The 144,179-nt window shown below is 45.6% G+C and overlaps 1 pseudogene; it reads right to left on the reverse strand.

Annotated features, from left to right (window-relative positions):
• Nucleotides 1-142,947: 142,947 nt before the first annotated feature.
• LOC147728061 (tRNA-queuosine alpha-mannosyltransferase-like) overlaps nucleotides 142,948-144,179 on the reverse strand; it is a 1,260-nt pseudogene continuing 28 nt past the window's right edge.

Below are 144,179 nucleotides of genomic sequence, written 5' to 3' on the forward strand. Positions count from 1 at the left end.
ACATAGTGAGAAGGGAGGAGCAATACTGATCCAGAGTAAGGAAGATTACAGACAGGCATGTCTATCCCTACTACAGGACAACAGACATTACACAATCATCTGCACCGATCCCACCAGCAGAATACAAAAAAAGATCACCAGACTAGTGGAGGAGGCGAGTAAAAAGGGCTGGATCAACAAAAAAGACTAGAAATTCTTGATCACAAAGCAACCCAGAGCCCATGGTTCTACACCATTCCAAAAATTCATAAAGTAAGGACACCACCACCAGGAAGGCCAATAGTGTCCGGCATTGGCTCCATTCTGGAACTACTGTCCCAATTCACGGACTGTTTCCTAAGACCACTCGTCACAGAAGCTGAATCATATGTCAAGGATACAACACACCTTCTGACCATTTTACAAGATCTGGATTATGACCCGGCATGTGAGATATTACTCTGCCTCGACATCGAGGCACTCTACACCAGTATCCCCCAGGAAAAAAGCCTAAGAGTTTACCGTGATCTCCTACTTAACAAAAACTGGAAGTGGAGAGACCCCATTGACTGGGTCATGGATCTCGCCAGACTAACTCTGACGGAAAATGTATTCTGTTTTGAATATCAGATCTACCTCCAACGTCACAGAACTTTCATGGGCAGTGCTTTCACCCCCAGCATTGCCTGTTTGTATATGAGCTGGTTTGAAGACAACATCTGGTCAAACAATCCCTACAGAGACCAAATACGCCTCTCGATAAGATACATTGATGACGTCTTGGTACTCTGGCGGAATAGTCACATCACTACTGAGTCCTTTAACAACTGGCAAAATGAGAGAAACCCTTTCCTATGGTTCACCATGACCCACAACAAAACATGGGTGTCCTTCCTTCACAGAAAATGGGAGACTGAGTACTTCTCTGTACACCAAAGCTACAGACTGGTACAGTCTGCTGCACTTCATTAGCACTCGCCCAAGAGCACTGAGGGAGAACCTACACATGGGCCAATTTCTGCGGATCAGGCACAACTGTTTTAAAAACAGAGGACTTCAAAAGAGAAACAACAAACCTGAGCAGGAAACTGCAGGACTGTGACTACCCGGTCCATGTCATTAACAAAAACGGGTATGCAACAGTCCCAAGAAAGACCTACTTGAGGAAACGAAGACACCTGAATCAAAACCCTTGATATGCACAATGACCTACAACTCAGATTCTAACATGGTGAAATGCACCATAAACAAACACTGACGCATTCTAACATCAAACCTGCTCTCCTTTGAGAAACCATTATTCTCATTCAGAAAGAAAAAACCATCAGAGACAGGGAGGGACACAGCAATAGTGCAACAAATGCAACTAGCGAACAGAGTACACTATGGGAGCTTTCCCATGTCACAGGACATTTCCCATGCAGGAATTGCGCAGTCTGCCCATTCACAACTCATACCAAAACCATTGACCTGGGACTGAATTCCCCATGGGCACAAAGAGCATACACTAATTGTAACAGCACAAAACTAACTGTCACTTCCTGGATGTGCAACACACGGATACCGACCTCAGTTGGACAATCATTGAAAAACTACCAAAACAAATAGGGATAAACAAGAGACTCCTCCTTAAAGAACAATGGGGAATATTATCAAGGAGGGCGATAGGCAATTTTCTCCGCTTTAGCTGCCATTTTTGGCCGCTAAGCAGCGATAATACTATAGCCCTATTAGCAAGCTGTCGCTAACAGCAGTTAGCGACAGCTTGTAGGCGATAGCGAGTGGTTTGGGGCCCGCTTTGCATGTCAGCGATATTTATCGATAATGACATGCAAAGTGGGCGTACCCAACCTGTTAGCGACTGAAAGCAGTCGCTAACATCGCTATCGCCTATTAGCAACACAAGCGTAGCGATGGAAATATTCACGCTAAGCGAGAATATCTCCGAAAACTAACACCTGCTCAGACCAGTTCTTAGCCATTATATCCAATGGGAGGTGGATATAATGGCTAAGACCCTGTTAGCGATAATGTGTGAATATCGCTGAATTCTCAGTGATATTCACAGATTTTGCTGCCATCGCCGGCAAATTTATCGCTTTTGAGATAAACTTTGCTAATAGCACGTGATCTCAGCAATAAAATCCTGTGATGCGCGGCGATAAAAAAATTGCCGCTAACCCTACTTAGTGATAAATATCGCTATTGTTGATAACATGCCCCAATGCTGGGTGCACCCTTGGAACCAGCTTAACAATCTATCATAGAGAGTTTACAGACACTTGTCCCAGATAAATATTCGAACATGACACTCCATCTGACAGGCTGAGTCCCCTCTAGAGATACATAACAAAAATCCAGCGACTACATGCAATTTGAAATTTTCACACTGTGTCCTTCTCTGGTCGCTCCCTTGGTGCACCTACATAATTAACACAATTAATTTTCCCATAGCAAGCTTATTACCCTTCATGGTCATTAACATCAAGCAAAATAAAAAATGTGTTTCCCATTGTTGTTTTTTTACACTACGTATGCCTACCACAGCGGCCCATATAGGTATATGGAGCAAGCAATTTGACTACATTACCCAAAATGCAATGTATACATAATTACCCTGTGCGTAGTTTGCGTAGCGGGTCAACAAACTCCGTGGGACTCTGCGTACCTCTGCTACCTCACCCGCCTCCACCCCCCTAATAATATATAACTTAAAACTCATTTAAAGTAGTTAAAAACACTTACCTTTTAACTGCAGCGTCCCCTGGCTGCCTTCCTCTCTTCTTCGTCATTAGGAATACTGCTTAGGAAAACCTTGCATGCCCACGCACACGTATTTCTTACGAGAGGGGATACTATTTTGTTTCTGAGACTGTAAATCTCAATGCCATCTATTTAGGCAAGTCTGAAGTTTTCAAGCCCAGTTTGGACCTGGTTGACATATCTCTGAAAAGTGATTGGAGAATTTTTCAACCACTTTCCACTGAAAGCTGCCTACTTCATCAACTTGGTGTGATCCATAATCACCAGAATCAATCTATTCTCTGCAAATGTGTTAGCATCTAGGGTTCAAACACTGTCAACTATCACCCTTTCATAATTTTGATCACTGGCATTGGAACAAGGCAGGCCTTGTACTGTCCTCCTGAAATTGCCACTGACAGGCCCTCAGAAGAGTGACAGAACATCATCAATAGGCCCCTATATAGGCTAGTAGGAAAGTATCACTAGTGGGTAATATGATTTGGTGCTACCAAAATACCCAGCAATTGGGACATTGAGTGCCCGCTTCAGTCTGAATACTTCATAACAAAAGGCCACAGCTAACCTCTCAGCAGTCCCGGGTTCACATTCTAAACACTCCACTGACTTCTCCATTTCTCTGGTGCCTCAGTCTTACACCAAAGGCCTTCCAGATTGGGGCACTACTCTGTCCCTTGTAGAGGTTAGCTTGGATTGGACTTCCTGCAGGCCTCAAGATCCGGCAGGCACTCAAGGGTAGACAAAACCTTTATCTTTGGAACCTGGTCCTCCCCCTGTGGATCAGATTCCTTATGAACTGTGAGAATTCCAAGATCTGGCTTTCTTTGGCCCTAGTATCCTCTCTTTCATGCAGTAAAAAATTATTTTTTTTAGGCACCATGCCCCACTGAATTCTCTTTATGGCCTATCTGCCCAACATGGCAGCATGTGTTTATTGTTCAATCTTTGCCCCTCAACCCCCTTCAAGGGTGACCTTTGCAATGGGATGAAACTTTACCTCATTGTCTGTGTTTACTATGGGATGGGGCAAATTGGAGATAATCTGCTCTGGAGATACCATGTTGAATCTCATTGTATTCATACTGTTTCTAATCTCTCTCATTGCCTCAACTCACTTCCATTTCATGGATGGCTACTGTCTGTATGTTTTTGTGTTAGATGGCATACAGCCTGCCAATTCAACTTTAAACACACTCATGAAAACTAGGGCAATTTCTGTTTACTCGCTAATCCTCAAAGGCCAACTCCATTCATGCCCTTGAATTCCCAAGGGAACCTTGGGGGCTACATCCAAAAAGTTCCCATTCTTGCGCCCTCTCTACAGACAATGAAAGGAGCACCTTCAGGGAGGTATAATAAGGTTTTCGTCACCATTCTGCCCAGAAGTAGGTTAGGCCATCTCCTCCTTCTCAGGACTTAGGGCCATATTGAGAACACTTATCCTTCTATTTCCAATGTCACATTTACTTTCTTTATTTATTAACCAACTCACTTTTCTTGTGTCCCCACCATCTTCCATGACACACTAGTGTGGACCCACCGGTCAGCTTCTTCCTTAAGTTCTCTAAAGTTAATAAGCGTCATATTCGCTAACTGCTGCTGCAACAGCTATTCAAGATGTTTTAATTGGAAATTTTCATTATAAAGCCCACAGTAATTTCCTGTTTTTTATGGAACCTCCCAGTGGCATCAATGAGGCATCTTCAAAATTGCCCCATAACTGCTAAGGCTTTGTGTTGTCCCTGAATTTTCATAGAAGTATCTCAGGAGACAGCCCAAACCTCCTCTGCACAATTCCCTTCATTTGAGTGTAGTGTTTGTGTTGTGCTTCATATGTCTTATCTGAAGTGAGAATCGCATTCTTCCACTGAATGAACAACCTTTTCAAGAGAATGGACCCCAATAGTCAATTAAGCATGTCTTATGCCATCCCACCACAAAGTTAGGCATTACTTCCTTTCGTAAGTGGGGTGTTAACTTATCTATTTCTGGAGCTTTATTCACCAAACTGGGTGTGTGGACCTGGTAGATTTCAAGGACCATATTCCTCTGGCTCATCAGCTAGCCTGGCTGTTGTATCCTCTAAAACCAAGTTTCCTATCTTTGAATGCAACGTTAGCTGCTGCCATCAGCAGCTATTATCTTATCTGCAGTAAGGTTGTCTCTTACTCCTCCATTGCCAGAGCAGTAGGCTTCAACTTCAGATCCCTTTCAGCATTCTTGTCCTCATATTCCAAATGGTAAACTTGTAGCTCAAAATGGGAGAAAACATGGGCTGGCACATCTGTACCCAACATTGGATGGAGAGAAGATGAGACTTTATCTGTCTGGTTTTATTCCTTGGGCATTAGAGGTAAACAAAAAGTCCCTTTTAGGCAAACAAGCTCAAGATACACTCGTTCAAAACTCACTCAAACTCATAAATCCCTCAAACAAAGGCTACACATAAATCAGGACCCGTTACTTAAAGCTAAAATACCACCAAATTCGAAATGTAACCTCAGAGGCTTTATTAGCATAAAGAAAAATTGCATACTAAAAACATCATTGATTTACATTTAAAAACATTCAGTATTATGTGATTCATATACAGTGCAATACATACAAAATGTGCTAAAAAGCAAACACACTATGCAGGTTATGGCAACCTCTTAATCAATAAAAACAGTGTATAAGTTTCTTTTTTTTAAAACCTCACCTCAGAAAGAACCTCACAGTATGATATAAGGAAGGGAAACCATTTGGAGCTAACGGGAGGATCCTATTGCACGGTCTTAAGAGACATTGAGTTCATATCCTGGTTCAAATACACTTTACTTCATTACAGTAATTTAGGGGACATACATCCTATACAACACCCAAAAAGCAAGTATTAATATGGTGGCAATTAAATGGAACTTTGCCTCATCCTAAAGGCCCTCCCTAGTGCCCAGTATTTTTATGACCATGCCTCGAATTCCCTGAGAGGTGGCTGATCGAAGTACCACACACCATCTAAAAAAAGGTGTGTAACTGCCCACTGTGAAAAATCTTTCCTTGGCCATTAATATAAATCCATAATTTCCCATAGCCATTGGAAAAAATGTCAACAATGACCAGTGTGGTGTGGAGAGATAAAAATCTCCCCCCACTGACGTCAAAATCCCTGCCATCTATTCCTAAATCTAAATAATTCACTGCCTACCTGGATCCTGCCAGGATAGTGCATTGTCCAATTGGTCAATGGCATCCAGAGGTATCATAGAAGAAGGAGATATAGGACGAACCAGTAACCTATGCTGGTAGGGTACAAAAACCCTACCCAGTGATGGTCCGTTCTCAATCCTATCTACTATTGAGCCCTTGTCTGATGGTATTGAACTTAATAATGAATCACTGTTCTTTAATTTTTCTCCTAATGTCCCTATTACCACCCCTCCTCTGGTCTCTGATCTTTTCCAGAACTACCGATCTGATATCTGTAAGGGTATGGTTTTTCTCCACCCAGTGGTTCACCAGGGGGGCATTCTCTTTCCTGGTTTTTAAGGCGAACCTGTGTTCTTACAATCGCTGTTTGAATTCCCGATCCATTTCTCCTACATACCCCAGTACGCATGGACAGAGTAGCAAATATGTAACTTGTTTGCTCTTACAGTTATTCAAGTTGGTGATCTAATGTGTAGCTCCATTAAGGGTCACCCTCTTGGGTTGCCATGCATAGTTAACAGGCTCTACAATTGTCACACTTGCGTTTCCCTGTCGCTCAGCCACCATCTAGTCTGCTTTGTGTCTCATTGTGATCTTCTCTATAAGTGAACACTAATGTGTTCCTTAAATTCCAGTTCTTTCTGAAGGCGTAGAGAGGTTTCGGGAGCTCCCCACTCTCCCCTTCGTTGAGAATTTTCCAGTTGCGCTTCACAATATTTTTCAATAAGCTACTTATACCTGAGTATTGACTTACCCTAATTAGTCTATCCTTAGTTTGTCCCCATTTGCTGCCATCCAGGAGACTTCCTTGTCGTTAAACCTAGCTCTCTTAAATGAGTGGTTGATTATTTTGTTGGGGTATCCTCGCTCCTTCAACTTAGCCTTTAGTTTCTCTGAATGGGTATAGAAATCCTGAAAAGAGGTACAGTTTCTGCGCTATCACAGAAATTGCCCAAAAGGAATATTATCCCTTTGACTTTTTGGGTAGTAGCTACTATTATGTAGGAGGGTGTTCTTATCAGTGGATTTTGTGAACAACTCTACCTCTAAGCTACCTTCCCTGTGCTTGATGGCAATGTCAAGGAAATACACACTGATGTTACTTATATGGGCTGTAAATTTGAGATTACTGTTCACCATGTTGAGCTAGATCAGGAACTCATCAGGTTGTTACTTGGGCCCCTGCCAAATAAATGAAATGTTGTCGATAAAATGACACCAGGTGCGGACATTCTCGTAAAATGGTGACATTTCATTATATATGTGTTTTTCCTCGAAAGCTCCTATATAGATGCAGGCCAGACTCGGGGCACATGTGGCCCCTATGCTGGTCCCTTGCAGTTGTAGATATAAGTCCTCTTTAAATAAAAGATGTTATTTAGAAGCACCATAGAAACACACTCTAGAATAAAGTCCTTATTTGCGCCTTCTATTTGTGACATGGCTAAAGTTTTTCTAACCTCCTCAATGGTATCTATTTGGGGGATGGGGGCCTCTCAGGGAATTCAAAGCATGGTCATAAAAATACTGGGCCCAAGTGAGGACCTTTAGTAAGAGGCAAAGTTCCATTTAATGACCACTGTCTTAATACTTGCTTTTTGGGTGTTGTATAGGATGTACCTCCCCTAAATAAAAATGAGGTAAAGTATTTCCAGCCTCTATGACCCACTGTAAGAAGGCCGCCGCAGACAGGGTCCCCAGTAGTGCCATAATCACAGTTAGGAGGTCAGGTTAGTTCTACTTCTGGGTTGATCTGGACGTTTAAACACTCATCCAACAGCACCCAGTGACAATTTCAGAAGTAGGAGAGGTTATTCCAGCAAGAGGTAAGTGCACATGGAGCACGCAATACACAAGGAGGAAGAATCTACCTAGACGCGTGAAGACTCTCTAACAGGTTCGACCTAGCCAAACTCTGCTCGATTAGATTCACACTCATACTTAGAGCAAGGGAGAACAGAGCTTGCACTAAGATTAAACATGCATGGGAGATTTGTTGCCCTTCCGGTTTAACCCATGATGTCTGAGATAAGCCAGGCACCCAGCTCGTAGTAATTATCTTCTGCCTTGTCATTATGCTGTGCAAGGCATTTGTACACATTTATTCAACACGCCCTGGACCTTTCATTTGGGCCGTATGTCTTATGTTTACACTGTGAGGTTAACGATGTGGAGCATTTGCCCATAATTGCTGTCTCTATGGGGATTATTACATTTAATATCTCACTAACCTGGCTGGACGGTTCTTTTTGGGCAATACGGGCATGGCTAGGATAACCAGCATCAAAACAGCATTGTCTTGGGCCTGTGTTTCTTTCATTTGATAGTTTGGAGTAGATAATTTAAAGAACTGCATGATTCTAAAATTTGTTTAAAACATTGGCACCACTTCAATGGCCTCAAGGTGACCTTTAGCACTGGGAAGACACTAAAGACCTTGAGCATACTTATGAAAAACACATAGGTTAGTTAAATGCTACTTCCCTTATTTTACATGTGACACGAGGGAAAGCTTTTCATTAATATTTAGGGTTGAGTATAGAGGGGTTTAAATAGGCTGTAGATACCTCTGTATGAGAAGGGTCTAAATAGCTGGCATTTGTGGACATATGCCTAAACTACAGAATATAATGAGGCCTGTTTGCTTTTTTTAGGGCCTTTAATAAATGGCAGAGTAACTAAATCGTGGTGTGGAAATTGGAATAAAGGCGAGGTTGGAGCGCAGCTGGTGTAGGAAGAGCAAAAAGAAAAAATTGAGAGTTACTTCTTTCCCGGCTAACGGTATAATTGTGCGCTATTGCTGCCAGCAGAAGTGATACATACCTTGGCCCACACAGAATCCTGAGCTACTCCGTATATATATTATGAAATAGAAACATGTCACTCAGGTAAGAACACCCGGTTGCAGAATCCTTGTAGTGACAGTTTCATCTAGACAGCCAAAACTATGTTTACACCTTTTAAAATATCTAATCAGCCTTTGTTTCTACTTTTAGAACAGAGGATAGGAACTAAGCAGATTGGCAGTAAATACTGACGTATCAGACAATGCTATATTTTTTCCACATCATTTGAACGCACATCACTAATAGTGGTGAGTGTGGTTTCTTGTATTTTGGGAGTATAAAACTGAGAGAATGGATGTGTTTTGAATGACTGTGTATGGGAAAGTTTATGAGTAGGGAGAGGACCTTCTAGTTAACTGTAATCCACCCAATGCGATTAATGAACTGATAGACGCAACAGGAGGAGGGTTGAGTTCACCATGATGTGTCTGTTAGAGGACCGCAGAATGCTTTTGAAGATATGGTTTCTGAAGGGGTGTTGTTTGAACCAAAAGGGAATTTTATGAAAAAAAAATGTTGTATGTTCCCCTTTCTCTTAGATTACACATACCTTTAGTTCTCCAAGGATGGAAGTTACAGTCCCTTATACATTTTTGCCCTGAAGAAGGTGGGATTTATCAATTCACTAACACCGAAACGCGTTGACGCTTAATGCTAATGAATCCAAACACGAGAAATTACTGGAATGAATTAAAGTGTATATTAAGCAGGATATGAACTCGATGTGAACAGTTGGATCAGGTCTTGTATCAGCACTCGTAAGTCTGTGTGAATAGTGTCTTCCCGTTAGCTCCAAATGGTTTCCCTTCCTTATAGCCTACTGTGAGGTTTTTTCTGATGTGAGTTTTTTTTTTAAAGAAACTTGTACACTGTTTTTATTGATTAAGAGGTTGCCATAATCTGCATAGCTTGTTTGGTTTTTAACACATTTTGAATGTATTGCACTGTATATGAATTGCATAATACTGAATGCTTTTAGATGTAAATCATGATGTTTTAGTATGCGATTTTTCTTTATGCTAATAAAGCCTTTGACACTACATTTTTAATTTGTTGGTATTTTAGCTTTAAGTAATGGGTCCTGATTTATGTGTACCCTTTGTTTGAGGGATTTATGAGTTTGAGTGAGTTTTGAATGAGTGTGTCTTGAGCTTGTTTGCCCAAAGAGACATTTTTTACCTCTACTGCTTAATAGTGCTCAGGTCCCTTCGGTTGGCGGGGCCACCTCTCTTCTGTTACCACCTTTATTCCTTGGGTTCCTCTTGTTCCTGCTATTGCTTTGTTTCCTCTTTCTGCTCTTTGGAAATATGTGCATGCTTTTCCTCCTCTTGGATGTTTTTTGCCAGGTCAACTTTCTTGCTCTGCTATCTACACTTTTGGCATATTGCTTTCACTTTAGAAAGTGACATGCCTTACAAATCAAACACATCTTTTCCAATGATAAATATATTGGATCCCAAATTGGAAAAGATCCAATCAAAAGGAAAATCTTTTTACCAATTAAAAATCAAACAAATAGCTTTTGCTTCTAAATCTAATAAGGGACATGTAATTCCTGACAGTAAAGATTGTAAGATAGTGCTGGATACAGGTCCTGTGCCAACGTGCTTTCCTTGATTATTAGCTGGGGGGAAGTTCCCATTGAACCAGTAAAATGAGAAAGCCTCGTCAATCAGTACCCTTACAATTCAACACCTCGTTCTTTAAAAGTTACCTCGTTATGTCAATATTTCAAATGCATTCATTGCATATACTATGAGAAGTTGTAAAAGAATTTGTGCATGAGCATAATTCAATTTCGAATTTTATGATCTCTAGCCTCAGCAGTGAAAGTGAATGGAGGTTTGTTAAATCAGCCTTCATTATATAGCTCATATCAATGACTATCTTTATCATTAAGGGAAATAAAATCTGATCTTCAAGTGTGTGCAGTGAGCAATGCCAAGCGTGTCTTTAGGCGGTGTGAAAGATAGTGGCATCTCTAGAAGTAATTTGTAGCAGGACACACAAGGGGCGACATATAAAAGCACTGGGGCCAACTACAAAGGGCAATCACAAAGATTAAGAACATGCATGTAATATATAAATAAACAGAACGAGAGAAAGAGAGAAACACACATAAACACAGTCATTTGAATATTTTAAGCAGATTGTAAATTAAGCTTTACTAATGCCAGGTCTGTGGAAGGGGTAGTGGTTGTCAGAGTTCCTCAATCACTCAGGTTCTACCCTTCACACCATTTTTCTTCAGTCTTTTAATTAGACATTTATGAACTTTTTCTTCTGATATTTTTCTGAAAGCCTCAGTTTGCATGTCACAAAGCTCATCTCTTGCTTCTTCAGGACCCACCTTTCACTCTCCAATGCTCATACTTCCTTCCATGTCCTTCCCCTCACCTCCCTCATACACAACTTAGCCTCTCACACATAAGCACTGCTTTTTCTTTATTTTTCACCATGGCAGTATTTCGACTCTTGTGTACCACTGATGGAGCAAGGATTCAAAGAAAAGAAACTTGTTCAAATCAAACTCTTGTTAACATGTACTAACAAGTAGGAAAAGAGGTATAAAAGAAAATTAACAGACATACAATATTCATACACAGGGAAAAAGACTCTCTGCTTGCTTACCTAACCAAGAATAATTTGCTACGTAACTGTAATCCCCCTTGAAACTGAGAATTGCTTTGTACATGTGCGAACCCATCCTGCGTACGTAACCATGTGATTAACCATGTGAGAGGAAAAACAATCACGCATGCGCAAAGAGTTGCTAACCGTAGGCCTTTAAGTACTGCATACCTGGCATATGTTTGCCTGAATCTTAAAAGAAGTTTTTTGCTGCTAGTGCTTTGCTTAACAAAGAAGAAAATAACATGGGATGGAGTAGAAGGGGGAGGTAAACAGTGATAATAACATATTCGAGGAATTAACATCTGTTTATGATTCTCTCGTTATTGCGAACGTTTTGGGCCTGATATGCTAAGCAGAAAGAAAAGATGGCGGGTGAAACGTAACACAATGTTGAGTCAGCGCATTAGGATCCTGGAATGACCAGCTGACCGGGACATTGATTGTCTCCCAAAACCCAAGGACGAGTGCTTGGGAAAAGATCCTCAACTGAAGAAATTATATAAAAATTGTATCTGTCTATTGTGGGAGATGTATGTGAAAAGGAAGTGCCATGAGAATTTAATGAATTAAGTGGGAAGGGTTTACTAATCAAAGAATTAGTTTAGGTTTTTGGGATGACCCCATGAGGTGATGATAACTTCCCTGCCCAGGCCCAATCACAGTTCAGGATTCACAGACATTCGTGACCTTTGAGGGTGGGACATGCAAAATTAAAGGAAATAATTTGAGTGACTTAGGATCGCGCAAGAAATCACTGTCCACACTTCTTTAAGGAGCAAGAAAGGCCACTTTCTTTTAAGACAGGTGCATCATAAATTTCTTGACCACATTCATTATTTATTTATTTTATGAATTCAACTCTACAGTAAGCCTAAACATCCTAACTACCAGAAACCCGAAACTAACTCTTGACTACTACCCCTAGGATTACCCAACGAGCTACCCTTCAGGATGGCCAACCCGCTCCAGGCTGCCCACCCCACTAGCAAAAACCGCCTCCTAAAAGAACAAAGACACCTGTCCTAACAGTGGCAAAGCCCTAAGACCCGAGCAGCGCCTAGAGCACCGCAAAATAAAAAACCCAAACTAAAGGAATAAAGGGAGGGTGGGTGGGGCAAAACAAAACCTCCCTTCCCTTGCCTCCCGCTACGCAGTTCCCAACCGCCAGCCTGACTTCCCCTTATCTAGTCCCCTAATCAACCCCACCTGCTTCCCTGATTCTCACGCACCCAGGGAAAGACCAGCTCGCGCCTGGCTCTCCCTGGGTCCCCCCTCGCGCAAGAAATCACTGTCCACACTTCTTTAAGGAGCAAGAAAGGCCACTTTATTTTAAGACAGGTGCATCATAAATTTCTTGACCACATTCATTATTTATTTATTTTATGAATTCAACTCTACAGTAAGCCTAAACATCCTAACTACCAGAAACCCGAAACTAACTCTTGACTACTACCCCTAGGATTACCCAACGAGCTACCCTTCAGGATGGCCAACCCGCTCCAGGCTGCCCACCCCACTAGCAAAAACCGCCACCCAGGAAAACCTTTAGCGTTTTCCTGCCCCACCTAAAAGCGGAAGGGAAGGAGCACACCACAACTGCACCTGAAGAACTTTGGCAATCAAATCCCTGAGCTCTAGAAGGTAAAAGGAAATGCCCAATGAAGACAGATGGACACCGTCCTCACAGAATAAATGCGGTTCTGAAACTTTTAAATGATAATGAGCCAAACTGTATATACATAAATGGTGACAAAAAAGTCGCATTGTTCTATTCACTTTGCGTCGTGCCTTTTCCAGGGCGGAATGGCTCCTCGCCCCACGCCATTGCAAACGAGGCACGAACTCAGTCCATATCAGCATGGTGCTCACCCATGTGGTCTTGATGACTTCAAGGTCTTGTTTCATTAATTTTAACAAAGTCAAACCAGAGAGAGAAACTAAGTCTTTTTCCCCAAGATGCAGCACCAGTAGATCCGGAGGGCCCCCCAAACACTTCGAAACAAAAGAAGCCAAGGCGGGAAAAAGACCACCCCAGCGCATGCCCCCCGTGCCATGCCAGGAGACTTCATGCGTCAGGCTGTTTAAACCAAGTGATCTCCCACAAAGCTGACTTGCAGCGACTCCAGCAGCCCGTTTAACAAAAGAGTGCCCCAGGATCCACACCCTCCTTTTGGATCCAGCGACTGAGGGCCAAGGACCTAGGAGAAAAAGAAATGTTAGACAAAGCAAAGGCGGACTATTTTCTCACATACTTTTCACAACATTTAGAGCGTCAACGCCCAATACGTCGAATTTGGGACCAATCCCACCCCAACCTAGCGGCCTCCGTTGCCGCCCCAATCCTGAATGAATGGGTACCAAATTGAGAAGGATCCCTCCCCAGGCCCAACAAAACCTTGCGTAATACAGCCAACAATTGAGGTGCAACTATAGGGCTACCATCAGCATGGCAAAAAATTGTCCCCGGGGTAAAATGGGGAGAGGACACAAAAACCTCCCATTCCCCCACCGGGCAGCATGCAGAGACACCACTCCTACCCAGAAACACCCACTTACCCCTCCCCATCTGATCAGTTTTGGACATCCGCAGCCACAGCCGCACCCTGTCATGTTCCACCACCACCTCACTGCTGGTCATGCCCACTCTACCCCGCAAACCCAGCAGTTCAGAGGCCCGAAATGCCCCAAAGAATAACCAGACAAAGCACAAACGAAATTTGTGACACTCAAAAGCATCATGGCAGCACACCTCCAATTGTGGTAAAAGCAAATGAAGCATATCAAAAGTCACAGGCTGCCGAAGCTGCTGACCACCAGCCCGAAGCCGACCCAAACCTTTCAGTACTTTACGAACCAACACCCCCCCAACAGGATCCCTCCCCCACCAAAGCTGCCCATAAAAAGAAACCCCAGCCAACTTGCCAGAAATGGTTGTGTGAGAGAGGCCTTTGTCGGCTAAATGTAAAACAAACTGTAATAAGAATTGTTCATCAGATAACCCGGCCCTGACCGGCCCCGCCATCTCCTCACCAAACTGCAGAAACTCATGCCAGGCCTTCACATAACCCCGCCGTGTGGAGTCAGCCACTGAATTTTCGACCAAATGATGGACCCTCAATCCCCCAAGTCCCATACGTACTGTGGGATCGCCGTTGGTTCCAGGCCCGCCCCAGGAGCCAATTTGCGGAATTCGGACCACTGAAAGCGAGACAAAGAATCAGCGATACAATTAGAGGTTCCAGGAACATGCCGAGCTTTAAAGACAATATTCAGTTGTAAACACTGCAACATGAATGCGCGCAGGAGCCTCAAAACACGCAAGTCACGAGCCTTTTGGTTGTTAACAAGGTGAACTACTGCCATATTGTCCACATGGAACAAGACTGAGCGATTCTGAAATTCCTCCCCCCAGATACACAAAGCAACCAGCAGCGGGAAGAGTTCCAAAAACGCAATGCTGCGACCCTGTTCCTTCCAGTGCACAGGCCAGCCAGCCGCGCACCAACGACCTTCCCAAAATATACCGAATCCGTGAGCTCCCGCCGCATCCGTGAACAACTGCACTTGCCACACCATGTCCTCGTCCGCAAAAAACAAGGACACGCCATTGAAATCTTGCAGGAAACGGAGCCAGACAGTCAAATCGGCACGTACAGCAGTTGTAATGCGCACCCGATGATGAGGAAGGCTGGCGCCGGACATCGAAAGGCCCAGACGTCTACAAAACGTCCTACCCACCCAAACAACCCGGCAAGCAAAATTGAGGTACCCCAAAAGCTTCTGGACGGTCCGCAAAACTACTTTACGCTCCCCCAACACCAGTCGGATGAAATCAGACATTTCTCGCACTTTAGCCGCAGGCAATCTCGCCATCATAGTCAAGGTATCAATTTCGATCCCTAAGAAAGTCAGTGATGTACAAGGACCTTCGGTCTTATCCGGCGCCAAAGGAACGCCCAATTCCTTGGTCAGAGCCTGAAAGATTGCCAAAGCCGACTGACACTGCCCAGAGTGACCCTCACCAATGAAAAGAAAGTCATCAAGGTAATGGCAGACCAGGACGTGGCCGCTGACAAAAGTGAAGCGCCACTGCAGAAATGTACTGAAGGTCTCAAAGAGGGAACATGACACTGAGCAGCCCATGGGCAATACCTTATCAACGTAGAAACAACCATCAAAATGCATGCCCAAGAGACCAAAATCCCAAGGATGGATGGGCAGGAGCCGGAAAGCCGACTGAATGTCACTCTTTGCCAGCAAAGCCCCAACACCTGCTGTGCGAACTAGCCGCAAGGCATCATCCACAGAAGCATAAGTGACAGTTGAGTCAGCTGGGTCAATAAAATCGTTAATGGATGCACCCTCGGGCCAAGACAGGTGATGGATAAGGCGAAACTCCCCCACCGCCTTTTTTGGTACCACACCCAGCGGAGAGATGATCAAATCAGGGAGAGGGCAACTCAGAAAAGGACCAGCAATCCGACCCGCCGCAAGTTCAGCATCCAGCTTCTTCCGCACAACCTGAGGGCTCTCCTTCGCAGACTTCAGATTGTCAGACCACCGACCCACCCTGGGACCCTGATACCCAATCCGGAACCCAACTCTGAAACCCCAGGACAAAATCTTAGCAGCCTCAAAATCAGGATAATCCACCAACCATAAATCCAGAACATCCTGCTTAATAGGAGTAGGAGCCCTTATGTACAAAGTGCTGAGGTTGTCCCCTGCCCCCTGAACCCCTCCCTTGATCTCCAAAGCGCTGTCCGGGAAAACACTGGGTGAGCGCATGTCGCCCCCCACACTGCGTACACTCATGCTTATATCTGCAAGCTGGTCGGTTACACGAACCCCTGTTAAAATGCCAGCATGTGCCAGAGGAGGATGACTGTCCTCTGCCCCACACCCCCGCCCCAGCAAGAGCGGGGCGAAATGGAAAGGGCCGATAGTGCACCGGTTGCCCGCTAGCCGTGTGGGTCGTAGCGGGCGGGTGAGCCGATGCCATCCACTGTAGCCACAATTCCGCATCAACCTCACCCCATGAACGCTCAGGAAAAACACTCATACTGGCCCGGAACTCCTCGTCGTACGACAACCAGGCAAAGCCTCCAAAATAACTGTGAGCTTTACGTATGACATCAGCATATTTAAACATGTCTACCGCCTTACCCGGATGACGTTGGCAATAAACACTGGCATAAATTAGAAAGGCCCAAGTCCAGTTCTCAATCGACTTCGGGACTCGAGGCCTCCGAGCCAGTTCTAATTCCTCCTCCTTCGACCCTTCCTTAGCTTGGACATCTCTATGGAGAAGCCGAAAAACATCCACAAATTCACCAGACCAGATGTGATTTTTTGTTTTCTCAGACAAATGGGACCCCAAAGGCATCCCCACCCCAGAATAAGGCAATTTTTTAGGCAGGATACTATCCTCCGTAACAGGTGTGGTAGCAGCCACCCCATCGCCCACTGTAGAAACTTCCCTTGAAGATTGCACACTAGAAACATTCGAAATCACCGGCCGCTCAAGCCTCGGTGCCAGAGCGACTCGCTCACCAACAACCCCATCACCCGTACCAATTGATCTTGTACTCTTAACAGGGAGACTCTCCCTTGGTTTCCACACGGCCCACCACCCATCCTTACCTCTTGGCAACTGCGCCGACTGCTGTTGAAAATCAACACGATCCCCATGAGAAGGTCTAGTCCTCACTGCCTCTCGTACCGCTGCATGGTCCGCACGTGACTCCTGCAAAATACGAGAAAAAGGGGGTTGCCCCAGCCCACCCCTCTGGGCCCGTGCTGCCAAAAGCCCAACATCTTTATCTCTCAATTCCCCTTCTTCCAACTCATCATCATGTAAATTCGCATAGAAAGCTTCTTCAGAAAATGACACTTGTGTACTGCCACTTGGCAGAGCCCCATCACCAATGCCCCCATCATAAAACTGCCAGTCAATTTCCTGAAAGCTGCGCTCGCGCAAAACTGCAGAAGAGAGATCCGCTCCAGATAACTCCCCCGTGAGCCCACCACTGGAAACAGCCGTATGGACAGTTCCGGGGCCCGTAGACCAGCCAACAGCCGCCCAGCCGGAAGCACAGCCTGAAAACTGCGGCCGCTCAAGCCAGACAATGAAGAATCAGCAAAACCATCCTCCCCCACAGCGGCAATGGAAGCACCCCTCGAGGACCGAACGACCGATGCCAAACCAGAGCCACCACCCGACCCGGTCGCAGACCCACCCTGACGGACACCGGGCTGCCCCCGCTGAACCGGGAACAGTGTCTGGCAAGGAACAGAAGGCGCCCCCCATTGGTCCAGACCCAACCCACCAGGAGCCGGGGGTTGCAGGGGAGCAGAGTGGGGGCCAACCGTACTGGGGGCCATGGACCTGGTGGCCAGGGGGGGCGGAGTGTGGGTCACAGCACCTGCGGTGTCCAAGCCAGTGGCCGGGGTGGGAGCCCCAGTGGGGGAAAACACAGGCAGCGCAGTGGTGGGGGGCCCAAAGTCGGCACCTCCCTGCACCAAATCACCTTGAATAAGGGGGGGGGCTGAGCCAGGCACCTGTGTGGCAGGGGAGAGGAGGTAGCACTGCCCATTAACCCATAAATAAGGGGGAACCCCATCCGTCAAAGCAGGCACTGAAGGGGAGGTGTCCACAGAAACAGCGGCAGGGAAAGTAGCCCGGGCGTGTCCCTTAATATCCAGGCTCCGCCCCCGCTTCGCTTCAGGACCCGTAGGGGGCTTCCTAGACTTTCCTGCAGCAAGACCGCTCACACGCTGAGCCTGCCGGCCTACAGAGCGCCCCCGCCTCCCCCCGGGCGCCCCACGCAAACCAGCACTCTGTAACGGTAAAAAGCATACCTGCTGGAGGGTGCCCGGGACACTCGGCGGGGGCTCCACTGCTGCGGGAATCGGGACCGGCAGGGGCACAGCCACCGGCATGGCCGCATCGCCGTCTTCCTCCTCCGCCGAGCCTGGGGACATGCACGGAGACACCGCCCTGGACACACCCTCTGCAGCCTTGCGAGGGGGGCGGGCCAGCCCGACCCACGCTTCCGCCGGCACTCCGGGCCGAAGCAGGTCCTCTCGCCCGGCCTCGCAGGGAGTCTGCACGGCCTCCGCACCTCCGCCGCCTCCTCCATGGTCCAACGTTCAAAAGGTAAACAGCGCGACGCAAAACAAAACCTCCCTTCCCTTGCCTCCCGCTACGCAGTTCCCAACCGCCAGCCTGACTTCCCCTTATCTAGTCCCCTAATCAACCCCACCTGCTTCCCTGATTCTCGCGCGAACGCACCCAGGGAAAGACCAGCTCACGCCTGGCTCTCCCTGGGTCCCCCCTTAAGATAGAGAGCTGAGCTGCTGCTGAGATCTAAGATGAATCATTGATGCTGAGTGAGGAGTAGGCGAGAACTGCTACTGAGATGAACAGACTTGGAAGATTCAATACTGAAAGAAAGCCTGATTAGATTGAAGATTTGCGGAAGAATATCTAGGAGGGAGAGAGTGTGAGAGAGAGATGTGCTCCGGTGCATTGGTTCAAGCGAAGTGTCTTAAGAATAAATCTGTCCTGCACCTGTCCTACAGTCTTTGTCTCCTGACTATATCAGGTGACTGTCACCAACCCATCTGGCCAGGGGTTGAGTCTCACATTCCACTTCTAGGTAACTAGAATTCTGTCGTGAATTTAAGTTTCATTACAAATTATGAGATACTATGTCCTTTTGTCTCTTCATCTATCACTCTTAATGCGTTGAGATTGTTAAATGCATTTGTGTATGTCATTTGATAAATGAATATTTCTCTCCCATGAAAGTTGATGGAGCTTGCACTGTGAATCTGTACCAAAGAGCGTTCATTTTGATTGAATTATTGAATAAATCTATTGAATCTTACCTGGAGTCTGTGATTCTTTTTACTGTGAAGTTATAAGATAAATTAGTGAATTTGTTAATATCACCATCAACTACTCGACTAATGGTCCATTGACCAAAGGAAGAGTGTTGATCTATGAAGATTAGTTAGGCATAAACTAAATCAGATCAAAGAAAATAAAACTTGACCCCCAGAAAAAACAGTCAGGAAATCTAAATGCGTACTTGGGCACATTGTAAGTGATACGTTGATGTGTGAAAAGTTTATCCTGGACTTTCGCTGGATCACCACATTCACACACTCGTGCATAGAATCACATTTACAATTTACAAATCTGACCATTGCTATATGAGCTCTGCAGAAAGGGAGAGATTGGATGAGCATGTGTTTGGAACCCCTTTATGGCCCACAGACTGGCACTGTCAGGAATTTGCTCTGCCTTTGGCTTGGTTCTTAATCGCAGACCCACAGCCCAGTGGCATAGCTAGCCCTTTGGCCGCCATTGGCCATACCTGCGTTTGTCGCCTACGGCCGCATTGAAGAGCGGGAGGAGTGTGCTGGCTTGATTCCGCACATTGCTGCCCTGCAACATCCACATTGTAGAGCAAGGGGGGTGCTGGTGTTTGCCGCCCCAAGTCGACAGTTAAGAGCGGGAGGAAGAAGCCACCCCCAAAACTTGTGCTGCCTGGGGCCGACCACCCCTGCCCCACCCTTGCTACGCCTGTGCCACACCCTGAACTAACAGAGATTTATGAAGCCAGCTCTTTTGATAGCAACACCATACATGAGTAACATTTGCGTGAAAAAACTAAAGAAACACAACATCCTGACAAAAGAAAATACTCTTAGAGCTTTCAAGAACAAGTAAAATGTGAAATGTAAACAGTAGCAACATTGCTGAGCCAATGTCTATTTTTTGCTTGCTTCAGCTGCCACACTGTGGTGGGAACAAGAGCAGTGGAGGACGACTACAGATGGGACACTTGTCCCACCAGGCCCTCTCTCTATCTACCCTGTGAGGTCACGAGTCAAGATGAGCTCACTTACACTTGCAGTGAAGAAGTGTAAAGCCTTATGTTCACCCTGTCACGATGTACCTTGTGGCCCCTGCACACTGAGCACGTGCCCTTGGATCGTCCGTAAGATAACCCACTATGATTACATAACATTGTATGGAATAAACCTGCAGCAGCTTTTCCCAAACTAACACTGGTGTCTAGTGTGTTATTTGCGGGATGCATGCTTGTGTTGTGGGGTGGGGAGCCTGTTGCCATGATGTTACTATACTGGATGACTAGGGCGGTCCAGTATCTGCTTACATTGCAAATGGGGGTGAGAGGTAGGCTGCAGCACAGAAGGTGTCCTGATAAAAAATTAAAACGTATTTTAGAAGCATGTTCAGATGTCAATAAATACAAATGTTAACACATACAGTAGGAAGGGCTTGACCCAGCCTGGGACTGGTTCTAAACCAGCCAGATCCACTTTGAGATTTCCAAATTGTGTTGCACACCAATTTGCTCGCAAGTCCTCAGACGCACACACGTACTGTGCATTGTGCATGCTCAATCCCACACATAGAAGCGTGTGCGCCTACGCGTGACAAAACATTTTGGGATTCCTCTAAGTAAGACTGTTCTCTTCCGTAGAATTAGGATGTGACTGATTGTCCACAACGTACGAATTCGTCCCATTTTATTCAGACAAAAGAGGGAGAAATGTGCAATTAATGTCGCCTGTCTTCTAGATTCCAGCAGCCCATCGTTCAAAATGACGTGCAGATAACAGTGAACAGCAGAGATACTGGGGCAATTTTCGGCTCTAGACCTGTGAGGTAATCTATGTGACAGACAGCTGTTTCCCTGTTTCCGTGCCTGGAGAGAAAGGCGCGAGGGCAGGTGAGGCCATTTGAAGGGGGTGGAGGAACGAGATAAGCAGTGAATAAAGCCTGTACACCGTGGTCCACAGGAAGTGCGCACAAAGACATTCCTGCAGCTGGATGGCGCCTGACATTGAGCGCCATTTTGTGTCTTAAGGGGCTAGCGAGCAAGCCTGCCGGGGTGGTCTGGGGAGATATCCATGACAAAGACATTCATTTTTTTTCGCTCGGATATCTCCTTCTCTGATAACATTTGAAGGTTATTTGTACCCTGCAGCTCGGCGTGTAATAAATCACTCCGCAGCTATGATAGCCATTTAGTACAACACTGGATTCTTATTGCTCCTTTCGTCCATGCTGTCATCTCTCGGCTCAGGGGGTGTCAGGGGAGCTGCCCTTTGGGAAAAGGAACTGCTGCAGCGTTGAATTGCAAAAAATAGCTCCTTCTACGCCAAATAACGTTGACAATATGCGCCGATTGTGCATTTTCAGCACAGTACCTCCTTAGGCACACTAGGCAACATTAGGTTACTAACATGCATTTGCAATCAAAATATAAATCATGTCATATCTAGGTGCACACGCTTTTAGCAATTATGTTTCTATAGGAGAAAAACAAGCTCCATGCCACCTATCGACACTCAATTAACCTATGAATTATACCACATCAATAAAAAACAGCCGCCTTATCGGGTATGCTCTTACAGCTGTGCACTTTTTATGAAGTGTGTGTTGTTGATTGGGAGAGTGATGTTAAAATGTAATCACACAGTTGACTGCGTAATAAAATAAAGCTTTCTGACTCTTTGCCGATTTTACTTGTTTTAGACACAGGGTATATAATTGCACATTTCATTTCTTTTTCTTCACATGCAAATACAACTATTTCTTTTAAGGTAGCGATTGAGCAGTACTTTTCTGATGTATTAAGCAGAGTATAAATTATAAAATAAGTATAAGGAGTTAGGAGTAACTAGTACAAAAAATCTGTGTGAAGAAATAGATTCTCCGAGACCCCAGAATACACGGTTGCCTTTGAGTTACTTTCTACGTTTTACACAATTTATGCTACATTGAAGTAAGCATAATATTAGAAAGACACTGAGCGTGGGAAAAGGCTTTATAATGTTTGTTTGTAGACGCAAAGTTACACCGTGGTGGATTTTTACTACATTAACAGTGCCACCTCTCATCGAGCTTGTAGGGAAACACCCACTTGGCCCTCACTGCCTGACATAACCATGGATATTCTGCAGACGTCATATTTAATGCAGTCATTATTGCCGCAAGAGATTTTTTTTACAGAGTCAGGGCCTGCTGTGGTTTCATGTAAATCGGTTCAGTTGTGCTTTTTAGAAATTACCATTTATTGACGGGTTGAGCATAAAGGGATAAACCCTAAGAAACGTTTGAGTTTTCTGGTCCATTGGGTATTGTGACACCGTAGTAATCAGGTGGAACCAAAGCTTTAAACAAATAAAAAAATGTCTCTTTTGATTTGCTGTTGCAGCTTTTATTCCCATTGGGCATTTCAATGCTGCAAATCTAAAGAAGGACCCGTGGAAAAGAAACAATGTGATTGGGTGTCCCATTAATTGGAGGAAATGTTGAGGCCTCCATTACAGAACTCGAACATGAGGTCTGGGGGCCAGGCCCTGCAGCCAACCCTCCGCTGCTCATGGCCAAAGACCATGCTGTTTTGGGGGATGGCCATCAGTGAGGGGTTGGGTGCAGGTTGCCAGTAGGGATTGGCCACAGAGCCTGTTTAGATGACAGAAATGCTATGTGTCATGCATGTTTCCAAAGTTAAGTCCATTACCAATTGATTGGTGATAGATAATTGGGCACAGGTGTAGCTTGTTGGATTATTTCCAGTCTGCAATGCATGTAATCCACTGTCACAATAAATGGACAATGTAATCATTGATGTCACCAATGATGTCATTTGAGATGTTATCAGCGATGTCATCAATGATGTCATTTAACAAGTTATGAGTGATGTAATATGTGATGCAGTAAGCAGTGCATGACAGAGGTGCAAGTCATAGTTAATTCACTAAGGCATAACTGGTGAATGTTAGTGATTTTTCTTCAATTTATAAACATTAGTTCTTATCTAATTTCAACACCTCACTATAAAGTCACTTTAAACTTTTCTTTTCTCAGGAATTTCAGCTTTTTAGCAATTTTTTTAAAGTATACAAAGCATGTTAAGCTTTTGCACCAACTCTAGCTATAATGTAAATTGAACCTATGTTTTTCTCTGTGAATATATATATATATATATATATATGTGTGTGTATGAAGTGTGAGTGTGTGCTTTGCAACCCTAATGATCAGTTACTAACACCTCAAAGATGTGATTGTGCGAAACTCGCATACTTTGCTCTAGTTTAGTTACAACAAAATTAGGCAAAATGACTCTTAGTAAAGCAAAATGCATTATACATCCACAAATTACCTAAACGTCTGTTCGGGTAAAAATTCAAATAAAAAAATAAATTTTGATTTGGTTTCTGGTAACTCGCATTCAAATCACCACATCTCATTTTCAGATCTCTAGTTTTGCACTAAAAAATTACCCAGCAAAAAAATCAACCTGAAATGTTTGCTGACAACGTACATGAAAGGAAGTGCAGCTTGTGTTCACAACACTGCTGCCCCCATTTAGATTTGTAGTTTCGAGCAAAAAATGTACCCAGTTAGCTATGGTTAAAATATCTATTGAAATGTTCCTCGGGTTCACAAATTACCCAAATGCACAGCTAGCATTAAAGTAGAGCCCTGAAACGACACAATGCGGCATAAAGGTGTATTTTTCTGGAACTTTGCATACATTTTGTCATGCAAAATTACGAAAATTATGCCAATTACATCAGCATATTTAAAATTTCGCCTAGGCGTAGTAAAAACTGATTTGCAAAGGTGCAGCTGTTCCCAAGGAACAGCTTCCCTTTTGAGAATCCTCTCAGGAGACCTCAAGGAGCAGACAGTGGTCCAATGGTCCAATGTATGCTCTTCTCAATGTCTTCCAAAATTGGATGTATTGGTTCAAGCTGCACTTGTTCTTAAAAGGCAGGCAAGCTGCTTAAAACATGGTTTCCTGTGTGGCAATGCAGGGATGGAGGCCACCATCGCTGCGTTCCCAGCCAATCACACGGGTGCACAAATTGTGATTTACCTAATTAATGTTCATTAGATAGGTCACATAATTGACTCTGCCCAACCTTGCTTACCCCGGTTATTATATTTATGATCTCTGTAAATTACTTTAAATGCTGTTTGTAACCCGGAACCTGGTAATCCTGTGCTATCTTAAATAACCATAGGGAAAAAAAGAATCCACTAAATATTAAGGGGCAGATTTATGTTAACTGGCGCATCCCGAGGGATGCGCAAGTTAACATGCGCCACAGTGCGCCACAGCTACGCCACCCATGGTGCGCCGCATTTATGATGCGGCGCACCATGGGGCAAAAACGGCACAGATGCGTCACGCATCTGTGCCGTAAAAGTGACGCATTGCTGGAGTTGCGTCGCAAGCGCGACGCAGCTCCAGCAATGCTCTGGGGTGGCCTATTCTTTCAATGCTGCCTCAAGCCTTACGCCTGCTTCAAGCAGGCGCAGGGTTTTGACGCAGCATTGCCCTGAAAGTGACTGAGTGAAATCTCATAGATTTCACTCAGCCACTTTCAGGAGGCGTTCCTGCGCAGGAACGCCCCCCCCCTGCGAAGGAACGCCTCCTCATGGCGCAGTGCTGTACAACGTGACGCATCTCCTAGATGCGTCACGTTGTAAATAGGGCGCAGGGATGCGCCACGTTTCCGCGCCGTTGCGTCACGCAACGGCGGCGTAAACGTGGCGCAAGCCCTTCATAAATCTGCCCCAATGTGTTGATCTCGTAACTTGGTATTTAAACAAACACTTTTCTCTATTTATTTGATCACTGGCAGAGTAGTATTATCTATTTTTCTAAGTGCAGCAGTGAGTTAGAGTTTCAATGGTCAAAATTATCTCATAAAATTTAATAAAAGTTCGTTGATTGGCCTTTCACCTTTTTTTAAAGTTTTGTGCGTGCCCTCTTCTAACATTATCGAGAGTGATGTAAATAATTTAGGAATAATGTTCATTTTACTTCTTATAATCAAGCCTGGTTACTGTTTTACATCTGCCAAAGAAATGTTGTGGGTGCTTTCTTTTCACCGCTGCCACTGCAGGTGGCTCAGGTTGCTGATGGGGTTTTGGATTATTGCACTGATGTCAAGTTCAGCATACAGAATGAGATTCTTAAAGATGTTACCACCACAGGGGACACTTTTACTTCAAGGATATAAATGGAAAAGAGGCTCAGGGTGTTCATTATACATTACCTGCTCAATTTACGGTTGCTCATGATGACATGATTATTCCAGCTGGTCCAGTTGAATGTCATTGACCTCACACCCTATGAAGGAAAAGGAATGCTGGTGCATACTGGCCCTCCATACCAGAACAGTGTAGGCCCACACATATTTCATTCACTCCGTAATATTATATGTTTATTAAAAAAACGTTATTTAGTTAGATTACTGTTACATCTGTTAGGAAAGTACTACATTGCATGATTAGTCAGTGAGTGCAGACACGTATGTCCACCGACTATGAGGAGGCAGAAGGGGTTTACTATTTATTACAGCAGTAAATACTGTCACTAATTCTTGCAGTCAATGCCTCAGACAAGTTTTCCTCTGAAAACAAGTAGCTTTCATGCAGGGGTTGGTGCTTCCCGTGCCAATTCCCCATGCATTGAAATTTAAGGCATCTTTTCAAGTAGAAAACTCCACCATTGTTGTCCTGCTGAAATTCATTGGGGGGATATTGTGGGTGAATGCGGTGATTACCCTACAGCTCAAGATTCGGATTCCTGCACAAAAGGGGATTTAGACCGGCATCGGATTGTACTTATCTACTTGGAATGGGGTTGTAAAGTGTAATATGGCTCACTGAGTTAAACCTGTGGCGATTACATTTACTTGTTCACAAGTTAAAAGCCAGACATTGCCTATTCAGATATCTGCCCTCTGGATGTCAGTACTATCAGTACATTTAACTAGGTAACAATAATTCCTGTTATTTACAACACTTAGATACCACATTGTGAAGAGCTACTTACGTAATGTGGTATTAATTAAGTACATTACTGTATGATTTGATAAAATCATCACGCAAAAACAAACGCATACAACTAATAAACAAGATTAAGTTGTGAGTCCATTTCCTTAAATACAAATAATTAAAATAGATTATTCACAAAGTCGCTTCAACATCTTGTTAAAACCAATACAATCATGTTCGGACTGGCCAGCCGGGCAAGCGGGCAATCCCCCGGGAGGCTGGAGCTCCTGAAGGCCAGTTTTGACACCTGGAGGCCGGTTACACACCCAGGAGTTGTGATGCACGTTACACGATCCCGGCGGCCTCTATAAGATTCTCAAGCCCGTTTAAAAGACTAATGTATGGATGAATTAGGAGAAAGCGTCTCCTAACGCTACCAACATGTTCTTTTTCTCGTCAGGCACAGGTGCATGCATGATTAGAAACTGTAGAAATAGCGCTACTGTACTAAACTCTTATGCCCACATGCATCAAACTGAATTGCATTCGCAAATGGTGCAAATCGCAAAATTCGGCCGTTTGCAAATGCAATTCATTGATTTGAGATGCATTAAGCTTTTTTGCTATTTTCGCAATTTTAGAAATCGCAATTATGTTGCGATTTCTAAAATTGCGATTGCATGTAAGAAATCGCAATTTGAGATTTCTTAAATGCAATGCATGATCATTTCAGAATTGCGAGTTCGCAATTTGGAAGAGGTAAATTAGCATGAAGTTGGATTCATGCTAATTTACCGAAAATGTACAAACATGCACAAAATTGCATTTTTGAAAGTTGCATTTTACACACACACATGTCCTTGGGACATGTGTGTGTGTAAATTGCACTTAAGTTTAATTTCAGGGGTGCAGGGAGGGGTTCTTTGGACCCCCCCTGCACCCTTGAAATTGCATTTTCAATTTGCGATTCGCAAATTGAAAATCGCAAATTGTGAATGCCTTCCCATTGATTCCTATGGGCCTATTGACCCATAGGAATCAATGGGAATGGGATTCCTTAATTGCGATTCGCAAATTGAGAATCGCAATTAAGGAAAAATAAGAAATCGCAAAAATATTTGCAAAATTTTGATGCATTGCCATTTGCGAATTCTTAATTGCGATTCCTTAAATTTCGCAATTAAGGATTCGCAAACGGCAACATTGATGCATGTGGCCGTTAGGTAGTTGAATATTTTATTAAATCCCTTTCTGAACAACCAGGAAAAATAACGTATATATTTGAAACCTTTCAGCAGGCACCTTTCAGTTTGATTTTTCCAAAATTATCCTGGGAAAATCATACTGAGCAAAGTGTCGGGGTCACTCACTCGGTGCAAATGGGGGCTTAATTAATAATTGTTTTGCCAGAGCTGTTTTAAGTTCCCAGTCCGGCCCTGAATACAATCATCATAAATACACAACCAGTTTAAAATGATGGTCACTTCCCTGTAGCATCCACCAGTCAGATCTATCACACCACTACATATTGAAAATGCAAAGCACGCGCTGCATTTCAAAATATACACTTTGCAGCCTCCTTGAAGGCGGTCGCATCATGATACAGGGTGTGGGACCTTTGACAGCTTGTTGGGCGGTCCAATTTCCCACTAGGATGATGTTAGGACCTAAGTGCAACTGCCATCCTAATCAGGCCCAATATGTTCTATACTTACATCCTTCAATTTGTGGGAGTATGTGGAATACTCATTTAATCCTGAGTACCTACCAGAAGATTTAAGGCCATGCTTCTGTGTTATATAGCTTATTGTTTTATATATTTAGTAATAAACCTAGAATTTGAAAAGCTCCATCCTTCCTAGGAAAATTACATTTCAATTTATGTTTATTTTTTGTTTGTGAACAAAATAGCCTGTTTCTTAATTTGTGCATTTGTTTGATGTATACTTGTTTCTGCATTTGTGTGCATTGCTTTGAGGTTCGAATCGTCGACATTGCTTAATCTGCGATCCACACCTTCCAGTAGTTATTCAATGGGGCTCCACAGAAGTTAGAAGGTTACCCACGGCAGTTAAAAAGGTTACCAACCACTCATAAAGTCTGTAATTTATGGTTTCTTTTATTAGGCACTCGACCTTCTACATTGTGAAGTGTGTAATTAACACACCCCACATATTTTTGTGAGCCTTTAGTCCTTGGCACTGCCAATCTAATGCCTGATCTATATGAGAAATCTGATAGGTTTGTTGTTGGCATTTACACAAAGCATTTCCTTTCTTGTCATAAAGTTAGATTACACATGCTTGGAAAATATATTTTCTCATATTGTGAACTTTGTGAAAATAAAAATAATAAAACAGCCAATTTGAGGTGAAAAATGTCGAACCACTTGTTTTGATATTTTCTGAGAAAAATAGCACTCTGAGTTGGATGTAGTAAACATGCAATCATAACGGTTTTCATGGTCTCAGTCTCATGTCTGTATCTGAACAGTCGTCCCAGTACGTCCAAAATAATGGCATCAACAACAAATTGAATTTAGGCACACAAGTGAAGAAAATCCACTTTAATTTTAGGGACTCCGTTTTTAGTATTTTTAAAATATAGGAAGCAATGTCACTTTATCAAATTGAACGTCTCTTTCTCTTTTTTTAATGTTTTTATTTTATTGTTCCACAGTATCTCGACAAAACAATTAATATAAACATTTATATAGCTCCAGACATGCATATGCTCAGAAAACAATCCCCAAATACATAAACCAATTTTCTGTTTCTTCACCCCTTTAACAGAATATAGACTAAACTCTAAATTAAATAGATTATACATCTTTGCCCTCCAGCAGATCAGATATCGATGTTTAAATAAGGAAGTACCCTTACCTAGGGTCTCATTACAATTGCGGTGAATCCGCATACTCCGGGCCGGCGGAAGTCACCGCCGGCCCAGAGTATGCGGATTCACCGCGGCGGACACACAGATGACCCCCAGCCCGATTAGGATGGTTGAGGGGTCATTTTTACGTCCTCCACTTTTCCGCTGTGGTCGCCTTCCGACCACGGCGGAAAAGCTCTAACATGGCTGGCGGTGTCTTTCAGACACCGCCAGCCCTATTAGGATGGTGTGAGAGACATTATTTTCCGCGGCTGCTTTTCCGCCGTGGAAAAGCATATGGACTTTCACTTCGGGGGCCCGTTGCGGGCACCCTGGGTGACGGGGGGTGTGGGGGGTGCACATGCATGGGGGGTACCTATGGTACCCCCGTGCATTTGCGTGCACAAAGCAGCAGGCACTGCGCGGTGCCTGTCGCTTTGTGCATGCAAATGCGATGCATGCATTTTCAGCCTTGCAGCGGGTGCAGCTTAAAGCTGCACCCACAGCATTGTCAAAGATAGAGGATGTGACCGCCACCCTGGCGGTCACATCCTAATCTGCACGGAGGGACCGCCGCTGCCCCTGCGGACGGTCCCTCCTACTCTGGGTGGCGGACGGACGCAGGTCCGTCCGCCATCCTAATGCGGGCCCTAGTTGGGGCCCCAAAATCAAAAGCATAATTACAGAAGTTATAACAATCGGAATGTCAATAATTCTACTTTAAAAATGCTCTATACTAGCAATGAAACTCATGAAATGGCCACAACTAAAAAAGATATGTAACATGTAAGCATTTTCCTCCCCACAGCAAAAACATTTACCATCTTGTCCTCTTCCCCATTTGGACATACGATCAGGTGTATAATACAAATTGAAAAACATTTTATAACATTGCACTCACAAATTGGCAGAAAGCAAGGTTTCCCTAGAACTTAAAGTAGCTTCTTTTAAGGATATGTTATCTACCCCCAAAATTGTAGACCATTTACCATTATATTCTCTAAATCATCCTTTCTGTGCAACAGAAATAACTGATAAACCTCCCCATTTTTAACTTGTCGCTGAATGGCCACAACTACAATATTTGGAACCAATGTAAATCTATTCCGAGTAATAAAGTAGCGAATTTGCAAGTACTTAACATTTTTTGACTTAGACAAATTGTACAATCTGGACATATCCTCAAAAGAAAATAGGGAGCGATCCTTATCAACAAAATCCCCCAATTGGACAATCCCTTTTACCCGCCAGCCCACAGCAACACCATCCCAGAAAATAGGGGGAAGAAGTCTGACAGCATTAATAGGGGTGTACCAAGATAATTTCTCAATTTGGCATAATTTACGTATTCTTTTCCAAACATTGAAAGCAGATATCAACACCTTAAACCTTGTCCGTTTAAAATAGCTACCATCTATCTCTTTAAATAAATATTGTCGTGCCTCCGGTCCCAAAAGAATCTGAAAAATTGAAGGGGCCTCGGCAGCATTGCTTATTTCTTCACCAGTCAATAAGACCCGCATCTTTAACAAAAAACATGTATAAAAATAAAGAGTAAAATCAGGAATTGCTAATCCCCCACGTTCAATCGGTAGAGTCAGAAATCGCATAGCCCTTCTCGGTTTACCTGGTGCCCACAAAAATTTAGAACAAATAGACTGCAAATGTTGTAATTGTGATACAGTAAATTCTAATGGTACCACTCTAAATAAATATAATACCTTGGCTAAAACATTCATCTTAATAATATTACTTCTACCAATCTAAGTGAGGTGAAGTTGTGACCACTAATCTAGTGATTCCTGTATATTGCGTAGTAGCGTAATCCAATTGACATCCGCTAATTCCTGCAAAGATGATCTAATTTTGATGTCCAAGTATGTCACTTCTCTTTCAACTCGGGCGTCATCCAGAGTCACTGTTTCAGAAATTAATACTTGTGTTTTGGCTACATTCAATTTGTAGCCCGATACCTGGCCAAATGCTGTAGCAAGCCGCTCTATCTCTTGAAGTGCCAAATGGGGATCCAAGGTAGTTATTGCAAAGTCGTCTGCATATGCAAATACAGAATACGGGATATTATGTACCATAAAGGGTTTAATCAAAGCATTGTTGCCTGGCTGTTCAATAAAAGGATTAATGTATAATGCAAACAGCAATAGTGAACAAGGGCACCCCTGGCGTGTACCCCTTGTAATGTTCACGGTCTCTGATAATAGTCCCATTGAGGCAATTTTCACGACCTGTGAAGTGTAAAAAACCTGGAGGGCAGTGACCAAGTGTTGACCAAAGTCCAGAGGAAACATCAGTTTCCACAGGTATGCCCATTCAACACAGTTGAATGCCTTTTCAGCGTCTAATAGGATTAAACTCAAATCCTGTTTTTCTGTCTGAGCAACATTAAACAGCGTCACTACCTTGTTAATGTGCGTAACTGTACTACGACCAGGAATAAAACCATGTTGAGTCCGTGATACCAGAGAGCAGATCATTTTAGACAACTGGGTAGCCAATATCTTTGAATACATTTTGCTGTCACAATTCAATTGTGAAATTGGCCTATACAACCCAACCAATTCAGGGTCTTTGCCCTTTTTACTGAAAACAGTTATATTGGCCTCTGCCCAAGAATTAGGGGCAAATCCTCTCGTGCTGCCCTAAATGTGCTCAACATATCACTTTTAATTAGGCTAAAGAAAAATGTATAAGTCTCTGTAGGCAACCTATCGGGTCCGGCAGCCTTCCCTAAAGCTAGACTAATGACTGCAGCTTCTAACTCTTCCATTGTAATAGGCTCGTCCAACATTGCTATCTCACTAGAGTCTAAAGGTGATATAGCCCCATCCGAAAAATTAATAATATGCCTGTCATGCGTATCTTGTCGGGTATATAGCTCCGAATAGAACTGATGTAAGATAGATAAAATCCCTTTAGGTTCCTGACACACTGACCCAGCGTTATCTTTCAAAGCCTTAATCTGACCCATAGATTCCTTCCAACGTAACCGCCATGCCAGGCAGCGACCCACAGCTTCCCATACTCATGGATTTGTTTTTTGATTGCCAAATATTTTTTAGCATTATCCATATTCCAAATCCCCTGTATTTTAGCCCTTGCTTGCTCAGTGGCCTCTTCTAGCTCTAAGATATTATTCGCCCGTGACGTAGCTCCCTGGATTTATTTACCCTCTGCATTTCTAAGCAGCGAATACAGCTCCTGTATCTCTGCTTTTTTCTTCTGATTTTGCTGAAAAACAAAACTTAATACTTCGCCTCTAAAGCATGCCTTCAACGAATCCCATACTATAGCACAATGAGCGGAATGTCTATTGATAGAGAAAAAATCCCTAATCCACCAGTTCATATATTCTTTAAAATACTCAGTTGAAAAAAGTTTTCGATCAAATGAAAATGTCTTCAGAGGCGAGTAGCAAGCAGAGACAGTAAGTGTCAGTATAATTGGAGTGATCAGACGTAATCCTCGGCCACGTTTACATTGCGGCCCCTCCCATTGATAAAGCAGATTAAAAAAATTATCTAGGCATGCAAACTTTTTGTGAGGATACGAATAATAGGTAAACCCCGGGTCTGTCGGGTTTAAATTACTCCAAACATCAAAGACTGTGGTCACTTAAAAGGTTGTGTAGGGCTTCAAACACCCGTGGCTTTCTACCACAATACCCACGGGGTCCTTTCTGCAGATCTAGAGTTGATAGATTGATATTTATTTCCCCCCATAGTATCGTAGGAGACTCCCATGTAGCTAACTCAATATATAATTCTTCAAAAATAGAGGGATCGTCCAAATTAGATCCATATATGACACAAACTGTATATTTAATAGCCCCTATCCTGCATTCTGCTATAGCTCATCTGCCTACTTTATCAGCTAAGCAGTTATCCATCGTAACCATACTATCCTTGACTAATATTTCCACTCCTTTGATCATAGACGATTGTTGTGAAGCCACTACCAATGAGCACCCCAGAGTTTCTAGAACCAACCGTTGTGTCCAGGGTATATGCGTCTCTTGGAGACAGACCAGATCAGGCTAAATACTACGTAACTCTGCTATGGCTCGATTTCTCTTACTCCAAATGTCAAGACCAGAAACATTCCATGAAGAAATCTTCACCCCCTTAGCTGCCATAATGGTAGACAATTACCAATTCTATAGACAACATCATGTTGGACAAGATAACACCACACATTTCCCAATGATCCTGAGCCAGCAAAACACTCTCTTTATTAATTCTACAAGTAACTGTGGAATTTTTACCTTTTTTACCCCAACTCAGTGCCCCACCCAGTAACACCCCCTCACACCAAGCGTCCCCCCCACCCACCCTGAAAAAAGGCTTTAGGACTCATGGTCCTGTAGATGCAGGCAAGCGTACACCCCCTTGCCTGCCCTCACGACTCTGCTCAAACACGTGTATGTTTAATCAAGCCCCCAAAAGAGAGAGAAAAGAAACTAATATACAGATACACCTATGTCACAAAACAAGGTACTCTGTTGCAGCAATGAGCATTACATAAACCCACCAAATATTAAATACAATTCAAAAACTCTTTAGCAGAGCCTTTGCTAGAAAAAAAAATGCGAACGATCTTTAAAGATCACTTTTAGTTTTGCTGGGTTCAGCAAATAAGCTTGGGCTCCTTTGGCCTGAAATAGGGCAATCAATTCACGCAACTGCCACCGGAGCTCAACTGTAGCTCGACAGAAATCTGGTTGCACGAAGAACTCAAAATCACCCCCAGATCTTTTTTTATAAGGACGTGCTAAATGAAAAACCTCTTATCTTGCCAGAAAACTATTAAATGAAATTAGAAAAGCTCTAGGTTTTTCATTTATCTGCTCAGTACCAGAACAAACACGTCTATTAAAAGAAAACAATGGTCTCTTTCACGATCCCAGTCCTATTTGGATAATTCAGGAAAGGCCATTTTGAATAGTTTCACAATATAGCACTGAGAATCCTGTCCTTCCTTCCCCTCAGGAATCTGGAGGACCCGTAGATTATTCCTCCGTGCTCGATTTTCGATATCCGCCAACTTCCAAGCTGTATCGTCCCTGACCGATTGAAAAGAAGCAGTTACTGTTTTATGTTGAGCCAAATCATCTTCCAAATTAGAGATTCGTGCCTCAGCCTCATTAAACCATCCACCTGAGATTTCGACATCCTTCGGACTGAGTTTTGCAGCTTTTGACAAATATTTTGGACTCTCTGGCTCTCTCCCCACGTTTCAGCGCGGAGGGACATAATGGACTGGTAAGTTAATGAGAGAGAAATATCTTCTTCTGCAAGATGGTGAGTTTGTGCTTGGCCAGGAACTTCTGCAATAATCCCCCCATTGACCAGTGTCAATTCTAGCTTCAGTTTTGGACCTCTCTTCACTACAATATCCCGACTCCTCCAACAGCAGGCTACTATGATCAATTCCTTCATTAACGCTCATTTGTAAAGCATACTGACGCACAAGGTCCTCAGGGATGACATTGATTGATCGGAGAGTGAATAATAATCTCCCGATTCAGCATCTAGCTTCTGGCCCCCAGTTAATAAAGAGAACCTGCCATCACAATTTTCACTAACCTCCACGCCCTCCGCGTTACCCAGAGAGGTTGTATCCCTATTATGTTCTTCCACAACCATATCACCGGAAGGCAATGAAGCAATTGCGCTAGTAAAGTGAGGGTCCACACCAGTCGCCCCAAACTCAACCATAGACCCAACAGCAGAAGTAGGAACTTCATTCTGGGTCAAAACCTCCTTGCCCATATTAGAAGTGATGGGAGCATGATTATCATTCTGACCCATGCTATCAGAGACTCCATTTATGGGGGGGGGGGCAAGTTGTTTCCCCCGTCATTTTTCCTTATTAACTGAAAATATTGCCGGAATCTTCTTTGTCCCAAGAGGCTCCTTGCTCCTAGCAGAGGCACAGTCTAGGGCCAACTCATTATCGCTAGCTGTCAGCTTATCTGTAACAGTTAAAACACCACCAGCTCTCACCTCTGCACCGGTATACACAGCTCCTGAATTTGCTCCTGAGCTTGCCGCGTTTGTGGAGATTTCAGTCTCCTGGGCGGTGTCCTGTATGCAAGGTCTGCCTTACCCGCCTTTTGGGGGCATGGTTTCCAAGTTACAGCAGCTTAGCAATGACTTTTGCCCATTCCCGAGAACGAAAGCAGAGCTCTCTGCGCGCACGAACACACCACATTCTGCCTGACGTTGAAGATCAGGACCCGCCACCACACACAGCCGTGTTGGAGAAACGCGAATCTGAGGCTCCCAGCGTACGCTGATTCTGCAGCAAATTCTCTGCGCCAAGCAGTCACAATAAAAATAGGTAGGATTCCAGATTTTTCCCCTAGAAAAGCGCAGCTCTTTCCAGCGGGTTCTTCCGATGAATGTATCCCTCCGGGTCACAGCACAGCAACATTGTCACCAAAGGTCGCAAAGTTGTGAGCCGGCAAGAACGCTCAACCTACATGTCCGCAACAGCGGGCACCATCTTGCCTCTCCAGCTGTGTCTGAACATCTCTTTCTCATTCTAAATGTAATCCATTCTAAAAGTAATCCAGTGCTCCATTCTTTCTATCTTCTGTCTATCATACTAGGCTAGTTAATCATACCAACAAGAAAGGCCAAATCACATAAACAACAAGTTGATGGATGTAATACTTGAATTAATCTCAGCCACTGGCCGTGTCCTATTCAATCGTTTTGACCCACAATGCCACCTCAGTTTGGACCCAACCATATGCAAATCACCCTTGTCCCTGATCCAATGGAAACTGTACAGCCCAAACTGCTAAGTCAGGTCCTTCCCAAATCGGAATACAAGCAAACTAGGACTAGATTCACCCTGTTAAGAGCTCATCAGCCAGGTATAGCTTGTTTCCAGTGGCATAGTGAGCACGGGACCCACATCTGAGCATACCTGTTGTACTTAGGACATCAACTGAATCAACATCAAGTTGATGGATGAAACTGTTAAATTAATCTCTGCCAATGTAATTGCTTGGTGCCACATCCCAATTCATCATTTTTCGCCCACCACTCCACCTCAGTTTGGACCCAGCCATATGCAAATCATCTTTGACCCTGCTCCAATGGTAACAGTCCAGCCCAAACTGCCAAGTCAGGTCCTCCCTGAACTGGAACACAAGGACTGGTTTCACCCCTATAAGGGCTCATAGGCCAGGTAGAGTGTCATTCCAGTGGCACAGTGAGCACGGGACCCATGTCTGTCTGGGCATACCCATCACACTTAGGGCATTAGTGGCTGAGACTAATTCATCCATTCAATCCAGCACTATTTTATTACTTTTGTATATCATTTAAAGTAAGCACTGGGGTGGCCACAGTTTTAGGCTGACTCGTGTCTTAGGTGGTAGAAGACCTGGAACAGCTCTATTTTCCCTCCTAAAAGTGGTAAATCATTTTTTGTCACAACAACTTTCAAGGCATGTGCTGATATTTGATAGCTTTATTCACGTAGCTAAAGTAAACAACTAAACATAAAACAACAGCGTACACAAAACAATATAACACCACAATTAAAACATAGCATTCCACATTAGAACAAAACCATCAATTCAGAATGCAAGACAAAAACTGTAATATGACAAGACAAATTCACAGTGCAATATTGCAGCACAAAATGACAGTAGCACAAAAACAACAGAACACAAGACCACCGCAAAAAAATGCCACACAACAAATATACACAAAGGTTCCTGTCATACATTGCTACCTCTAAAATCCTATTTTGATATCACAGTGGTAAAAGATGTGTAGAGCAAGCATTACCTTAATTGTGCCTGTGAAACGTTTTCCAATCTGGCCTGGAGGTCAAAACCATTGGAGTCAATGCTGACTAAAAAATGATTTCTGGCAACCTCATCAGAAGTGTTAAGTATTGCCTACTACTGCCTCAATCATGCCTTTTCCTTTATACTGAGGAAATTCTTTGGCTTGTCAATGAAAACTCACTCTACTTTGGGCTTCTTAAAAATCAAATCATCTGCATCCATGTGTTAAACAAAGCCACAGCCAGGCAGAGGGCTGAAATGAACTCTATTTGCAAGATCACATATGGGGCAGAAAATTCCCGACCAGGCTCTGAAGAATGTGTGTCCCTGCCTCGAGTTCCATGCTAGCAAGTCTGTGCTTGTTTTTGACTATTTTGCCCCCGCACGCACAACAATCACACATATCTGTGGTGGGTATTTTGTCCCTGTTGAATGTTGTTAGATTAGAGGGACAATCAAAGTGCATTCCAGCTTTTGAGAATAACTGCTATCTTCCAACTCGTCTGAGAGGGACTGGCAGTGGTGGCAGTGGCTCATTACAGTGGAAGGAGCAGGCCCTTTTTCCTGTCACCCATAGAAAACCCATTATAGAAATAGTATTCCATTTATAAATAACCAATATCCTTATCTTTTTTATTTTGTTTCTCGATATTTTTGTAGTAACAATGTTTTTGACACGGTATTTATGTCACACACTATTTTTGATTCAATATTTTTGCCATTCACCTATAAAAAGTTCTGCTTCTTATTGAGGCTCGTTCCTAAGACTTGGAAGAGTAACTCTGAAGCATGGATAGTGACTCTTTCACAACCTTCCAGAAATTATTGGTTAGTTGTGTCCTCCACTGTAACATTTAATTACTCTTCAACCCTTATTGTTGCTCACTTCTGAGTTGCATGGATCACCCATCTAGCTTGTTGGTCTTGTTAGTTTTTACCTGAAGCACAGGCTTTAACAAAAGATGCTTTAATTCCATGGTTTTATATATATATATATATATATATATATATATATATATATATATATATATATATATATATATATATATATATATATATATATATATATATATATATATATATATATATATAAATATACAACCAACTCCCACAGAAACTCCATTGAAAGCAGGCACTGGCACAAAGTAGTTCTGGATTCGGCATTTCTTTATTTGTGCAGATCACCCTCAATCCCAAGCATGAGGAGAGACGCGTTTCGGCCTTCAGAAGGCCTTTGTCAATCGCTTGTTTGTGCTCACAGGTATTCTCGCGGGGTGCCGTGCTGACAGAATAGAACGGTTCAAGTTCTTCAGCCTTCCCATATTTGCTCTTCCGCTGGGAATGGTGCACATTATCAGGACCATACAGCATTTTGTCAGCACGGCACCCCGCGAGAATACAAGGGAGCACAAACAGTTTCCCAACCTACTAGGTGTTAAATATAGCGAACCAGGAATGGACATTGAACTTACTACAAGTTATATTTTTTTGTTCACCTGTCTGAAGACTTTCAGTCCCACAATGGAGCAAAAAATAAAGGTATGCCGCAATTGGCAAACTGCGTAATAAAAAGGTGTGGCAATATCAATCAGGTGCTGTTTCAATGCTGTTCCAAAAAGCCCAGGAAGAAGAGGCGCCAAGCCTTGAAAAGCGTTGGCTAGTTCCATGAAATCAGGAAATGCTTGTGCAAACTACTCGAGGTGACAGCCTGGATGGAAGGGGTGGGGTTGAGTGACCTTATCGAACCAAGAAGGCATTTTGTGTGTGTATATATATATATATATATAAAAATATATATATATATTATCCCCATTCCGGGTCGATCAATCATTTCTGCCATCAAGAGCATCGGCGAACATTTATCACAATACGCCGATTACTATTTACAAGATCTGGTAAAAGACCTGCCAACGTATGTAAAAGATACGGGGGATTTCCTGAACAAATTCAAGGAAATCGAGTGGGATGCCAACATGACACTTATAACTCTTGACATCGAATCAATTGACCATGAAGTGGGGCTCACGACCATCAAACACTTTCTAAAATGTAGACCAGTAGAATGTTATGAGCACAACAAGGTCATACTGAAATGTATTGAATGGTGTCCTAATAACAGATTTTTCATGTTTGGCTCACAGATGTATAAACAACTATGTGGGGTGGCAATGGGACCGTGCTTCTCCCCCAGTTATGCATGTTTAACACTCATAAGAGGTCGCTTTCCCACGCTCCCAAGGCTTAGTGATTTGGTGATTCCAGAGCGCTTTGAAGCAGATTTGCGGTATCGTAGCGCCTTCCAACTGACTCAAATCACCGCGTCTGCGCTCCGCTCGCTCTGCTGCCCCTCATTAGCGCTATTATACCCCCGCATTGCTGCCGCTGCCTGCATTGTGAAATTGACATCTGTAGTGCTGCATATTTCAATCAGCGCATTGTTCTGTTCGCATTGTTTAATTTTAAAAAAGTACTTTATGCTCGATTGTGCCTCTGATTGTGCCCCAGTCTCGCCCAGTTTCGCTTTCTACCTGTTGCAGCCATTTTGTAGTTGTTGTGCTTCTTATTGTTATTGTTATAAAGGCTTTTGTAGCGCGCTCTATTACTAAGAATAGTATCCTGGAGCGAGAAGATGGGAGCAGAGCGTAGGGTTCGTGGAAGGACAGAAGAGATGTGGTTTACAGAGTGATGTTAAAAAGATGCATCTTAGCCCGTAGCTCCACCCCGCTCCCGCTCCCGCCTCCCAGCTGACCCTCCCTCCCACAGATAGTTGTACATCGGCACCTCCATCCCCGCGCTGTGACTCTCCTGACTCGCTCAGAAGAGGTCGCTTCCCCACGCTCACAAGGCTTGGTGATTTGGTGACTCCAGAGTGCTTTGAAGCAGATTTGCGGTATCGTAGCGCCTTCCAGCTGACTCAAACCACTGCGTCTGCGCTCCGCTCGCTCTGCTGCCTCTCATTAGTGCTATTATACCCCCGCATTGCTGCCGTTGCCTGCATTGTGAAATTAACATCTGTAGTGCTGCATATTTCAATCAGCGCATTGTTCTGTTCGGATTGTTTAATTCTAAAGTACTTTATGCTCGATTGTGCCTCTGATTGTGCCCCAGTCTCGCCAAGTTTCGCTTTCTACCTGTTGTAGCCATTTTGTTGTTGTTGTGCTTCTTAGCCCGTAGCTCCACCCCGCTCCCGCCTCCCAGCTGACCCTCCCTCCCACAGATAGTTGTACATCGGCACCTCCATCCCCGCGCTGTGACTCTCCTGACTCGCTCAGAAGAGGTTGCTTCCCCACGCTCCCAAGGCTTGGTGATTTGGTGATTCCAGAGCGCTTTGAAGCAGATTTTCGGTATCGTAGCGCCTTCCAGCGGACTCAAACCACCGCTTCTGCGCTCCGCTCGCTCTGCTGCCTCTCATTAGCGCTATTATACCCCCGCATTGCTGCCGCTGCCTGCATTGTGAAATTGACCTCTGTAGTGCTGCATATTTCAATCAGCGCATTGTTCTGTTCGCATTGTTTAATTCTAAAGTACTTTATGCTCGATTGTGCCTCTGATTGCGCCCCAGTCTTGCCCAGTTTCGCTTTCTACCTGTTGCAGGCATTTTGTTGTTGTTGTGCTTCTTAGCCCGTAGCTCCACCCCGCTCCCGCCTCCCAGCTGACCCTCCCTCGCCCCTCCCCTTCCACTATCCATTTATGACAGATGCATTAGCGCGCAGCGTTCACGCGCAGCGTTCACGCGCAGCGGACGCGCCCCTTGTGCGCCGAAGGTGCACCAAAAGTAAGCCCGTCTACGCCTGGACCGCGCCCAGCGCCAGACCCCCTGGTCCTCGCAAAACCCTCTCCATCTGCATAACGTACGACGCCAATACCCTCCTTGCCCTCAACCCTGGACGCACACCACAATGCTGTGAAGCTACCCCAGGACACACCCATGGACCATTCGCCTGTCACTCCTGCAAGTTCACCTGCATCAGGACACTCACCAAATCCACTTCCTCCAAACACACCTCTGACTCTAACCACCTGAAGTGCATCCTGCTGAACACCCGCTCGGTCCACAGACACGCCACTGAACTCTGGGATCTACTCGACACTACATCAGCAGACGTCGCCTTCCTTACTGAAACATGGATGAACACCTCATCAGCACCCGACATCGCCATAGCCATCCCAGACAATTACAAGATCATACGAAAAGACTGCCCCATCCAAACAGGAGGAGGTATCGCCATCGTCCATAAGAACACCATCCGAATCAGGACCAGCTCCGACGACAACCTTGCGACCGTCGAACACCTTCACTTCCAGATCCACACCGACCCCAGGACCACACTTAGAGGCACCCTCATCTACAGACCACCAGGAACCCGCACACAATTCAACGAAGACATCACTGACTTCATCAGCCCACATGCCCTCACATCCGAGAACTACATCCTACTGGGAGACCTCAACTTCCACCTGGAAAAGAAAAACGACAGCAACACCACCACCCTTCTGGACAACCTGGCCAATCTCGGACACAAACAACTTGTTGACACCCCCACCCACCTAGCCGGACACACGCTCGACCCTATCTTCACCTCCAGCAAACACATCTCCTTCGATCACACCACAGCTCTCCATTGGACGGACCACAGCTGCGTCCACTTCAGCTACAAAAAGACCTCGACCCACAACCCCCCACAACCTATTCCTCGAAGAAACTGGAACAAAATCACCACCAAACAACTCTTCACATCGCTTAACCAAAACCCTCCTGCCATATCATCGGACCCAAACCAAGCTGCCACCAAACTCACACAATGGATCACCCACAGCGCTGACGAATTAGCACCCTTGAAAAACCACCAGATCAAACATGGTAGCAAAAATGCCCCCTGGTTCAACGATGACTTTAAGAAATCCAAAAAGTTATGTCGTACCCTCGAGAAAACCTGGAGAAAAAACCCAACCACTGACAACCTGACCACCTTCAAGGATGCCACCCGCAAACACCACCAATTGATCCGATCCTCCAAGAAATCCGCATTCAAGGATCTAATCGACAACAACGCCCACAACAGCAAGGAACTATTCAACATCGTCAAAGAATTTACCAACCCCATCGCCGGCACCAACGACATCACTCCCTCCCAAGACCTCTGCGACTCTTTATCCTCTTTCTTCCACAACAAAATCGCCGATAGACATAACAGCTTTGAAAACCAGACCGAACAACAGACCACTCCACCCACCTCCGAACCAAAACAGCACTCTCACAACCTTTACGCCTGGAAGCAGTACTGAGTCGGCCCTTATCAAGATGTCAGATGCAGTAAGATGGAGGTTGGACGAGGGATCAAGAGCGGTGTTGGTGCTGCTGGATTTGTCAGCAGCATTCGACACCGTCTCCCACCCCCTCCTCCTTGAACGCCTCCTTTCGAAGGGCATTCAGGGCACGGCCTTGGGATGGATTTCATCCTTCTTGTCCAACCGGACCCAGGCAATGTTTACCCCCCATTCACTTCAGAAAGCCGTCCGCTTCGGTGGGGAGTCCCTCAGGGCTCCTCACTGAGCCCTCTTTTATTTAATGTTTACTTTTCCCCTCTTTTCGATATCATCGCCCAAACTGGTATAAATGTCACCTCCTACGCTGATGATATCCAGCTTTTGTTTTCATTTAATAACATTTCCCCCTCAACATTTGACCCTTTAAAAAACTGCCTCCGTACAATTGCCCAATGGATGGACAATAATTTCCTAAGGCTGAATGCAGGGAAAACGGAGGTTCTCTTTTTTCACCAGCCATCTCCTCTGGATCCCAACATCTGGTGGCCTATCGATTTAAGTGCCCCCCCTCTCCCAAAAGACTCTGTGAAGAATCTTGGAGATAGATGGGATTCCAACCTCACTTTTCATCATCAAGTGCATACAGTCTCCGCTGCATGTCTAGCCAAGATCAGAATGATAAAAAAAATTCATTCATTTTCTGCCTAGTAATACCAGGAAGATCGTAGTGCAGGCGTTAATTACTTCGCACCTGGACTACGCCAATGGCCTTTACTCTGGTCTGTCTGTAGGGCTCAGTCATTGCCTCCAGACGGTACAGAATGCGGCGGTGCGACTGGTTGCTGGTCTCCCCCTATGTGAGCACATTGCTCCCCGCCGTCGTGAATTTCACTGGTTACCACTGCACAAAAGGGCAGAATTCAAAGCTTTGGTATTAGCCCATCGGGCCATGCAAGGCAAAGGCTCCGCCTACCTGTCCTCTTGCTTGATCCCTTATAATAACATCAGGACTCTACGCTCCTCGTCAAAAAACCTCCTTACTGTTCCCAGATTCAGGAAAACCCGCTCAGGTGGGAAAACTTTCTCAGTGTTGACTGCGGCCCTCTGGAATAAACTTCCTAACGTCATCCGGTTGATCAAAGAAGAATAACCTTTCCGGAGAGCACTTAAAACTCATCTGTTCTGCTGATCGACTCCCGCCTCAAATAACCATCTTAGGCTGCATGTAGTCACACAGGAGCGCCGGGACACCCCGTTGGGGTAGCTGTGTGCGATACCAAAATACACTAAATAAAAAATAAAAATAAATAAACCCAATCACTACTGAAGACACCATCCGCCTGATGAACTCCATCCACTCAGGTTCACCAACCGACCCATGTCCCCACCACATTTTCAACAAAGCAGACTCCATCATTTCACCCCATCTCCGCGATGTCATCAACTGCTCCCTCAAGTCCGCAACCTTCCCGGAAAGCTGGAAACATGCCAAATTCAGCGCCCTCCTGAAGAAACCCACAGCAGACCCCTCGGAACTTAAGAACTCCCGCCCCATCTCACTCCTCCCTTTCCCGGCCAAAGTCATTGAGAAAGCCGTCAATAGTCAGCTCGCCGCCTTCCTCGAATCCAACAAATGGCTCGACCCTTCACAATCCGGCTTCCGAGCCAAACACAGCACCGAAACCGCCCTCATTGCAGCTACAGACAACATCCGAACACTACTGGACAACGGAGAAACAGTTGCCCTCATCTCACTTGACCTCTCCGCAGCCTTCGACACAGTCTGTCATAGCACCCTCATACAACGCCTCAGCAAAGTCAGAATAAAGGAAAAGCTCTGGACTGGATCATCTAGTTCCTCACCGGAAGAACCCAGAGAGTCCGCCTCCCCCCATTCAAATCAGAGGCCACCGAAGTCATCTGCGGCGTACCACAAGGATCATCGCTCAGTCCCACCCTCTTCAACGTTTACATGAGTCCACTCGCATCCATCGCGCAACAACACAACCTCAACATCATCTCCTACGCAGGCGACACCCAGCTGATCTTCTCCCTTACCAAAGACCCAAACACCGCCGAAACCAATCTACACGAAGGAATGAAAGAAGTAGCCGATTGGATGAAGAACAACCGCTTAAAACTAAACTCGGACAAAACGGAAGTCCTCATCTTAGGATCATCCCCCTCTGCCTGGGACGACTCATGATGGCCACCGGCCCTGGGTACAGCACCCATACCTACAGATCACGCACGTAACTTGGGCTTCATCCTAGACTCCTCCCTCTCGATGACCAGACAAGTCAACGCTGTCTCATCTTCATGCTTCAACATCCTACGCATGCTCAAAAAAATATTCTGTTGGATCCCCACTGAAACAAGAAAGACAGTCACCCACGCACTGGTCACTAGTCGACTGGATTATGGAAATACCCTTTACGCCGGAACCACAGCCAAACTACAGAAAAAACTCCAACGCATCCAAAACGCCTCAGCCAGACTCATACTGGACATCCCCCGTCATACTCATATTTCCGGTCACCTGAAAGACCTCCACTGGCTCCCCGTAAACAAGAGAATCACATTCCGTCTCCTCACCCACGCACACAAAGCCCTCTACGACCTAGGACCAGAATGCCTCAACACACGACTATCCTTCTACACACCCACCCGCCAACTAGGATCATCCAATCAAGCCCTCACCGCAATTCCGCGCATCCATAGATCCACCATGGGAGGAAGATCCTTCTCCTACTTAGCGGCCAAGACTTGGAATTTTCTCCCCACTCACCTCCGACTTACACAGAACCACCTCTCCTTCAGAAAACAGCTAAAAACCTGGCTTTTCGATAAGTAATACACCAATCATTCCCTCAAGCGCCTTGAGACCCTCTGGGTGAGTAGTGCGCAATACAAATTCCTGAAGTTGAACTTGAACTAAGCTCATGGGAGGAGCAGATCCTCAAACAGGTGCATCAGAAACAATACACAGCACAAGTCAGGCATTGGCTCAGGTTCATTGATGATGTTTTTATTCTATTGTACGGTGATGAAGAAAGTGCTAAAGTTTTTATTAACAATATCAATGACAATATGGCCAACCTAAAATTTACTTCACACATTAGTGACAAGGAGGTGGACTTTTTAGATGTGAAAATCTATATAGAAGCGGGGAAAATCAACACCATGCTACACAGAAAGACCACAGCAGGCAACTCAAAGCTTCATGCGTCAAGTGCCCACCCCCAACATCTAATCAAAATCATACCATACGGTGAACTACTAAGAATAAAACGAATATGTAGCACCACAAACCAACAGGAGGCATGCACACAAGAGGCACTTGAGAGATTCAGACAAAGGGGTTACAGTACATCTACCCTTAACCAAGCCCTTACGAAAGTCACTATGAGGCCAAGAGAAACACTTCTAGTATCTACCAACACAATTGTACAAGACATCGATGAAACCAACACATCTAGGTTCATCCTTACGTTCAACAAACAACATCGCCAAATCCGATCTATCATCAATCAGAATTGGCCGATTATGCTGACGGATGCAGTTCTAGCCCCCGATTTACCCAGCACGCCACCCATTACATTCCATAGAGGGATGTCAATGAGATCCCAAATTGTGCGCAGCAATCCAAAAACCGTCAAAAATAAAAAAAATACCTGGTTACAAGCCATACAAGGTTTCTATAAATGCTCATCTTGTAGGGCGTGCAGATTTGGTGTTTCCACCACCAAATATAAAACTCCCTTCAGTCCTAATCAGATCAAAATCCAGGGTAATATAAACTACAAAAACGAGTACTCTGTATACGTTCTGACATGCACCTGTGGCCTCAGATATGTGGGCAGTACAAAGCTACAGGTGCATGTCAGAATCCTGCAACATCTCAGGGCAATATTGAACAACGATACAGTGTACCCAGTCGTCAGACACTTCTAAGCAGTGCATGGCAATGATCTCAAATGTCTCCAGTACTTTGTAATTGCAGGTATTTCTGAAAATCCTAGAGAAGGCAACAGGGAAAGGGCCTTAAGACAACTTGAGTCGAAAATCATTTTAGAACTAGACAGTAAGTATCCAAAAGGGCTGAACAATAGAGAGGACCTCCACAACTTTTTATAAAGCCATTCACCAGAAAAATCCAAGAATTTAAACTGTAGAGATTTGATCCTATGATTACTGTAACAGATATCTTCTTCCTTTCCCCCCTTTTTCCTGTTTTATATGTATTTTAATTTTTTTATATATATTTTTTTAAATAAACCCTACATATGGAAAAAAAATCACTTTTATAGAACATTTGCACATTTTGCACAAATCACAATTTTTGCACTGTCTAGGCACTTATTTTGCTCGGGTAATACTTGATATGCATTGGATTAACAAATTACTTGCACAAAGCGATGTTTTGCACATACTGAATTTATTCATGTATCAAGCAATCCTAGTACTGTAGTGAATTTTTTATAATATTTGCAATATTTGTTAAATCGCATTTGTAACATATATGGTATTGATGTATGTATTTATTGATATACAACATTTGTTGTACTAATTCAAATATTTTTATGATAAAAAGGAATATTTTATCATACACTCCCCTTTTTTTTCAAATCTATGAAATTGTATGATTTCAAAATTCACAACTACAATGCACTGTATGGATTTCAGCATTCTTGCAGGCAATTAACATAATCAAGTTTCTCCCGTACAATAGATCTATTTGGGATGACAAAAAGACATTATTTTATCATCAAGCATTCCATGTCTTAACAGTAAAAGTGCTGCTAGTATATTTTCTTTGTCTATGATATCACATGATAGAGGTGTAAGCATCACAAAAAAGGCATAAAAATAGTAAGCGGACTGGTTTCCGCCAGTGATCAAGGATACTCTGTTATCGGAAACGCGTCTGACGAGGCTTCTAATAAATCAAGACCTGCCAAACACGCAAACTGGTGTCCATTTCCACTTCTCCAAAGCATCGCCGGCTGGTGTGCAAGGGACGACCTGTGGAAAAAACCTTTTTTGTATATATATATATATGTATATATATATTACCTACTGGCGTTCGCCAGTAGGTATATATAGTTAGGATAAATTCCCTATGGGACTTTTGAAAATTCTATGTCTAATAACTTTGGCGTTTGTGGATGGAATCGGCTGAAATTTTCAGGAAAATGGCACATTTTGTTTCTGAGCAGCTCCTGAAAATTTGGTGGGGTTTCGTCAAGGGGGGGCTGAGAAAAAAGGGGGGTCCCAAAACGCGTTTTTTGCATTGAGTTTTCCATAGGGCGGTTGGACTCACTTTTAGCTCGAACGGCTGAATGGATTTGCACGAAACTTGGCAAAATTGTAGGGACTGTTAGCCCGATGTGCCTTTGCTAGGTCTCAATATATGTGCTCCAGTAGTTTTTGAGAAATTAACGTTCAAACCAAGATATATATCTGTAACAGCGCTCTGGGCAGCGATCCGGTCCGCTTACTTTTCGCTTATCGGAACTTTGCGCGCAGAAAGCTGATTGGCTCTCCGGTGTCTGTCAACATTCTAAACAGTCCGGAGCGGACGCCATCTTGTCTCTCGGTAGGATCGAGAGAGAAGAAGAGGTGGAAAACGAAGGGGGAATTTAATGAAAGGGGGCAAGGTATCCCCCTCTTGACCTCCTAGGAATGTTGTTGGGGTTATTAAAGGGTCCCGTGGGGAAAATAAAAAAAAAATGATTTTTCACGGTAGAAGCGCGGCCGCGAACTGGTAGCGAAACGGGAATTCGCCATTTTGTGCTTCGTAAATTAAATTACTAGTTATAAGTGGGTACGGGAGACGTATCCTAATCCCCTATGTTTCCTGAGGGTGGGTGAGGAGGCTGATATATGTTGATACATCTCTTCCAGCGGCTGTGCGTGAGCTTTTTTTTTTTTTTTGCTGCGTGACAGTCCGGAGCGGCCGCCATCTTGTCTCTCGGTAGGATCGAGAGAGAAGAAAAGGTGAAAAACTAAGGGGGAATTTAATGAAAGGGGGCAAGGTATCCCCCTCTTGACCCCCTAGGAATGTTGTTGGGGTTATTAAAGGGTCCCGTGGGGAAAATAAAAAAAAAATGATTTTTCACGGTAGAAGCGCTTCACGGGCCGCGAACTGGGCCGCAAACTGGTAGCGAAACGGGAATTCGCCATTTTGTGCTTCGTTAATTAAAGTACTAGGTATAAGGGGGTGCGGGAGACATATCCTAATCCCCTATGTTTCCTGAGGGTGGCTGAGGAGGCTGATATATGTTGATATATCTCTTCCAGCGGCTGCGCCATCTTGCCTTTTTTCGAATGCCACAATTTTGTCGTGCACGGCAGCCATTTTAGATGCTAGGCTGGTCCCAGGCTATCACCTACCCCTGCGGATGTAGTTTATGGCCCCAGCTGTAGAGAATTCAGACATGCCAATTCTCCTGATTCAGGCGTGTGAGTACTGATTTCAGTGCTAGTCTCCCGCCTCCCGATTTCTGCAAGCAAAAACCCGGGGGCATATTACTAACAACTAGCGATAATTTTTGTCTATAACTTGTTTAGAGACAAAAATTATCGCCGCACATCGGCGATTTTTATCGCAGATAAACCTTGCTATTATCGCAGAAAAGTCAGCGATATTCATGTATTATCGACCTAATGCTCTTAGCCATGTTATCCACCTCCCATTGGATAACATGGCTAAGACCTGCTCAGGGCAGGTGTTAGCTTTTGGAGATATTCGCGCTTAGTGCGAATATCTCCAAAAGTTGGTAATAGAAGGTAGCGATGTTAGGGACTGTTTCCAGTCGCTAACATCTTGGCACGCCACTTTGCATGTCATTAGTGATAAGTATCACTGACATGCAAAGCCGGGCCCAAGATGGTCGCTATCTCCTTTTAGGTGTCACTAACTGGTGTTAGCGACAGCTTGATAATAGGGAAATAATTTTATCTCCGCTTTCATGGTTTTTAAAGCCAAAAAAGCGGAGATAAACCCCCTTGCTAATATGCCCCACGATTCCTTGGGGGTTTCAGCTGATAGGGCTTGGTATTGTGTTACATGGTAATTTTTCCATGAAACGTCAGAGGGTCGATGTAGGGGTTCTAGAAGAGGTGATAAACCATTTAAGCCTCATGAACAAGCGCATGGTCTTTTAAAGATTTCTGAAGTACTCGGGGCGGCGGTGTGTGTGTGCCCTCTTTCAGGAGCGGGCGGGGGGGCACTGCCAGCAACTTGCCAGGTCAGGTAGTGTTCAACACGTGCATCACCCTTTCTCTGCTTGCTATTGCGCTCCATGCTTCGGAAAGGTAAGAAAAAGAACGTGCATTTGAGTTTGAAATGTCCGATCCTGCAGCAGCACACTTCCAAAGCCCACACATGACAATAACCCGATTCAAGGCCCCATTCACCCGTTTTTCAAAAAATAGATAACACTCCAACAAAGTAAGGTTATAAAACTTTATTAACTTTTAACGATAATGAACAGAACAAAAACTAAAAACATTTAAACATTTATTAACACAAAAAGCAACAATGGTTAGAAGCTGTCTTTTGTGCGAATAGTCCCAAGGCAGCACAACGTGCAGAGTTCTGGACGGCACCCAGGTGATGTCGCCTGGGTGCCGCACTGGTTTAGGGATCCTACAATGCTGCTCCGAAAATTGGCGTGGGGTGTCCCGGGTGGGGCGGGGGGAGGCCTCGTCAGTAGCGGTCTGTTGTGCGAATAGTCCCAAGGCAGCACAACGTGCAGAGTTCTGGACGGCACCCAGGTGATGTCGCCTGGGTGCCGCACTGGTTTAGGGATCCTACAATGCAGCACAGAAAAACAGCGTGGGGCGTCCCGGGTGGTGCGGGGGGAGGCCTCGTCAGTAGCGGTCTGTGTCCAGTGTCACATGGCTGACACAACATGTACGACAGGCACCCAGGTGATGTCCAGTAAACTGCCGCACTGGTTTTGGTATCCTACAATGCTGCTCCAAAAATTGGCGTGCGGCGGCCCGGGGGGGGGGGGGAGGCGGCGTGAACGGGCCTCCCCAGGTGGCGGCCATCTAGCTGAGTTGCGCTCGCTCTTGCGGCCACAGCGTCTCGCTCACCATGTTGTGGAGTTGCTCCCACTCTTGCAGTGCAGCGATAGGCGGCTGCCACATGGCTGTCAAAATGGCGGACGGCTCTTCGGTTTTGGGCCTGGTCCACTGAAATGGCCCTGGGACACCTTGGAAGTCGGACGCTTGCCTGCTAGGGCTTGGGCTCCATTCTCGAAAAGCGTCCCCTCAGCCGTGAAGATTGTATAAAAGTCTTGGGGGCCCCCGACTCCCGCAGGCTTCCGGTGGGGAGCGGCTGCCATGATTGCTCGCGGAATGACCACGACGGAGCCACGAGATGGTGGTGCTCTCATGCTGACGCCAGCTTCAGTCTGAATGATCCAGAAACAAGGTGGGGCTTTCATCGTTTGGGAAAAAAAATGTTCTAAACCAATGAAAAGTGTTATTTTTAGGTCATATGACCAAGCCTTCCATCTTTAGGAAACCAAAAGTAAAATGAACCAATGAAAAGTTTTATAAACAAGTCACATGACCTGTTCTGCGGCATAGGGCTACAAAAAGCGTAGAAAATCCGTTGGCACGTGAGGCGGCGTCAGTAGCGGACCGATGTGCGAATAGGCCGAAGGCAGCACAACGCGTCGAGATCCGGATGGCACCGAGGTGGTGTCCAGCAAATTGCCGCACTGGTGTGGCCATCCTACAATGCTGCGCCGAAAGACGGCGTGTCCAGCTGAGTTGCGGTCACTGTCAGTAGCGGACCGATGTGCGAATAGGCCGAAGGCAGCACAACGCGTCGAGATGCGGATGGCACCGATGTGGTGTCCAGCAAATTGCCGCACTGGTGTGGCCATCCTACAATGCTGCGCCGAAAGACGGCGTGTCCAGCTGAGTTGCGGTCACTGTCAGTAGCGGACCGATGTGCGAATAGGCCGAAGGCAGCACAACGCGTCGAGATCCGGATGGCACCGAGGTGGTGTCCAGCAAATTGCCGCACTGGTGTGGCCATCCTACAATGCTGCGCCGAAAGACGGCGTGTCCAGCTGAGTTGCGGTCACTGTTGCGGTACAGTGACTCGAACGCACCGAGATCCGGATGGCACCGAGGTGGTGTCCAGCAAATTGCCGCACTGGTGTGGCCATCCTACAATGCTGCGCCGAAAGACGGCGTGTCCAGCTGAATTGCGGTCACTGTTGCGGTACAGTGACTCGAACGCGCCGAGATCCGGATGGCACCGAGGTGGTGTCTAGCAAATTGCCGCACTGGTGTGGCCATCCTACAATGCTGCGCCGAAAGACGGCGTGTCCAGCTGAGTTGCGGTCACTGTTGCGGTACAGTGAGTCGAACGCGCCGAGATCTGGATGGCCAAGTTTCAAGTTTCATCTGGCAGTTTTTCTCCATCCCTCCTGGATCAAAGAAGGTGAATGCTAAATATGCCACCTGCCTCATCTGAACATATGAAGTTAACTTGTATACACTGTGGTGCTATGCTGTCCTATGGCAACATGAGCATCAACATGATGAATACGGCATTCGAAAATCATAAATGCCCTAATGCACCCAAGAAGTAATTTTTTTTTTGCTCCAGTTGAGCCGTTTTCAATGCCTGTTTTTTGTTGTTTCCCCTCCATCAAGAACAAAACAAAAATACAAGGCGCTAAGATCCGAATGGCAAGTCCTGGATGTTGAGTGCCTCAGTTGAGAGTTCTGAGCAGTGCTTGTAAGACTGTCTGAAGCTTATTTGCACCTGCTGCAGCTTCACTAGGTCCGGCGGAACTTTTTTCCTTTTCCTTTCTGCTTCTTTTCCTACAATGCGTTTCATCTAAAGACACGACCAGGTCCCTGAATGTGTGCAGGGGGACGCTATTGATTGAATGAAAATGGTGGCTTGACACAAAGCTGACTCAAGCGTTACTGTTGGTGCTATACAGACAAAAATTGGTTTTCAGTTTGTACATTCTTCAGGTTTTTTTTTCCATCCAAGTCTGATTGAGAGTTTGTAGAAAAATGGCTTCAGATTTTCCACATACTACTCTTCAACATTCTTCCTAAATGTAACAATGTGAAACTCACTAGGAGAACGGCTGTTTCTGTTTCCTTTCAAAATGCTGCCACCAATATTTTCTGAATGGAAGACACCATCTTGTAGCATAAAGGGCCGAAAGGGGTTCTGGTCTGGCCGATGGTTGGTGGAGACATTTTGACTATATCTTGGACCTGCCCGGCCTCGCCCAAAATGGCGCCGGTATAAATGGGACTCGTAACTCTTTGCCCGCAAATGTATATCTAGAAAATGTTATTGTAAGTGGCCCTGTCGTATTTTAATTACAAAATGTACGTCCACCGATTCCGCAACTGTTAGACACCTTTGTTCTTGTCACCTAATGGCCCGCTCGTTACGTTCTTCTACAGTGTAAATGTCTCCTCATCATATACGATTTGAGTTTGCTCCGTGGCCGGCCCACGTGGTTATAGGCCCGTATTTGTATACTGACATTTTCACAATAAAGGTTTTTAAAACAAAACACGGTAGTAGTATTTTCATTTGTAAAGTTTTTACTTTTAGTGACTGTTTTCGAATCAGTAAAAGGCAAGTGAAATAAAGCAGTCCAATTACATGACGGATAAAAGGTATAATATGTAGGAACGCAGTAAAGATAAATGGTCAAGGGCAGTTGTGTTTTTCATGTCTGCAACATAAAGTGATCGATAAGAATCTGATAATCAGGCGCATCGGCGACTAAGACAGCAGGCCGAATCTCTTTTACTCAACGGCTCCGTCATGGAAGGAAGAAACGCCCTTTTTCTCGAAAAAGGAATATATTTTACTTGCCAGACAGTTGTAAATTTTCCGGGAAAGTACATTAGCCTGGAATATTATAACATATGTTTGAAAAAAAAATATTGTTCGAAAATAATAAAAAGCGTAATTTTTAGGTCATATGACCAAGCTTTTCATCATTAAATTAACAAAAGTAAAATGAACCAATGAAAAGTTTTATTAACAAGTCACATGACCTGTTATGCTTACGTTACGCGCTGCGCGCCGCGCCTCGGATCACTTCCGGGTGCGCTAACGCGGCGTGTCATAAAACGCATTACGCGACAACGTAGGTCAAGAATATAGTGTAAATGTCTCCACCAACCAGCGTTCAGAACACAACCCCTTTCAGTAGTCCAAAAAGTTCTGTTAAATGACAACAGAGGGGACAGGCAACAAGAACCATCAGTCAAAGAGGGGTGGGCAAGTTCTTCTCTTCCGGGTCATGTTGGGGCGCTACCGGAACTGATCGAATTGGTAGTCTACAGTGTTTCTGGATGTTTCAGACTAAAGCTGGCGTCAGCATGAGACCACTACCATCTCGTAGCTCCGTCGTGGCCATTCCACGAGCAATCATGGCAGCCGCTCCCCACCAGAAGCCTGCGGGAGTCGGAGGCCCCCATGACTTTTGTAGAATCTTCACGGCTGAGGGGACGCTTTTCGAGAATGGGATCCAAGCCCTAGCAGACAAGCGTCCGAGTTCCAAGGTGTCCCAGGGCCATTTTAGTGGACCAGGCCCAAAACCGAAGAGCCGGCCGCCATTTTGAGAGTCCTGTGGCAGCCGCCTATCGCTGCACCGCTAGAGCGGGCGCATCTCAACTACATGGTGAGCGAGACGCTGTAGTCGCAAGAGCGGGCGGAAAACAGCTGAATGGCGGAAGAGGCACAGTGTAGCAAAAGCGGGCGGAATGGCAACTAAAACGATAAAGGGGCGCCTCACTACAGCTTGTCTTCAGGTCAAACGGATTGTGGGACAAGGTCCAGAATTGAAGAGTCATCAAAAGGCAAAAAGTACCGCCGGACCCCGGGAGCCGGCCGCCTATGTCGGGGGCGATCTCAGGCTACACCAGTGCTATAAGACTTGGGGAGGGTGTCGGAGCCAAGCGTCTTCTCCGAGTCCATGGCCATCACAGCGCCCCTCAGGGGCCTCCGTCAAGCTGTTTAGGAAGGTAACATATCATATTGTTTTCTAATGCAGTCAGGTCCACAAACGACACTCACTTACTTTGAGAATAGTGAAGCTGCAGTAGGAGGAAATAAGCTTCAGACAGTGTTACAAGCGCTGCTCAGAACTCTTAACTATGGCACCCAACATCCAGAACTTATGCTATTTGAGAATGGTAGTGACATCGAAGCATCTCGGGGACCAAAACCATTAACGTACTTTCACGTATGAAAATCTTACTTGGGGAGGGGGCAGGAGCGAAGCGCCCCCTCCCAGTCAGCGCCACCACACCGTATGTTGAAAATCTGAAGCCATCGTTCTACAAAGTCAACCAAACTTGGATTGAAAAATCTAGAAAAATGTACAAACTGAAAACCAGTTTTGGTCTGCATAGCATCAGTAACAACGCTTGAGTCAGCTTTGTGTCAAACCGCCATTTTGATTCAACAAAGCACAGGCATTGAAAAAGGCTGAAATTCAGAACTCTAAACTATGGCACCCAACATCCAGGAGCTTGCTATCCGGATCTTGGAGCCTTGTGCTGTTTTCGATCTATTCACACATCGGTCCACTACTGACATCATCTTATAAACCAACGTTATGTAAATAGTTTTTTAATAAAATGTTTTACCCTATTTCTTTGCTGGTGTGTTGTCTATATTTTTAATATTTGCATAGGGTTTGTCATTATTTTGTGCGGGATGGGTGATGGAGCCGAGCTGTCTTGCAGCCCTCATGGTGTGGAGCTCAGTTCATCTCACTATTTTCGTATTTCTCAAGAAGGGTTGTTCCTAATATTTCTATTTTAGCGAGGTCAAAAAGAGATCCAATTAGTGGCCTACTGATTTTGCTCGATTACTTTTATTTTTTTACACGATTTTTCACTATCTGCAAAGACTAAACAGAGTATTGCGACTTTGTGCTTGTTTGTAAATAGAGAATGATCCAAAGAGAACCAATTCTAAAACAGTAAATGCTTGGACAACAATCAATCAAATGGAGAGACAAGGAGGTACGACGGATTACAACGGGGGTAAAGGCCTGCGTTAACTGCCCTTCTGTATCTGCAAAGAGAGAGTACTAACAAAGGCAAAAGAGGGGAGGGGGGGGGGGGCAGCGTTCAAAGCACATCAGCGTGCATAAATACGAAAATGTTTTTATCTATCACGTACTTGACATTTTAAAGCTTTTCATATTTGCTATTAAAAAACCAATGAAATTCACAGAAAAAACCATAGGTTATAGTGGATATATAGTTAGGAATTTGCATTTACAAAACCTTGAAAATTCAATGAAAAAACCATAGGTTATAGGCCATATATAGTTAGGAATTAGCATTTACAAAACCTTATTTTACTCGCATAAAACCATTGAAATTCCATATATAGTTAGCTAACTATAAGCGCTAACTATATATCGCGCACCCGCAATCCACTGCTGATGATGTCACATATTACATCATTCATGACATGGTCAGTGACATCACTGATGACATCACTGATGACATCTCAAATGACATCACTGATGACAACTCAAATGATATCAATGATGACATCTCAAATGACATCACTGATGACAACTCAAATGACATCACTGATGACATCTCATTTGTCATCACTGATCACATCACTCATGTGATAATACAATGAACCTCTTCAGACTCTAATATAACCTTACATACACTCAGTATAAACAGACACTCACAGACTGTCACTCATCCATGGACTTACTCACACACCTAGTCAGTCATGCAAAGAATCAATCACACCTCCATTTCCTCAACTATACAGTTATACACATCTTACTTATTCAAACATATAATAACACATATTTACTCTCTTATATAATCCCTGATACAAGCTCACAGTGATCGATACAGCCACTCACACATTCACTGGCTCTTATGTTCAGTTATTTATATATCTCAACTCTCACATGTATTGTGTTTTACATACGTACTTACTTGCACATGTAGCAATGAGAAATCCATTCACTCACCAACACACCCATGCACAGTCAACCGCTCATATAGCTGTTTCCACATGCACTCTTGAACTCATACTCCTAGTGAATCAACTGCTTACACATCTATGCACAGAGTCACGCACCTCCCAGCCACCCACACACACACTCAGCCTCCCATTCAAATATTTGGGCAACCAATCAATAACCCATATGGCTACTCTTATAGCTACTGATCAACACAAGCAGCAGTTTACACAACAACAAACATACTGATGCACGAATTAAGACAGTTTAGTCACTAACCCATGCACTCAGTGAGACACATTTAATCACTCACTCATACAGTCAGTCATGCACCTACTAAATTCTTCATCCAGACACTTATACATCCACTCATTCTTCAATATGTGAAACATATTTTAACTTTACAGAAACATACAGTCACTGGATGTTGTAATCAGTGATGTCATCAGTGATGTCACTGACCATGTCATGAATGATGTAATATGTGACATCATCAGCAGTGGATTGCGGGTGCGCGATATATAGTTAGCGCTTATAGTTAGCTAACTATATATGGAATTTCAATGGTTTTATGCGAGTAAAATAAGGTTTTGTAAATGCTAATTCCTAACTATATATGGCCTATAACCTATGGTTTTTTCATTGAATTTTCAAGGTTTTGTAAATGCAAATTCCTAACTATATATCCACTATAACCTATGGTTTTTTCTGTGAATATATATATATATATATTACCTACTGGCGGTCGCCAGTAGGTAGTTATAGTTAGGACCTAGTTTCCATAGGAAATCCACAACATTCTATTTGGAATTACTTTGGCGTCGGTGCACGAATGTTCGTGAATTTCTCCAAGAAAATGGCCTGCTCGGTTCTGCCCCTTCCCTGAAAGTTTGGGGGGTGATTCGTCAAGTGGGGGCCAAGAAAAAAGATGGGTCCCAAAACATGTTTTCCCAATGCAATTTTCCATAGGGACCTTTAGCCAGGGCTACAGCCCGAACGGCTGAACGGAATTACAACAAATTTGGCAGAGAGGTAGAGTTCGGTTTGCAGATTGTGCTTTTTGTTAAATGATGTAAATCTGTTCAGTAGTTCCTTGGAAAATGACAAGTAAAATCATAGCAATACAGCACGCGTAAGAAAATCCGTGCAATTACGAGCACGAGCTGCATGCTGATTGGCTGTCAACTGTGCGTCAACACTCCAAACCAGGAAGTGTTGGCAGTCATCTTGTTTGTCGCTAGAAGCGACTCAGAAGAAAACAGTAAAATAAATTTGAGAAATAAGGAAAGGGGGCAGGGTAGAAATATTCAGACCCTCTAGGCTTGCTCAGGGGGTCGTACATGGATCTTTAGGGTCAAGTTTTATTTTTTTTTAAATAAAAAATTGGGGGGTACGCGTATGGTATACATACGCGGTGGAAAAGGGAAATAAAAATAGAAGTCCGTTTTATTCATTAGGTCTTGGGGGCAAATTCCGGAGGCAATTTTTAGAGCTATATTTCTATGACAGTATGTAAAACTTTCCGGTTTCTTTTCTTGCATCAGTTGTACTCTCTACGCATGCGCAGCCTTGTTTGCAGGTGCACTGTTTTTTCTTTTTCTTCAAGTTCGACAAGCAAACCTCTCCTGATTTTAGGTATTACATTTCTGCTTTCTTTTCCCGGGTCGTGTGTGTCATCCGGTGCTATACTTTTGTAATATATTAATAAACATATTGTATGTATATTTATTTGAAATGTAGTGTTGAGGGGCCAAACGTTGATTACATACTCCGTACAACTGCCATTTTAGTAGTTTTCCTCCGTTATTTTTATTATACCTGTTACTTTCATTTTACCCTGCGCAGATTTTCTCTGTGACCGATGGGATTTCCTGGCACAGACACCACGGTGTTTGTCCTTGGCCTCGGATCTTATCAGACTTGGTCACACGTATACCTAGAAACTAATTTAAAGGATGTAAGCCACAGTCATTACAACTCGTGTTTGTCAACAAAAAAACATTATTAAGATTATGTGCTTATCATGCGTGGTAAAATGCATGTGTGGTAAAGCGATATGCGTGCTAATGGTTTTGTGGTGACGATCACGCGTGCTTATGAACCAGGTGGGCATGGTGGAGTCTAGGGCACCAGGCGGAGGGCCACGCAGCTCCACTCATACAATATAAAAGTAATATAGAATTTTTAAAACTTAAAAAAAAATGATTTCTTAATTATGCTAGATTAAGTCTTCTGTTAGTATGTTCATTAAATATATGAATATATGTTTTTAAACAATTGAAAACATTTGATGCGATGCGTAATGTCAAAGCGTATTCGTAGAGTATGCTGAGAATGATTAGCAGTACAAACTATACGATCACTCTCTCACTGTCAAATCAGAGCACAGGGCGCGCTATGAGAATGGTTAGAAGTGGTAACTCATTGGAGATCCAATTCAGGTGCGTGGCTTATCCACAGTACCATAACGTTATTTTTTAACCTGTTTAAGTTTGAGTTTTGCATGAAATACTATGATATAGGCAGATGTGGATGTTTAGGCACGCTTATCTCAATGAAGCTTGGTTATTGCCATTTACATATAGGTGCCTGAGGGAGGGAAAAGAAGTCTATGTGAATGGCGAGGATTGCACAATAGCACCAGATCATTCCTTAATTTGTAACCACATACAATTGCATGGCTCTTGTAAACAAGATGCGCCTAATTTGGACTGAGTTTTGAAAGGTAGTCCGACACGTGCTATCATAACAACATTCAGTTTACTGGAAACAGGAGTTATTTACTTTGAAATATTGGAGATTGTTGTGACTGAGCGTGTGGTTTGATTAAAAAAAGTTGTGTCAACTCCTCTGCATGGGAAGCTGGATGTTTCCATCTGGCTGTCGATTTCGACCTTGAAAGCAGAGTCAACCAAATGAGTCGTATAAGAGCGCTATTGTCTCAAAAAGAGGTTGCTCTTATATCTGCTACAGAAACATTTGTCCTTCACGTAGCAAACACCCGCACAGAAGTGCATGATTTATTAAATACAGACGTGCTCTTAAATTATGGGGAGTTAATTTAGAGTATATTTAATGTGTCCTTGACTACGGGGTTACCTTACTTTTTTAAAGTTAGAAGCAGTGGCCTTGTGACTTTTGTAGAAACTATGGGGCTCATTAGGATTGCGGTTAATCCGCATCCTCCGGGCTGGCGGAAGCCACCGCCGGCCCGGAGGATGCGGATTAACTGCTGTGGACTGAAAAAAGACCCCCCGCCAGATTAGGATGGCTGGGGGATCTTTTTTCCGTCCGCCGCTTTGCCGCCGCAGTCACCTTCCGACCGCGGCGGAAAAGCTCTAACATGGCTGGCGTGTGTCTATCAGACACCACCGGCCATATTAGGATGTTAGAGGTCTTATACCTTTACGCGGCGGCATTTCCGCCGTGAAAAGGCATACGGACTTTTCTTTGGGGGCCCGTTGCGGGCCCCCAGGGGTGAAGGGATGGTGGGGGTGCACATGAGTGGTACCTAAGGTACCCCCCAGCCTTTGCGTGCATGAAGCGGCAGGCACCACGCGGTGCCTGCAGTTTTGTGCACGCAAAGGGAAACATGGTTTTTTAACATTGCGGCGTGTGCTGCTTCAAGCAGCACCCGCCGCAATGTTAAATATACAGGATGTGACCGCCAGGATGGCGGTCACATCCTAATCAGCACTGAGGGACCGCCGCTGCCCCTGTGGATGGTCCCTCCTCCTCTGGGGTGGCGGACGGATGCAGGTCCGTCCGCTATCCTAATAGGCCCCTATATTTGGTGTCTTTTTGGGATTTCTTCATTCGATTTTTTCCAGCATCTTTGGTAGATTGCGCTTAATACTCGCATTAGTTTCCGGTGTGCTTTTATTAATTTGTTTACATGAATATGGATGCACATCCTGCAATAGATGGCCATATGTCCCGGCTGTTGATGGTTCGCAACTGAATGCTTAGTTATTACGGACCGCTGCCTCTGGCTACATTGAGTGCTGCTTATGAATTATCGTTTTGATTTTCCTTTTTCTCATGCGTTCAACCTGTCTTTCATTGCCTGAGCTGTGATTTCGACTGGGCCCTGGATTTGTGTCCCTGCAGTATGGTGTATCCCAACGCGGATTATGACCAGTTTATGAGCCCCTTAGTGGTTCATGACGTGGTTTGTTCTGGGGACGGGATAATGGCCTTAGCAGCAATACATGGAATAATGGGACATTGGAATGTTTTTGCAGCGACGCTTGAGTTCTTGGCATGCAGTTACATTGAAGATGACCCGAGTTTTCCTCCGATGGGGATTGAGGCTTCGGTCGTTGAGGAACATGTATGTTCATTCCCACTATTAAATTGGATGGCTGAAATGTTTTCAGATGAGAACAATGACTTCCTGTTGGAGGCTGTTGCTACATTCTGTGCTTACACGCTGTTGGATTAAGACTCTTTGATTTTTCTATGTATTCTTTAGCTACTGCTTTCTATCAAAGAGCGAATAACTTTTTCTTGGAAATGTGAACTTGACTCTGCTTTTTAGGCTTGGACTCTGCGTTCCTAATTCACCCACGTTTATATCACGTGCTTCGATCGAGGAAGGGTGCCATGGGGCTGAGCCTTGCACTCACACCCTGTTAAGTTAGCATGGGTTTATTAGAAGCTTACACACTATTTTTGCTTTCCTGCTCTGCTTTGCACACAACACGTACTTGTGATATTGTTTTTGAGAAGGCTGAGTATTTTGCTTTATATGAGAATAATTTGGTGTGCTAGATTTGTAAACTGCCTCGCTAGTTTTGTGTGTATAGTGAGAGCATGGAACATCAAGGTTATCTTGAATAGTGTGTCTGTTATTCAGAATGATCCTCGCACGTTCGAGCCATAACACTTATGCAGCTGTGGCCGCCTCTGATACTGGCGTGTTTCATAATGCATTGTGGAGGCAAAGTTACACACAGTTGGAGAGCAGCAATTAGATGTGTGTATGTGTGGATGATGTGTAGATTGAGTGGAAGATGAAAAACGTGAAAAATAAGAAAGGCTGGAGAGACACAAACTACCCACTGTATTGTCAGTGAAGTGGATCTTTGGATTTCTAGGTCATTATTCAGATAGGGTGTTGGATTCCGCAGTTGGAGCAAGAGAAACTAGTACCACATCTAAGGAAGAAAGCTAGTGCATAAAGTACACACAGTTTCACAGATTTAAAAGCTTGTGGGAAAAATTATGCAAAAGTGGCGCAAGGGGCTTGTAAACCTGCCCCAGGGTGTGGTAGAAAAGACGCAAGAAAGGACGGAAGTGTGCAAATTACCCACTACTATTCACGGGTAGTAGTTACCGAGAAGGCTGAATAAAGGGCCTTCAATTTAAATTTGAATTAAAGAAGAATAATTGATGAGCTCAGCCAAGAATGGTAGCAAGTAGGTGTGGGTATTTGTGGTTGTTGTGTTGATTGAGCAGAAGATGAGTAAGGTGAAAAATTAGAGAGGTTGCAGAGATGCAAACTTTCCATTTCTTTGTAAAGGAAGTGGGTGTTCAGTTTTCCACTGCATATATATATTCACTGAAAAAACCATAGGTTTCAGCTACGCTATAGTTTGGAATTAGCATTTAAAAAACCTTGCAAATTCACAGAAAAAAACATAGGTTTCGCACACGTCGTTACAGTTAGGAATTAGCAATTAAAAAACCTTGGAAATTCACTGAAAAAACATAAGTTTCACATATGTTATAGTTAGGAATTAGCATTTAAGAAACCTTGCAAATTCACTGAAAAAAACATAGGTTTCACACATGTTATAGTTAGCTGGACATTTTACTCATACAAAACCATTAAAATTCCCCCGGTATAGTTAGTTCAGCTAACTATAACTCGAGTGCCCGCAATGCACTGCTGATGACGTCACATATTACATCACTCATGACATGGTCAGTGACATCACTCATGACACCACTGATGACATCTCAAATGATATCACTGATGACATCACTGATGACATCATCCTTGTGAAAGAGTGACAGATCTCCTCTCACCATAATATAGCCTTTGATACATACATTCAAAAATAGAAACTACAATTTTGAAAAGAATGGAGATACCAATACCAGTTACAACAACCTGTTCAGTACTTCCATCAACTACATACAAATCCACTCATTCACCAACAGTTCTATATAGTCACTCATACATGTACTCACTCATTATATGTAGTCATACACCTATACATCCTGTTACACAGTGATACTCATCCATACAGTTACTCACACACATACTCACACATGCAAATCAACTATCAAACATCCATTTACTTGCATATACAGCTATACACACACCACTACACTTACTTTTACAGAAAGGTCCACATATTTACTCTCTTAAAAAATCACTTATAGAAACACATATTTGTTTATACATGGACTCTTCCATTCTCTCACACTCTCACATATAATCACTTACATACAGCAAAACTCACATATAGTAGATTAAAACATATGTAGTTACTCATAAAGATACTATTGAGACAGTAATTCACTCACTAACATACCCATGCACACACTCATCCACCCATACAGTCCTGCACACATGCTGTCTTCAAAACACCTACAAACAGTGAGTCACTCATTCATGCATCTATGCGCTAAGTAATACTCCCCACCGAACCATACAGACACTCATACTGGTAATCAAAAAGCCAACTTATAACTCTTACAGACACTCATGTAGCTACTCACCAACCCATCCAGCCAATTATAGACAAAGTGAGACACTTATACAGATATTTACATATTTAAACATTAGTCGCTAATACATGTATTCACTGAGATACACTTAATAAGTCAGTTATGCAATCATTTTTACAAAAAAACATCCATTTAAACATTTATTTACCCATTTATTTTTCCAACAACCTTTAGATATACATATAAAAAATATTTATTTTTCATTAAGACACACATTCACTGGATGATGTCATCAGTGATATCATTTGAGATGCCATCAGTGATGTCATGAGTGATGTCATTGACCATGTCATGAGTGATGTAATATGTGATGTCATCAGCAGTGCATTGTGGGCACACAAGTTATAGTTAGCTGAACTAACTATAACGGGGGAATTTCAATGGTTTTGTATGAGTGAAATGTCCAGCTAACTACCATGTGTGAAACCTATGGTTTTTTCAGTGAAAAAAAAAAATATATATATATATATATATATATATATATATATTATTCCCAAGTGCCTCTAGCCACAAGGACGCCACTCCGCTGGTGTAGTTAACCAAACTATTTATTTCAAAAGGCTGCAAAATGTGCCGGATTTCTTTTCAATCTTCCCCGACGCGTTTCGAAGCTCCTGCTTCTTCCTCATGGGCTCAAGGCAGCACGTGACGGATTTGAACCACAGCTGCACCTTTATTCATCCAGAGCATACTCTCCCCAGTGAGGTATGCTGGGAGCTGTAGTTTGATGTTTTCCCTCGGTAGGGTCCGTTGTGTGCCGTATTTTAAGAAACGATTACTGTTCGTTTATATCCCTCCAGTGGGCTCCAGGCACACAATGCAGCCCTCAATTGTGAAAACACCAGCGCTGAAATTTCGGCAGAGACAGACCCCGCCATTCAGTCCCGTTACAAAGTTCTGCCAGGTGGTGCATCCTCCGTGGCTGAGGCCACCGCGTGCAAAATTATTCCCAAGTGTCTCTGAACACAAGGACGCCACTCCGCTGGTGTAGTTAACCAAACTATTTATTTCAAAAGGCTGCAAAATGTGCCGGATTTCTTTTCAATCTTCCCCGACGCGTTTCGAAGCTCCTGCTTCTTCCTCATGGGGTCAAGGCAGCACGTGATGGATTTGAACCACAGCTGCACCTTTATTCATCCAGAGCATACTCTCCCCAGTGAGGTATGCTGGGAGCTGTAGTTTGATGTTTTCCCTCGGTAGGGTCCGTTGTGTGCCGTATTTTAAGAAACGATTACTGTTCGTTTATATCCCTCCAGTGGGCTCCAGGCACACAATGCAGCCCTCAATTGTGAAAACACCAGTGCTGAAATTTCGGCAGAGACAGTCCCCGCCATTCAGTCCCGTTACAAAGTTCTGCCAGGTGGTGCATCCTCCGCGGCTGAGGCCGCCGCGTGCAAAATTATTCCCAAGTGCCTCTGAACACAAGGACGCCACTCCGCTGGTGTAGTTAACCAAACTATTTATTTCAAAAGGCTGCAAAATGTGCCGGATTTCTTTTCAATCTTCCCCGACGCGTTTCGAAGCTCCTGCTTCTTCCTCATGGGGTCAAGGCAACACTTGACGGATTTGAACCACAGCTGCACCTTTATTCATCCAGAGCATACTCTCCCCAGTGAGGTATGCTGGGAGCTGTAGTTTGATGTTTTCCCTCGGTAGGGTCCGTTGTGTGCCGTATTTTAAGAAACGATTACTGTTCGTTTATATCCCTCCAGTGGGCTCCAGGCACACAATGCAGCCCTCAATTGTGAAAACACCAGCGCTGAAATTTCGGCAGAGACAGTCCCCGCCATTCAGTCCCATTACAAAGTTCTGCCAGGTGGTGCATCCTCCGCGGCTGAGGCCGCCGCGTGCAAATTTATTCCCAAGTGCCTCTGAACACAAGGACACCACTCCGCTGGTGTAGTTAGCCAAACTATTTATTTCAAAAGGCTGCAAAATGTGCCGGATTTCTTTTCAATCTTCCCCGACGCGTTTTGAAGCACCTGCTTCTTCCTCATCGGGTCAAGGCAGCACGTGACGGATTTGAACCACAGCTGCACCTTTATTCATCCAGAGCATACTCTCCCCAGTGAGGTATGCTGGGAGCTGTAGTTTGATGTTTTCCCTCGGTAGGGTCCGTTGTGTGCCGTATTTTAAGAAACAATTACTGTTCGTTTATATCCCTCCAGTGGGCTCCAGGCACACAATGCAGCCCTCAATTATGAAAACACCAGCGCTGAAATTTCGGCAGAGACAGTCCCCGCCATTCAGTCCCGTTACAAAGTTTTGCCAGGTGGTGCATCCTCCGCGGATGAGGCCGCCGCGTGCAAATTTATTCCCAAGTGCCTCTGAACACAAGGACGCCACTCCGCTGGTGTAGTTAACCAAACTATTTATTTCAAAAGGCTGCAAAATGTGCCGGATTTCTTTTCAATCTCCCCGACGCGTTTCGAAGCTCCTGCTTCTTCCTCATGGGGTCAAGGCAGCACGTGACAGATTTGAACCACAGCTGCACCTTTATTCATCCAGAGCATACTCTCCCCAGTGAGGTATGCTGGGAGCTGTAGTTTGATGTTTTCCCTCGGTAGGGTCCGTTGTGTGCCGTATTTTAAGAAACAATTACTGTTCGTTTATATCCCTCCAGTGGGCTCCAGGCACACAATGCAGCCCTCAATTATGAAAACACCAGCGCTGAAATTTCGGCAGAGACAGTCCCCGCCATTCAGTCCCGTTACAAACTTTTGCCAGGTGGTGCATCCTCCGCGCATGAGGCCGCCGCGTGCAAATTTATTCCCAAGTGCCTCTGAACACAAGGACGCCACTCCGCTGGTGTAGTTAACCAAACTATTTATTTCAAAAGGCTGCAAAATGTGCCGGATTTCTTTTCAATCTCCCCGACGCGTTTCGAAGCTCCTGCTTCTTCCTCATGGGGTCAAGGCAGCACGTGACAGATTTGAACCACAGCTGCACCTTTATTCATCCAGAGCATACTCTCCCCAGTGAGGTATGCTGGGAGCTGTAGTTTGATGTTTTCCCTCGGTAGGGTCCGTTGTGTGCCGTACACCAGCGGAGTGGCGTCCTTGTGTTCAGAGGCACTTGGGAATAATTTTGCACGCGGCGGCCTCAGCCGCGGAGGATGCACCACCTGGCAGAACTTTGTAACGGGACTGAATGGCGGGGACTGTCTCTGCCGAAATTTCAGCGCTGGTGTTTTCACAATTGAGGGCTGCATTGTGTGCCTGGAGCCCACTGGAGGGATATAAATGAACAGTAATCGTTTCTTAAAATACGGCACACAACGGACCCTACCGAGGGAAAACATCAAACTACAGCTCCCAGCATACCTCACTGGGGAGAGTATGCTCTGGATGAATAAAGGTGCAGCTGTGGTTCAAATCCGTCACGTGCTGCCTTGACCCCATGAGGAAGAAGCAGGAGCTTCGAAACGCGTTAGGGAAGATTGAAAAGAAATCCGGCACATTTTGCAGCCTTTTGAAATAAATAGTTTGGTTAACTACACCAACAGAGTGGCGTCCTTGTGTTCAGAGGCACTTGGGAATAATTTTGCACGCGGCGGCCTCAGCCGCGGAGGATGCACCACCTGGCAGAACTTTGTAACGGGACTGAATGGCGGGGACTGTCTCTGCCGAAATTTCAGCTCTGGTGTTTTCACAATTGAGGGTTGCATTATGTGCCTGGAGCCCACTGGAGGGATATAAACGAACAGTAATCGTTTCTTAAAATACGGCACACAACGGACCCTACCGAGGGAAAACATCAAACTACAGCTCCCAGCATACCTCACTGGGGAGAGTATGCTCTGGATGAATAAAGGTGCAGCTGTGGTTAAAATCCGTCACGTGCTGCCTTGACCCCATGAGGAAGAAGCAGGAGCTTCGAAACGCGTCGGGGAAGATTGAAAAGAAATCCGGCACATTTTGCAGCCTTTTGAAATAAATAGTTTGGTTAACTACACCAGCGGAGTGGCATCCTTGTGTTCAGAGGCACTTGGGAATAATTTTGCACGCGGCGGCCTCAGCCACGGAGGATGCACCACCTGGCAGAACTTTGTAACGGGACTGAATGGCGGGGACTGTCTCTGCCGAAATTTCAGCGCTGGTGTTTTCACAATTGAGGGCTGCATTGTGTGCCTGGAGCCCACTGGAGGGATATAAACGAACAGTAATCGTTTCTTAAAATACGGCACACAACGGACCCTACCGAGGGAAAACATCAAACTACAGCTCCCAGCATACCTCACTGGGGAGAGTATGCTCTGGATGAATAAAGGTGCAGCTGTGGTTCAAATCAGTCACGTGCTGCCTTGACCCCATGAGGAAGAAGCAGGAGCTTCGAAACGCGTCGGGGAAGATTGAAAAGAAATCCGGCACATTTTGCAGCCTTTTGAAATAAATAGTTTGGTTAACTACACCAGCGGAGTGGCGTCCTTGTGTTCAGAGGCACTTGGGAATAATTTTGCACGCGGCAGCCTCAGCCGCGGAGGATGCACCACCTGGCAGAACTTTGTAACGGGACTGAATGGCGGGGACTGTCTCTGCCGAAATTTCAGCGCTGGTGTTTTCACAATTGAGGGCTGCATTGTGTGCCTGGAGCCCACTGGAGGGATATAAACGAACAGTAATCGTTTCTTAAAATACGGCACACAACGGACCCTACCGAGGGAAAACATCAAACTACAGCTCCCAGCATACCTCACTGGGAAGAGTATGCTCTGGATGAATAAAGGTGCAGCTGTGGTTCAAATCCGTCACGTGCTGCCTTGACCCCATGAGGAAGAAGCAGGAGCTTCGAAACGCGTCGGGGAAGATTGAAAAGAAATCCGGCACATTTTGCAGCCTTTTGAAATAAATAGTTTGGTTAACTACACCAGCGGAGTGGCGTCCTTGTGTTCAGAGGCACTTGGGAATAATTTTGCACGCGGCGGCCTCAGCCGCGGAGGATGCACCACCTGGCAGAACTTTGTAACAGGACTGAATGGCGGGGACTGTCTCTGCCGAAATTTCAGCGCTGGTGTTTTCACAATTGAGGGCTGCATTGTGTGTCTGGAGCCCACTGGAGGGATATAAACGAACAGTAATCGTTTCTTAAAATACGGCACACAACGGACCCTACCGAGGGAAAACATCAAACTACAGCTCCCAGCATACCTCACTGGGGAGAGTATGCTCTGGATGAATAAAGGTGCAGCTGTGGTTCAAATCCGTCACGTGCTGCCTTGACCCCATGAGGAAGAAGCAGGAGCTTCGAAACGCGTCGGGGAAGATTGAAAAGAAATCCGGCACATTTTGCAGCCTTTTGAAATAAATAGTTTGGTTAACTACACCAGCGGAGTGGCGTCCTTGTGTTCAGAGGCACTTGGGAATAATTTTGCACGCGGCGGCCTCAGCCGCGGAGGATGCACCACCTGGCAGAACTTTGTAACGGGACTGAATGGCGGGGACTGTCTCTGCTGAAATTTCAGCGCTGGTGTTTTCACAATTGAGGGCTGCATTGTGTGCCTGGAGCCCACTGGAGGGATATATACGAACAGTAATCGTTTCTTAAAATACGGCACACAACGGACCCTACCGAGGGAAAACATCAAACTACAGCTCCCAGGATACCTCACTGGGGAGAGTATGCTCTGGATGAATAAAGGTGCAGCTGTGGTTCAAATCCGTCACGTGCTGCCTTGACCCCATGAGGAAGAAGCAGGAGCTTCGAAACGCGTCGGGGAAGATTGAAAAGAAATCCGGCACATTTTGCAGCCTTTTGAAATAAATAGTTTGGTTAACTACACCAGCGGAGTGGCGTCCTTGTGTTCAGAGGCACTTGGGAATAATTTTGCACGCGGCGGCCTCAGCCGCGGAGGATGCACCACCTGGCAGAACTTTGTAACGGGACTGAATGGCGGGGACTGTCTCTGCCGAAATTTCAGCGCTGGTGTTTTCATAATTGAGGGCTGCATTGTGTGCCTGGAGCCCACTGGAGGGATATAAACGAACAGTAATCGTTTCTTAAAATACGGCACACAACGGACCCTACCGAGGGAAAACATCAAACTACAGCTCCCAGCATACCTCACTGGGGAGAGTATGCTCTGGATGAATAAAGGTGCAGCTGTGGTTCAAATCCGTCACGTGCTGCCTTGACCCCATGAGGAAGAAGCAGGAGCTTCGAAACGCGTCGGGGAAGATTGAAAAGAAATCCGGCACATTTTGCAGCCTTTTGAAATAAATAGTTTGGTTAACTACACCAGCGGAGTGGCATCCTTGTGTTCAGAGGCACTTGGGAATAAATTTGCACGCGGCGGCCTCAGCCGCGGAGGATGCACCACCTGGCAGAACTTTGTAACCGGACTGAATGGCGGGGACTGTCTCTGCCGAAATTTCAGCGCTGGTGTTTTCACAATTGAGGGCTGCATTGTGTGCCTGGAGCCCACTGGAGGGATATAAACGAACAGTAATCGTTTCTTAAAATACGGCACACAACGGACCCTACCGAGGGAAAACATCAAACTACAGCTCCCAGCATACCTCACTGGGGAGAGTATGCTCTGGATGAATAAAGGTGCAGCTGTGGTTCAAATCCGTCACGTGTTGCCTTGACCCCATGAGGAAGAAGCAGGAGCTTCGAAACGCGTCGGGGAAGATTGAAAAGAAATCCGGCACATTTTGCAGCCTTTTGAAATAAATAGTTTGGTTAACTACACCAGCGGAGTGGCGTCCTTGTGTTCAGAGGCACTTGGGAATAATATATATATATATATATATATATATATATATATATATATATATATATATATATATATATATATATATATATTAACTGAAAAAACCATAGGTTTCACACCAGTTATAGTTGGGAATTAGCATTTAAAAAACCTATTAAATTCACTGAAAAAACCCTAGGTTTCACACCAGTTATAGTTAGCTTGAAATTTTACTGACATAAACCATTGAAATTCCCACGTTATAGTTAGTTGGACTCACTATAACTTGCGCGCCTGCAATGCACTGCTGATGACGTCACATATTACATCACTCATGACATGGTCAGTGACATCACTCATGACATCGGAACATATCAAATCACCCACAAATCTGCTTACCGCCTCCTTTCCAGTTGTTAATGCCCCATTGACACCAAGCTCACACCCACAGCTGTTGATGTCTCTCTACCTAAGCCCCTTCCCAGGGGGAAATCAGCCGTTGCATTGATGTTAACTATTCATTCTTTACAACAATACTTATGTGACGAGGAGGACCCGGACCCGGGCCCTCCCGGCTTACCTTTACCTGTGTCCTCTTTTGTCGCCCAGCATGCAGACGCCTGGAAACCTATAACAGACTGGCGACAAACGTCCCGGGAACCGGAGGAGCCGTGTTTCTTTAACTGGGCGGAGCTGGATCCGGAGACCGCCCACCATCAGGAGGTAAAGGTGCACCCAAACAGATCTCAGGTGTGTTTTTCACCCGGAGGGAGTGGAGAGTGGTGGCGTGAGAGAGGAGCAGAGTGGAGGAGAACCGAAGACGAAGAACCGAAGATCGCGGTCGAGGAGGAGGCGTGTGAGCAGTGGAGGACGGGAGGCGAAGTAAGCAAGGAACATCGGCTGGAGGAGGCGTGTGAGCAGTGGAGGAGGGGAGGCGAAGTAAGCAAGGAACATCGGCTGGAGGAGGCGTGTGAGCAGTGGAGGACGGGAGAGGACGCAAGCGAGGAACAGCAACGGCAGGAGGCGGGTGAGCTGACGAGGAGACCGGGAGCGGAGTGGAGAGCGGACCAGCGGAGAGAGGAGGCGATAGAGGAACATCGGAGGACGAAGCCCAGTGACAACGGAGACAGCGGACCGCGGACCTGGGAAACTGAGGGAAGAGAGAGCCGTGACGACCACGACAAGCCGGGAGGCCAACGAGGAGGCGCATCGCCCAGCCACACTTCACACGAAGTGTGGCTCGAGCAGGTACAGTCAAGGTTCACGGGGTGGGCGGGACGTAAGTGGGGTAAACCACCTTAAACCGAGCAACCGACCCTCATTGCACCGTTACCTTCCCTTCACCTCACCGGCACCTTGAGAGCAACGAGCACGTGTGGTCCCTCACTACCCTTCCCTGACAAACACCCCAAAACCGCGATCTAATAGTGGTTTCTTTTTTTGTTTTTGTGGTCACATCTTGAACGAGAGACAAGACGGCGGAGACAAGGCCTACAACGCCCAGAAGGCACCGGGAAAGTCGGAGACTGGGAACCGCCAAACAAGCTAAAGAGGACATTGACAATCCCTTGCCTTTCTATCGAGTACCAGTACAAAAGAGGAGGCTATATAAAATAATAAAACCCTCCTTACCTCGCAACCCAGTGTCAGTGAGTTTATTGGACATCCCACCCGAAAGCCCACAAGTGGTGGAGAATGCGGGCATAGAAGAAACCATCCAGGATACAAAGATGGAAGCCATATTGCAAGCCCTAGTAAAAGGTCAAGAACAGCTGGGGTGGGCTGTGGAGCAACAGCTCGCCTCCGCCCAACTGGACCGGGATACTTTCCGCTCCACAGTAGTAACCCAACTAGAAGGGCTGCAACACACTACTGACCCCGCGAGCAACCCAGTACGTGAAGCCAGACCACCTCCAACACCGGCAGGCATCTCCCTACAAAAGTACAGCCCTGGAGAGGATCCGGACGCCTTTCTATTGAATTTTGAAAGGGTGGCACTGGCATGCGGATGGCCAGAAGTGGCCTTTCTTTTTGGCTCCCCTGCTGACGGGAGAAGCCCAAGCCGCCAACAGCAGTGGACAAACACCATATAGACAAATCAAAACGATCATATTGGACCATCTTGGTTTAGATGTGGAAGCATACCGAGTGCGCTTTAGGAAGGAACGGGGCCAGGGGGGGGACAATCCTAAAACCCTATTCTTCCGCTTGAAAGCAGCCGCAGATAAATGGTTGACCCCCATAACCAGTTCCAAAGAAGACATTATGGACAAGATATATTTAGAGCAGTTCCTAGAGGCACTGCCATACGGGACACAACGCTGGTTGCGACAGCATTCCAACCTAACCACCCAGCAAGCCATGGAGATGGCTACCACGTTCGTCCGGGCCCAGCCCCGCCTACACCCCAGTGAACCAGAAAAGACCCACAAGGCAATCCCTAGACCAGAACGCAGACCCAGAGCACCACCTGGATTGCCAAACCCCCGTTTCATGAGTCCGGACGCTCCTCCGTTCCGGGGACCGCAATGTTTTGATTGTGGGACCTGGGGCCACATCGCCCGCTTCTGCCCACAGAAACGCAATCAGGAAGAACCGATGGAAGTGGGATACATGCCAAAAGCAGTCCTGTACTCCGCCGAACTGGGAGGCGCATATCACGTGAGTGTGACCGTAAATGGGACTGTAATCCAGGCCCTGTTGGATTCCGGGTGTAAGCAGTCAGTCATGCGGGATGTTTATGTCATGCTTCCCCAGGTAATGCCCAACGACCAAGTGTACATAAAATGTGTCCATGGGGATGTGAAGGGGTATCCGGTGGCCTATGTCCCCATAGACTTAGAAGATAGGGGTCCATTGGTAGTGAAAGTGGGGGGTGATGAGTTCTCTACCTGAACCACTCATACTGGGTACCGACAATCCCCATTTCCTAGAACTATTCGAAGACCAATTAAGGAAGAATAAGTCCCCGAGTGAATCCCCTGTCCCGGCCTTGCTGTCCCCTGATCCATGGGTAAATGACAGGAGCTTCAAGTTCGCCCAAGCGAATGATTCCAATTTGTTAAATGCGTGGGAAAAGGCCCATGCGGAACAAGATATCCTCCCCGTGAGATACCCTAGATTCCTTATAAAAGACGACCTCTTGTATCGGCAAGCTAAAGCAGAAGACCCGATACAACTCCTGGTACCAACTTGCTTTCGCGAGCAAATAATGTTCTATGCTCATACTCACTTACTGGCAGGACACACCGGCAGTGAGAAGACAACTCAGAATGTGCTCCGTAACTTCTACTGGCCGGGTGTGTATCAAGACATAAAAAGCCACTGCCAGACGTGTGACATTTGTCAGCGGAAAAACACCCATCGACCCGCTGCAGTACCCCTACAACCCCTCCCCATTATAGGGGCCCGTTTGAGAGGGTCGGGATGGACCTGATCGGCCCACTCCCCAAAACCCAGAAAGGGCATCAATACGCTCTGGTAATCGTGGACTATGCCACGCGATTTCCAGAGGCATTTCCCCTGAAAGCCCCCACCTCGAAAAACATCGCCGAGAAGTTTCTAGAATTATTCTCCAGGGTCGGATTTCCCAAAGAAGTCCTAACGGACCAGGGCACCCCATTCATGTCTCGAGTCATGAAGGAAGTCCGCCAACTTCTGAACCTCCACCAGATCCGAACATCTGTGTATCACCCTCAGACTGACGGACTGGTGGAGAGGTACAATGGTACCCTGAAAACCCTGTTGAAGAAAATGCTCACTGTTAACGGGAGTGAATGGGACCTCTTGCTGCCATTGGCATTATACGTCATACGAGGCCAAACACAGAGCAGCTTAGGCTGTTCTTCTTTTGAGATGTTATACGGGCGACAACCCCGCAGCCTTCTGGAGATGACCCGAGAAGTATGGGAGAACGAGAGTGACGGTGACACAAGATCCTTGCTGGAGTACAGCCAGAATTTAAGGAATAAACTTGGGAAAATACGAGAGTTGGCCTTCACCCAGCTGGGGTCCAGTCAACAGAAACAACAGGCCCACTACAACAAAGGAAAGAAGTGGCGACACCTAGCAGTAGATGACTGGGCTTTGGTGCTGTTGCCCTCTATGTCAAAAAGATTCCAGAATGAATGGCAAGGCCCTTTTCGGGTCATTGAGACTATTGGGAAAACCACTTATCGGTTACAAATGAGAAGGAAGAAAAACCAGGTTTTCCATATAAATCTCCTAAAAAAATGGTTGGGGCCAGCCCCTCTCGTATCGATGGTAACCATCACGGAAAAAAATAATCAAGGTACCACACTGGACGAACTAGTAATAAGCGAGGAATTGTATGATAGAGAACAAGATGAACTGCAAAACACCCTACGTCCCTTCAAGAAGATCTTTTCTAACATCCCAGGGGCCACTACACTAATAGAACATCGGATAGAAACCCCCGATGGCGTCACAGTAAAACAAAGACCCTATAGAATACCAGCAGCTAAGAGGAACGCAATAAGTAACGAAGTAAAAGAGATGTTGAGGCTGGGGGTCATCCGGCCCTCGCGCAGTGAATGGTCTTCTCCCATCGTAATGGTGCCCAAGCCCGATGGTAGCAGCAGGTTCTGCATGGACTTTAGGGCCTTGAATGCAGTGTCATCATTCGACGCCTACCCTATACCCTGCATTGATGAACTGATCGAGAAACTGGGAAATGCAAAATACATCAGTACCCTTGATTTAACAAAAGGGTACTGGCAGGTCCCTCTCCGAGAGGAAGATTGGAAAAAGACGGCCTTCGCCACCCCGGACGGACTCTATGAGTTTAACGTCCTTCCCTTTGGCCTCCACGGGGCTCCGGCCACTTTCCAGAGACTTATGAACGAAGTACTAAGAAAGCATCAAGAATATAGCTCGGCCTACCTGGACGACATCATTATATTCAGTCCTTCTTGTGAAGAACACCTGAGGCATCTACAAAACATACTACAGCAACTGAGGGAAGCAGGGCTTCACGTCAATTCAAAAAAATCCAGAGTAGGCTTTCGAAAGGTCAAGTATCTAGGGTATGTACTGGGGCATGGTGTCATCGAGCCGCAAATTGAGAAGGTCAGGGCAATTGCAGATACCCCTTTTCCCTCCAGTCAGAAGGAAATGAGAGCCTTCCTTGGCCTCGTAGGCTACTATAGAAGGTTTATCCCCTCCTTCTCAGATATAGCCGCCCCCTTAACGGACACATTGAAGAACCACACCAAAAGTCAGGTTCTACATAATCCAACCGTCGCTATGTGGAACGCATTTCAAACACTGAAGCGTGCCATCACGACCAGCCCCGTCCTTACCTCTCCGGATTTTAACAAGCCCTTTCTCCTACACACAGACGCATCTGATTTCGGTATTGGGGCGGTGTTGTCACAAGAAACCGAATCTGGCATTGAGCGCCCCATACTGTACATCAGCCGCAAACTATTCCCAAGGGAGGTAAAATACCCTACTATAGAGAAAGAATGTTTAGCGATCAGGTGGGCAATAGACAAATTGAGATATTACCTGGAGGGGCATTCATTCATCCTCTATACTGATCACGCCCCGCTTACCTGGATGAGCCGAAACATCTCGAACAACCCGCGAGTCCTGCGGTGGTTCCTGGCCCTGCAACCATTCCGGTTCCAGGTCCGTCACCGTAAGGGGAAGGACAACGCCAACGCGGACTACCTATCTCGTTATCCTCTCCCCGATCGGGAGAATCGTAGGGGGGAGGGATGTGACGAGGAGGACCCGGACCCGGGCCCTCCCGGCTTACCTTTACCTGTGTCCTCTTTTGTCGCCCAGCATGCAGACGCCTGGAAACCTATAACAGACTGGCGACAAACATCCCGGGAACCGGAGGAGCCGTGTTTCTTTAACTGGGCGGAGCTGGATCCGGAGACCGCCCACCATCAGGAGGTAAAGGTGCACCCAAACAGATCTCAGGTGTGTTTTTCACCCGGAGGGAGTAGAGAGTGGTGGCGTGAGAGAGGAGCAGAGTGGAGGAGAACCGAAGACGAAGAACCGAAGATCGCGATCGAGGAGGAGGCGTGTGAGCAGTGGAGGACGGGAGGCGAAGTAAGCAAGGAACATCGGCTGGAGGAGGCGTGTGAGCAGTGGAGGACGGGAGGCGAAGTAAGCAAGGAACATCGGCTGGAGGAGGCGTGTGAGCAGTGGAGGACGGGAGAGGACGCAAGCAAGGAACAGCAATGGCAGGAGGCGGGTGAGCTGACGAGGAGACCGGGAGCGGAGTGGAGAGCGGACCAGCGGAGAGAGGAGGCGATAGAGGAACATCGGAGGACGGAGCCCAGTGACAACGGAGACAGCGGACCGCGGACCTGGGAAACCGAGGGAAGAGAGAGCCGCGACGACCACGACAAGCCGGGAGGCCAACGAGGAGGCGCATCGCCCAGCCACACTTCACACGAAGTGTGGCTCGAGCAGGTACGGTCAAGGTTCACGGGGTGGGCGGGACGTAAGTGGGGTAAACCACCTTAAACCGAGCAACCGACCCTCATTGCACCGTTACCTTCCCTTCACCTCACCGGCACCTTGAGAGCAACGAGCATGTGTGGTCCCTCACTACCCTTCCCTGACAAACACCCCAAAACCGCGATCTAATAGTGGTTTCTTTTTTTGTTTTTGTGGTCACATCTTGAACGAGAGACAAGACGGCGGAGACAAGGCCTACAACGCCCAGAAGGCACCGGGAAAGTCGGAGACTGGGAACCGCCAAACAAGCTAAAGAGGACATTGACAATCCCTTGCCTTTCTATCGAGTACCAGTACAAAAGAGGAGGCTATATAAAATAATAAAACCCTCCTTACCTCGCAACCCAGTGTCAGTGAGTTTATTGGACATCCCACCCGAAAGCCCACAACTTATTAATTCATGTATTTAATTAGGATTTGGAGAGCTAGGCTAGTAAGGACATCCTGGTGCTGAGAAACCTAGCAAGAGATAAACTGAAAGTATTCCACATGGAAAAACCAAGTTTAAAGTTCTATCTTAAAGGTGTGCTAGTTAGATTATCGACACAGAGACAGAGGAATCAAGTTCAATTTCTTGGCTGCCTGGTAGGGTAAGGAACAGCTGCCACATTTGGCAAGCTTGATACAAGGAACAACTGCCAGATGAGGATTAGCTGAGTGCAGAGCACTGGCGGGAAGATGAAAATTAAGTTGTGTATTGGGATAAGAAGGGTTAGTATTGTAGACTGCTTGGACAGTGAAGCACAGAGTCTTGAAGAGGACACGCTTGTGGACAAGAAATCAGCGCAGGTGCTTGCGGTGACCTGACATGTGGGCATGACCGTGCCAAAGCTAAGGTGAGCAGATTAATTCTGAATGATTAGGATTGTTGGAGGAATTTAGTCTGAGATGCCATAATAGAGAAAGTAGGAAAAATTCAATTGTGATACCCTCTTACCATGGTCCATAGTTTTCCTAGTGTGAAGACTATTTTGCCAGAGGCTATTAAGTTGCATCCGGAAAGCAACAGCAGTGTGCATGCCTAGAAATTACATTACGTTTGAGGAAGATTCTGAGCGATGGAGATGGGGATTTATGTGTCTTTAGTACAGGATACTAAGTTGAAAGAGATATATTTGACTAAGTTGGCCATTGTTTACACGTGTAGGTTAAACACAGGGTGGCTGTGTGCAGAGGCCTGCAGCCTCCCTCTGTCCATTCTAAAATCCCATCTTTTTTGATTTTTTGCCCCTCAAGACATCTATTTCTAGCCCCAATTCTAATGTATACATTTTATCAGGCTTTGACATACAAGCAAAAGACTAAAAAGAAAACAGAAAAATAACAAGACCATTATTATAGAACTATAACTCCCTTGAGATACCACAGCCTAAAACTAAGACCCGGACCTACTGAGCAGAAGACAGATCTTTGACATTGAACTTGACTCCTCCTATGTTGTAGCATTCTAACTGATTGAACCCTGCTGGGAGTTTTTATGAGTGCAGGTTAGTGACAAATTTCTTCAGCTTATCCCTTTCCCGGTTCATTCTTCAAGCGCAGTATTCCCACTATCTATTTTTCACCAGATCCTTAGAAAGACACTATCTGTTTGTTAATGTCCTCCCATGACTATTGCTTTAAAGGATGCACATTAATGCACACAGCACTTTTGCATGATCCCTTAATGCTGTTTTTAATTTGTACCTGTGTTTAAATTTGGCAGTTATTCTCTCCTTGCTTGTGCCACAGCGCTATAGAATCAATCAATGCTGCTGATCATCCTCGTGCATTTTAGATTCAATCTTGCACTGTGGGAAACATATGTAACTATGTACTTATATTGGGTGGCCGCACAAGTTTGGGTGAAGTGGGCACAACGCCACCTTATGCGAATAATTGTGCTACCTCTTTTCCCTCATCTTTTTAATTATACCACAGATATGGAGTTTATTACATTGTAATGTCATATTACTATTATTGTGAAGATTTTAATTAATCATACAATAAAGCATTTTCTACTTCCGTACTGATGCCAATTTTCAATGCCTTTCCAGTTTGAAAGCAATTGTCATTTGAGTTGAATGTTAATCTGTGATGACTGGTGACCAGCTCCTCAGTTTCAGCCTCCCACACTTTGAGTTTGTATAATTTTAAATTTGGATTCGACATTTGTGCTATCGTTGCAAGTACCGTCTATTCAATTAGCTTGCTAGTCCTCAATGGATTGTAAACCCTATCCAGCCATTCGAAACACAGACTCGTTCTACCCTCCATTTTGGACTCTTTCAATTTGACCATATGAATTGTAACTTAGGGCTGCACAGATTCTTCTATGGGGCACTAATCATGTGGTATTCAATGCACCACTTGTTTGATTGTTCCTTGCATTTGCTATGACTCATCTGTGTGGGCTAAGGCTTCAGTCCTGTGATGGAACATGTTTTATGATCAGTTTGTCTACCAGATCACTAGCCTGCACTCAGAAAGATCTGACCCCTCAGATCTTCTTTTGGATTATGCTTGTCCTTCTCTTCAGACTCCATGGTCTTGGATCATGAATCTCTCTTCCAAACTCTCATTAGATTATCTTGCTTTTACCGTATAATCCAGTGGGCCCAGGTTAACTATCATTTGCTACGATGGGTCAAACATAGATTAATGGTGGATATCTTTAAAAGATGGCTCTCACAAGAAGCAAACAATTTAGTTTACCTTCTATATGTGTTTAGCTTGTTTTTTTAAAAATAAAATTGAACATTTGTAGAATGCATGAATTTAAACTAAAAGCAATGGGTACAATTAGTATGCTGGGCATTATTTACCAATTTTCCCACGCTTCAGGTTTACAGAAAAGTTCTAAAGTATCATTGACCTAATAGACTCCCACCGTGACTATGACAATGGATTATGGATTTAAGTTAGGCTCTTCACTGTTAATGATTAAAATATGACTGCAGGACAACGCCTTAACCTATCAATGCAGACTCATATCCTGCCTGGGCTTTTTAATTTTTATTGGCTTTCGGTACCTAATTAGGTTTAACTTGAAAGCAATGTACATCACTTATGGAGCAATTCATGGTACATACCCACACTTCCTTAACACCTTCGCTGCGGCGGCTATTCCTCCCCAGCGCTAAGGGGGCGGGGCGGCCGCACGGCACGCCCATGCTGGTGACGGAACCGCTCCATCACCAGCCTCGGTTGAGCTGTGCTCATGACGGAGAGGTTCCGTCATGGCCCCGCCCGCTCAATGAAACACCCAGCGCAGGCGCGGAATCCAAGCCGCACAGGCACGGCGAGCGGGCCATGACGGAACCGCTCCGTCATCAGCACAGCGCTTCCACTCTTATGGCCACACAAGTTCTCTGCAGGCCGGGCTTGCCCAATTATTTACTGCATATCCATTCAGAAAAAAAGTACAGTCAGCTAAACTCCGGCTTGAACAAGGTGTTTTGACAACTACCTCCAATTCTGAAAAGCACTAAAGACTTGGCTGTTGCCTTCACTGTTACACAAGTCACTGATTGGGACCCAGATAAACGGCCAAACAGGTATGCTTGGTTTTTTATCCTCTCACACTCTGGAACGCTTAATGCATATTTACTGGTGCGCACAATGTTTGGAGCATGTCTTTGATCCTCATGCACCTCAACCAAAATCTCTCATATAGGTTGTTCTACATCCAACACTTTTCTAACCACAAGCCTCCTAAAGGGCACCCAAGACCTGTTGACAATAGGAGCACTTCACAAACAGGTCAGACGTATGAAATGCTATACAGGTGCTGCAAGACAATGCAATACAAAACAATCCTATCCCATGTCTTTTTATTATTCATGGATTATATTGTATTTTATGGTCTTCTCTGGGGAAGTATCATCGCTGGGTTTTGTTATGAAATATGGCACAATAAGAAAAGCACACATGTTCAAGTGATCATTGCTGTGAATTAAGCGAAAACGTGATGGTAAACTGTGTAGCAGTAACAGAAGAACCACATTGCCAAACGTTTGTGAAATAGGAAGCCATTTGTGTTATGTAACTAAAAAGCCAGCAGTAAAAAAACATGTACCCCCCTTTTATTGCTACATGAAGCACAGGATGGACAGGAAGCAATAGAGAATGTGAGGGTGAATGCCACCACAGATTCTTTTTCATGACTTAGGAAAAATTCCTGTCTCGGGCTTGGTACACCACACACAGGTATTGACCACTAACAACTAACTGTTTAAGGATCAGGCTGATTCAGAACAACCAATGGTGATGTGAGTGGATTTCATTTTGTTAATGGTTGCAGAATGGTGCACCATAAATTGCAACCCTTTGTGTTGGATGGTTCTGTGTCAAAGGGTTGTTTCTTATCAAATTGCATTTTTATCATAAGGTATAGTTGTAAAGTGAATTATGGGAAATGTAGTCTTGTTTTACTGTTTTCTTCCCATCTTGTTCGTTATTCTAGAAAATGTGCCTTGAAAGCCCCATTGGTGGAGTCTAAGGGACGTATGTATGATTCCCATTTGCAAACCAGGCCTGTATAATATGCACACCAACTAGGTTTCAAATGGGTATTTCAATTCAGGTTATGTACTAACAGGTCACATTTTCCATTCAGACACGTGTCACGAATACATTTATCTAATGAATATTAATCAGGTAAGTCACAATTTGGGACCCACTTTGATTAATTGCAAATGCAATGTAGGCCTAGAGCAGATAACATTTTTAAAGCAGGCATTGTTTGTTTAAGGGACCGCTGCTTCTTTTAAACAACAATATTTCCGTTTAGGAAATCACCATAATCATTGTAATCTTATCATTTATCTACAAACGTGACTTATGCTTAAGGAATTATCAAAAGACAATCCACTTCAGGTAACATATGTAATGAAAGAGTAGTCATGTATGTATGAACAAATACACTTTTTTAAAATGCTATATTACAGTGTGCTTGGTAGCTGCGTGTGACCCTGGACACCTCCCTCACGCAGGATAATAAGATGTGTTAAAAAACAACATGAAAGTGATTTAGGAGTAGGGGACTAGGATTTTGAATTAGATCGAGAGAAATGAAGTTATGGGAATTTTCAACATTCAATGATTTTCCACTCTTGGTGAACCTTCAGAAGAAGATGTGATATGTAAGTAAGTAAGTATGTTTGTTTTTATAAAGCGCGCAATTACCCGAAGGTGTCTTAGCGCTAGCGGTTAAACAACAGCAGTCAGTATGAAAGTATGGAGTTGAGTCAAACTTACCTGGTTTTCAGTGAAAAGCAAGGTTTTTAAATGAAGTGTTTCCTAAACTGCATCAGATTGGACTGAGATCTCAAAGTAAAGGGCAAAGAGTTCCAAAGTTTACTAGCGCCAGAGGCGAAGGCTCTCCCACCCCATCTAGCTTCATTTATTCTGGAAAATCTTGTCACTCTCACTGAACTTGATCTAAGGGTCCGATTGGGAGAGTGCCATAAGAAGATTTTTTGAAAATATTCCTGCCCGGTCCAATGTAGGGCCTTATAGACCAGTCACAGTGCCTGTTCCTCACTGGGAGCCAGGGTATCTTCTTCAGGGCTTGAGATCTAGGGGCAAATTTGGGGTCCTTCAAAACCAGTCTGGCTGGTGCATTTTGCAGGGACTGGAGTTTATTTAACAGTTGTTTTTCAGTGGCAAGGCACAGATCATTGCAGTAATCGATCCTTGAAATGACAAGTGCCAATATCACAGTTTTTGGTAGCTCCGCTGGAATAAACAGGAAGAACTTCTTTAGTGTTCTTAGTAGGAAAAAGCAAGACAATGTTATTTGGTTGATTTGTTCATAAAAACACAGTTTGGTATTGAAAATGACGCCCAAGTTTCGGGTCCTTTGAAGAGAGATGGGAAGGAGGCCCAGGTTAGGTGGCCAACAGGATGTGTTTCAGAACGAGGTGTGATTCCCAAATAGTAAAACCTCTTTTTTATCTGAGTTTCGCTTCAGGCGATTTTCCTGCATCTCAATATCAAGGGAGAGAGTCAGGGAAATTGTAACAATTTACAAAAACAATGGAGGAGTATCCCCTCAAGAAGGCAGAGAAAAATTTCTCTGAGTCCTGGGTTAAGCGCTCGAGTCAGCACAATATGCCCCAACCCGCTGTCGGATAATGCATATCCTTATAGAAGACCCCTCACTCACCAACCTAGTTGGTGACATGCTTCATCATCGGGGTCCCACCCCATAGGCCGAATGCCCACAGGGTGTGCTGTGACACCTGACTACAGTGGAGCTGGTTAGTTTTTCTTTTATGTGTGTATAACTATCAAAAAGTGTATTAAAAAAGGGCCAAAACTACTCACTTCAAGTATTTATTCTTGAGTGCTTGAACCCTTATAAAAACAGTGTGGCACCTGTGCCTATTTAGGTAGGCTTTGGTGTCTTGAGAAGTATAGTTAGTTAAAAATAGCGAAGTCTGCTATGTGAGATGTGAAACTCTACAAAAACTACTGATAACTAGGTCTACATGTTTCAACCATTGAAGTGATTCTTTGGTTTTCGTCAGGACCGTGAATTTTGAACTGGGTGGTCCGCACACGCTAAGGCGCATCCTGCCCTAGTTCAAATTGGAGACTGCAAATTGCGATCTCGTGTAAAAAAGGTGTGTTTTTCCTTATTCGGGAAAAAACCTGTAAGACAAACGGGGGAACAAAAGAAAGTTGGGATCACATACCAGGGTGGACAAAACAATGAATTACATTTAACACATATGTTGCTGGTCATAATCACAATCGAAGGATCAATAGATGGAGTCATGCCAGCGTTTAGATTAAAACAGTAGGGTCCATCTATTGCGATCAGGAAAAAAGTACTTCAGTGGTTATTACCGGACTGTGCCTGAAGTACAGAGCCAGTGCCAAAGAGAGGTGTCGGACTGGTTTGGCAACTGGGGATATAGTGTAAAAATGGGGGCCGTAGTAAGGGAGAGTGATCTCTATCGTGCTGCGATGTGGGCGGCTATGTAGGTTTGTTTGTGTGCAGTAGTGATGTCGCTATGGTGGATCACAATGGCGACTTTGTTAAGCTTACGCTAAAGGCGGAAGCTGCCGCTTCATGGGCACCAACATTTCCAAGACGGCAAGTGTCCGTCACCTGTAAGTGGTTAGAAAACAGACGCAAAGTATGAGCTACGTGCTGCCCAGGTCGGGCAGTAAAGTAAAACCGATGGGATCGTGCGGTGGGTTGTTGTCTCGCACTTAGGTCAGCCTGATTGCACTTACTTGCGACTTCTGTTCGTCTAGCAGTAAACCTACTTGGTTACTGCTGGAGGTGCCCCGTGGAATAACCGAATTGTCTGCGGGATACCGGTAAAGTAAACCGTTTGCATTTCCTGGTTGGGCATGGCCTCGGCACGTGATTCTACGTAAGCCAATCAAAATGCGTTAGCGGGGAGGGAACTGTTCTTTCTGCCCGAACGTGGATTGGCTACAGCGAGATACCCGGTAGTCTGGTTGCCATAGGGATCAAGCTGGCCACTTCTCTTTTTTGCGGGAGGAGAGGGTTTTAATATCACACGGACTCCTGCCCTGAGCAGAAAATAATTGGAAAAATGGGATTTAAACAGAGTGGTCAAGGAAAGAATGGCAGGTAAACCACAAAGGCTGGTCTAACAATGTTGCCTAGGTATTTCAAGAGAGCGATATCAAGTATAAATGGGCTGCTGGTTGTGGAGAGCAGCCTCCTGGATCGTAAGAGCATAATTAAAGGAGAAAGTGCTTAGCCCATCACGGTATTCCACGGGATGTTATCGTTCAAACCGGACTTGTGGGTGGAAAGTCTGTATACCCACCTCTGTTCTTTCTCGAACAGGCGTTGATTCAGATTTTGGTCCTGGTTTGATCTGTTCGATAATTGTCCATTGTAAGTCGTCGGGTGTATGACCCGCCGATAAAAAATGTTCAGTGAGCCTTGTTATTTTCCTGCATCCACTTGGCTGTGTGAGACATGCAGTGGCAGAAATGTAAGGCTTTCTTTTCCATGTCAGATTGAGGAAAAGTGTTCTTCTGAACACCATCATTTGTACCGAGACTCCATTGCTTTTTCATTGTCATCTCGTGTCAAACACTTGCACACGACCCAACTGGTCGTTTCTGCTGATACCTGAGGAAAATCTAACTTACAGGACAACAGCCATCTTGCAGCCTGCCTTTCTGCCCAGGAACTGTTGCACACCCAACCCCCCCTGTTCTTGCAGTTCAACAGAAAGCCATGAGACACTCACACCCTGTGTACATGATTTGTTTCCATCTCGTACTCCCAGCCTGGTAAACATCCTTGACACCGTGATCAGGTTATCTGGACAATGGTCTGACTGCTGGGCCTTGATCAGGGTGATTAAACAATGACCTGAAAGACCGGGTTATGATCAAGGTGATTAAACAATGACCTAAAAGACTGAGCCTTGATCAAGCCGAGTGAACAATGATTTGTGTACCAAGCCTTGACCAGGTCACCATCTACAAACATCGTCTGGATCTGGTTATCAACTGCAAACACTGCCCTGATTGAACAAAAGACTGAGATAAAAAGTACAAAAGGCTTGTAAGCTGCGGAGTAAAGTAGCAGCCTCCTCTGTCTTGTTTCTGATGAGCTTTGGACTCTGTTCCATAGCCCAGGCTATTTGAATAAATCTGGGCTCCTTCTGCACACGAAGGCTCCTGTGTCTCCTTTTAATACGTATGAAGGGTATGGAAGGCTTGGGCAGTTCCCCCGCCGCCGAGACCCAGGTAGTGGGTTAATCTGGTTCTTCAAATAGCGTCTGAACAGGGTCTCCACGAGCACGAAGGTCAGGCCTGGTGGATGTGAGGAGGTGCACGGAGAGACTCCGACAGAGGTACCATACCCGAGGGATTCTTGCAATCCGGTAAGCTGAACCACTCGCCCGCTTTTCCTCCCCACCCGGTCTGGGCCACATGACCGCGTTCTCGCTGGAGTCCCCTAGCAAATAGTTTCTGGAGCAGGACACAGCCCTACGTCTACAGAAGAGAACTACCCCTGTAAGGTAAGGGTTGACTGATCACCCACCAAGTCTGTATAATTCTGGTATTGACTTTCGTAAAAGCCAAGCTGTTATTGACTTTTGCCAAAGCCAAGCAAGCGAGGTGAATTTTAAAACCCACTGGTGTCTGTTCTGTATTATTTTGCTGTTATTGACTTTTGCAAAAGCCAAGCAAGCGAGGTGAGTTTTAAAACCTGTTGGTGTCTCTTATCTGTTTTCAAGCATGCCAGTCAGTAGTAAGTTCAAGAGATTATGTTGTTGTATGTGTACGCAGGACTCCCAGCTGGAGGCGGCTTGTCCGCTTCCTCCAGAAGGGACCCCATGCCATACGATGTATGGTAAACATGGCCCTTCTGCCATAATGTTTTCCTCATTCTGGGTAAAATATACGAAACAAAGTAACACAGAATTACAGTGGCCACTTTATGGCTCCTTTAATTCCCAAGTTCTCGCCAACCTAGAGGAACAATTAATTAAAAGAAAAACGCGCCCGTCTATGTTTGAATCTGTCCGATTTTGGAGGAAAGAGATAGAGCTGAGAGCTAGAAAGCAGAAGGCTCAAGAAAGTAATCAAGAACGTATGTCAATGGCCGACCACGCCAGAGAACATTTACTAAATCAAATGACCAAAATCAGTAGAAATAGCTGATAGGGAGCATGGGGCCTGGGTACAAAAATGTTATCCAGCTCGTGAGGAGAAAGGAAAGGGCCATATGGTAGGGGGAGAAGAAGGTGATTCCTTGCATGATACCATGCTAGAAAGCCCTCCTGAATGTGCCCCAATGTACCCTGCCCTAACGCTTCGCACCCCGCATGTCCCTTCCACAGCCCACTCCTGCCCCCACTGCCCCTCTTACTGTTCTCCCTGTCACACCATCCCTCCCGATTTTTCATATGACACCGACCACTCCCGCTAACCCTGTCCTCGCTGCGGGATTGACAACAATTCTCCATATGCCCAACCCCTGCGGCTTTACCCCTATGCACCCTTTTTCTGCTTTTCTGTGGTCTACAGTTAAGCAGAATTTATGGATTTATATAAATTGTTGAATTCCCCCCGACGGGCCGCCTTGCGCTCTGCATTCAGCTTTTCGTCCCTTCGAGAAAATGACCTACAGAGGCAACTGTGTGAATGTTGGATAAATAAGGGGAATATTTATGCCTTTAAAGAAATATAGTCCACCTTTTCCCAGTGGACAATTATGGAACAGACCACCTGGGCTGAATACATGTGTACCCTGGTCATGCAAAGATTTGAGAATGCGCTTATGCAGATACCCACTGGATTAATGGACCTTAGGTCACAAATAAAAAGAGGCGATGTTCAGGGAGAGGGGATGTTTGGCACTATGTCTGCTTTAATGGCTTACCGTGATATGACCGCTTTTCCCAACACCCCTCTAGAAACAGCTATGCCAATGAGAGAGGCGACCCCTGTCTTTGTTAACACACTTACTGATTCCCAAAATAATGGACGAGGGGCTGTTGAGGCACACTGGCGCAGGCTTTGGGTTTATGTTCCTTGGAAAAGGTCAGAAGTAACGCAGTTAAAAGGACAATTACCCGATCCCCGGAAGAATCTGGCTGCCTTTTGACAGAGAATTAGGTCAGATTATATCTGCAGGTACTCTCGTTCTTGAGGATATAGATTTACTTTTTGGGACAGTTGTCCCCACTGAAATTTGGGACAAAATTCGACATACTGACCATGAAGTAGCGTTGGGAGGTAAATGGGCTGACCTAGAGGCTATGGAAGAAGCAAGGGTAGGAGGGACTAAACCAGAAGCTGCCATCCTGACTTTGCTCCATAAAATAATAACGTTTATGAAAACACTTTTGCTGGAAACTGTCATTACCTGGGATAAAATAAACGCCTGTAGGCAGCGAGAAGATGAGAATGTGGCTGAGTTCTTTACCCGTTTTGAGACAGAATACAAGTGACATAGTGGTTTGGATCCCCGGACCCCAGGTTCTGGCCCAGTATTTGTCGATAAGTTTGTCATAAACTTGTTTCCTGAGATCTCCACCAGGCTTAAGGAAATTGAAAGTACGTGGTCTGCCCAGACTATGACTGGTATCTTAGCTATGGCACAATATCACGAAAATAGGGAGAATGAAGATAGAGACAAGGAAAGTAAGAAGGTTAGGGATCTTAAGACTAAGGCACTTCTGCAGCTGGCTTACCCTCCCCGAGGTCCTGATGCCCGTGGGAATTTCAGACCTCAACCCCAAACCCCTCCGAGGGCTCGCCAGTCTACCCACTCCAGCCCTCAACGTACAGGAGCCCTCCAAACAGATCAGTGTGCTTATTGTAAGGGGTACGGCCATTGGATAGATGAGTGTCCTGTGTTGGCTGAAAACATCCGATCAGGGAAGACTCGGCCTCGCGCTCCCAGGGAGGGGAGGCCGACTAGGGACCATGGACCTCCCCATCCACAGGCAAAAGAATGCAGGTCCATGGATGACGCTCCAATCCAACAGTGCCCGGCCAATAGGTTTGATGAGTACGAAGCAACAAGCACTTATTGCAATGATGATTATGATGAAGTTGATGAGACAGGGTCCTACCAAGCAAAGGACAGCCAGGAAAGGGGCATTACCAGAGTGCAAATTCCAGTGGATCAAAAGGGCCCATATGTTCAAAAGTCAGTTGTGGGGGACAATCAGGATTTTCTTTTGGATACTGGGGCCACCAGGTCTTCTATTGCACGTCTGTCAGTCCCGGAGGAACCCCTTTCTGGCAATATGAATGCCTTTGTGGGTTTTGCAGGAACACCTGTGACCATCCCTGTCTCTGAACCCCTTCCTCTCTATGTTGGCCCTGCACATGTTGACGCTCCCTTGGTCCTTACTACAGGTTGCAGTGAAAACTTGTTATCTAGAAACTAGAGAGCCACCCAATTATCCCCCAGGGACTGGGTATTTTCAATAACAAAATTCTATTGCCCCTAAAGGAATTATTCAACCTAATTTTTTCTTCAAAATAATGTCATAGTCGTGATCAATATTTAACAAAGCAGGAAACAGTTAACCAATATAAACAGCCGACTGTATTAAAACACAAGTTTTATTCTTGTAATTTCATTTATCTTATTATGTTTTCTTTATGCTTTGGGAACAAACACAAAACTGGAAAAATTACATTTGGTTACAGTCTTGTAGCATCACCATTTGCCAACAATATGGACTTCTGAGATACCATAATATGCGACAGAATCACAAATGATGTAGAAAATTGTGTGTACTCAAATTACAACAAAATAAGCAGAGTGGTGATATTATGTCGACGTTTCGGTCATCCTTTCAGTCTAAAAGATCCTTAGGACCATCATCAGGACGATGACAGTCGACACTCAGCATTCAGTGAGTAACTTCCTTTGGACACTTTGGGTGCACAGATATATTGGTCTCTGCATGGTCACATTTTGAACTCATGTATTGAAGCTCGACCACTGATTTATGTCTCTGCAGGTTATTGTTGTATCATTAATAGTCAATGTAAGTACCCTTGTTACTGTTTCACATATTGCGGTGCTATTCTGAGACATTAGCAGATCAGGGTGATTCTGATTGATATATATTGTGTTACAGACTATTTTTTGAAAAATGCGATAGAGGAAATTATTTTCGCTCTCCTGGTAGATGGAACTACTCTGAATCAGGTGAATACACTGAATACACTCGTAGCTCGGATGACACGTTTTTTAACTTGTTTTCAATCAGTATGAAATATAATTTTCCACACGACCTCCTCACTCGGTGTGAACGTTTAGATTTTTTCACTCATTCACTGGGCAGTTTGGTTTATAATGTTTCATTTGTTGTTCAGCTGTGTGAAGCAACTCGAATATTTTCATGCAGGCGAATTACTAAAGCACAAGCTTATCTTTCCATTAGATACACATGTGCAACTACATCGTCCTGATGATGGTCCTAAGGAACTTTTAGACCGAAAGGAGGACCGAAACGTCAACATAATATCACCACTCTGCTTATTTAGTTGTAATTTGAGTACACACAATTTTCTACATCATTTGTGATTCTGTCGCATATTATGGTATCTCAGAAGTCCATATTGTTGGCAAATGGTGATGCTACAAGACTGTAACCAAATGTAATTTTTCCAGTTTTGTGTTTGTTGCCAAAGTATAAAGAAAATATAATAAGATAAATGAAATTACAAGAATAAAACTTGTGTTTTGATACAGTTCGCTGTTTATATTGGTTAACTGTTTCCTGCTTTGTTAAATATTGGTGAAAACTTGTTAGGCATGGATTTACTGAATGCTCTGTATGCGACCATATGGTGTAGTCCCCAAGGTGTATCCCTAACAAATTCCCCTACTGCAGCTTCCTATATGTATTGATCAGGTCCCCTCCCACCAGAGTTGCAGTCTTTACCTTCCTCCCTCTGGGCATCATCAGACACTGATGTAGGGTGTCTCAACATATCCCCTCATGTGGTACGCATCCAGCCAGGTGCATTTCTCCTCCGCCTCCGGCAGTATCGACTGCCCGTGGAAGGAGAAATGGCCCTTTTAAACAATAATACCTGAATTAATGGACAAGGGCGTAGTGGAGTAGACACGTGGCAATATCTGTAACAGTCCCATTATTCCCGTTATTAAAAAGACTAATGGAGATGCTCTCTCCCCTAAAATATAGAGATTTGTGATTGACCTGAGAGCCCCTAAAAAAATAACAAATCCCAATATCCTGTTGTCCCCGACATTACAGCCCTCTTAACAATGGTCCCTTCTGATGCCACACACTTTTCTGTCATAGACCTGAAGAATACTTTTTTTCAGCATTCCTATACATCCTGACAGGAGACTTTTTTTGGTTTCTCCCTTGGTGGGCGGAGATTTACAGCCACATGCATCATTGTTGCCGTTTGCGATTTCTTAATTGCGAAAATTAAGGAATCGCAATTAAGAAATCGCAAACGGCTATGCACCAAGAAATCGCAACTTTTTTTGCGATTTCTTAAATTTCCTTAATTGCGATTCACAATTTGCAAATCACAATTAAGGAATCCCTTCCCATTGATTCCTATGGGCCTAGAGGCCCATAGGAATGATGGGAAGTCATTTTCAATTTGCGATTAGCAATTTGCGAATCGCAAATTGAAAATGCAATTTCAAGGGTGCAGGGGGGGTCCAAAGGACCCCCCCCCCCCCCCTGCACCCCTGAAATATAACTTTAAGTGCATTTTTCACACACACATAAACCCAAGGGCATGTGTGTGTGTAAAATGAAACTTTCAAAAATGCACTTTTGTGCATTTTTGAAAGTTATCGCAAATTACCATGAAGGTCAACTCCATGGTAATTTACCTCTCCCTATTTGCGAATTCGCAAATTTAAAATGTTCATGCATTGCATTTAAGAAATCTCAAATTGCGATTTCTTAAATGCATTCGCAATTTTAAAAATCGCAACGTGATTGCGATTTCTAAAATTGCGAAAAACATGATGCATCCCAATTTTGTCAATTACATTCGCAAACGGCCGAAAATTGCGATTCGCACCGTTTGCGAATGCAATTACAATGATGCATGTGCCCGTTAGATTCTGCCGCACTCCTCAATGTTTCACCGAGAGCCCCAGTATCTATAGTCAAGCCCTAAAAAGTAAACTACATTCCTTTGAACTCCCTGATAATTCCACACTATTACAATATGTAGATGACCTCCTCCTTGCTGCAAATTCTGCCCCAGCATGTAAAGAAGCTACTCTATGTTTGTTACACCACCTTGCCCTCAATAATCACAAAGTCTCTTTGAAAGAGCTTCAGTTTTGTCAAGAGAAGGTGACCTATTTAGGTCATCTCCTCTCGAAGGAGCTCACCGCTGATCGTGTAGCCATTATCAATGCTATGGCGGCCCCACGAACACAAAAGCAAGAGTGAGCCTTCATACTGTAGACAGTGGATTTCCAATTTTTCCGCCATGGTTAAACATCTTCTTGCCCTCACCACTAAAGACATATCAGAAAGTTCCTTTCCATGGACTAGAGAGCATGCCCAGGCCTTCCAAGATTTAAGAAAGGCTCTGTGTACTGCCCCAGTCCTCGGTACTCCTGATTATAACCATTTTCTTTTCTTTTTGTACATGAGACAGACGGCTGTGCATGCGCTGTCTTGGCCCAGATGTTCGGAAGTCACCATCGGCCATATGCCTATTTTTCAGCCACCTTAGATCCTGTTGCAAGGGCTCTCCCAACATGCCTACGGGTACTGCTGCGGCCGCCCCTCATGGTCCGTCAGAGTGCAGGGATCGTCATGAACTCCCCCTGACTCTGACGGTCCTCCATTCTGTAGATATCCTCCTTAATAACACCAAGACACAGTACCTCACTAGCGCACGACTCACAGGATATGAACTGACACTCTTTGCCAGCGACATTAACATCAAAAGATGCACTGTACTAAACCCCATGGTACAAAAGGGGGTGGTAATGGACGGAGCATCTGAACCAATCAAACACTCACACCCAGTCAAAAGATCTGGGTTTAATCCATCACCGTTCTTTAGCCCATTCTGTCACCCCAGTTCAGACATGGCTATATACAAATCAGTCTGACCCTGTGCCTCATGGGAACAGTCCAGCCCGAACTGCCAAGCCATGCCTTCCCTGGACCGGAAACAAGCTTCCGAGGACAGGTTTCTGGCATTCCAGCCGTCTTCAGCCCGGCTTGCTTGAATCCAGTGGCAAAGTGAGCAAGGGACTCACGTCTGAGCATACCCTGCCACACTTATGGTGGACAAAAGTGGTACTAAACCCCGACACATTGCTTCCACTGGATACTCAGGATGCCCGCTTAGACCCACATGACTGCATAATAAGGACAGAGGAGGAGACAAAGGGACGGGTTGGCTTACAGGACAACCTGATAGCAGAACCAGAAGGTACACTGTATGTGGACGGATCATGTCTCAGAGGGCCAGATGATAACACCTCAGCCGCCTACGCCCTCACGATATTAGGGCGAGTAGCAGCAATAGCTCAGATTCCACAGTGCTCTGCTCATGCAGCAGAATTAGTGGCCCTCACTAGAGCTTGTGAGTTAAGCAAAGGGATGACGGTAAATATTTATACTGACAGCCAATATTCCTTCGGGGTGGCCCACAACTTCGGGAGGTTATGGAAAGAAAGGAATTTCCTTTCTTAATGGGACCAAGATTCAACATGGCCCCCTAATTCACCGATTGTTAGACTCCCTGACACTCCCCTGAAAGGTGGCCATTATAAAATTTAAGGCCCATAAGAAAGTGACAGATGATGTTGGGAAAGGCAATACCCTGGCTGACCAGACGGCCAGACAAACAACTCTTAGGAAAAGGGAAGGAATGTATGTAGGAGGTCCCGCTAGGTGGGTGCCAGACGAGGGCATGGTTGAAAACACAGTACAGAGTGTGAATGATATTCAGTCCCATACTACTCCTGAGGAACTAAGTGTGTGGAAGGAGCAATTAGCAAAGGAGGGAATTGATGGTTGTTGGGTCCGTACAACTATGGAAATACAATGGATGTTACCTGACAGTCATGTGCTACCATTAGTTACGATGGCCCATGGTCCTGCTCACATCAGTGCAAACGGGATATGCAAACTGTTGGAACCTACATGGTACAACTCTAGGATACCAACATATGCTGACAAGCTGGTTAAATCATGCATGATTTGCCTAATGTATAACCCAGGAAAAGGCACAGTTACTCCTAAGGGAGGATTCTCTCCTCCTACCTTCCCATTTGAAGTCCTCCAAATGGATTACATCCAGATGGACTGATGTAACAATTTGAAATATGTCCTAGTGGTGGTCTGTACCTTCAGCCGATGGGTGGAGGCCTACCATGTCAAAGACTGCACCGCTATCACTACCGCCAAAGTGCTGTTAAAAGAGTAACTCCCACAATTTGGTTTGCCTCGCTTGGTCTGGAGTGACAACGGGACCCACTTCACGGCTCAAATTATGTAATATGTCTGTACAGCATTCGGTATAAAACAAAAATTCCATGCAGCTAACTACCCCCAGTCAGCAGGTCTAGTGGAGGTGTACAATGGCATCCTAAAAACTAAAATGGACAAAATAGTAGCTGAGACAGGTGTCACTTGGGTTGATGCTCTGCCCTTAGCCCTACTGTCCACAAGAACAATGGCCCACACCAGAATCGGGCTATCCCCCCATGAAATTGTGTTCGGGAGGCCTGCCAATGTATGGGGTGTCCCGTGGCCTAAGAAACTGTCTGACGTTGAATAACCTGTATTAACTGATTATCTGTACAGTCTGACTAATACCTTTCGTACTCTTTATCACCATGTACATGAGGCCACACCTGACAAAAGCGAGTGCCCAGGACACGTCATCCAACCTGGGGATTGAGTCTTGGTGAAACATTTTCAACGGACTAAGAGCCTCAAGCCCCGCTAGACACAGCCCTGTCAGGTGTTACTGGCCACCTGCACCTCAGTGAAAGTAGAAGGTTGGAAGAATTGGGTGCATTCGTCGCAGTGCAGGTGTGTGCCTCTGCCCCTCCCCTATGATCAGTGGGTGAGGGAAGGACAAGGAGACTCAGAAACAGAAACAGTCCCGACGTTTGTCCCATTCAGCGATGCCAGACTGCATTCTACATCCACGGAAGCAGAGAGTGACAGCATACTGAAAGGAAGGGTGGAACCCTCCCTTAACTCTGCTCAACACCAAGAACAATTGTTTCCCGACCATACTGTTCCTACTTCCGACCGATACAACTTGCGCCCCCAATGGCAGGCTTGCCCTTGACTTCACCAAGTGCCTATAGGCTGTAGGGCTGTGATCTTTCCCGGCTGAGAGTAGTACTGGTGTGTAAGACTAAGGTACGCCATAGGGCCCTTGGTACCTGCGTCCAGTGAAGCAACTACCAATTACAGACAGCCACTAGAGGTCCCTGGCTTAGCACAATGGCAGCCATCCAAAACACCAGAATCCTGAAACAAGATGTCAGTCCCCGAAATAGTAAATGCTTCATGGCCACCGTGGTGACGCTGTTTATCTCCCTCATCCTGTCTATCCTTGGTTGGCTGTTGCTAATCTACCATCCTGTTACCTCACCAACTCCTACCGTGACTCCTGCAGAACACCAGTATTTCATGCTACCAGCCCACAAATTATCCCGCCGTGCAGAATTCCTCAACAACACCTTCATCCAAATGTTGCTTCATCACCAGCTGATTATGAACACTTCCAACTGCTGGGTTAGTGGATTGATGCCGCATTCCATGATACACCCTGTCCCATTCTTTCCCTACCCCTTTTCCATCTCTGGGTCTTGTCTTGCATGGTGGATGTTGATACAGGAGGCCTACACTGTCAGTGGTACTGCCAATTCTGCCCTTGGAACATTTCGGGATGACTTCTGGTGGAACAGGTATGGCCAAGTCAATGCTCCTTTTTGCCTGACCAGCTCATCCACAATGCTACTATCACCAGATGTACTTGGTGAGATGGTAGTATTCAACTCAACTAATCGACAAACATTTTCCAGATTCCGCTCAAGAAAGATACTGCCTGATGAACGAGACACTGTGAATGTCATAAATGTGCAAGGCCGTGTCTGCATTCATGGCCTAGGGACTAGGAAAGTTGGTACCAGTATGCGTAATATCACAAAAGCTTTAAACTCCACATCTCCTCCGAAGCTGGTGGCATCCCCCAACACCTATTTCATCTGTGGCACTGCCGCCTACACTTGGCTCCCCCGTAATTTGTCTAATACCTGCTATCTGCCCTTCCTTCTTCCACCAATATATTCTACCCATGGAGGTTATCACCTGTCAATGAAGGGCGCTCTGCGCCGCTCACGTAGGGGCGTCATATCAGCCGAGGATACAGCAGGTCAGGAAACCAGGGACTTCTTTAAACGTTTCCTTCCTTTCTGGGGCCCCAGGGCCAACAGTTGGGCTGTACGAGGACTGACCAGGGTCCTTGAATCCACCATCACAGTAACAGCTGGTGCCCTCTCCAGCATCACTGCAGAGCTGCAGGCGGACCGCCTCATAACGCTCCAGAACAGAATGGTCCTAGATGACATCCTTGCCGATCGTGGTGGTGTGTGTACATTTATTGGCTCCAGCTGCTGCGTGTACATCCCAGACAACGCACCTACAGTGTACAATGCGATTCAATATCTGCATCGCCTTTCTTCCAAAATTCATCTGGATGAAGGCAACTGGTCCCTCACAGGCTGGATCTGGGGCCTCCTTTTCCAGTGGGGGTGGAGGATCCTCATCTTCCTTGCCTTGGGAGTAACTGTCCTAGTCTCCTGCTGTTTGTGCTTTCAGTGTCTGCCAGTGCTCTGTACAATGTGTGTCCAGGCCATCAAGCCTCCACCCTCTAACATGCACATCACCAATATGATGATGATGCTCGAACAAGAAACCAATGGCCCTATGAACATTGACATTTCTTAAAGTATTTGCCACTCAATGGCAAAAGGAGGGTCTGAGGAAAACTGTTCTTCTGATCGGCATCATTTGTACCGAGACTCCATTGCTTTTTCATTGCCATTTCGTGTCAAACACTTCCACATGACCTACATGGTCACTTCTGCTGATGCCTGAGGAAAATCTAACTAACACAATAACAGCCATCTTGCAGCCTGCATTTCTGCCCAGGAATTGTTGCACACCCAACCCCCCCTGTTCTTGCAGTTCAACAGAAAGCCATGAGACACTCACACCCTGTGTAAATGATTTGTTTTCCATCTCCTGCTCCTAGCCTGGTAAACATAATTGACACCGTGATCAGGTTATCTGGCCAATGGTCTGACTGCTGGGCCTTGATCAGGGTGATTAAACAATGACCTGAGAGACCGGGCTTTGATCAAGGTGATTAAACAATGACCTGAAAGACTGAGCCTTGATCAAGCTGAGTGAACAATGATTTGTGTACCAAGCATTAACCAGGTCACCATCTACAAACGTCGTCTGGATCTGGTTATCAACTGCAAACACTGCCCTGATTGAACAATGAACTAAAAGCCAAAAGACTGAGATGAAAAAGTATAAAGGGCTTGTAAGCTGCGGAGTAAAGCAGCAGCCTCCTCTGTCTTGTTTCTGACGAGCTTGGGACTCTGTTCCATAGCACGGGGTATTTGAATAAATCTGGGTTCCTTCTGCAGACAAAGGCTCCTGTGTCTCCTTTTACTACCTATGAAGGGTATGGAAGGCTTGGGCGGTTCCCCCGCTGCCGAGACCCAGTAAGTGTGTTAATCCGGTTCTTCAAGATGATATGGACAACACAATTTGTGTGCCTTCGTCGTAGGAAAAGACAGCAAAGCTGTAGCTGCGAATGAGCTTTATAAATGGAGTGACATAGACATTGAAGAGCGTAGGACTGAGGGAAGACCCCTGAGGCACCCCACAGAGGAGAGAGAAAGGGTCTGAGATGAAGTCTCCCAGCTCCACGGTCTGTTGTCTGTCACTTAGAAAGGAGCTCAGCATGGCCAGTGCTGACTTGTCAAACCCAAGCACCTGCAGCCAATTAAGAAGGAGTGAGTTGTGGACCATATCAAAGGGGGTAGACAGATCTAACAAAATCAATGCCACCTTTATACCCTTATCCACCACCATTCTAAATTCTTTGGTGGCTGCTACCAGGGCAGATTCTGTGCTCCGGTTCGCTCTGAACACATACTGTGAGGCATCAAGGAGCTGGTTAGTTTCTAAGAATGATACAATTTTGGTGTTCATGGCTTTTTCTAATATGTTTGCTGGAAAAGGAAGTCACGATATAGGTCTATAATTTTTCACATCATACGGGTCTAGTGAGGGTTCTTTCAACATGGGTAGAATGGAGGCTTTTTTCCAAATAGCTGGGAACTGGCACCTGTACAGTGTTCAATTTAGTAAATAAGTAAGTGGCCCTGCTGCTAAAATAAAGATCATATGTAGGATCCGGTGGGGCAAGGGTCTGAGGGGGCCCCAGATGTTGTGTCAATGATTAATATGCACCACTGGTCCCCAAAAAAATAGGTGAAACACATGAACAGGTGCTGCTTTTCATGGGTAAATAAGACCTAATGTCACCAGTTTATGAATGGCTGGAAACACTAGAGCAACATTAACAATAATTCGAATCTGTGTCAATGCATTTGACAACCAAAATGTAACATGAAATGAGCACGTGATTTGAGTTCAACAGTATATGAAGGGGAATCCATGGCAAGAGTTCTTTTTAGGTAAAAAAAAAAAGAATAATGAGGCTGTCGCTACAGATAATAAATGCTACAAGATGTTGGTCAGAAGATGAGTGTGTTGAGCAATTTCATACTATCTACATTCTCACTATTCATTGTCCTATAGGCTCAAATTCCCTTTTGGTCCAAGATGAGAGTACCTTGTATGAAAACAAACTGGGAGTAGTGAAGGAACATTTACCAGGTTAAGCAGCCTCCTAGAAACAGTTTTTCGTAAATGGTGTGCTAATTTTTTATATTGGAAGTAACTCTAGTGCTCCAAAGATGTAAAAATAGCCATGACCAAATAATATTTCACTTGTGCTGTTAATTTGGCCTGGGGGCTTTTTCCTGCACTAATAAAATGTCTTCTGTAAGGTGAGAAGTCCTTTTGTCCTGGCATCAGAAATAAAAGTTAAGTCTTCGCAATATGGTACAGTCAGTATTAACCTCAAAGGGCATGATCCTTTCCATCTGGAAGAGCCTCAGAACCTTTAAAGTAGTGTAAACACAACTACAAAGGAGGAGCAGCCTTTTCAGGTTAGAGCGGTGGGGGAAACTTAACATACTATGAGGTAAAATTAAAGTAAATAATTAATTTTTCCTCCTCCTCGTCTGTCGAGTTAATACCCCACCCCGTTCCACCACTCTTACCTGCACGGGACGCTCCTGCTACAGAGTAGTGCAAAGTGGCAGAATCTGGCCAGTCATGTCAAGAGAGGCCATATCTGCTGCGTTTCTAACTCGAGGTCCACAAAACTACAATTATACTAGAAACTCCTACCCTGGTTAGCTAAAAAACTAAAATACAAAATGGTGTCCAACTTATGCAACAGTAGAACTCAATCTCAGTGTATGTTTCCTCTCATGTAATTGGCTGTGAGCGTCTGGGTACTATAAACCTAGGACCTGGTTGCCAAATTTGTGGGGCAAAGATGTCCATCAGAGAAGTAGTAATGGGCAATGGGATTTAGTTTTATTAATAGCTGTCCAGGGGAATTCTGTTGAAGGGCTCATGTGCCCAATTTGGAAGAGTGGATCCCTAATTGTGGGTTCATCTCAGTGCCGAACCAATAAAATGACCACGTTTTACTAATTAGTGTAATGGCTATACTCCATACATGAATGCAAGTAGGAATTATCCAACGGATAAGCCACCTTGGCTGATTAACATGTGAATCATACTTAAAACAATAGTTGGCGGGTAATCTTGCCAACGGTATTTATAACTCCTTGTGAGACTGGTAAATTAGATGGAAGTGAGAACCTAAACATTCCGTAATAGCATAAACAAATGTCAAACAGATTTCTAGAAATATGGCAACTGTTATAACTGGTCTAACATAAGGTAGCTTGCACATTTAAATGGAGTACTAATAGCACTGTGTTAATATTTTGACTATATAAACATGTGCTGGTATTTTTGCAATGTAATTTAGCAGTAAAAAATGTTTAAAAATGTAAATGTGATGTTAGCCATAGATGCCGAGAAGGCGTTCGACCGTGTCCACTGGCCATATTTGGAGCGAGTGCTCTAGAGAGTGGGGATACGGGAAAAGTTTTGCACCCTTACAATGAATTGTTACAAATTCCCTACGGCCGCAGTCCGGGTGAATGGGTACACCTCCTCTTCCTTTCCCATAGAGAGGGGTACAAGACAAGGGTGCCCACTGTCGCCCCTCCTATTTGCCCTGTACATGGAGCCCTTGGCTCAAATAATTCGGCAGAATCAGGGGATCAAATTTGGTGGCCATGTTCACAAGATCAGCATGTATGCCGACGACGTCCTGATATCCCTGACTAACCCGAAGGAAGCCCTGCCGGAATGTTTGGTGGACCTTGATGCTTTCACTCGGTGGCCGGATTCAGGTCAATGCAGACAAATCTTTGGCTTTGGATCTCTCGCTGTCGCGCTCTACCAGGGAATACCTGCAGACCTCATTTCCCATACAGTGGGCGACGGACACTATCCCATACTTGGGGATACAGTTAGCCTCCTCCCTTCCTACCATAGCCTCTGCTAGTTATGCAGCTCTAAGTGGGACCATCCGTTTTGAGATGGGTCGATGGAAGCACCATCCCTTCTCCTGGTTGGGCTGGATCACGGCGGTTAAAATGACCATTTTGCCCCAGATTCTATATCTCTTCCGCACACTTCCCCTTCGGCCGCCAACGGGGTGGATAAGACAGACACAGTCCGATTTGGCCCAGTTTATTTGGAATGGCAGGAAACCAAGGATGCAAAGAGCACTGGCGACACTTCCCCCTGAGATGGGAGGCCTAGGGGTTCCCGATTTACAGTTGTACTTTCAGGCGGCTCAGCTACGATACTTGGTTGAGTGGAGTAGATGGGAATCGGAGAAACATTGGTTGTTTCAAGATCAGGCAGTTGCGGCGAGACCGCTGCAGGAAATCCCGTTCTTGCATAAACCACACAGGCCCCCTAATTTGTACGCTTCACATATAACACGGAAGTGTGGGATGCCAATAACATCAACAATGACCTTACTTCCTTTCCATTCCCCTCACTCCACTGATGGACAACCCTGACTTCACTCCGGGCATGGATAAGCTGGCCTTTGCAGGCTGGAGGCCCGCTGGCTGCCGGGTCCTGTCCCATGTGTACAGAGCTGAGGGGGTTATCCCCTTTCCCCAACTTAGGCAGGAATATGGTCTCCCTGAGACTGAGCGGTTAAGGTATCTACAAGTGCGCCACTGGGCACTCCAACCCCATATACGCTCGAGTGCAGATAGGCACCTATCCTCCTATGAACGCTGGCTTATCACCCGTACATCAGATGCTAAACTCGTCTCTGACCTATATAAGATGCTCCAGGGTACTCAGACACACACATACAGTCCTAGCAGAGAAAAGTGGGAGAAGGAACTAGGTAGAACACTCAGTCGCAAAGAGTGGGAGGGGATATACTACCGAGCTCGACACTCTGCATACCACATGGGATTGACGGAGACCTTCACAAAAGTCACAACATACTGGTACTATACTCCAGAGAGATTACATGCAATTGATCGCCAGCGGGACATAGCTTGTTGGCGTGGTTGTGGACAGGTAGGCACTCTGGTGCACTTGTTGTGGGAATGAACACACATTCAACCCTACTGGACTCAAGTACTGGCGGAAGAGGATAAACATTTTGAAACAGAAATCCTGCGCTTTCCAGCTTATGTACTGTTGGGCCTTCCTAACCCCCTTACTTACCCGCTGAAATCTTGTAAAGGTAGACAGATTGCTATTGCTCTAGGTTCGGTGACGCAAAATATACTGGCACATTGGCGCACTCCCAACATATCCTCCTTTGTGAGTTGGCTCCATAGACTGTGGCATATCCTGGGAATAGAGAAGTTGACCCTTACGTTAGCAGGTTAGGGATCCACCTACAATAAGCTATGGCACCCATTTCTGTCAATCTTGGTAACGGAGTTCTGGGAAGTTACATGTCCACGATATCTTAGACTATTACGCCTTACAGACTCACGGGAGGCGGATCATTAGATAGGACATCGGGAGGTGGGGGGGCTGGAGGGAGATGGCTGGGGCTGAAGGGGGTACGGAGCACTGGACTGGGGAGGGAGGGGGGGGTTGGGGAGGGGGGTTATTGTGTTTGTGCCTAATGTTCTCTTTTTCTCTTTTTCTTGTATACTTCCATAGCCTCCTTCCATGTACAAGACTTAGGGCCAGATGTAGGTAAATCCCATTTACCGATTTTAAAATACCGAATTATACCGATTCGGTATTTCAAAATCGGTAAATGGGATGTAGGTCCCAACATCTGGATTTGTTACCGAATCCTTAACAATTCATTAATTACCGATTCGGTAAATACCGAATCGGTAATGCCCATTCATTCCTATGGGCTTTGAAGCCCATAGGAATGATTAGGCATTACCGATTCGGTATTTACCGAATCGGTTATTAATGAATTCACAAGGGTGCAGGGGGTGTCACTTTGACACCCTCTGGCACCCCCAAAACAGGCACAGGTGCCATGTGGCAGGCATACCTGCCCTAAGGGCAGGTCTGCCTGTCACATGACATAGGTGTGCATGCACACATGTGCATGCACACCGGAATCGGTATTTTACCATCAAATTGGTTTTGATGGTAAAATACCGATTCGTTAAGGCTCCTGGGACTCTGAAGAGTCCCACCTACATATGGGTGGCTCCGAATCGGTAAATTTACCGATGTTTTATTTTACCGAATCGGTAAAATTACCAATTCGTTAATTTTACTGATTCGGTAAAATATTGCCCCCTACATGCCAAAACTTGTAAACCGGTCGGTAACGGCCGAAAATACCGATTTTCGGCCGTTACCGACCGACCTACATCTGGCCCCTAGATTGTTGCCTTACTACATGCTGGGCTGACGCTCTTGATTAGCACTGTTTGGTAGTATTGAATAGATGTAACCTTTGACTGGCGAAATGTACATGGATCTGCTCATGTGTTCAAACCCAATAAAGACATTTAAACCATAAAAATGTAAATGTTTGACTCGTGAAATTGAACTACACTGACAAGTTATTAGCCTTCAGAAACTGGGGCTCATTTGGAAATACTTGACCAACGCATTCTTGAGTTTCCCAAAATGTATGGTTAGATAGATAGATAGATAGATAGATAGATAGATAGATAGATAGATAGATAGATAGATAGATAGATAGATAGATAGATAGATAGATAGATAGATAGATAGATAGATAGATAGATAGATAGACAGACAGACTGTTTTGACTATTTCATACAAACCTGGTGAAAAATGTGAAGAAAACTGTATTAATGTGTAAATGCGTCGGTGGAAAGAAGGAAGGTGAGTTGGTTGTTGTTAGAAATATGGCTGCCATGAGAACAGTAACTGCAGTGGCACGTGGGAAAGCGGCTGTTGTTATTTCTTTAGCGAAAGCTGCAGGGAGAAGGGCAAATTAGAAAAGGTCATATATCTAGGCATATAATAACACAATGTATTTTGCCTGAATAATGCAATCAACCTCATTTCGGAAAAGACTGTATCCTTGCTTCTACATTTACATCCTCAAATGATCACTAAACATGTTCGGTAATTTAAAAAGCTGAGACAATCACGCTTGCTGGGAAGTGTGAGAGCCCGAGGCGCAATGATAAATGTCCCTAGCCAGGCTTGCATTCTCAAATGGAATGTGCTGGTATCCTGTGCGGTGTTTTTCTTTGTTTTCCTGCAGGATGGAAATATTTTAAGCGTATCAGCATAGTGTTTCCAAACTCCCTCTAATCTAGCTGCAATGAATCTTGCATAACAAAATGAAAGGTAAATAATAATTATTAAGAAATGCAATGTTGTTTTTTGTTAGTCATGCGTTTTTAGAGGTGCTTCTTTTTTTAAACTCATTTATTTGGATCTTGCAGTTGTTTGCAAATAGCAAGAGCTCCATCACATGTGTGACGTATTAAATATACATAACACATTGTTCTCAGTTGGTACAGGCTTTCCTTAGTAAACATTACAGCTTATTTCCTGTGCATTAATCATGCCAGACATAGCAGTAGCGGCCCATGCAGGTAAGTGCGGTGAGCCGTGGGGTGGGGCGGGAGTGTGGAGGGGTGGGGAGGTGGAAGTGACAAACGACAGAATATGGAAAATGAAATAAATAAATAAATAAAACCACTCACATTGTGTTCGCCGCATCGCTGATTCAGCAATGTGGCAAGCGCAAGGTAAGAGGTTTTATTTATTTATTGCATTTTCCCTATTCAGTAGTTTATCACTTACACCACCCAGAACCCCCACCCTTCCGCCCCACCACCTTACCTATGCGGGCCGCTACTGAGGCCTAGTATGGGAGCACAGGGGCTGCTGGGTCTGGAGTCATTAGCCTCTGCAAATTGTGCCACGTACGACCCCTTCAGCATTTGACACTCAATGACGGTGATGTGATTAGTCACAAACTTCTCAGATAGGTATCTTAGGGGTGCTTCACCTTCAGAACTCAATAATCACTCAGCAGAGCAATAACAGATTACACCACTCAGTACTTGTCTTTGTTACAAGAAAGTACTCTAATACAGCAGAGAACATCCAATACTACACTCTACAGCTCATAGATTAGCGTGCTTAGCATGCTTCACTGGTGTGGAGCAACTGTACTTGGGGAGTGTCATCCACCCTATCCTTCTCCTTCTACTCTCACTGTCTACCCTCGCCCAGGTTCGAGCATTCTTCTGGGTAGGTATCAGGCACAGGAACCGTGTTACCTGTTCTACTGAGTTTGCATATTCAGACATTCCTATTAGTCCAGGATGTCCTTATCTCACCACTCTGAAGTTTTGTCTATGTTTTGGCGGTGGCAAGCACCAACAAAAAGTATCAGGCTGTCATCTGGAAGTGGATGAGATGGCTATAGGTGCTCCAGTACTCAAATCAGGTACGTGGACGGTAGCAGTAGAGTTTAATACCCTGTGTCTGTGCAAGTGCTGTGTGAGAAATTGGGTTGTTGACTGAGGAGGGAGTGTTATGTTATGTTATGTTAAAAATACTTTTATAGCGCACAGCTGCCCCAGCCAAGGGGCGTCCCAGCGCTTCATAGAAAGTACCCAAACACAACACAGCAGCTACGGACAAAAGCGCACAGATCAGAAAACGAAACTGTGTGAGGGAACAGATGCGCTTTAATGGCCTCCCTAAACATCAGGAGCTCATTCATTTCACGAATGTGGGGCGGAAGAGAATTCCACAATTTTGCAGCCAACACTCTGAAGGACCGACCTCCAGCCAGGCACAGCCTAAACCGAGGAACTACTACCAGATTTTGACCCAAAGATCTCAAAGGGCGTGAGGGCACATAAGGCACCAAAAGATTGTCAAGAATCTGGGGGAGGCTAACTTGAGGCACAAGGTCTTAAAATGAATCCTCTGCGCCATAGGCAGCCAGTTCAGCGAACGGATGGTATTATCTGCAGAACAGAACCTCGGTAAGCCCACCAGGGCTCTGGCTGCGGCGTTCTGGACACGCTGCATCCGAGCGATCTCGGCCTGCCTGAGTGAGCCCTACTCAAGCAACAGCCACAATCCCCATCAGGGTGAACCACTAAAGTCGCTAAATTAACCTGTACTCAACCCTCTGCCTGCTGTTTCTCCTGCTCCTGCTCTTCAGGAGGCCCCTCCGCCATTTCGCCGCTGCTTCTTGCCATCGTCCCCTGATTTCCCACTGCTGCTCCCCTGCGGCCCCGCCCCCCCCAGCTCCTCATTGGTCGCCCTCATCCCCCTGCCTCCCAGCTGAGCTTCCCTCCATCACCTGCGCGTAATAAATGGCGGCTGCTGCGAGGATGTGCAGCGGCCGACCGCGCCTGTCTGTGCCTGGACCGCGCCCAGCACCAGGACCCCTGGCCCCCGTCGATGCCAGCCCACACGACGGACTTACGACGGCGCCACCCTCCACGCACTCAACGCCAACCGGAACCGCTCCTGCTACCGAGACATCCCGAAACGCACCCACGGACCCTTCACCTGCCAAGCCTGCAAATTCTCCTGCCGCCGAATCGGCACCGCTCCCGCCAAGCCAGACACCAGCAACACTCACCTCAAGTGCATCCTGCTCAACACCCGCTCCGTCCACAGACACGCAGTCGAACTCTGGAACCTCCTCGACACAACATCACCAGATGTCGCCTTCCTCACGTAAATCTGAATGAACGCCTCCTCAGCCCCTGACATCGCCATAGCCATCCCGCATGGCTACAAGATCACCCGGAGATACCGCGTCAACCAAACCGGAGGAGGCATCGCCATCGTCCACAGAAACACCATCCGAATCACGACCAACTTCGACGACACCCTCACCGCCGCCGAGCACCTTCACTTCCAGATACACACCGACCCCAAGACCACCCTCAGAGGCACTCTCATCTAAAGACCACCGGGACCATGCACACAATTCAGTGAAGCCATCGCAGACTTCGTCAGCCAACACGCCCTTACCTCCTCGGACTACATCCTCCTAGGGGACCTCAACTTCCTCATGGAGAACAACAATGATAGCAACACCGCCGCCCTGCTGGACAACCTCGCCAACCTCGGACTCAAGCAACTGGTGAACACCCTCACCCACTACGCGAGCCACACGCTAGACCCCATCTTCTCAGCCAGCAAGCACATCGCCTTCAGCCACTCCACCGGACTACACTGGACTGATCACAGCTGCGTCCACTTCAACTTCAGGAGAACCACGACCCACCACCAGCCGCAACAGGTTCCTCGCAGAAGCTGGAGCAAGATCACCGCCGACCAACTCACCACCTCCCTCAGCCAGAACCCTCCCACCAACACGAGGAACCCCAACGAAGCAGCCCGCAACCTCACACAGTGGCTCACCAACTGTGCCGACAACCTCGCACCACTGAAGAACCCACCCAGCAGACTCTGCAGCAAGAAAGCCTCATGGTTCACCAACGACCTCAAAAACTCCAAGAAAACCTGCCGCACGCTCGAGAAAGCCTGGCGCCACGACCAGACAACCGAAAACATGACAGCCTCAAGAACGCCACCCGCAAACACCACCAGCTGATCCACACCACCAAAAGGACAACATTCACAGAACGTCTGGACAACAACACCCACAACAGCAAGGAACTTTTCAGCATCGTTAAAGAGTTCTCCAACCCCAGCGCCTGCAACAACGACATCACACCCTCGCAAGACCTCTGCGACTCACTCGCCTCGTTCTTCCACCTCAAGATCGCCAACATACACAACTGCTTCGGCGCACAGACCATGCACCCGACCACCGAACCAGCGCCCCCCACAACCACCCTGTGTACCTGGACCCCAGTCAGCACCGAAGACACCACCCGCATGATGAACACCATCCACTCCGGCTCCCCTACCGACCCCTGCCCACACCACATCTTCAACAAAGCCGACTCCATCATCGCACCCCAACTCCGGGACATAATCAACAACTCCTTCACATCCGCCACCTTCCCAGAGAGCTGGAAACATGCCGAGCTCAGCGTCCTCCTGAAGAAACCCAGCACAGACCCCATGGACCTCAAGAACTTCCACCCCATCTTGCTCCTCCCTTTTCCTGCCAAAGTCCTCAAGAAGACCATCAACAAACAACTCTCCGCCTTCCTTGAGTCTAACTGATCCCTCGACCCTCGCAGTCCGGCTTCTGAGCAAACCACAGCACCGAGACCGCCCTCATCGCAGCCACCAAAGACATCAGGTCCCTGCTCGACAAAGGGGAAACAGCTGCCCTCATCCTCCTGGACCTCTCAGTCTCAGCAGCATTTGACACCGTATGCCACCGCACACTAATACAGCGCCTCAGCAACACTGGAATCCAAGGGAAGGCCCTGGAGTGGATCACCTCGTTCCTCGCCGGAAGAACCCAGAGAGTCCGCCTCCCGCCCTACTGATCCGCGGCCACCAAAGTGATCTGCGGCTCGCCGCAAGGATCCTCGCTCTGCCCCACCCTCTTCAACGTCTACATGAGCCCCCTTGCAGCCATCACACGCCAACACAACCTAAACATCATCTCATACGCCGACGACACCCAGCTAATCCTCTCCCTCTCCAACGACCCTGCCACCGCCAGAACAAACCTCCTCGAAGGAATGAAAGACGTCGCGGAATGGATGAAGCTCAGCCGTTTGAAACTGAACTCGGACAAGACCGAAGTCCTCATCCTAGGACCATCCACCACTGCCTGGGACGACTCCTGGTGGCCCTCGGCCCTGGGCACCGCCCCAAAGCCAACTGACCACGCATGCAACCCGGGTTTCATCCTGGACTCCTCCCTCACAATGACCAAGCCAGTCAACGCCGTCTCGTCATCCTGTTTCAACACCCTGCGCATGCTCCGAAAGCTCTTCAGGTGGATCCCCACTGAAACCAGGAAGACGGTCACCCAGGCCCTCGTCACCAGCTGAATGGACGACGGGAACACCCTCTATGCAGGAACCACAGCCAGACTCCAGAAAAGACTCCAGCGCATACAGAACGCTTCTGCACAACTCATCCTGGACATCCCCCGTCAGAGCCACATCTCTGCCCATCTGAGAGACCTGCACTGGCTACCTGTCAGCAAGAGGATCACGTTCAGACTCCTCACCCACGCACACAAGGCTCTCCACGACATGGGCCCCAAATACCTCAACAGCCGATTCACATTCTACACAACCACCCGCCAGTTCCAATCCACCAGCCTCGCCACCATACCACGTATTCGCAGAACCACCGCCGGAGGAAGATCCTTCTCCTACCTGGCGGCCAAGACTTGGAACTCCCTCCCCACCCACCTACAGCTGACCCAGGACCATCTCTCCTTCAGGAAACAACTCAAGACCTGGCTGTTCGAGCAGTAGCTACTCCCCCTCTCCCCCCTGCGCCTTCAGACCCTAGTGGGTGAGTAGCGCGCTATACAAATCTGCTGACTGATTGATTGATTGATTGACCCCCGCCTGCCACGGAGCCACCCTGAAACGCACCCACAGACCTTTTACCTGCCAAGCCTGCAAATTCACCTGCCTCCGGACCTGCACTGGACCTGCCAGACCAGGCACCAGCAACAATCACCTCAAGTGCATCCTGCTCAACACCCGCTCCGTCCACAGGAACGCCGTCGAACTCTGGAACCTCCTCGACATAACAGCACCGGACGTCGCCTTCCTCACAGAAACCTGGATGAACGCCTCCTCAGCCCCCGACATCGCCATAGCCATCCCGGATGGCTACAAGATCACCCGGCAGAACCGCGTCAACCAAACTGGAGGAGGCATCGCCATCGACTACAGAGACACCATCCGCATCACGACCAACTCCGACGACACCCTCACCGCCGCCGAGCACCTTCACTTCCAGATACACACTGACCCCAAGACCACCCCCAGAGGGACTCTCATCTGCAGACCCCCGGGTCCACGCACACAATTCAGCGCAGCCATCGCAGACTTCATCAGCCCGCTTGCCCTCACCTCCTCAGACTACATCCTCCTAGGGTATCTCAACTTTCACCTGGAAAACAACAATGACAACAACACCACCACCCTGCTGGACAACCTCGCCAACCTCGGACTCAAGCAACTGGTAAACACCCCCTCCCACTACGCGAGCCACACGCTTGACCCAGTCTTCTCCTCCAGCAACCACATCTCCTTCAGCCACTCCACTGGACTACACTGGACAGATCACAGCTGCGTCCACTTCAACTTCGGGAGAACCACGACCCACCACCACCCGCAACAGGTCCCCCGAAGATGCTGGAGCAAGATCACCACCGACCAGCTCACCACCTCAGGAGCCAGAACCCTCCCACCAACACTACTGACCCCGACAAGGAAGCCCGCAACCTCACACAGTGGCTCACCAACTGCGCCGTTGCCCTTGCACCACTGAAGAATCCTCCCAGCAGACCCGGCAGCAAGAAAGCCTCGTGGTTCACCAACGACCTCAAAAGCTCCAAGAAATCCTGCCGTACCTTCGAGAAAGCCTGGCTCCACGACCAGTCAACAGAAAACATGACAGCCCTCAAGAAAGCCGTCCGCAAACACCACCAGCTGATCCGCACCACCAAAAGGACAGCATTCAGAGAACAACTGGATAACAAAACCCACAACAGCAAGGAACTCTTCAACATCGTTAAAGAGCTCTCCAACCCCAGCGCCAGCAACAACGACATAACGCCCTCGCAAGACCTCTGCAACTCACTCGCCTCGTTCTTTCACAACAAGATCATCGACATACAAAACAGCTTCGGCGCCCAGACCACGCACCCAACCACAGAACCTACGCACCCCACCTCCATCCTCTGCACCTGGACCCCCGTCAGCACTGAAGACATCACCCACCTGATGAACACCATCCACTCCGGCTCCCCAGCTGACCCCTGTCCCCACCACATCTTTAACAAAGCCGACTCCATCATCGGACCACAACTCCAGAACATCATTAACAACTCCTTCGCATCTGCCACCTTTCCAGAGAGCTGGAAGCAAGCGGAGATCAGCGCCCTCCTGAAGAAACCCACCACAGACCCCACGGACGTCAAGAACTTCCGCCATATCTCGCTCCTCCCCTTCCCCGCTAAAGTCATCGAGAAGACCGTCAACAAACAGCTAACCGCCTTCCTCGACACAAACAGCTCCATCGACCCATCACAGTCCGGTTTCAGACCAAACCACAGCACCGAGACTGCCTTCATCGCAGCCACCAACGACATCAGATCCCTGCTCGACAACGGGGAAACTGCTGCCCTCATCCTCTTCGACCTTTTGGCCGCATTCGACACAGTCTACCACCGCACCCTAACAACCCGCCTCCACCACGCCCGGATCCAAGGAGAGCTCTGGAATGGATCACCTCCTTCCTCTCCGACAGAACTCAGAGAGTCCGCCTCCCCCCCTTCCGCTCAGCGGCCACCAAGATCATCTGCAGTGTTCCTCAAGGCTCCTCGCTCAGCCCCACCCTCTTCAATATCTACATGAGCCCCCTTGCAGCCATCGCACACCAACATAACCTAAACATCATCTCCTACACTGACAACACCCAGCTGATCCTCTCTCTCACCAACGACCCCGCCACCGCCAGAGTCAGCCTCCAGAAGGGAATGAAAGAAGTTGCGTAATGGATGAAGCTCAGCCGTCTGAAACTGAACTCAGACAAAATGGAAGTCCTCATCCTCGGACCATCCCCCTCCACCTGGGACGACTCCTGGTGGCCTCCTGCACTGGGCACCGCCCCCAAGCCCATGGACCACGCATGCAACCTGGGTTTCATCCTAGACTCCTCCCTCACGATGACCAAGCAAGTCAACGCCGTCTCGTCCTCATGCTTCAACACCCTGCGCATGCTCAGAAAGATCTTCCGGTGGATCCCCACCGAAACCAGAAAGACGGTCACCCAGGCCCTCGTCACCAGCCGACTGGACTACGGGAATGCCCTCTACGCCGGAACCACAGCCAAACTACAGAAAAGACGCCAGCGCATACCGAACACTTCTGCACAACTCATCCTGGACATCCCCCATCACAGCCACATCTCTGCCCACCTGAGAGACCTACACTGGCTCCCCGTCAGCAAGAGGATCACATTTAGGCTCCTCATCCACGCACACAAGGCTCTCCACGACATGGGCCCTGAATACCTCAACAACCGCCTCACGTTCTACACACCCACCCGCCAGCTCCGATCCGACAGCCTTGCCCTCGCCACCTTCCCACGGATTCGCAGAACCTCCACCGGAGGAAGATCTTTCTCCTACCTGGCGACCAAGACGTGGAACTCCCTCCCCACCCACCTATGACTGATCCAGGACCATCTCTCCTTCAGGAAGCAACTAAAGACCTGGCTCTTCGAGCAGTAGCAGCACCCCCCCCATTTCTCCCAGCGCCTTGAGACCCTGGCGGGTGAGTAGCGCGCTCTATAAAATGTGTTGATTGATTGATTGATTCTCTGGTAGCTTGGCACAAAAGAAATCAGTCTCAACTTAGAGGCAATGTTTAAAGTATTTTTGCCAAAATCAAACAGTAATAAAGTGAAAACACAAAGCAAGACAAATCCCTTACCAATTCAGAAAAATAGAGTAAAACCTAATCAATTATTTGACTCCAACACAATAAAATTCCAATAGGTAGAACTGGAGATATGCAATTTTAAATATTCAGGGTATGGTTAGCACCAAAAAGCACAAATCGCCACTCATTAATTGACCATATGACCAGGTGAAAGTCACAAGTTCATGCCGACTGTGATGGAGCGCAGGCCAGAAGCAGGGACCAGTTTAGTTCAGGTGAAGAAGTTGCCTTTGAAGTTCCAGTGCGAATAATTCCATTCATGGTGGAGGAGGCAGCAAGGAGCAGGGAGAGCATCATGGATGGTCGTTTCTGTGGTGTGAAGATCCAGTCAGGCGTCGCAGCAGTCAATGCTGGAGATTCATGTTGCCGGTCACCGCGGGTTGTCAATGCTGTAGTATGAAGTGCTTGCGTTGCCGATCACTGCTGAAGGACACTGTAGCTGAAAGAGTCAGGTTCAGTGGAGCTTCGGGTGGCAAGATATTGCGCAAACAGGCCTGTTCGCAGTCCTGAAGAGCCCAATACTTCAGGATTTCTCCCTTTATTCAAGGAGGAGTTAAAGTCCTGCCACACAAAGTGTCCAGGACCAGAGAGGTCCCTTCTGGGAATCAGACACTCACTCCAGCAGAGGCCATCAGGGCTCAGGCAGGTCACGTTGCTGGTCCAGGCAGGACAGTGCAGCAGTTCAGTGGGGCCATTGCAGCGAGTCCACTGGAGCCTGTGTGTCCCTATAGCTCAGAACAGGAGGTCAGACTGGTAACCCTTGGGGCAAGGTTACAGGTCCAGTCTTCCTTCTCAGCAAGCAGGGCAGCCTTCAAGCAACAGGTCAGCAGGGTATCCATCTTCTGAAGTATCTTAGGTCCAGGAGTATAATGAAGAGTTGGGTCTGAGGGTGAAATACTTATACCTGGTGTCCACTTTGAAGTAGGAGATGCTTCTGGATTATTCCTCTACAGAGGTGTCTGGAATTGCCTGCATCCTTGCCCTGCTCCCAGTGTGTCTGGGGCCACAATAGGCTAGTGTGAAGTCCATTGTGTGTGAGCTGAGCCAGTGCCCTTGAACTGCATTTGGGTTAGGTTGACAGCTCCCCCCCTATCCTAGAAGGAATAAACAACTGCCAACTGCCAACTACACCTAGTCATGTGACCCAGGAACTTGCTGTGGGCACCAAATGGTTAGGACAAGACAATGCCAACTTTCTAAAAGTAGAGTTTTCAGACTTGTGACGTAAAATTTGACTTTACCATTAAAGAGAGTTTTAAATTGCAATGCCTCAGATACCAAAAATGACTTTCCTACCTGCTCCCATGACAACCAGAGGTGTGAAGCAGGGATGCGTGCTGGCCCCCCTCCTTTCTAACCTGTTTATAGCGGATTTGTCGATGACACTGGATGAAACAAATAGTCATCCCCCAAAGGGGGGAGGCACGGCACTAAGTAATCTTTTATATGCCGATGACTTGGTTCTTTTTAGCCTCACTGGGGTCGGGCTGCAAAGGCTCCTTGACAAATTACTTAGTTATACTATCACGAACCAACTAGACGTTAATTTAAAGAAAACCCAAGTTGTCCCCTTTGGAAGGAAACGGCATGTCGGTGGTGGGTGGTCATATAACAACACAAGCCTTGTAACAGGTCACTCGTACAAATACCTAGGTGTTCACTTGGACTCTAGGGGTAATCTCATTAAACAGCGCAACGAGATCACAGTTAAAGCTATTACCCTTGGGGTGTCACTAGCCAAGCTCACGAAAAATCTCTCTGGCCCAACTCTCTCGCCACTTTTGGAAGTCCTGAGAGCAAAAATTGGCCCTACCCTATCATGCGGCATAGAGATATTTAGGTGCAAATTGAATACTGTCTTAAATCAAAACACAACTAAAATCTATAAAAAGGTCCTCCATCTGCCAAATTCCGCATCTGCAGCACAGATAAGATTAGAGCTGGGGTTATTAAATTATGAGGCCTCTAACATCGGCGCATACTTAAACCTCTGTCATAAACTGAGACAAGCGGACCTAGGCACACTAGAATCCTTAGTCTGGCTAGAAATCACCCAGAAAAATCCAGGAGGCGCTTTTGGTCGCCTTTTTAAGGACTCCATTCATCAAATGTCAGCGAGTAACTTATGGGCCCTTAACCCCAGCCAGACAGCATTCAAAACCGGTATTATAAAATGTGTGAGAATGAGTTCACTCATTATGGACAAAGACCTCTTTTCCAAATGCAGTCATGCTTGGGCTCTTGTAAATTCTTACAGACGGTTAGCCCCCGCCACTTACCTGTCTTGCACATACTCACTGTATTTAAAACGCAGCCTTATGGCTATTAGATTGGGTGACTGGCGATTTCTGCAAGATCTGCCCCCCTGGCGACGTACGGTGGAAAACCTAACCTGTAGAGGGTGCAGCAAGACAGCTGAAACTCTGTTGCACGTGGTCTGCCTTTGCCCAGCCCTTAATTCGCAACGCAGGTGCAAACTCAAAGCTGAATGGAACAGGCTGGGTGTTCGGACCTGTAGGCAAGCCATCATTGTGGCTCTGAACCCTGAAAATACAGATTTAAACATAGGATTAGTAATTTTTATTCAGCAAGCATATCGTAACTTTATGCAAAAGAGGTCCTGCAAATGCTTCCCCCTTATTTTATTGTTTAAATCATGTAATATATTTCCACCACATCCCCAAAAGAATAAAAAAAAAAGGGAAGAAGAAATGAAAAGAACATTATGTTTTTTAACTTGACTGGCCAACACATCGAGTGGTAAAAACACTGGTTTGTCTTTCATATGTACGATACCACTGATTGTCAGTGTAACAAAAATGGGGTGAATAGTTCTGTACATTACGTTTTCAATCTTTTTTCCTTCTTTCTTTTAAAATGTTATGGAATTAGGAGGTTCAGGATGTGGAAAATCTCTATTTTTATTATGGTCGTCTAATTGATCGCCTTGTTTTCTTTTCTATTTTAACAGTTTGTATATAATGTGAATTTTGTAATTTTCTTTTAAAGATATCTGTGTTATATCTAAATAAAGATAGTTTCTCTCTCTCCTACCTGCTCCCAATGAAACGTTATCACGTATTAAATGTAACAAGGTAATCCAATGTTATTGTATGGGAGAGGTAGGCCTTGCAATAGTGAAAAACAAATATGAGAGTTTTTCACTACCAGGATATGCAAAACTTGAAAGTACATGTCTGACTTTTTAAATACAATGCATTCTGCCCAATAAGCTATTTAGGGCCTACCCCAGGTCTGAGTTATATATACTAAAAATGATGGTTTTGGGCAGACAAAGAGTTTAGTTTGCCAGGTCGACATGGCAATTTAAAACTGAACACACAGGCTGCAATGGCAGGTCTGGGGCAAGTTTGAAAGGCTACTTAAGTGGGTGATACAATCTGTGGTATAGTTATAGCATTTAACGTACAGGCCCTAGATACCTGTAGTACCAATTTACTTGGGACTCACAAGTAAAATAAACCTGCCAATTCAGTGGAAGTCAATTTTACCATGTTTAAAGGAATGAGCACAGTCACTTTATCACTGGATAGCAGTGTAAATGTATGCAGAGTACCTAGGAACAACAAAACAAATTGAGCAAAAAAGGAAAAGTGAAGGCAGAAAGTATAGGGGAAGACTACCCTGAGGATGACTGATCTCCCAAGCTGCCAGTTTCACAGATCTCTGGCTTATCACAAGCCCACTTCTGGGCTTTGGGTGAAGTGGGATGGTAGACTGTGGGGTCAAAGTGCATAGAGCTGCCTCAAGGCACTTTTCTTCCAGCAGTAGGGCCCAGTCTCAGCTCACATGCAAGGTTAATGGCACAGTCTGCTCAGGTGCAGTTCAAATTGACAACAGCCCTGTCTGAGTTGGCACAGCTTCATGATGTCACAGGGGCACAGTCTGCTCTGGCACAACTTGATGTCGTAGTGAAACCTCTACTTGGATACAACACCATGATGTTACAGAAGCACTGTCTGTGTGGCACAACTTCATGAGGTTGCAGAGGTACAGTGCTCTCAGGCACAACTTCACAATGTTTTAGGGACACAGTTGTTATGGGCACAATTTCATAATGTTACGGCAGCACAGTCTGCTTTGGATGAACTTCTAAATGTTGCCCTGGTGTTGGTCACTCACAGGATCGACCGTGCTTCGGACACTGGAGGATGCAGATTATGGTCCCTCATCTTCCTGGGTGCATGGGCCCTCAAGGTCCGGCATCAGCTTCTTTTGGCTCTTACAGGACAATCATATGGCCGGCCGGTCTCCAATAGCTTCTGAACAGGGGGGCGTCTTCTTGCTACCATGTTAGACATCAGGTGATGCCCAATTACCACAGGGGGACTGGATGTCAGACAGACACCAGCTCTGGTTGCAAATGAATTCTATGAGCACCCTACAGATAATTCTATGAGCACCCTACAGAGCACTGCCTTCCTTGGTCAAAGAGAACTTGGTACTGGAAAAACAAGTGGTAGTTGCTTCTTTTACATTGACACTTAAGACAGTAAATGTGGTTTGTTTGTTTGCGCTTCTAGAAGATGTTTGGAAGGCATTTGGGTCAGTACTTCTTTCAAATGAACTCTACAGGCTGATCTCAATGCACAACCGTTGCATAGAGTGATTCATTTCACAGCTGGGAAGCTGGGAAGTTTCCATCTAGAAATACCAACAAGAAGCACAAAGAGGTTGGGCATTTTGCACCTTGCTGTCAACAGCCACACTGAACAGCAATCAGGAAACGAACAAAAGGCTTGTCTCATCTTAAGGGTCATTTACACTCTGAACAACAGAGACTGCAGTCCCACTCTTCACCCACACCATTTCCCAAGAGGCAGGGGTCAGGAAGACTAATAACAAGCAACTGCTATCAGCAAAATGACCTAAACAGATTTCTAGAGGGAGGCTTGCCTCCTTCCCCCCCCCCCCCCACTTCAGTTTCAAGGTCTGCTCCCTGCAGCTTCAAGAATGTCAACAATACAGGTCCACTGCCTGGGAAACGGACTCACCTCCTTCTTGTGGACGTGAACTGTACATTGGCTTCCAAAATGAAACCCACAGGACCCTAGTACTCTGGTTCACTCTCACACACAATTCATATACCACAAAGACCACTCATGCACATGTAAAACATACACCTGGGATGTTAGCAATACGATCTGAGTTTGCTCAAATAAGCAAAGCATTACACGAGTTCGTCAATAGGCGTCCAATCCAGTGGCACAGATCAATTGATCAATTGATCTGATCACATCTACTGATTCATGAAACATGGAATGCTGCCACCACCTCTCTATATACTAAACTCATGACAGTGACAGTGTCCCCTCTCTCAGTCAAGTGCTTGTTTGGTGCTGTCCTCCACGATAGATAACAGGTCACTCATGAGCACACACAAAATTTGCATGAGGCAGGCCAAAATAAAAAAACAGTACACCTGATACTCCCAGTAGGGCACTCAGTGAAGGGAAATATGACCTTCCACCATGCATGGGACATTTTTATTTCAACACATTACAAAACTGCAGAGTTTAATATCAAGTGGCATATATACAAGAACTTAATGCCACCGTAACGTAAATTATCTGAAGTTACAGGGCTTTTTTTCCCCTTATTTACTGCAGTTAGAGGCACTTTTCCAGCATAAACAGGAATTTTCAAGATCACCACTTCTGTTGGCGGGACGTAACGAAAAAGAGATGCAAGGTAGGCGTTCCTGTGAAAAAACGGTTGCTAAACACACTTCAGAAAATTTACAATGAAATTCCAATATGTCGCTTACCCCCCAAGACTGCTGCTAACTCAAATTAGAGGCAGTGTTTAATGGCCAGAAAATAGCTGGTCTAAAAATTGGAGCAAACATTTGGGTCCAAATATAAGATGACTGGGTGCTGGACAGCGCAGCAAGGAATATTGCTATGCTGCCTTGAGCCTAAACAAAAGGTCAGGAATGCACCCCATCAATAAGATAGGGAGTATTAGTGGGCCCCATTCAAGAAAAGTGTTGCATCACTGAAATAAAACAGCGATTGGACACTTTTCACTGTGTCCCTCCTTGCGCAACCATGGCTGTGCCGTATTTACTATATGCTGCTCCATGTCACAATCAATGCCAGATATGTATGGAATCCTGACGTATCTGTCAGCGTTAAAGTCATGCATTGCTGTAGTTGTGTTTCAAGCATTACCCAACTCAGCAATTAATGGTGCCAGCATATCCCTATTGCACTGCGCCACTCTTACACCTGCCACAAGGCAGGCGTAAGAATTTGACACAATGTCGTCCTAGAATTGTCCCAGTGAAATCTCATAGATTTCACTGCACCACTTCTATGAAGCTTTTTTGCGTGGGAACCCACATGCTGCATACATCATATCTGACACAGGTAGAATGTTCGACAGGGCTTTACAAGGTCACGCATATACCTAGATACGTCACTTTGTCAATACAGTGCAACATGGTGCCAAATTTACACTGCAAATACATCAAGAAAATGACTCACCAGCGGCATTAAACTGTTGGAAGGTGGTCATGAATAAGCCCCCCTGTGTTTTCCCCTATGTTGACGCACAATGGCTACCATGCACCAATGCAGGCACCCTTGCGCCATAGTGCAAAGGTGACTGTTTTGCGGAGTTGATTGATGTTATGCAGGAAGGGACACCTACGTGCACAAGACCTTTCAATCCAGGGAATTTCCTCTTTCTCTGTGTGCTGCAGAATCCTGCACACATAGAAAAAGTGAAAAAAGTGGAGAAATGAAAACATTTATCCTTGTAGCACCTCCAAACATCACCCTTGGGGTGGTATTAGATTCTGATGCATTCTGAAGGTTTACAGTTTCTCGTAAACCTGGGAATGATTCAGATTCCATTGGGTTGGTGTGGGAGCGCCAACAGCAACACCCATTGAACCAGCGGTGGCTCTCCTGCTATAGCGGAGGAGCATGCCCCACTGCTTTCAAGCAGTGGGAGAAGTAGAAACATAAAATGATAATAACTGAAAGTTATTATTATTTTATGTTTGTGCTGCTTTGTGGATTGGGCTGCTCTTGGAGCAGGGCAGGGAGGAGTGGTCACTCAAAACTAATCACAACACTGCACTGCATCATAGTGATTGGTCAGTGGGGCCTGACTGTGCTTCCTGTTCCTCTAGGAGAGCAGGAACAGAGACGCAGAACCCGGCGGCAAGCTAAGTAATATATTTTTGTAAATAATGTACTCCCTCCTGCAATCTCAACACCCCCCCTTCAACCACTCCCTGCAACCCCCCCCCACACCTGCCCTCACCACGCCACCTACGTGCCATGACGGCTGCCATGCATGGTACGCCCCCTCAGCACAGCTCTCTGGCCAGAGAGCTTCTGACTGAAATCGGAGGGGGGCCTCCCACATACCTCGCAGGGGGGCCCTCTCAAGTTTCATTACACCAGTGCTGTGGCACACTGCGCAATCAAAATGTCAAACATGTGACGTAACAGTGTTTCAAGAGTGCTGCTAGGGCCTTGTATATGAGGCTCTTAGATAATCAAAGAACTCCCACAATTCATCTTTGGCAAGGATAACAATGCCATGGACCTCATGCCCCTGCAGTCAGGACATGCATTGCTCATTTGGACCTGATGCCCTCTAAGTGCTGATCTCCGTAGACCAGAACTTCAGCAACAGGAAGCTGGAGACCAGGGACCGCCATAAGCCAAAAACTCTCTGAAGCTGTCTGTAACCGTGGAAGAAGGAGAGTTGCACAACCATTCAACATTAAATGAGGTTATCTGCCCTCTGAGGAGTCACATCCGAAGGCTACACAGACTCTGCAACCGATGACCATGTCGCAGTGGAGCTCACGTCACTGGGGGAGCATTCAGGAGAAATGTTGCGATCCTGTCAATCAGTGCGATTGTGCTTTGTCAGTGCTGCATGCAGCAGATTCTGGCTCTCATGTACAACCTGCTGCAGATTGGGGTGACTTGTAGTTGTGGCGGGGACGCCTGCTCCTCCTATGCCTCCCAGTAAAACTGGCTCCATGAAAAACAGCTTGTTGCTCAGAGCCTTCACACCCTGTCCTCAGCACCTGCCGACCAGTAGATTGCAGCCCTGTCCAGCACTGCTCAACAGCGTCAATGATTTGAGGGTCAAAATCACTTGCAGCCTTTATGGGTAGAGGAGGGAGTATTTGATGTCCAACTCTCTGAGGCATTGATTAAACCACTAGAGACGAGCCTCTCTGCCTCTGCACCCCTGTGGCATAGTCAGGGAAGAAAATTACTGTGGCATTATCCACTTTCACCTTCCCCAGCATGCATACCTCCATCAGGAAAGTGTCACGATCCCTGTAGGAGGTGGAAGGGAAAGGTTCTAGGACCTGTCCCCGACGGCGTGTTCCTCAGCGGCACTCAATGGGCCTACTCCACAACAAGGAATAGGGAGAGTGCACCTGCTGGCAGTAGGTCAAGCAACCATGTTTCAGTATCCCTCACCAAAATGGAAGCTCTTCATTTAGTGTGATTTCAGTGTTTACAGTGGTATTCATTTACCATTAGAGCGTTGTATTCATTTAGTACGCATGAAGACTAAGTAGTATGCCCACGAGCCGAAATATGCTAATGAGGGAATACTAGTTCTACTCAACTACCCTTCAAATACATGAGGAACACTTCAATTGATTGCTAAAAGAAGACTGGTAGTATTCTAGAAGAATAGTATTTGAAGCTTAGTAGTATTCTGTTAGTGTTTATTTGCAGCTCTTGTGCTATTTCAAGAGCAAAATGAAGGCTAGTCTCCTTGATTGTGACCACTATTTGAAGACTAGTGATATTCTTTGTGAGCAATATCTGAATACTAACGGACCACTATTTGAAGACTAGTGGTATTCTTTGTGAGCAATATATGAATACTAACGGACCACTATTTGAAGACTAGTGGTATTCTTTGTGAGCAATATCTGAATACTAACGGACCACTATTTGAAGACTAGTGGTATTCTTTGTGAGCAATATCTGAATACTAACGGCAACGATTGTGAAGACTCAAGTAAGACTAGTAGAATTTAAAGTGAATGTTAATTGAACACTAGTCACATTTGCTCTGATTAATTTATAGTAATGCGATTGATTTGATTGCTTGCACAGGGCTTCTCTGAATGATGCCTTATGGGCCTTTCAGACAAAATTGTATTTGTTACATGTTCTCGTAGTGAATGATTATAATCTGCCTGTTACAAACTCATTAGTCATACATTCAGCAAACATTTTATGATGTGTACCTGGAACATGTGTTTGTTTTCAGACTACCCAGAATGAACAATTGTGCAAAATTGAATAAGTCGCCATATAAAAGCTTAACTGTTCTAACTCCTCCTGTGCTGATTTTCACACCTGCTTGGGTCTGTACTCTGCCATTAGGCAGGAATTTTGTCTTTGTGGACGCCTTTTCCAACGCCTGTTTTCCTCGGGTCTGTAGTCTGCCATTAGGCAGTTTGTTATTGCACACCAGGGGGGTCAGTAATAGGCCGTTTTGGTATTTGCTCCTGGGGAGTCTGTTATGTTGGAATTTTACAATTCCAAGGCCCACTTCTGTTAGGCAGACTGCCCATTAATATTTTTCCTGCACCTGGGCTGTTGGGTCCTGGGCTGTAGCCCTATTTAAACGTAGGCTCTGCTTGCCCAAAGTGTAGGCTGACACCCAGCCCCCCATATCTGACCTCCAAATTACCCACTTACCTTTTGAAGGGTTTTTCTGCCTGGTGTCATGGATTCCCATCAGGAGACTTACCGGGATGACCAGTAGGAGTAGGATCCCCTTAACGCCCTACCATGTGAGGATTCCTTTTATGACGCAGTGGACAATCCCATGGTCGCGGAGGCATTGGCGCCGTTAGAGGATCGCCTGACACGTAAGATTGATAAGGCTTGTGAGCTATTGGCTAAAGCTGCGCTATTTGTGCCAAACACTACACCAGGGAATGCCATGACAGATGATCAGCCACCACCTTCTAAGCGACCCAGAGACTCGGGCGTCGACACTGATGCGTTCAGTCATCTTAAGCAGGCATTCCTGGCCAGTTCTCAGGCGCCCACAACCCCTGTTGCAGCAACCCCTGCTGCAGCATCACTTGCTACCCAGGGGAGGATGATCAGGGTGGAGCTGGTGATCAAGGGGACACTGAGCTATATAAAACTTTAGAAATAAAAAAATAATAACCTTACCTCCAGTAAGTCCCACACAGCAAGATTGCTAAGAGGTCTTCGGAAGCCATGTCCCCTTTCTCCACCACTCCGCAAACGCGGCATCTGGCACACTACTGGTTGGGGATGAAGTCCACTTTACTCCGGAGGGACCTTTGGAGGCTAAGAAGCCCTCCTTGTACCTCCTGTAAGTCCTACACAGTGGGATTCCTGAGAGCTAGTTGGAGGCGCATCCAACTTTCTCCACCACTCTGCAAACACCATTACTGCTTAAAAAACTATAGACATTCGCTGAAAAAAATAAAGGTTACATGGGTGTTATAGCTAGGAAACGGAGATTGAAAAAACGTTAGTAGTTTAATGAAAAAACCAAAGGTCACAGGTGAGGTTCCGTGACGATTTGAACCCGTGTTTTCAAGTTTGTCGGAAATACATAATATTAGTATCAGCGAACCGCAAATGATCCATTTAGCATATCCTGGTGTTTTCGCTACGATACGAGCAAGAGCACTCCTGTTATGAACACATTTCTGATCTACCCACGGCATCCATCTTAGATCATGTCCGCCATTTTGTGTTTCTTGCCCTCACATACGCAATAACCTCTGATCACTTCATTTCGATTAAGGACACGTAGCCTTAGCCGGAGATTCACCTCTTTCATGACACGTGTACCTTAAACCAGATCACGCTGTAGCTGCATGACTCGACAAAGGCTGCCTCCTCTGCCCGAGGCCAGCCCACCTGAACTGGTTCTCATGTCCATTGTCCTGATCATGATTAGGCGGCCGAAGCCGGTAGCCTTGCCCATTTACAACCCACAAACATCTCTTATCCCGCTTTCCTATCTTCTGCACCTGGCTCTGCTCCTTTCCTTCTGGGCCTTTATTAGGGGGAGGTAACGAACTTTACGATGAGGCGGTCCGGCTCTTGAATGCAATATTGACAAGGGATTGTGATGGACTAGTGGGAACCCCTCTTCGTGATGTTTGGCATCAGATATTATCGACAGTTCCTGTGTAACGCCAAATATTTATTGTTTAAGACACAAAGGTTTGGGAATGTACTGACATGTGAAATATGTGCCTGAAGCACAATTTTTAGTATATAAGGAGCAACCCTCAATGTACAAATCGAACAGGCTCCTGGTTACTGCCCATGCGTAGTTTCTGTGACTTCTGTGTCCCTGCAGTAATAAACCTTTGGTCTTTGACGCCACCACCGAGAAGCCCGTGTTTCTGTTCATTTGCGCACCAAGGCAGGTGAAACTCCGGGGTCTTTGGGTGTTGTTCCCTGACACCTCTGGACGGAACCAAAAAGTCCAGAACTCCAATTGGCGCCCAACGTGGGGCGACGTCATTCGGTACCGGTCCAAAAGCCTGAAGAGTTCGAGAAGCTTCGTGTGAAGATTTCCGAGGGAGGCGCCCCACTTCATCGATCCCGGCATATCGCAAAAGTGGCCCGAAGTTCTCTTCCACGAGGGTTCCCGTTCAGGACGGCTGCAGTGGGCCGTTGCCTTGACCGTCGCCCTGTCTTGGACCCGAGGTGCAGCCCTTAGTACAGCGAAACGTGACGGGTTTCTCCTTGGTGACGTCTTCAGTGCCTCAGTTAAGTATTTAGTGATAGCTAGCTGGTTACTTTGTGAGGATTGTTAAAATCCTTGATCGGTTCTTGGTTTGGTTTTGGTTTTGTAAGATTATCACTAGTTGTTCTGGTTACGATAATCTATTTGGTTCAGTTTGGGTATCGATACATTAGTTTGGTTTTGGTAGGCCTAAGTTCTTGGTTCAAGTGCACATATTTGTTCATTGTTTTGTTTGTTTTGTGTTCCAGACTGAAAATGGTAAGTCGGAAAATGTTGTCTTGTTTTGGTTGCAACCATGACTCACGATTGGAGGATTCCTGTCTGGTTCCTCCGATTGGGACTCCCCTTTATGACTTATACTGTAAACATGGAGTGGGTCCTATATCTTATAATGAGGTATGGGTCCGTTACTGTAAGAAGGATGGTGTCCTTAGTTGGCCACTACATGGTAGTTTTGAACCCGAGATTCTTGATAATTTAGAAGCGAAATTGTTTAGTAAGAAAGCCCGGCCGGCAATGTTTGATTCTTTCCGTTATTGGCGAAAAGAGTCCAAACAGAGAGAAATGAAGAGGTTGAAGAGAGAACAGAAAGAGAAAGAAGAGCTAACTCTAGAGCAAGCAACTAAACAGTTGCAAGATAATGAGTGCGAAAAGGCTATAGATGTAGCAATTAGAGAGCATAATTTAGCGATTGACAAGTGCTACCCTGCCTTGCCATCGAAAACAGCTAAGATACTGGAGGATCCCGAAAACGATCCTCTGTTGTCTTATCTGTTACGGTCACCTCCACCGTATGCACAAGGTGCTACGGCCCAACTTGTACCGAATGTTCAATTGCCGGTTGCTGGACAACCTGGTGTTCTTGTTCCTCAGAATCAAGTTCCTGTACCTCCTGTGGTTAATGTTAATATTCCTACGGCTCCTCCTCTTCCTGGATTGCCGTCTTCTATACCTGTATCTGTCTCGCTTACACCTACTACTTCACAAACTATTTTTCTCGATACTCCTACTGCCTCGCTATCCGTTCCTACTTCTACTGTGTTCTCTACGTCTGCGAGTGTGCTAACTCCACTTTCTGTACGTCGAAAAATAACTGATTCTGTTGCTAATATACTGTCTCCTTTATACAAATCTTTAATTAAGACTCCTTCTTCTGATTCAGTTCAGAGACGTAGTCAGCTACCAAGTACTGAAGAACGGGGAGTTTTAGATTCCACGGCTCTCAGATGGATTACGAAAGGTAGAAGATATAGTACGAGAGATGTGTTAGACACGTTTATGCAGTGGAAGGAACCAACGCAACGGTACGTCTTTGATGAGATGTGCTCATTGCTACGTGAGGATATAGAGGAAGATGATGTTGAATCAGACTTGGAAGATTTAATTAAAATTCAAAAAGAGTTTGCTGCAGGAATGATAGTGGGTGATAATATAAAAGAAGCGATGGAACTTATTTTGAGTTTTAGAATTGATCCATCTCTTCGTTCGCCGAGAGATTTAGAGAAAGGTAAAATGAAGCCAAGTCGCCAATATCCTATGAGGGAGGTTCCTCCAATCTGGCGCGAAGCAATACAACGTGATGATAATGCGGGTATTGCAGCTGCTCCAGCACAGTTCCAACGAGTGTGGATACACATTCCATGGAAGCGAGCTGAAGTGCTAGCGGTGAAACAGGCCTTGCCAGATCCGCGTAAAAATCCAGCTGGATATTACAAGGAATTAACACAGACAGTTGAGGCTTGTATAATGAACTTAGCGGACATCGATATGTTATTTGGAAATGTAGTTCCACAACCAGTGTGGGCTAAAATTCGTAGGGAGGATCATCAAGCAGCCTTAGGTGGTGATTGGGCAGCTATCACTGCAGCGGATGGTCAGCAAACGGGTGGTGCAAAACCCGAACCCCTAATTGCTAATCTTCCAGGTAGAATAATTGACTTAATGAAGACTCTGATGCCTGCGTTGCGTGTTAATTGGGATAAATTATCCGCATGCAAGCAAAAGAAAGATGAAAGTGTCTCCGACTTCTTCACGAGGTTCGAAGAGACTTTTGTAGATCATAGTGGTCAGGATATGAGCACTGAAGGAGGACAGAGACTGTTTGTCGATAAATTTGTGCATAATTTGTTACCTGAGTTATGCAATAAATTAAAGGATTCAGAAAGTGCGTGGGCTGTTTCCACAACTGCGCAAATACTTGCGACTGCACAGTACTACGAAAATAGGGATAAAGAAGAAAAGGAAAAATCAGAGAAGAAAACGAAAGATTTAAAGACTAAAGTTCTTTTACAGCAAGCGTATCCGCCTCGCACGAATCAGACTAATATGCAACAGAATTCGTATCAGAGGACAGATTATAGTTCAACCAGGCCTCAATACCAGTGGAATCAGTGTGCGTACTGTAAGAAAGAGGGTCACTACAAAAATGAATGTCCAATCTTAGCGCAAAATAATGCTGCAGCAGCTCAGAGAGGTCGTGGTGGTTTTGTGCAGAATTCTAGAGGTCGAGGGCGAGGTGCTGTGCCTCCGCAAACAAATGATCGTCCCTCCAATCACTTTGATCAACGAAATGGACAGTCAGCTCAACAAAATAGATCTCAGCAATATCTTGTTGAAGATTATTGTGAAGTGGATGAGGGATTTCAGCAAAATGGGTACTAGGACAGCCATGGACAGAGAGAGGGAGTAGTATCAGTTCCAGTGGATCAGAGTGGGCCTTATGTCGCAGTAGCAACATCAGGTGTAGTCGAACCGTTTCTGTTGGATACTGGTGCCGCAAAAAGTTCTATCATTCATGCGAAACTCCCTGGCGCACCTTTGTCTGGCTCAACAAATGTTTCTGTAGGTTTTTCAGGCGCCCCTGTTTACAACCCGATATCTGGTCCTTTGTCTATTTCTGTTGGACCGTGTCAATTGAAAGCACCCTTGATTTTGACGACAGGTTGTAATGAAAATCTGCTTGGTTTAGATTTGTTAAAACGACTATATGCGACATTGTACTGTTCTCCGGAAGGGGTACAGCTTACTTTGGGTAAAAGAATCACTTCTCCGATGTACTTGTCAATGGATGCACTCCCGCCAGAGCTGCGCTCACTCCCTGATTCTCTTTGGGCGACTGGTCCTAATGATGTAGGCCTTTTAGAAATACCACCGTATGTAGTAACTTTGAAAGCAAATGTAAAATTTCCAAGAATTCCCCAATATAAAATATCTAGTGAAGGAGAACGTGCACTTTTATTGATTGTGCAAGATTTGATTAAGAAAGGTGTGGTTGAAGAAACTCGAGGAAATGTTTGTAATAGTCCTGTATTGCCGATTTTGAAACGAACTGATCCTACGAAACCTCCAGTGTACAGGTTTGTCATAGACCTTAGAGAAGTTAATAAGATTGTGGTTCCGCAATTTCCTGTGGTTCCAGACATTACTGCATTGTTAACATTGATTCCTGCTACAGCCACTTGGTTCTCAGTCATCGACTTGAAGAATGCCTTTTTCAGCATTCCGATAGCCGAGGAAAGCAGAGATATTTTCGGCTTCTGTCTAGGAGGTCGAAGTTTCAGATTTAAACGCGCTCCACAGGGCTACTGTGAAAGTCCGTCTATTTATAGTCAAGCATTAAAAAGCCAGTTAGATTCTTTTGTCCTTCCTCCAAGTTCTGCCCTAGTACAGTACGTAGACGATCTTTTAGTGGCTGCCGATGACAAGGAAACTTGCAAAGCAGCTACAGTATCGTTATTGCATCATTTGTCTGATTTGAATCACAAAGTGTCACCTTCCAAGATGCAATACTGCTGCCAAGAAGTGACCTACCTAGGTCATCTCTTGTCAAAGGAGGGAAGGAAGTTGACCCCAGAAAGAATAAAAGCAATTACGCAAATGAGTGTTCCACGCACACAGAGAGAGGTACGTGCCTTTTTAGGTATTACCTCCTACTGTAGGCAGTGGATTCCAAATTTTTCTCTTTTAGCGAAACCATTGGTAGCTTTGACTGGGAAAAGTGTTCCGAGTCCGGTGCCATGGTCTGATGAATGTCAAGAGAGTTTTACTGACTTACGAAAAGCCTTGTGTTCAGCTCCTGTATTGGGTACACCTGATTACAGTAAGCCATTCACGCTCTACGTTCACGAGAGAGAAGGTTGCGCGTTGAGTGTCCTGACACAGAAATTTGGTGATAAACAACACCCTTGTGCGTATTTCTCATCAACATTAGATCCGGTAGCTAGAGCGTTACCTAGTTGTTTGAGGGCTACAGCGGCAGCTGCGGCTTCCATTCGACAATCTGCTGGTCTGGTAATGAACAACATGCTAGTGGTCATGGTTCCTCATGCAGTGGACACACTCATGAACCGAACTAAGACACAACACCTTACTAGTGCGAGATTATCTGGTTACGAGCTGACATTACTAGCGAGTCATATTCAGATCAAAAGATGTAATGTATTGAATCCAGCAACGTTGTTGCCGGCTAATCAAGAGTCGAGCGATTCCGAGCCACATGATTGCTGTTTCAAAACGGAGGAAGAGACAAAAGGACGCATTGATTTGAGGGATACTCCATTATCAGATCCAGATGGTACGCTGTATGTGGACGGGTCATGTTTTAAATTGGAGAATGGTGATGTGACTGCTGCTTATGCAGTAACGACTTTGAAGACGATTGTGGAGACTGCAAGAGTGAGTCAGAATTCTGCCCAAGCTGCAGAATTAATAGCTCTAACGAGAGCATGTGTTTTAGCTGAGGGAAAGAGAGTGAATGTGTTCACAGATAGTCAGTACGCATTTGGCGTGGCCCATAGTTTTGGCCGGTTGTGGAGAGAAAGAGGTTTCATTACGTCCCATGGGACTAAGATTCAACATGGTCAGCTAGTTAACGACTTGTTGGAATCTCTAACCTTGCCGACTGAAGTTGCAATTGTAAAGTGCAGTGCTCATAAAGCAATCACGGATGATGTTGGACGTGGGAATGCTTTTGCTGATGAAATTGCTAAACAGACAGCTAGAGACATGATGAGTAGAATGTATGTTGCAACGTCTGCAAGATGGATCGCTGAGTCTGGAATGTGTGAGGACACAATGGAAAGTGTGAAAGAGATTCAGAGAGAAGCAACTGAGGAAGAGAAACGTGTATGGAGAGAGAGTACGGGCAAGTTGGACTCGAATGGATGTTGGATTGATTTGACAGAGCAGCAGCGTTGGATGTTGCCGGATGCGTATGTGCATGCAGTAGTGACAATGGCGCATGGAGTAGCACACATAAGTTCTAAAGGTATCTGTAAGATGTTGGCTCCAGTCTGGAAAAATGAGGGAATTAGTAAGTGTGCAGAAAGAGTGGTGAAAAACTGTATGATATGCCTGATGCATAATCCTGGCAAGGGAACTCCAACTCCTGCTGGTCATTTCGCTCCTCCTTCCTGCCCTTTCGAAGTGATACAGTTAGACTTCATTCACATGGACCGCTGTAATAATTTAAAATATGTCTTGGTGGTGGTTTGTGCTTTTTCCAGGTGGATAGAAGCATACCCACTGAAGGACAATACTGCCTTATCAACTGCCAAAATTCTTCTCAAAGAATATTTCCCTAGATTTGGAATGCCACGGATTGTATGGTCAGATAACGGAAGTGAGTTTATAGGGAAAGTTATGCAGAGTGTATGTGCAGGCCTAGGTTTGAAACAAAAATTCCACAGTGCGAACCATCCCCAGTCAGCTGGTTTAGTGGAGGGTTACAATGGTACCCTCAAACTGAAGATAGCTAAAATACAAGCATCCACAGGTTTAGCCTGGCCAGATGCACTGCCTTTGGCTCTGTTATCCACAAGAGCGACTGTACATTCTCGAGTAGGGCTTAGCCCTTACGAGATTGTATTTGGTCGTCCTGCCAATATTTGGGGGGTGCCAAGGCCAAAAGAGTTCAGACAGCTGGAATATCCTATGTTGATAGACTACCTTTACGACTTGACTGCTAAATTGAGTCTTATTCATCAACAGGTTTTCGATGCTTTGCCAAAACCTCCGGAGAGTCCAGAGCATCAGCTGAAACCAGGAGAATTTGTTGTAATCAAGAACTTCGCGAGGACGAAGAACCTTCAACCAAGATTTGTGGGGCCCTTTCAGATCTTACTGACAACGAGGACAGCCGTTCGTGTAGCTGGCCGCAAGCATTGGGTACACGCGTCACATGTAAAGCGTGTACCCCTGCCGCTCCCTTACGACGACTGGGTAAAGAAAGGAATTGGTGCCTCCGAATCTGACAGCACACCGAAGTTCATCCCTTTCAGCGATGCCGAATTGATTACTGATACTCCAAAATCTGACTCTCCTCCTGAAAAGACTCTTTTGAACACTGAACATTTGTCTCCAGCATCAGAAGACACTTTGCTATCTGCGAACTTAAACACTGCAACAGCTGCTAGTGATACACTATTTTCCGATCAGACAGTACCTGCGAAGCAGAGATACAACTTGAGAAAACGTAACATGGACAAATAAAGCAGGCAACTGCATATTGTGATTTTGATACATTGAACATTTGCCTTCAGCCAGGAAGTTTGCTATTGTTTATTGTTTTTAAATTGCCTTGCCGTCTGGGTAGCCGTAGGGTCGTGGCTGTGTGCCTAGTTTGAATCTGCAGGGGTCTGACACAAGGTCGATCTTTCTGTTGGTTCTGGGAACTCCCAGGGCTGATAGAGGCATTTTCATCTACGTACACATCATCAGTGGTCGCGAGCGGATTGTAGAAGATGGAGCTTCCTGCGCTGCAACGAAAAAATGTGATTTATATTCGCAGAAACAGACTTTACAGAATTCTTCGTAGCAAATGCTTTTTGATGCAATGTGCCATTACATTTTTGATTATTTTAGCAACATTGGTGGGTGGAATCGTCTTTAGTATAAATCTGATTTTTGTGCCAGTTACTACAGTACCTCCCCTTGATCCTGCTACTTCTACTATTTCTTCTATACATTCTTTCCACTCGTTTCCTGAACATGAGCAAGCCCGACGTTCAGAATTCATTAACAACACTTTTGTACAGCTTTTGCACCAACACCAACTGGTAGTTAACACTACAGACTGCTGGGTGTGTGGCTTGATACCCCACACTATGGATAAAGGTATTCCCTATCTGGTTTTGCCTTTCAGCTACAATGGATCATTTCAGGCCCTTCAAACCATCTTTGCTTATGCCCTTGAGACCTATCCTCCACGTCCACCACGTTCCACTAGATATAACTCTGCCAACAAAGCTTTAGTCCAGGGAATTATTGACATGATCAAGGATGTCAATAATACTCCATCATACCCTAGAGACGAACTGCGAGTGTATTTAAGTTGGAATACTTCAGAGTATCGCCTTAGTTTAGGGGAAAGCAAGCGTAAAAGCTCAACTCCAATCTGGGTCGTACCCCACCGAGGTCAGGTCTGTTTGCAAGGGTATGGGAGAAATCCGAGAGCTCAGCTAGGGAGGAGTGAGTGCGTTGAGACTTATGTGTTTCCGGCTAACTCTTCCCCTGCCTTCCTTACTGCTAGGGGTACCTACTTCATTTGTCGAGACCGGGCATATACATGGTTACCTGCTGACTTTTCAGGTTCATGCTATATTGCTCGATTGTTGCCTCCAACATACACTGCTTCATCTGATTACCACAGAACCAGAGTAGTGAGAGGTGTCTTCAGCAAGGAAGATACTGCTGGTCAGGAAGCTGGAGACTTCTTCAAAGGCTTCCTTCCGTTCTGGGGGCCTATGGCCAATAGTAGAAACATACGTCAGCTAACACGGGTAGTTGAATCTACTATTACTGAAACTGCTGGTGCCCTTAGCAATCTGACAGCTGAGCTTCAGGCGGATAGACTCATGACGTTGCAGAACCGTATGGTTCTAGATGTTATACTTGCAGATCGAGGTGGGGTTTGCAGAATGATCCAATCGAGCTGCTGTGTCTTTATTCCTAATAATGCTCCAACAGTCTATGAGGCGATCTCTAAGCTACACAAGATTTCCGACTCTATACATGTAGACAAGGGAAACTGGTCCTTTATGGAGTGGTTTTGGACTCTGATCTCAGCGTGGGGGTGGAAGGTTCTAATGGTCATCGGTGTCATCTTAGTATTCCTATTCTCATGCTGCCTGATTATCCAGTGTGGTCCTGCTCTGTGTAGTTTTTGCGCTGCAACTTGTCTCAGAAAACCACCTGCGTTTGGAGAAAAGGCACGAGAAAGGATGATGATACAACAACATGTCACTGACCTGATGAGTATAGAACTAGACTCTGATATAGACTGAGTAATTGCCTATGTAAGGGCAAAAGGAGGGTCTGAGGTTCCGTGACGATTTGAACCCGTGTTTTCAAGTTTGTCGGAAATACATAATATTAGTATCAGCGAACCGCAAATGATCCATTTAGCATATCCTGGTGTTTTCGCTACGATACGAGCAAGAGCACTCCTGTTATGAACACATTTCTGATCTACCCACGGCATCCATCTTAGATCATGTCCGCCATTTTGTGTTTCTTGCCCTCACATACGCAATAACCTCTGATCACTTCATTTCGATTAAGGACACGTAGCCTTAGCCGGAGATTCACCTCTTTCATGACACGTGTACCTTAAACCAGATCACGCTGTAGCTGCATGACTCGACAAAGGCTGCCTCCTCTGCCCGAGGCCAGCCCACCTGAACTGGTTCTCATGTCCATTGTCCTGATCATGATTAGGCGGCCGAAGCCGGTAGCCTTGCCCATTTACAACCCACAAACATCTCTTATCCCGCTTTCCTATCTTCTGCACCTGGCTCTGCTCCTTTCCTTCTGGGCCTTTATTAGGGGGAGGTAACGAACTTTACGATGAGGCGGTCCGGCTCTTGAATGCAATATTGACAAGGGATTGTGATGGACTAGTGGGAACCCCTCTTCGTGATGTTTGGCATCAGATATTATCGACAGTTCCTGTGTAACGCCAAATATTTATTGTTTAAGACACAAAGGTTTGGGAATGTACTGACATGTGAAATATGTGCCTGAAGCACAATTTTTAGTATATAAGGAGCAACCCTCAATGTACAAATCGAACAGGCTCCTGGTTACTGCCCATGCGTAGTTTCTGTGACTTCTGTGTCCCTGCAGTAATAAACCTTTGGTCTTTGACGCCACCACCGAGAAGCCCGTGTTTCTGTTCATTTGCGCACCAAGGCAGGTGGAACTCCGGGGTCTTTGGGTGTTGTTCCCTGACACCTCTGGACGGAACCAAAAAGTCCAGAACTCCACAGGGACGTTTTAGCTAGGCTCAGGTTTCACTTGAACAAAACCAGTGAAATTCAGCTGTTATAGTGAACTTACACCCCCGCAATGCACCACCTATGACCTCATGTATTACAACACTCATGACATGGTCAGTGACATCATTGATGACATGATCCACAAAATCACCAACGCATCCACTCACATCCCCATAGAACCTTTCATACACCCACTCCCACATGATAATTCACAAACCCATTTACAGACCAATACCACTACTTACACACCCACTCACAAATTCATATATCTACACACACATCCACTCACCGATACAGCCACACATACACCCACTCATTCATACAGTCACTAATATATTCACTCATCCACCCATATTATCCCCCACACACTGGGTTAGTCAGCTGTAGAGCTACTGACAGTTACTCACACACCCATACAATCAATCACCAGTCACTTACTCACCCATACAATTACACCCCGCCCCACTTCATATGCATACAGATACTAACAGGGACTCACTCACATACAGTTGCTGACACATGCACACACTCACCCACCCCACTGCTCACCTATACTGACCTTTACATACCCAGGTACTCACCCATATACCACTGGCAAATCCATTCACTCACCCACACAGCCATACACACACTCACCCATACAGCCACTCACACATGCATTCACTAACCCATACAGCTACTGACTCACCCACTCATTCATCAATACAGGCAGTCACACACCCCCTCACCCAGACAGGCACTCAGACAACTAATCAATCGCCCATACAGCCACTCATGTACCCACTCACACACCCATACAATCACTTAGACACCAACTACTGACAGACGTATACAGTCAATCACACACTCACTGAATCATCCACACAGGCACTCATACACCCAGCGATTCACCATAAACACCTTAGTATTTATATTTAACACTTAAACTCTATAAAAACAGTCAGTCACAGGATGATGTCATGAGTGATGTCAGTGATGTCATGAGTGATGTAATATGTCAGGTCATAAGCAGTGTATATATATATATATATATATATATATATATATATATATATATATATATATATATATATATATACACATATATATATACACACACACACACACACACAATTAGCTATAGAGGCTTTCAGCCAACCTTCTCATCAATTGGTCTATTATTGTGTCATTCCCATTTTTCATCCATCCACTGCAGCGTACAGCTTGGGACAGGACAGTGAGCCAAGCTATTGGCTAACTTTACTGCGTGTGATGGCGTTCTTCCCCTTCACAGGAAGTAAATCCACACACAAAGTAGTGCCCTTAAGAGTCAGTGACTACTATGGCAAAGTGTCCTTCTGAGATCAAAAAGATATTTGCTTTTAGAGAGTTTTCTTTTAAAATATGGATGTGCGGCCGGTAGGTTCCACGTCAATAAAGATTTGCAAAAACTGTGAGAAAACAAACAATAACAAAGCCAAAACGCCTTTTAGCTTTGCCATTGTTTGTTTCATATTCTAGAACATTCAAACCCAGTCAAGATCACAAAAAGTACTCAAGCAGCTAAATACATGTACATATTTCAAGATCAAAATGAGGGTGACGTCAGTATACAACTGGAAACATTATCAGCATGTCACACAGTTGAGGGGGAGTCAGGCAGTGATGGTAGGTCTGGCAACCATTTTTTTAAGGAATGGCGCCAGTGCAAGGCACACGAGATTCTGCCCAGCGTGTCACTTTTTGGCCTCACTGTGACTGTTGCTGAGCAGTAGGGTCATCATGAAAGAGTGATTCTACGTTTTGTGGTCTATGCTGGTTGGGTGAGGGAGGCAAGTTCAAATTTTTTTCAGTTGCTGTGTTCACTGTCTGGAAGTGGTGGTGACTGGTGCAGAGACGATGCTGAGGTGATGCTGAATGATACTCAGGTCTTGCTGAGTGATGATGATGTGGTGGTGTACTAATGCAAAGGCGATGCTGAGTGATATTAATGTGGCCCGAGTGATACTGATGTGGCCCGAGTGAGTGTGCTTGCAGACATGTAGCCATTTCTCCAATGGCCCTTACTCTGCAGGGCCATCGGAGAGGTTTTTACCGCAGCAGAGACGTAATAGTCTATGCCATGGCCAAACTTAAGGTCCCCCCCGCATATAGGTCGCGTGGGCAGACCACTATGTTTGCAGAGACAGAACACCATTGTCGCTGTGACGGAGTTCCCTTCCCGCCAACATATGAATCAGGCCTGTAGTTTCAAACAACGCACTTAACAGATTAAGGGCCCGATGTAGATAATCCCAGATTACCTATTCTTAAATACCGAATCATACCGATTTGGTATTTAAGAACAGGCAAATGGGATGTAGGTATTATTACCGAATCGGTAAATACCGATTCGGTAATTGCCATTCATTCCTTTGGGCCTGGAGGGCTATAAGAATGAATGCCAATTACCGAATCGGTATTTACCGATTTGGTAAAAGGGGGAAACATTGAAGGGTGGCAGGGTGTCACTTTGACACCCTGTTGCACCCCTCAATTGTGTATGGGTGCATATGTTGCATACATACATGCCCCAAGGACATGGATGTCTGCAACACGGCACTGTTGGAAAAGCAAAAAAAATGCCTTTTCCAAGGTTTTCATTATTTACCACCAACTTGTAGTTGGTGGTAAATAACAAATCCTAAAAGAGGAATAGCACTCATTTGAGTGCTCCCTACATATCAAAATCGGTAATTTACTGATTTGGTATTTTAAGGAATCGCTAAGTTACAGATTCCTTAAAATACCGAATCGGTAAATTACCGAATCAGTAAAATGCCCACCTACATCTCATTTTCCAAATACCGGTCGGTAACGGCCGAAATTACCAAATTTCGGCTGTTACCGACCGGTCTTTGCCTACCTACATCTGGCCCTCAATCTTCTTTTGGTGACATCTCACCCTTCTGGCTTCTTCTCCCACTTATTCTCAGAAGGCACCCAGTTGCATTAAAGACGGACACATTCATTTTTAGGCACGGGAGATTAGTCGATTTGCCCAGAATCACAGGATGTTTTTGCCTCTCGCCAGACACAAACTTACTTCCCCTGCTTCATGGTCGGCCTCTAGCCTTTAAGCCACATCCTCTATACCCTTTGGGGTAGGTCAATTGAGTGCCATTATTGTGCTCTAGTAAAGTCTGTTCTTATTCACTTGCCCAGGATGAGTGGCATATCTCAAGGGAGGTAAGCAGCAGAAGCCACAAAGCGCAACACCTTTAATACATGGATGCATTGTGCGTCAGTGTGCACTGCGGTTGTAGTGCAGATGTAGGCAAGCACTGATAGTTAATTTGGTGGCGCAGGGCCTGTTAAAATGTACTTGATTAATAGATTTCTATGCAACTTGCCACTTCGATGTGGCAGTGTAATATTAAGTGCCACACAGCTCTTCTTACCACAGTTATGTTGATTGTAAGCCCAGCATACTAGAGATGCTATTGTAAAAAGGGCGCTCCGCATCTGTGTGTGAACAAAGTCATGAGGAAAGGTGGGCGCTTCTTTATCTTGCGAGGCACTGGCATCTCTAGAGGAGAACTTGCTGAATATCATCTTGTCAGGGAGAATCCAAGGGCCCCTTGTATTCCATACATCGTGGGAGGGGTGGTCAATATATTTTCCATGCACGCAGAAGTGACCAGAATTGTTTTAATCACTGAAGGTTAACTTTGAGTCTAAGGATAATGGCCAGTCTCCCCTACATAAAAACGCACACTAATCAAAATATGTCAACACTGCAAGAAACATCAACTGTGAGGCTGAGCACATACATAGGTAGTATAAGCAGGCACAGTGATAATTATATGTAAGTGCCCTAGCAGATGCAAAAATAAGATGAACTGATTCGTGGAGTTGATGTGGAGTTGCTGTACATAGCTGCGGAGTAAAGATAGTAGAACTGTTTGGTTGGATCATGAGCAGAAAGGCAAGAGGGCATTAATTTTAGCGTTCTTAATAACACTTTATCAAATGTGAGTGGCACCGAGTGAGCCATAGGATTCCACGGCAAATGGTACTGTAAGAGATGTTTTGAGTCAGTAGTTTAGCTGGGAAAGCTAGGTTTAGCAATGTGTTAAGAGAGGTGGATAGTGTTAGTTTCTTGGTGTTGTTAATGGCAAAAAGGCATTGTTAATGAGGTGAAGGTTGGTTGCCATTTTGGGACTGAGCAAGTAATCAGGGGGGGACACTATTTATAGGGTTTGGGTGTGATGTTGTTACTGTATTACTGCTGATCCATTATTTGAGTACATTTGTGGTGGCTCCATGTTCTCGTTTCTGGGTGCACCATGCTTCATTCCTGGACGTGGAAGATACTTGAGTGCCTGTCTATCAGTAATAAAGTTAGGGCAGTTTGTTTAGGTTTTTTGTATCTCTGACGTTTTAGATTGCTGCTGTTAGAGCTTTCAATTTGCACTGTTGTCTGTATCATCATTCTCTGTGCCTGTGGACCTGTCTTTCTATTATTGTGATTTGCATCAGGTGTTTGCATGGTTGAAGCAAATCCACCTTCTTTTTTGAGTTTCTTCTTGGTTGTGCAGAATTATTGACAGAGGATTATCTACAACCATCAATGTGACGATCATGTTTTATTCAACACCAACAATGATGAAACAATTCAGCATTTAGTTGCATGCAAGTGACCATTTACGATATTATGTCACTGACTATGGTCATGCAGATGCAATAGGACTTCATTATGGTTTCCACGATATTTACAGGCGTCACTGTACATTTTATGGTCATAACAGTCATGAAAGAACTGGCCATATGGCGCAGGGATTTTTCTATGTTGTTTTGATCAAATTGTCATTTCATGTGCTATATTCATCATAATACATGAGAAAGGAAAGGACTCTGATGATACACAAAATGGGGACACCCAACAAACTGTGCCCTATATCAATCAAATGTCTCCATCTAGTGCGACCCTTTTATTGGATCATATGTTCTATGTCGTGTTAAAATACCTCCTATCATACGCAGCAGGTTTCATACTTGTGCAACGGTGGGAATGTAGCAATACCTCTAGAGCAGTCGACCTCGAGGGTCCGAGTCTCGGCAACGACTTTCACCAACCAACCTGTGATTCTGGGCAATATACTCAATCTCCCCGTGCCTAACAGAAATTAATGTGTCCTCCTGTAACAAAACTGGTGCTCAAGTAAAGCGCTCTGATGTCTCGGGTCTCACGATAAAAAAGATCTTTTAAAAAAAAGTATTGAAAAGTTGCTGTCACAGAAATGAACGTCATGTGAAGCACAAGATAAAAAAACGGCCTGAGAGTTGAAAATACATGTATGCATCATCCTTTTTTTGAAAAAGTCATACTATTTACAAGACTTAAAATCCTGTATGCAGTTTCCACACGTCAGCAGGCTGTTAATATGTTTCAGATTCTAATTGGCCCAGGCATTCATTAGGAACCGTAGTTTTGTTTTACTTGGCCATGGCTCGGACTGATATGAGAAAGTGCTTGTCGCTAACCTGGCTTCTATTTAGCATGCCTAGTCATCCAGTTTAAAGCAAACCAATGCAACATTTCTATTTGCAAAACGTAAAATCTCCAGCATCCTCACGATGCAACCAACTGTGTTTACGAGCAGACAAAGGATCTGTAGTCCTGCAAACAGCCATGGACATGATTTCAAAGCATCGACTCTGGAGACAAGTGTGAAGGAAATGAGCTCAACTGCCCCTCGATTTTGTTATTGTGGAATTAGCAGAGCTTTCAGACACTTACGCGCAATGCTGTTACTGGCGCTGCGGGTGGAGAGCAAGGAACTAACACCCAGTCGGCTCGCAATCCTTGTTGGAGCGGGGGGGGGGGGGGGGGGGGGGTCAGGGGGGATTTAATATTAAAATAAAAGAAAAGCTACCTGACCAGTGACCGAGTCTGCACCGCTGCTCCTGGGCCGGGGTTCCACGTTGGCGCTCTTAATTTGAAAACACTGCGCAAGCGCAGACAGAAACTTTGCAGCCCAAGTCAGAAACAAGCATTGGAAATGAAATAGGTCTCGCAGCATTAGAGTTAGTGCTTTTAGAATTGTTTATGGGTTTTTTTGTAAATCTTTAGCATTTTTGTTCCCTGTAGCCAATGGTAAAGAATTACAAATAAAAAAAGCCATAAACAATTCTAAAAGCTCTAACTCAAATGCTCCGAGACCTATTGCACTGGGTGAGGGGTTGAGGGTGAGTGAGGGTGAGGGTGTGTGAGGGTGAGTGAGGGTGAGTGAGGTGTTGAGGGTGAGTGAGGCGTTGAGGGTGAGTGAGGCGTTGAGGGTGAGTGAGGGTGAGTGAGGGTGAGGGTGAGTGAGGGTCAGTGTGAGTTAGGGTGAGGGTTTGAGGGTGGCTGAGTGTGAGGGTGAGGTGTTGAGGGTGAGTGAGGATGAGTGAGGATGAGTGAGGGGTTGAGGGTGAGTGAGGGTGAGTGAGGGTGAGTGAGGGTGAGTGAGGGTGAGTGAGGGTGAGTGAGGGTGAGTGCGAGTGAGGGTGAGTGAGGCGTTGAGGGTGAGGTGTTGAGGGTGAGTGAGTGAGGGTGAGGTGTAGAGGGTGAGGGATTGAGGGTGAGGGTTTGAGGGTGAGGTGTTGAGGGTGAGGTGTTGAGGGTGAGGGGTTGAGGGTGAGTGATGTTGAGGGTGGTTGAGTGAGGATGAGTGAGAGTGAGTGTGAGTGAGGGGTTGAGGGTGAGGTGTTGAGGGTGAGTGAGTGAGGGTGAGGAGTTGAGGGTGAGTGAGGGTGAGTGAGTGTGAGGTTTTGAGGGTGAGTGAGGATGAGTGAGAGTGAGGGTGAGTGAGGAGTTGAGGGTGAGGCGTTGAGGGTGAGGCGTTGAGGGTGAGGCGTTGAGGGTGAGTGAGGGTGAGGGTGAGTGAGGGTGAGTGAGTGTCAGTGAGGGTGAGGTGTTGAGGGTGAGTGAGGATGAGTGAGAGTGATGGTGAGTCAGGGGTTGAGGGTGAGTGAGGGGTTGAGGGTGAGTGAGGAGTTGAGGGTGAGTGATGGTCAGGGTGAGTGAGGGTGAGGGTGGGTGAGGTGTTGAGGGTGAGGTGTTGAGGGTGAGTGAGGGGTTGAGGGTGAGTGAGGGTGGGTGAGGAGTTGAGGGGGAGGCGTTGAGGGTGAGTGAGGGTGATTGAGTGAGGGTGAGGGGTTGAGGGTGAGTGAGTGAGGGTGAGGGGTTGAGGGTGGGTGAGTGAGGTTGAGGGTTTGAGGGTGAGGCATTGAGCGTGAGTGAGTGAGGGTGAGGGGTTGAGGGTGAGGGGTTGAGGGTGAGTGATGTTGAGCGTTGTTGAGTGAGGATGAGTGAGAGTGAGGTGTTGAGGGTGAGTTGTTGAGGGTGAGTGAGTGAGGGTGAGGGGTTGAGGGTGAGTGAGGGTGAGGGGTTGAGGGTGAGGGTCAATGAGGGTGAGCATGCCTCCAAAGAGCCTAATTCCACAGCTATATTTGCAGCCTTTAGCTTAAGAAATCAATTATAGTCGCTGCCGATCTGGGTCACAGTGCAGAGCTGAGCCAAGGGCGAATGAGACCGTAGCCTTCAGCCATCTGCTCAGCAATATTTCATCCAGCCACGCCGCGTGCCATATTCACTTGTGGCAGCAAATGCAGCATGAAAACTCGCCAGAGCCAGCCCTCCCGCGGAAGAGGTTTTCTGCGTTTCCAGAGAGTAAGAACAAATACATAGCTCTAGAATCGGACAGGGGAAGGTGGGAACATTTGAAAAATCAACGGAAAAGAACAGATTGGAGTTGATTCATCGGATTATGTAATCACTTGCACATGCCAGATGGTAACATGCTGAGCCTGAAAGCAATATGGCATTTAAACGCAGAAGAAGAGAATGCCTCAGCGCTGACACATGGAAGAGGCATAATGACCAGCTACTGAGCCGTCCGCAAATATACACTGATTTGCATCATGGGACCCGAATACTGCTGCTGAAGCATCCCCTTTAAACACCAATGTTTTCAATGACACTGTTCCTATTTGTAACCACAAAATGACTGTGCAAGCAGCGATCCGTGATTCATAGGCGGGATCGGCCTCGCAATCTTGCTTCAGAGTTCGATCAGCACACATCTCAGACGCTGAGCACTGAAAGAGGTCTGTCTCCTGCTTCCTTATTTAGAGTTTAGCAGTCAGAAACGTGACGGATTTGACACCCAAGGCGGACGGGGTATCGGTCACGTTTGTCCAAACATCTGCCAAACTCTAAAATAAGCTTTTCGGATTGGGCTTTGGGTTGGAGCTCAATCCCCGACCCAGTTTCAACTAAGCACACCCCCGTCAGTGTAGCATGCCACCAGTCCAACTATGTGCTTCGGAGCCCCGCAAAGAGTATGGGGCGCTATACATATACAATCACAATTATAATCACCTAGCAAAACAATTCAAAATCTTTGACAACCTTAGCAGGCCCAGTTAGACAAAGAAGGAAAAAGCTTTCTGGGAGTTTGTTCATTCAGAGATTAACCATATGCAGGTTCAAACAGTTTGAAAAAGACACGAGTCACACGGGTCTAACGCTTTTCAAAACACACAGCTGATGAACGTACATTCGCCTCTGGCAACGGCTTCTTAAATACTTCAAAACTAACAAGCCTTTCACCGTAACACGGCGGGCAGGGGAGGGGGCGGAGAGGGGAGAGGTGCGACACGGCAGGCAGGCAGGCAGGGGAGGAGAGTAGGAGGAGGAGGGGGGAGGAGAGTAGGGGAGGCACGGCCTAGCGGCAGGCAGGCAGGGGAGGAGAGGAGGAGGGGGGAGGAGAGTAGGGGAGGCACGGCCTAGCGGCCGTGCAATCAAGTAGTGAGGGGGCGGAGCTGGGGGAGGCTGTGAGAGAGAGTAGGCAAGGCTAGTGGCAGGCAGGCAGGGGAGGAGAGGAGGAGGGGGGAGGAGAGTAGGGGAGGCACGGCCTAGCGGCCGTGCAATCAAGTAGTGAGGGGGCGGAGCTGGGGGAGGCTGTGAGAGAGAGTAGGCAAGGCTGGGGGCATGTGCACGCGCATTTAAGCTCAATGCGCATGCGCATTGAGCTTAAATTTCTCGTGCACTGCAAGGAATCGCCACGATTCCTTGCAGTGTGGATAAAGAGCGGATAAGTGCCAATACTCTCGCCTTGCTCGATGCGCATGCGCATCGACAGGCGAGACCTAAAAATGGAGCCCAAAAAGAGCACAACTCAACTCTGCTCGACAGAACAAGCCCAACGCCCATCAACAGAAGACCAAAAGAAGAAGGAGGTAAGCATGAAAGAACTGGAGCTCCACATAACAAGTAAAATAGGTTACAAAAGTGAAAAAGCATATCGAGGAAAAACATTTATTTTCCGCTGTAAAGCAAACAGCTTTATATGTAGTTTACTTAATAACGTATTGCAGCATGAAAATAAAAATATGAAGGTAAAATATTTAAATTAATTTGTATGAAAAACGCAGAAACAAATTTTAAAGCCCAAACTATTTGCAGTAGTAATGTCATAACAAGAAAGAGAGCATTGCAATCGATAGAGGCTACCATGTCATAATTTTCACGTGGTTAGAATTAGATCTGTGTTGTTGCTTTAAATAAAATTTGAAAATTTGTATAATAATAATATTGCCACTGTTTTGAATCTTCGCAGCAAACGAGAAGACAGACTTTAAAACACTGTCAACAAGCAAACGTAGCTGCAACCACATATAAGCTTACCAGTGCCTTTCAATATAATCATTTAACACCCCCAATGATACATACGTGACAATAACTCCAAAGCTGCCTTGATCTACAAAGTATTTTAAAAAACCACACAGGAATGCCTAGGAAACATTTTGAGTTTTGGTGAAATTTAACATTTTCCCACAAGGTGTGTTTTAAATCCCAAATAAAATTGTGATCTTTAACATCGTGTTCAGAAAATTAGGTACATTGGAGTTATACAGTTACAATGATTGCGTTTTCTAATTAAAAAAGTTATTATAATGTCATGTTTATTTTTGAAGTAGAATGCTTACAAAGGGGTAATACCGTACAAACTTTAGTCACCTGTTAGGTAGTGTACTTCCAAAATCAAAGGACACATTGACTCGGTGTGATCACTTAATATGACAATGACAACAACATTATAATTCTGCCCCAAATATAAATGACTGAAACTGTAGATAAAGTGAGAAAAGCTACCTTTGGTATGACATGCGTACGCAACAAAGTGTAAACACTTATGGCGTTTATCATATGTTTCACTCAAGAATTAAGGTATAAGCATCACATCTTAATACAGACATTTTGATTTGGGCATGCCCTCTTCGTTAGCACTTCCAAGTCAAAGCTAAAAAAAAATCATTCATTCAGTGTTACTTTAAAGATATCTGTAAGTCAGATACACTTATATCTTAAAAATGTTTAAGGAGAAGAAAGATAAAATAGGAAATTAACATATTTAGTGATGCATCTAGAAGTGCCTTATATGTGAATGATCTTTACAAATCTATATTCTTTTGGGATTTGAGTGATGGAAGGAAATGATTAACGTGCTCTGTTGTAATTTAGTTTAAGACAGTTCTACTCCAGGAATGATAAGCCATTAACGTTCCACTTTATTGACACTTTTTATCATTGATCTCCTCATCCACATGACTCATATTTGAGATCTTAGAGTGGTTTGGGGAGAGGAGGTAAGTTAACTCAAAAATAAAAAAGATGCATTGTTTTCATAGGAGTCCTCTGTTAAGACTGCTGAGAGTCATTTGCAACTAATAGCATTGTAATAACGTAGTGTCTAATTATGATATCATGTTTTCTATAATCTAGAGCTGCAGTCTAACCAGTAGCATTTGCTCCCTCTGTCATCAACTAACAACTGATTCTGGTTCAAGTAGGTCCTGGTATTTGTTGCGTAGGGATGCCCATAAATACTTAAAAATGTCACCCTTGTATTGATGCTTCCTCACAATGTCTGGCCTTTCACAGAAATTCTGAAGCCTCTTAAACAGCTGTTCAGGAGTCGAATACAGATATTGAGCTGGAAAGATTTCTGGATACACCAGAGCCTTGGTACACAGTGGGTACCAACCACAATGTATGGCCTCCAGCATTGCCACGCCAAGGAACTCATGCTTGGCTGTTGAGACAGCAACATCAGCCATACACAGGGGTTGGAAATAGATCTCTTTGCTAGGAAGGTAGCCCCAATGCAACAGAGAATTGCCCAACGCCTCCCTGGCCTTCAGAAATACATCTGGCACATCTGTATAGGTTTCTCCAAGAACAGACACATTGAATCGCAAGGAGAGGCCTTTAAGCTTAAGCAGAACTTGGAAAAAAGTTTTCTGGGTCTTTGTTGTGCTCCCAACGGTGAGGCCGGACAATGTGTAGTGGTCTTTGCTCTTTGTCAGTTTCACTGCTATTACCATGGGGAGTTACAAAGTGCTCACCAAATGTATGGTCCGATTTTGCATTCTATGGTACATTGGACACCTCTAGTTCATCGGCTGTTGCCACTAGGTTTTGTGGTCTTTACAGTTGTGCGAGAAAAGGTACACCTTCTCGATCTTGGGCATTGTTTTCCTTCAAATTCCCAGCAATGGTGTTCTGCTGTGGAGTAGTCAAGCTCGGAGCCAGGAAAGGTTCCCCTTTGACTGCAGACCTGCTCTCCAAATGGATATGCTTGCAATATGGCAAGAGGAACTTACTAACATCGGGGAACCTTACAGGGAAGTGGAGGACCAGGCACCTTGGCCTGATCAGTCCTTCCAGGTCATCGGGACTGTGATCAGGCATAAGCCTCAAAAAGCCACGGTTACCGGTCAGAAATGACTCCATGTTATAAAGCGAGTTTAATACCACCACGTCGGCCACCAGGCAGGAAAGAACTTGGTTGTAGCCATACTGGAAGTCCTTTCCTGGCCCTTGCACACAGGGTACACCAGCTGGTTCTCGTGGAAGTAGAGGACCTTCTGAGCTTGCCGAGGTCAGGTCGTAAGGCGACCAGCTCAGCTAGGTTAAGCACTGACCTGGCAAACAGGATGCTATACTGGGCACTGGCTGGCACGGTCTGCATGAACGTGAAGGCAGAGATGCATGCCCTCCAGTGCCACTTCTTGGCTGGCAAGCTGCAAAGTGCAGAGTTTTCAAACTCTTCCAAGAGGAGATCCTCCAGTACCTAGTGCGAACCTCCAT

The sequence above is a fragment of the Lissotriton vulgaris genome, chromosome 3_1 (assembly GCF_964263255.1).
Source record: "Lissotriton vulgaris chromosome 3_1, aLisVul1.2, whole genome shotgun sequence".
Taxonomy (NCBI): domain Eukaryota; kingdom Metazoa; phylum Chordata; class Amphibia; order Caudata; family Salamandridae; genus Lissotriton; species Lissotriton vulgaris.